We start from the raw sequence: 121,896 nt of genomic DNA on the forward strand, positions 1-121,896 counted from the left end.
ATGCAGGAACCGTTACCTAGGCAAAAGGGATTGAAACATTTTTTAAATCTAAAACATGACGGGTCTTTTTATCATACCTAGTGGACTTGCAAAAAAAGGCAGAAATGTTTGGGTTCAAATACATACAGTGATACAAAGACTTTTAAAGATTAATATTTAATTGAAATCAAAACTCTTCTTGTTAGGACTAATGGATAGACAATTAAAAAAGAGTTATGGAATATTTTATATATACATATAACTCCTGTGAGATTATTATGTACACAGAAATGGAAAGACTGAAATACCCACAAGAGTAATGGCTGGTGAAGAAACAGAATTAGCAGAGATGGCAAAATTGACTTGTTTGATTAGAGAAAGGACAAAACTACATTTATTAGTGACTGGAAGCCCCTTATGGACTTTTTGCTGAAAAAAGAAAAAAAATGAACTTTGTGATTTATGGGCTTGATGATTAGCAAAGGTAGATTATGGAAAGGAAATTATGTTGTAACCTTAGAGAGATTGGTTATATAAATGTACTTGTAACTGCTGTTAAGAAGACAGGAAGCCTCCCCTTCCCCTTTCCCTTTTTATTTCTTTGCACTTTTATCACTTACTTATTACTTTTCTTTACTTTCCTTACTTTTCTCTTTCAAAATTTGTATTGTTTTTATTCTTTTAGAATTTTAAGAAAATTATGTATAAAAAAAAAGAAACATTTTTTAAATCCAGAACGAGATAACATTCAGAAGTAGCTCAGGCAATGTTAGTCCTTTGAGGTAGCCTAGACAAGAAGCACACCCAGCAGTACTAGCTCTATCTTTATTGTAAAGTTACATTAACAGAACCTTTCAAGTCTGAAAGTACCCCTTCTGTCCCTCACTTTTACTCTCCCAAAAACTAGGGAGGGTCCCTTTTGAGACACTTTCTTCACCTCCCACCCTCCTCCTTCGGGCTCAGATTTCATTTTTCAGACCTTTGTCTAGGCTGCAGCTCTTCCTCCTGTCTCCCAAGGTCATTCCCACACATCCAAACACCTCCTTGATTCACTGCAGTGTAAGAAGGGGGACTGTCCTAACAGCCAGGAACCACGCTGAGACAAGGAGTAGGTCTCTAGTGTTTTATTACTGCTACATAACAGAGAATCCTAACAAACTGAAGAAGCGTGGGAAAAACCCAGACATATAAACCCCAAAGACTAAGGCGGGCCCGATCTGTGTCTCTTTGAATGGCCACCTAATTCCTCAGTACTACACATGCGCTTTACAGCCTGGATGGGAGCCCCCTGCTCGCCATCCTCACTCATGACAGGGACGAGGTACACCACAATCAGATTTGCAAGGGTCTGTTATTATAGCCAATCTCGATAAAAGCAGTTTTAGCCTTCCTGTGGTCTACCTAGTGGAGTGACAGCTGGACTAAGTCCAGTATGTCTATTGTAGATAAAGATTTAGGTTTTGCTTACTGTTCAGAATGGGAATTACAATTCCTAGGAAAATATCCTGTTTAGTTGATATAAATGATTTTTAAACTATATTAACCAAATTAAAGGGGACTATTAAGAGATGGATAAACAGTCCCCTAATTCTGTGGATTCTTCCAGCTCCTTAGTGCATACCTCTAAGCTTCCAGCTCAGAATTGAATTTTCTATCTTCTAAAGCTTTTGTTCTTCCCTGCAGTTCAAGTATCCACCTCATCCAGTGCACTATAAATCAAGGCACTTGTTCTAAAATCTCTTCTGTAAGACTTGATTCAAACCAAGATGCCCCTCTATGATTTAATTATAGCTGGCTCTGATCTTGAGCTTCATCCTATGCCACTCTATGAACCCTTCAGCTGAATGATTCATGGATTCCTCTGAAGCCTTATGACTGTTGGCCTGCATTCTTCATGTAATGAATTCATTTTTATTACCTCACTAGAACAGCATGACATCATTGTTTTACAGGAAACGTAGAAACAAGAGCCAGTGGCCCTGGAAAACTTCACCTTTCCATTGTCTGCAGCTTCAGCCCAAAGTACGGTCACACACTTAGGGTCATAACTACTTTGACTTCAAAAACATCTTTTTCCACCCTAGTATATTGTACTTAATTAGCTGTTGCTTTAAAGCTGAAAATCAATGGCCTTTTACTGATTAATGTAAAGCCTCCCCATAGGATTTTATACTGAATTTGATTTCCAAATTCAGCTCAAATTTTAGTTGGAGATTTCAATACCAGGCAGGGTTCTGATGTCTTCTAATTCTGATTGATTTAGCAAATTTATATAGCCACCCCTCTCACAGTGACTCTGGGTGGCTTACAAGCAGAGTAACAATTAAAACTGTATCACAGTATAAGAAGCATCAGACGTAAATAACAAAAATAAAAACAAAGGAATAAAGACATAGAAGAACCCCAAGATAGCAGAACCACCATCATTTAGGTTCATTCAACTACTTTGTAGGGTTGCCATGGGATCTCCAGGGTTGATGGAAGAACCATGTTTTCATGAAGGCTGAGAGAGAGGGCTAACCTCACCTCAGGGGGAATGATGTTCCAGAGGGTGGTGGCTACAGCAGAAAATGTGCGACTCCTGGGTCCTGCCAGATGTAGCTCCTTAGGAGACTGGACCCGGAGCATCTCTCTTCTGCTGGACCTGTTGGGATGGGTAGATGTAACCAGGAAGAGATGGTCCCTCAAATAACCTGGTCCCATGCCACGTAGGGCTTTAAAGGTCAAAACCAGCACCTTGAATTACACCTGAAAGCAAACCGGCAACCAGTGCAGCTCATGGACAGAGGTGTAACGTGTGCCATCCTAGAGGTACACATAACTGTCTACATAGCTGCATTCTTCACCAGCTGAAGTTTCCAGATGCTCTTCACGTAGGGCACATTATAGTAATCCATTCTGGAGGTGACCAAGGCATGAGTGACACTGAGTAGCGCCTCATGGTCCAGGAAAGGGCGCAGCTGGTACACAACACAAACCTGTACAAAGGAAGTGTACCAACGCAAATCTGTGTCACCCACTTCCAGCCCACAGAGCCGATCCAAAAGGATACCATGGTCAGTGGTACTGAAGGCTGCCAAGAGATCAAGAGCAAGGACAGATGCACTACCAGTGTCCTGCTCCAGCCAGAGATCCAAAAGTGCAACCAATGCTATCTCCATCCCATGCCTAGGTCTGAATCCTGATTGAAAGGCATCCATTACATCTTAAGACTCAAAATTTTTATTCTGATAAGTTATTTCAAATTGAACCGTGCCATTTCATGAAGAAAGGTATAACTACAGGTGGAGATTAATTCTTCTGTCAAATATGATTTGAGAACATAAATAGTTCAGTCTCTGGAGATTTGGAAGAATTCACCTTCTGGAGCACTAGGGGTGCAGGTACTATTAATTACATCCTAGTACAGGCAGACTTCACCATTTGTTCAGCAACCATAGTTGTGACAGTGCTGAAAAAAATAACTTTGCGGTCCATTTATGACCTTTGCAGTGTCCCTCAGTCACACGATCACCATTACAGTCAGTACACATTATCCTGCGCCTAACCTGTGATTTTTTTTTTCCCTTGCAGAGGAGAGATTGGAGAGAAAGGGTTTGCTGTGTACACAAGCTGTAAGCTGTGTAGATAGTACCATCCACACATCAAAAGCAATGCAATCACACTGGCAACCTGGGGCTAGGAGTCATGGGTTAACTACACTGCTTAAAGTACTCTCTTGAAATTTCTTCCTTTCCAATCTCTCTGCTCTGCAGGGGCAGGGGGAAGCAAGTGATTTCAGTAGGCAATCTCTCCTCAATTTCCATACCTAAATTATAGCACTAACATTTATAAAAATGATGGATAAAAGCAAGCTGTAGTGTGGAAGAATGAGTGCCATTCAGTTCTCATACTCCAAAGTTTGGAAGTTTCAGGTCGTCTTAAAAAAAAACAACAACCAATTAAATCCCACAGTCTAGAAATGTCATCATCCCTGCTTCATACCACCTTACTTCTAAAATTATCAATTAAGCAGAATAAAGTTTGGGGAGAGAAAGGTAAGACAGTCTGCAATTTAATCAGTATTTGTTATGCAGTTCTCTAATCAGGGCAATTTCAGAAATGCTGTATGAACATTTCAGATTTCCCAATAATACATATGTTCTTAAACTTGTAATTAATGGGTGAAATCATGCTTTATTTGGAAGTATCCAATGCAAGTAAATCTTAATACCAAAAACTGGTTTACGCATTTCAAACTTTTATTAAATTCACTGTGTATAAAAAAATGATTAAATTTGAATATATACAAACGTACTCTCTTGTATGCAAAAGAGTTACCTGGCAGACTAGACATTATCAGACACCTCAAAAACCTTTAACACATCCAAAAGGACATTACTAAGTTACATCAGAAATAGTGACAGCGGAATGCCACTTCTCTGCTTAAACTAATAATGAGTTTTAATAGAATCTTTATAGCCTCAAAATGCAATACATGCCAGTTTACTAGAAAGATTGCTTAAAATTTTTAAACTTAACTACAGAAGATGGTATTTTTTAAAAAAGTAGCAGTCCATGATATTTCTCTTCTGTCAGTTTTCATTCATTTACCATATTCTTCCTTCCATTTCATGTTACAGTTGTTACGAGTTTAGTTCTCTGTGCATTTCATTCATTTCTTTTACCTGAAGACAAAAAGTGTTATTTCTTAATGGTTGCTTTTTTAATAGTTTCTGCCAATACAAAGAACACTAATCTTTATCCCACAGGTGGGCTATCTTTTCTATGCCATAATCTTGTAAACAAATATGAATAAAATATACACTGTCCTCAATTTTGCATTATTAAGCACATGTAATTTAACTCATGTTTGCAAACCCAGTCTGAATATAAAACACCCAGTTTTTAAGGCTACTACAGCAACTATTGCACTACAGGACTCTCACCCATACAGTTATAATTTATGTTTGCTTTTCACTACAAAAAAGCCTCTTTTGCAAGTTAAACTACATATTAAGCGCTAAATTCCAGAAAAAATGTATACAGTCAAATGGGAAAGCACAATAAACATTCTCCCAATGTTAATAAATTGACTATAATTGTTACATGTATACCCATGAGCTTATACAGCAATGAAGCACTGGGTGTTTAAACACTATGAGAGGTTGGCTCATTCGAATTAAAATAGTTAACTTTTAAAGCTAGTTTTTCTCTTTAGTTAAATAATATAGAACTTGTATCAGAGTTAATATAGAAAGCTCTTCAATTTTTTTAAACACTTACCTCAGCTTTTTCATACTTGCCTCTCTTTCTTCGGGTAAAAATCTGCATAGAGAAAATAAAGCAGCTCATGTATTTTTCTATTCCAACACATTCAAGAATCCAAAGCTAACAGAACATGGATGCAATATCCAGAAACTATTCTGATGCCAATTATCAGTATGACCTATGCCATATTCTCCCACATAAAAACTCCATACTGCTCATGAAACGTGCAGTCTTTGGCTTCCCTGTTTGTGCCATTACAGGCCAATCCTAAGTGAAACAGGTTTTCACTTAAAGCCTCTGCTAACTTTGAACGGGGGTGGGGAGGCAGATTTTAATCTTTGGAGAGTTACTGCACTACCAGTCAGTGTAGGCTAAGAGATAAATCATCTGGTGATTTCCAGATGTTCTGAATTACTATTGAGGTGGTTTAAATGTTTTATAGATGAATCGTTATCTCAAATAGTTAGGAATAATTTTACAAAATATTGAGGACATCAGACTCCCTGGCCCTTTTGTGGGCAGTACTGAACCAGACAGATCAACAGTAATATAAAATATGTCAAAATAATACTTAGAATGAAAGAAGAAAGGTCCCCGAGTCATTTTCTGACTACTTGGGGGACGCAGCTTTCGTGACATTTTCTTGGCAGACTATAGAGCAGGGTGGTTTGCCATTGCCTTCCCCAGTAATACTAAGAATATATGAAGCTAAAGTATAAAAGGTAAAGGTAAAGGTTTCCCTTGACGTAAAGTCCAGTCGTGTCCGACTCTAGGGGGCGGTGCTCATGTCCGTTTCTAAGCCTTTAGAGCCGGCGTTGTCCGTAGACACTTCCGTGGTCGTGTGGCTGGCATGACGACACGGAACGCCGTTACCTTCCCGCCGAAGCGGTACCTATTGATCTACTCACATTTGCATGTTTTCGAACTGCTAGGTGAGCAGGAGCTGGGACTAGCAACGGGAGCTCACCCCGCCGCGCGGTTTCGAACCGCCGACCTTCCGATCGACACCTCAGCGGTTTAACCCGCAGCGCCACCGCGTCCCTCAAAGCTAAAGTATAACAAGGCTAAAATAAAGTTACATGTTACATAACACATAACCCACCCTAATGTTATAGAATATCATGTCACGTGAAACAAGAATTTTTTGCTGCTTGGCACTTAAAGTTGGTGTTGAAGTTCACTGGCTACCTCCCATATGTTTAGTTTCCATGACAATAAATGCTTTATCACTAACATAAAGAATGGCACCAGAAGACTGAGACTAGCTAGTTAATACTCTATAAAACTTACCATAAATGTCTTACGTATTTATCTGTTCAGACTGGCTATTACCTTTCAAACGTTACTATCCCATAAGAATGCTGTATCTGTTTTAGACATAATACATGGTGTCTAAGAGCCAAGATACTTGCGAAGTCTCTTCCACCAACGTCCATAAAGGTGGAGTCAGTGATTCATCTGGGGGTTCTGATATTGTTTGTCTTAAATAGCTATAGATAGTCCTCAACTTACAATCACAGTTGGGATCAGAACTTCTGTTGCCAAGCAAGGCTGTCATTAAGTGAGTTGTGCCAGATTTTATGACCTTTTTGTCGCAACCATTAAGCGAATCACATGGTCGTTAAGCAAATCCGGCTTCCCCCACTGACTTTGCTTGTCAGAAGCTGGCTGGGAAGGTTGCAAATGGTGATCATGTAACCTTGGGACTCTACAACCGTCATAAATACATGCCGGTTGCCAAGTGCCTGACGTTTGATCACGTGACTGCACAGACACAATGGTTTTAAGTGCAAGGACCGGTCACAAATCCCATTTTTCAGTGCCATCACACCTTCAAATGGTTTCTAAATGAATGGTCATTAAGTCGAGGACTACCTGTATTCTGTTTCTTCTGTTGCTAATCTTCTGTTGTAATGATACAGCATTTATTGTCATCATGGGCTGACTGAATTGCCATGGCCCAGTGGAGAAATGGAAAGTTCAAGAGTTGTCTAAAACAGTAGGCTTTGTGTATATCTACTCTAGGATATTTTTATTTGACTATCAGGATTAAGATCTTCTACATAAGAAAAACATACCAGTACAAGAATACCAACAACTATTGCCAGTACTACAACCACAATCACAGCAATAACTCCAGCTGTCAAATGCTTCATTGAAAACTCTGGTGGCTTGTCATCAACGTAGTAAATGACTGTGTTCTCAAATTGAAGAGGTTCTGCAAACTTGACACCAGATTTATCACTAAAAATTGTATCCCCTTTGACCTGAAAAAGCAGGAACATGAGTTGTTCAATTATTGTTTTGAAGCAATACAAATTGAGTTGATAAAAATAATAAAGGGATAGAAAATATATACAGCACAAATTTACACAAATAATTCCACTACTTTGCTTTAAAAGCCCCATACTTACATCCTTCTCAAAATAGTATGCTACATCAGCTATATCCACATCGTTAATTGTTTTCTCTGAAGCATTTTGTTTGAGATTAACAGTAATGAAAGGCTTTTCATACTGAAAAAAAAAAATACTAACGTCACATAAAGAAATCACAATTATCAAGGACAATCCAAACAATCTTTTCCCTTTTACTGTCAGTAGTTAACCAGACTTTTTAAACCCATCTTTAATCATTCAAAATTTGCCACTAAATTAACAAAATATTTTTAGATGAGACCTTGATATAATTACATACTTAAAACTGACATTGCAACTTCCAGTGGGGACATGGCAGACTGAGCAGCTGTGCTCACGGGCTCCATGGGCAGAACTGACAACACAGCAGTTTTGGGGGGGGGGGGGTCAGAAAGGCTTTTCCTGATGCCCTGGAATGTTTTCCCAGACAAGAAAATACTCGGAATCATCTCATTTGTCCTCCAGAACAGCGCCCTGCAGCCAAAGGATCGTAAACAGCATTCGCACTAATCTGGTAAGAGATGCTGGGAGGCTGGGTTGTCATCATTTCCAAGCCATGCCGTAGCCTTAAAAGGACATTAAAACCAGCCAACCCAATTCTAAATCACCCAATTTATATCTTTTTAAGTTTATGTACCCTAAGAGAGGCTTTCTACAGCAAGGAGAAGCTGTCTGTCTTGGCACTTATTGTTATTTTTTGGGGATTAATTTTTTTTAAAAATATTTTAAAGTTTTGGCTTGTTTCCCATCCTAATACTAAGGAGGACTGAGAGTAAATAATTGCCTCCCTGCTATTATTTCTGTACTGAATTTGAAGATTTTAATATTTCCCTAGACACTGAATCTGCTGTTTTGAATCTTCAGCTTTCTGCTGCCACTTTCCCTGGGGAGCTGCCCCTTATCATACTTTCACTTGTGTGAACAGCTTCCCAAAATTTTCCATTAACACCTACTTTTGTTAGTTAACTACCTGGGTGTCATGATCACCGTTGCAATGCTTGTGACATCGCAACGGCTCACATAACAATACAGGGAAATGGGTACCAGGCGGATTAAGGGAAAAGGCAACTAGCTAACAAAAGAGAGCAACAGGTGCTGGCGACAAAGTATCGACTCTAGCCGGAGGTGGGGAAGAGAGAGATACAATGTTGCAAAGAAGGTAATTGACAAGACCAGACCACGAGGCGCGCCCGAACTGTCAAAAAGATTACAAACCTGATCTTCCGGCAATGAACCATCACCGGCCGGGAAAACAGTCAAGGAAACGCCCGAGGCACAGGAGGGGCTCCACGACCCCTCACCTACTGGCAATGGAACCAATGGGGCTCGGGGCGCACCCAGAGTAAGAAGGGGTGGAGCGCTGACCGGCGCGGGCTATTTAAATCCCGTTCCGGCGCGCTCCACTCACTCTCAGCTTTTCTAAGGGCATGCATTCTATACTCAAATAAAACCAGAACCTAAGCCTACACTAGCGTCTGTGTTTTTACTGGGTAGCAGGCAGAGCCTGACACTGGGGGTGCCATAATCTACTGCCTGAAACATGGAGGACTTCAAGCAGACTTTTTCAGATTTCCGTTCTGAGCTTAAACAGATTCTTTTTGATTCCTGTCAAGTTGTTATGCAAGATATTCAGGACACTGTAGAAAACATCAGCTTTAAAATGTGTCATCTGGCTGGGGAAGTCATGGGAGAAATTGAAGAGCTTAACAACGATAGAAATGTTTCTACTGACAGTAAGATTAAAGCTTCTGTTGAAATGCCAGATGACTGGATTGTCGAGTTGAAGAAATTAAAGGGACAGATCAAATTGCAAATTATAAATGACATTGTTTTTCTGATGGAATATAATGAGAAGGAAAAGGTTGTTATCAATGGGAGGTTTTCTGCTGAGAACTTGGGAGCTTTTAAGGGGGGCAGTTGGGCCGTCTGAATCTTTTATAAAAAAATGCTTCGGTGTACTTTGAAGTGGGGTAAGGATTTAAGAATGTTTATCTGGATTGCTTTTAAGCCTTGTTTGACTTCATTTCTTTTTAAGGATTTGAATTAAGATTAATAAGGTATAATAATAAATGCTTGGTTTTAGGTTAAATATGATTAAGATTGCTCTTATAATTAATACTACAATTATAGCAGACGGTTTATATGTTTTTTAGTTTGATCTTTATTATAGTGGACAGAAATGTATAGAATAGTGGTAGGAAGCAAATAATTAAATAAATGTCTTGGGGGGAAGTTGATTAGGAGGTTTATATATTTTTTTTCTTTTAATATAAGGGGACGGAGTAGTTGTATTTAGTGATTTTTATATGTGCTAATGAAATTATTTATAGAAACAATGTGAGTTTGGTTTGATATAGAGTAAGGAATTGATTATGGAAGTTGCTGTATATTCTTGCTGTTAAAAGTTGGAAGTCACCTGTGTAATCGTTAAAAAAAATTTCTTGTCTTTTCACACCTTTTCGGGTTTTTTTCTTTTTGTAGGTTTTTGCTTTTTTGCAGTTTTTATCTTTGCTTTAAATCTAATAAAATTCTTTAAAAAAAAAAAAAACTGACACTGCACCTTGGGTCCGGATAGGTTCCATGCCTAGAAAAGTTAAATGCTGCCATTCTGAATAACCTAAGCAAGTAAAATTTAGATGCTAGCATGAAAGATAGCCCACAGCAATCCATCCATGAAAACATCATAATGATTTTTCGTACCATAACGCTTATGTACTTTTGATCCAATTGGTAACGCTCAGAAAATGCATTTCCAATCGTCCTGGAAATTAAGGAAAGAAGTTAGAAACTCTGAAAGATCTTTAAGATATAATTTGGTACTGAAACCCATATCAATCCCTCCAACACTTCATTTAAAGAAGTTTAAACAAAATTCCCCAGCATCAATTTCCCCCTATGAAAAATAGCTGGGTAGCAGTTTTGAGTAACTGTGCTGGCTGATTAGTTCACATGAGTTATGGCTTAGAAACCAGAATGTTAATAAAGTTAGTGTAAGGAGTCCATTTGCTCATGTTTTGCCTATTTCTTTGCAAGGTTAGGTAAGCAAGCCAGGAAAAAAAGTGATATAGTATCTGAACCCAGGCTTATTCTATGGTTTATTATACACAAAACAAAAGTTTAAATAATGAAAGACAGACACCAACTAATTTTGTTTTCTTATGATCTCTTAATTTGTTTTGGTGTTAAGACATTACAATCTCATATTTAGAAATCATGCATGGCACATTATAGTTTAAAAGGAAATGTTCTGCACATTCTGAGAAGCATTTCATCTCCTGAATTGCTACAATTAAGTAGACAGTGATAATAGAACCAGTTTGGTCTAGCGGTTGAGGTTCTAGGCTAGAAACCAGGAGTCTGAGTTCTAGTCCCACCTTAGGCATGAAAGCTGGCTGGGTGACCTTGGGCCAGTCACTCTCTCTCAGCCCAACTCACCTCACAGGATTGTTGTTGTGGGGAAAATAGGAGGAGGAAGGAGTATTAGATATGTTCGCCGCCTTGAGTTATTTATAAAAATAATAAAGGCGGGATAAAAAAATTTAAATAAGTAAAATTATCAAGACATACCCTTCAATGGAGCCTTCACCTGTGGCTGTATTCCTCTCAAGATGTTTTGCTTCAATAATAATCCAGCTAAAAATAAAATACGAAAACCTTGCTCAATTACTCTGAACATTAATCACAAACTTAGTTCAGTTCAGGAGCTGCTAGTTGGTCACCATCTAGCCTCCTCCCCCAATCACAAACTTAAGAAATAGGACACTCAACATGTATATTTCTAATTTTTTGGTCTTCATGTTTAAATGGCAAACTTGTCAATATAAACTATTAAAATGTTACTTACCCATGTTTTAACCTTGAAGTAGAATGATACAAAATACAGATCTCAAAGTAAATGCAATTTTACATCAGGAGGTTTACCTTGTCCTTACTACTTCTTGGCATGTAATGTTTCGATCACCCTTTTCAGTTCTTCGCGCTCCAGCGCTGTTCACACACCAGCAAGTTTCTGTCCCATTGCACTGTTTAGGTTTGAAGTTACCCTCCGCATCACATTCTGGATCATATATGCCATCATTGTCGACATATGCAGTATCTGGTTTTTTCCTTCTACCTGTTTTTAAGCCAATCACTTCTGCTTTCATCAGTACGCACTTTGAAGTCACTAAAAGATAGCAAAAAGAGTAAAGAGTAACTGGACTTTGTTAGCTTAAATATAATACTTTTGTCAGAAAACAATGGAAATACAGTAGTAAAATTTGTTAAGTTCTTATACTTACATGTCCTACAGTCCACTGTGATATTAAGTCCAATTGATTTACACAGGCATACACCATTAACAAGAGAGCAATCTGTTGTCCGTTTGTTGTTCTTACAAAGGCATGTTTCTGTAATATTCAAATCCAATGATTACAAAATAGCCCTTTGCATTCCACACCAAATAGTTAACTGTCTCCACTTTAGTGTTATTTTGCAGTAGGTAACTGGGAAATCATCCTACATCATGGAAAGATTCCTTTGCTAACAGAGATAATTAAATTTAACTATAATTTAGAATTATGACCATGTTAATAGCCAATACCACATCATACCATATCTGAAATGTTCTCTTTATGTTGTATTCCATAAAGATTGTCTTCACCATGTTCTTCAGCTGGCTTTAAAAGCAAAACATGTATCCAGCTTACAGATATTGTACTTAATATTTTCATAATTATGGATCTCTTTCAATAATAAACTTACAGGGGAAAAAATCCCAAAAGTATTTTAGTGATAGTGACACCATAATAGAACTGATTTTGATATACTGTTTCAATTAGAAGTACAGTTCCAGCACAAATCTCGGGTCTTAGGGATTGCTAAACCTGCTACTTTTAAGATGACATTTATTCTGTAGACCTCTTCTGAAGAGTAACTTATCTCTAACACACTTCAGACTGTTAGTTCAGAGTCCACAATATCTGGTTCTGCAAAGGTAAACTGGAAATATAGATGAGCCTCCTTCTTAAATTTGTGATAACCTTTTCCATTAAAGTAGTACTAAAAGGAAACCGTTGAGACTCCCAAGTATCTCCACCCACTTCAGTGAAAAAAATTATCTGGGAAGCAACTACAGAATCTAGTTTAGTACATAACAGGCAATGGCAGCCCTGCTTCATTTTAAAATCAGAATTTAATTCTCTGCAACAACCAACTATACAAAAGTACTTTCATTCTGGACATATCTGAAACCAAAACTATCCTGTTTTAATGTGATAAGTTGTGTGTGCTTCTTCTCAACCAATCCCAATAGAAGAAGAGAAACAATGCATGGTGGTCTCTGCAGGTTAGCTTCCAGTTATACAGAAGGTAAAGACTCCATGTTGTACTTTACTTGTTAACTATACGGTCACAACCATGCTTTCTTGGAAACTATGCAAAAGTGCATGCTTCTGGGAGAGTTTTTGACTTCACAATTTAGCCTATAACTGTAGTATTCTCTGGCACTCTCCCATCCAACTACTAAACAGATTCAACCCCACTTAGCTTCCAAGTTCTGATAAAGTTAGTCAGGAACCACCTACTTTTAAGTCATTTTTATGCTAAAAGCCTTTTTCCACTTGCACTCAAGCATGGCACAAGCATGCTCTGGCAACACCCTTTTTCTGCCTTGTCCTATGAAGCTGCCTTTACATTGTCCCATGAGTGGGTTAGCATTGTCAACTGTACTGGTGTTAAACAGTATTTCACTCCTTATTCTGACACCAAGGGCAGACTTGAGTTATATAAAAGCTGCTAGAATTGTCATCCATTACCTTGGAAAGAAGTCAGGTGACTCCAGCAGTTTAAAACAGACACAAAAACGATCAGAAATGGGGACAGCAAGCTTTACACCAGTATAGTTTTGTACCAATTGAAGATGGATAGCATTTCAACACAACAGAGGGAAAATGCCCTAAGAAAACTTTAAAAGAGCTCAGATAATACAAAGCTACTATCTCCAAGGCTTTATGGACTGGAAAATGATGCCCAACCCTTCAGTATAATTGGGAGTCAATATGGGGTTGGTACTGATCTACAACTACTACTATTGGTACATGTGCACTTTGTCTATTAATGTAGATTCAAAAAAATAATTAACACTGTTACCTGGGCCTAGTTTGACAAAAAGTAATTACGTTTTTAAACTATAATTTGCTGGATTCACGTGTCAGGTCACGGCACAATGATAAATTCAAACAATACACCAAGCCAACGGCAACAAAACACATTATAATTGGGCAATTTGAGCCGAGGAAGTCATGTCAGAATAGCTGTATATAGCCTTTCGGCTACTGGTGCTAAGTACGCTCCACTACGCCTGGCCCTTCCACAGACACACATATGCACTAAAGATCAAACCAGGGTCCTTCGTCAGTACCTGAGGAAGGATCACAACCAACACATCTGCCCGTTTTTTATGTGACTAAATCTTAAAATAAGTCTTAAGAAGCTCATTTCTTAAGGAAATGATGATTGTACGATGAATCTAATTCTGAGATTATTTACAATAGAAAGTTTCTGTCCTCGCGGAAAAGCGTTGCGTAAAGTTTCACGCCGAAGAAAAGTCTGGGAACTCCAAAAGCCCTGGGAACGCTGGAGTGCCCGAGAGCCCTTGGCTCCGCAGGGCGTTGGCTCCACGCGTCCTCCTCCAACTCTCCAAAGGTCGCAATCTCCGGGGCAGTCTGCTTCTAGCTGGCTCCAACCTGCCCCATAAGTCTCGCGCAAGAAAGCCCAGCAACCGCTGATCGTGTCCACTAACATGAAATCAACCTGCCCCTTTTCCTCTACGTGGAGACTGAGACTCTCGACAACGCGCCATTTTGCGATGAGCTCTCCTTCCCTCAAGCCTCTGCCCTTGCACGCACACAGAGACCGGGAGCTGAAAGAGAAAAAGCGGGAAAGTCTCCCGGGGGGATACAAACCTTGGCTCCACACAACAGCGGCGAGCGCCAGCAGCGCTCCCAGAAGGAAGACAGCTCTACGAGGCAATTCCATCGCCCGAGATTTAAAAAAGCAGGTAGGCGACAACGCAGGGAGGTGCGGGCCAAACGCCGATTCGACCCTCAAATCTCCGTGACTTCCCTACACCCTTTCTCTCACTTCGCTCTCGAGCTGCTCAGCAAGTTCCGCAGGAAAACTCGCAGCCGCGCCCACCACCTTAGGTTCCCCCTCTTTCGCCTCAGCACCTGCGTCGCTCCTATTCCCTCTATTTCCGCATCCCCAAAGGTGAACAAATGAGTTTCCTTGGCTCCGAGCTCTTATAGCTCGCAACGCCACCTGCCTGAAACTGGGAGCGGCCGGCGGGCGGGGCTCGGGCAGTAGGGCAACGAGGACTCACCTGAGCCCCCGCCTAGCCATATATAGACTCTTCCGGGTGAAATACGTTGCGGTGGGGGAGGCGCTACAATGAAGCAACGTTTCGAGGGTAGTATGAGGTAACAATAGGCGAGGCGGTTTGAATATTCTAAAAGGCCTTTATCAGTGATTGGAGAGCTTTGTTCCATCTATACAGCTATATACATTATGGTTTTCTTGGCCTTCAAAAAAAATCCTTTCTTGAGGGAGCCTGTCTACCAACTTTTTTACAATCTAAGTTTACAATGGAACTCATAGGAAACAAAAACTAAAAAATAGAGGTTTAAAACAGATGAATCCATTTAGTGCAGAATTGTTGTTTATTCGTTCAGTCCCTTCCTACTCTTCGTGACTTCATGGACCAGCCCACGCCAGAGCTTCCTGTCGGTCGTCAACACCCCCAGCTCCCCCAGGGACGAGTCCATCACCTCTAGAATATCATCCATCCACCTTGCCCTTGGTCGGCCCCTCTTCCTTTTCTCCTCCACTCTCCCTAGCATCAGCATCTTCTCCAGGCTGTCCTGTCTTCTCGTTATGTGGCCAAAGTATTTCAGTTTTGCCTTTAATATCATTCCCTCAAGTGAGCAGTCTGGCGTTATTTCCTGGAGGATGGACTGGTTTGATCTTCTTGCAGTCCAAGGCACTCTCAGAATTTTCCTCCAACACCACAGTTCCAAAGCATCTATCTTCCTTCTCTCAGCCTTCCTTATGGTCCAGCTCTCGCAGCCATATGTTACTACTGGGAATACCATTGCTTTAACTATGCGGACCTTTGCTGTCAGTGTGATGTCTCTGCTCTTAACTATTTTACTGTGATTTGTCATTGCTCTTCTCCCAAGGATTAAACGTCTTCTGATTTCCTGACCGCAGTCAGCATCTGCAGTAATCTTTACACCTAGAAATACGAAGTCTTTCACTGCCTCTACGTTTTCTCCCTCTATTTGCCAGTTATCAATCAAGCTGGTTGCCATAAACTTGGTTTTTTTTGAGGTTTAGCTGCAAGCCAGCTTTTGCACTTTCTTCTTTGACCTTCATCGTAAGGCTCCTCAGTTCCTCTTTGCTTTCAGCCATCAAAGTGGTATCATCTGCATATCTGAGATTGTTAATGTTTCTTCCAGCGATTTTAACTCCAGGCTTGGATTCCTCAAGCCCAGCACGTCGCATGATGTGTTCTGTGTACAAGTTGAATAGGTAGGGTGAGAGTATACAACCCTGCCGTACTCCTTTCCCAATCTTAAACCAGTCTGTTGTTCCGTGGTCTGTTCTTACTGTTGCTACTTGGTCGTTATACAGATTCCTCAGGAGGCAGACAAGATGACTTGGTATCCCCATACCGCGAAGAACGTGCCACAATTTGTTATGGTCCACACAGTCAAAGGATTTAGAATAGTCAATAAAACAGAAATAGATGTCTTTCTGAAACTCCCTGGCTTTTTCCATTATCCAGCGCATACTGGCAATTTGGTCCCTAGTTCCTCTGCCTTTTCTAAACCCAGCTTGTACATCTGGCAATTCTCGCTCCATGAATTGCTGAAGTCTACCTTGCAGGATCTTGAGCATTACCTTACTGGCATGTGAAATGAGTGCCACTGTTCGATAGTTTGAAGATTCTTTAGAGTTTCCCTTTTTTGGTATGGGGATATAAGTTGATTTTTTCCAATCTGATGGCCATTCTTGTGTTTTCCAAATTTGCTGGCATATAGCACGCATTACCTTGACAGCATCATCTCGCAAGATTTTGAACAATTCAGCTGGGATACCATCGTCTCCTGCTGCCTTCTTATTAGCGATGCTTCTTAAGGCCCATTCAACCTCACTGTTTAGGATGTCTGGCTCTAGCTCACTGGCCGCACCGTCAAAGCTATCCCCGATATTGTTATCCTTCCTATACAGGTCTTCCGTATATTCTTGCCACCTTTTCTTAATCTCTTCTTCTTCTGTTAGGTCCATGCCATCTTTGTTTTTGATCATACCCATGTTTGCCTGGAATTTACCTCCAATGTTTCTAATTTTCTGGAAGAGGTCTCTTGTCCTTCCTATTCTATTGTCTTCTTCCACTTCTGTGCATTGCTTGTTTAAAAATAATTCCTTATCTCTTCTGGCTAGCCTCTGGAATTTTGCATCTGATATCTCCCCCTATTGCCTTTTGCTTTCCTTCTTTCTTGGGCTACTTCTAGTGTCTCAGCAGACAGCCATTTTGCCTTCTTGGTTTTCTCTTTCTTTGGGATGTATTTTGTTGCCGCCTCCTGAACAATGTTGTGAACTTCTGTCCATAGTTCTTCCGGGACCCTATCTACTAAGTCCAGCCCCTTAAATCTATTCTTCACCTCCACTGCATATTCCTTAGAAATATTAGTGAGCTCATATCTAGCTGATCTGTGGGTCTTCCCTAATCTCTTTAGTTTGATCCTAAATTGTGGAATAAGAAGTTCATGGTCTGAACTACAGTCAGCTCCAGGTCTTGTTTTTACCAACTATATAGATGTCCGCCACCTTTGGCTGCAAAGGATGTAGTCAATCTGATTTCGGTGTTGTCCATCTGGTGAAGTCCATCTATAAAGCCGTCTCTTAGGTTTTTGGAAGAGAGTGTTTGTTATGCAGAGTGGGTTGTCTTGGCAAAATTCTATTAGCCTATGTCCTGCTTCATTTTGTTCTCCCAGGCCATGCTTACCTGTAATTCCAGGTGTCATTTGACTGCCCACCTTAGCATTCCAGTCTCCTGTGATGAAAACAATGTCTCTTTTAGGCGTGTTGTCCAGTAGGTGCTGCAGATCCTCATAGAACTGCGCTACTTCAGCATCTGTGGTTGGGGCGTATATTTGGATCACTGTGATGTTAGATGGCTTGCCCTGAATTCAAATTGAGATCATTCTATCATTTTTTGCATTGTATCCAAGCACTGCTTTAGCCACTTTACTATTAATTATGAAGGCTACTCCATTTCCTCTGTGGTCCTCTTGTCCACAGTAGTAGATCTGGTGGTGATTTGATGTGAAGTGGCCCATTCCAGTCCATTTCAGTTCACTGACGCCCAGAATGTCTATCTTTAATCTTGACATCTCCCCAATAACCACATCCAATTTGCCCTGGCTCATAGATCTTACATTCCAGGTTCCAATGGTGTGTTGATCCTTAGAACATCGGATTCGCCGTTCACCACCAGCACCGTTGGCCTCTAGCCGTCCTTTCGGCTTTGAGCTAGCTGCGTCATCACGTCTGGGGCTAGTTGAACTGATCCTCTGTTCCTCCCCAGTAGCATTTTGACCATCTTCCGACCTGGGGGTCTCATCTTCCGATGGTATACCGACATATCTCTGGTTATACTGATCCATTTAGTTTTCACGGCAAGAATACTGGGGTGGGTTGCCATTACCTTCCCCAGGGATCGCATTTAGTCTGGCCCTTCACGGTTTAGCTCATGGTGTCATTCAGGTGCTCAAGCTCCAGCACCACAACAAGGTAATGATCCTTTGCTGAAGTTAGTGCAGAATACTCTCGTTTTAAATGTGACAAAGGCTCAGTTATATACATTTTAACTTCTCAACTGTGTTGAGTTGAACGAAACAGTGTGTCATGTCCCCGTTGCAAGGCCTATGGGCATCACAACAGGGAACATGGACATTAGGTAAAAGGAAGGGATAACCATAATCCCTAAATCACCCAGGCATCCACTAAAAACCCAAGTATAGAAGGAAATCCACTATACAATAGGTAAGCACCTCAGACACCCATCGAGAGACAGGAAAACCAACTCACCATCCCCCCAGGGATACATTCACACATCCCCCACAAAAGGAGCGCCCATCAGACAGAATTTAACACCTAACGAAAGATCGAGGAAACATCTTCCCATTTCCCCAGGGGACGCATCTGGTCCGGACGAAGGCAGAGAGACAAAGAAGATCGGCGCAATCACCCATCAACTAACCCATCACAGCCTCAAGCACCCATCTGGTCCTGGCTCGAGGGTGGAGAAGCACAACGTCCGCCAACAAGGTATAAACAGGGCAACCTGTCACCCCATAAGGATTCCCGTCTTTCGCTCTGCATGCATTCCGTTTCAATAAAGCCAGAAATCCTTAGACCCTCTAAGTGAGTCTGTGTTTTATTTGAGGCGTGGCTGCCCTGACACAGTGCTCAAATAGTTCACAATGTAAATTTATAATAAAATCAGGACAAAGCCACCAGTGATGCTGTGAAGAAGGATTTTGTGATGAGTATCATGACCTAATCTAAAGAATGAGCTGCTCCCCCCTCCATAGCAAGGGTGGCTCATAATATGTTAAAATAAATAAAGCAACAGATAGTTTTATCTAAAGTGGAGACCCTGTTAAATCAACTGTTCCTAGAATTCAAAAGTATAAAAATAACACCTAGTCAAATTAATAATAGAGCAAAGATACTTGAAAAATACAAGTATAAAGTGCCCTTTAAATGTAGATTTTTTTTCTTAATCTTTAGACCATCCCAGTTTCATTCACAATTAAAGGTTTTTCCTCCCTTTCAATACTTTCTCCTGTAAAAACTAAGGCTCTTGTTTGATCTACTTTATGTTTGTATTTACATGCTGATTTTGAGTATCTTGTACTTGATTTATGAAGACAAATTGGGAAATGCACTCATATTCACAAATTGCTTGGGCTCCATTAATATTTAAGGGTGTGACATAGAAGAAGTAACTTCATACAACATAATCTCTTTTGTATTCAGAGGTGGATATAAATCAGATTTTTAGTTGTCCTTTTGATAAGATGAGGAAATTAAAAAACAAAGAACAAAGCTGAGAATTAACGTTTCCAGAAAGGGAGGACTGGTATGGATGAAAACTATGCTACAGTTTATGTGTTGATGTTTAAGATAGACACATAGAATGTAAAGGTTGGCAGCTATCTTGTAAACCATCTAGTCCAACTGCTTATGGCAAAATGCCATTGAACTGATTTTTCATACTTTTGCTGCTTATTTGCAGTGCAGAAGTGCAAATACAATTAAATAATAATTTAATAAGAATGCACCAAATTGGATAAGGAAAATTAAAAACGCAACAAAGGACTTGTGGCTCCGTAAAACAAGGAAACTTCTTGTGGCCGGACTTTTGCACCAATAAAGATTATACTATAGTGAGAACACCATTGAGATGTTATCAGATTTATAGATTTATAAGAAAAATGGGCAAAAATCTCAGATTTAACGTTTTTTGCACCTCAAAATCCTTTGGAACTTCTAATTTTATTCACTGGAATATAATCCATGTAAACTAATCTAGGCTGATATAGCCTACCTATGTAAGGAACACAATGGAAGAGCATGTTAAAATGTTCTCCAGTTGGTAGGAGCGTCACTGGTAAAATATCTGCATAACTTGCTTGTCACTTACCCAATTTAGAATAGAGACTAGTAATGATTAATGGTCTGATTAGCTAAAAGTACATTACTCTAATATGCCTGTTGAAAAAAAGGTCCATTACATCATTACCAAAATTGAAGCCAAAAAGAAACACATTTCTTAATAAACATATAGTGCGAAGATTCAGGAGAAATCAGGTCTTTCTTTGTGTGCCTGCTCTGCATTACACAGGTTTTGTGAGCTGGAAAGTCAGAAAGAATAAACTCTAAACTGTTCTATTAGAATTTTCCCATTGCTTTGCAAAATCCCATAGCATCCCAATAATTTATATGCTATCTTTCTATTTCACTTTCCTAACAAAATAAATTTTCTAAGATAACTTGCATCAGCAAAAAAGTGAAAATACAGTAGATAGTTTCAGCAGTTTCAGTTACAACAGGTAGCATATATAGACAAAAATAAAGCAGGCTCTATCCAATTTACAAACTAAAAAGACAATTTTTTAAAAGTGAGTGGAAATTTTACAGGAAAAAATCAATCTGATGTAAGAATCAAATACAATATACACTTCTTTATAATGTACTGAGCTGATCTCTGTTACTGTTCTAATTCTAGCCTGAATACCAACGATGCAAATTTTCAGTGGCCCTTACAGTATTCTTCTAACCATGGGCCAATTCTATAAAATCCCATCCTTTCATTTGTACAATCATTACAGTTTTTCCTTCTTGAATTCAGTTCTATTCACTCTAATGATAAAAATAAAATGCTTACATCTGAAATTTTTACAAATAAGTGGTCTTGGAATCAACAAAACAATGCTGGGATGAGAAATACTAATAACTTCCCCTGGAACAATTTTTTCAATTCTGTGCATCCACATGAAAATCATACACATTATCAAAAATCACAGCATCCCAGTTCCATGAACGTATCTAAGAATACACTTGTTTATTCAGACTAATCAGTCCAAATAGCTACCTCCCACAGCTTTAGAATCACAAATGGTTATGACAATTGCTTCTCCACACACAAGTATGTAATATGTGAGTGGCAGAAAATTCACTTTTACCTTACTGCAGCAGTATACATTCTCCATTGACAAAAGTGTGTGGAAGAATTGGAACTGGAAACATAAAGAGAAATTGGCAAGTAATTTCTGCTTTTCATACTTGTTTTCATTTTTTTTTTTTTGCTTCATTACTTTCTATTTGATTTGTATTGTTTTCTAAATACAGGCAGATATAAAGATTTAAGCTCGGATGTCTTTATAAAAGTTGTGGCAGTATGCAAAAAATTATGATCGTTGCTAAGAAAAGCTTTTCAAAATTAATATACATATACTTTAAGAATGCATTTTAAAAATTCCTATTAGAATTTTTTTATTACGTTAATTATGACAACACGAGTACGTTTATGTGGTAATGAAACTGCATTAAGTAAGTTTATTTATAGGTTTCATATCTGCAGAGTTTGTTTTTTAAAAGATACAAGCTATTTCATACAGAATAAAGTAAGTCTTTGTACAGTACAATTGGGACAGTCCAAACAGAGCTGACAGAGGTCCCAGGTTCCAGTATTTTTTAGTTCAGCAGAATATTATAATGCCTTAGGACATCTGAACAGGAACAAGAGGGAAGGAGTAACAGGCAAAGAAAGATCAGGATGATAAGGAAACAGGAGGTAATAGAAAAGAAAGCAAAGGGCAAGGGGTGGATACTGGGAATGAAGACAGGTAATTCATCATCACTAAAATCCTTTTTTGCTAAATGGAGGAAGCTGTTAGCTTTTTTTCTATTTGGTGTTTGTAGAAATATCCAGTTTTCTATTACACATTTTCTCAGAAAGCTTGGAAATCCCTTGCTTACTCATCACACACTGTTTTTTTTATGATCAAATAGAATTTCAGAAGATTAGTATCATCGCCCAAACTATATGTAAGTTGTTTTGTGCAATCTGAGGCACAAAAAAAAATGCATGAAATTTAAAAACACACTTGAAGTGTTTTAATTATAAATCAGGAATCTATTCTAACTTCAGTTAATTCTATTTATTCATTCATTCATTTGACTTGTATGGCTGCCCCACTCACAAAACAGTAGCTCACAAACAAAATTTTAAAAAGATCATAAAAGCAATACTTAAAACCAAACAGAAATGATTGGCAACTGAGGATACCTATTAATATACTGTATCACCCCTTAGAGATGGACCCACTCTGCATTCTGGCCCAGTGCCTGTGGGAACAGCCAGGTCTTCAGTGCCTTACAAAAGGCCAATAGGATCAGGCCTATTCAGGGTAGGTGCTGCAACAGAGAGAGCACATTTCCTGGGTCCCATCACATAGCAATGCTTGATAAAGGGGACCTGCCAACTCTGATCTGATGGGACAAGCAGAACTAATGGTAGGCAAATGGTCCACAACTAACCCAGATATATACAGACACTTTCCCCACTTCAAATGACATCACGCTGATCTATGATTAACTACCTGAATGCTGTGCATTTAGAGATATGCTGCCCTCTAATAAGAATTACATATGATTTAAAGGATATCGTCGTCAAGCCCAACCCTGTGTTAAAGGTGAGAACTAACTGGCTGTATTGTATGCTGGGGCCTGAAGACGTTGAAATTTCAAGTTGGCAGGTATCAAGAGCTTCTGTTCTTAGGGTCAAAAGTAACTCACCATACAGCCTATTGCCTCCCCTAGAATGAGTATTATCTTTGGGCAAAGCAGTGTCAGTGTAGCCTGACATCTCAGTTGGTGTCTTTATCTAACTTTCAGGTGTGGCACATAGTCATTTCCTTCTCTGTTTGTCTTTAGTAAAACTAGTAACAGAGGAGGAGAGAGGAATCCTGTCAGTTTCACCTGAGAAGTATTTATCAAGGGAAATTTTCACTTTTAAATCCTAAGATTCTACTTAGGGAAACTTTAATTAAAACAGACCTGCTTCTTTACCACAGTGTTTAGGGTGCAGTCCTATACTGAGGATCTAGCTACTAAGGGAACTATAGTATTCAGCAAAACTCTGACTACATTAGTGGAACTTGAAAGGTGTGGCAGAACACAATAGCGGAACTGTTCTGCTGGCAGAGTTGCCAGTGCAACAGCCAGAACAGAAGAAGAAAGGAGCCATATACCTCATTTAGTCCATAATCAAGCCTACTATAAACTGAAAGCAACATTTGATAGAACTGGCTTAAATGAAGAGACCAACATGGGGAAAAAATCAATCTGCTATCAATAGCTTCTCCAGCTGTGTGTCAAAAACATAATCTATAGCATGGTGTAAATCTACACCCAAATTTTATGGCATGGGATTATATCACTCTGGCGATGCGTTGCATGTATCTAGAGCTCAGCAGGGGAAACACTGGTAAACTGAATGTACCAGAATGGCACTATATAAAAAAAGGAGCACTTTGTACTAATATGACATAAACACACAAGAACATGAATGCATTGCTAATATCTATATGGATAGAAACTTCTTGATAATTATTCTTCTTGGGTGCCCCCATCCATACTCTCTACAAGCTTTTTTTGCAAAGGTATTAGGATCTATCCATAATCCTGCTCTGTCCTAATTGTGAGGGCATCTTATCCCAAGACTAGATAGACCATATTCTCTGCTTCTGTATGTTGGGCTCAGTTGTTACTTCTGAACTCTCTGTCCTATGTGCAGGTTGGTTGCCTGTTGAAAAAGCCCTTTTCCTTCTTTTGTCAGATCTTAAATCCTCATCGTAAATAGGATTGTGTGTATTCTCTGCAGGTCCCTGCCTAGGAATCTGTAATATGTATTTTCCTTCCTTTCTTTTTATGTGTTGTGTTCTAAAATAGGTAATGAAGAGATAAGGAGATGTGAATCTTTGCCTATAGGAATACTTAAGAATCTTGCAATATAGGAGTCATTAATAACTGTGACGAGGTCATTGACACGAAAGTGTTCTAATGATAGTTTTGTGGTGAAGAAGAGATGTGCCTTAATTGTTGAGAGAGCACTGTCTACGGACATGTTTGTACAGTATGCAATTGTTGTAATTGGCAGTCTCTGATTGATTTGGCAGAGAAGACAGTTTGAAGGAAAAGGTCTGTCTTTTTTCTTTCTTTCACATATTTATATACTATATTTTTCACAGACAGGTGAGCTGGCATAAGCTACTGTAGCAATAATATATATTGCTTAGCATTAAATAAGTAAAGGGTATTCAACCCAGGGGTGTTATCCAGCCACGTCAATCAATCATAAATGTAAAGGCTAGGCTTACAACATAAAATGTTAAAACAACATAAAATGTTTTAAAATTGAATTGTCCTCATCAAACAATTGTTGATTAAAACTGCTTGGTTGAAATGCTGTTTGTAGCCCTCATTACCACACCACCCTAAAATTCCAAATACATGAAGCATGTTAAGACTTGACTTGGTAAATGATTTCTAGGCTTGAAGGGGAAAGTTGTTGGGGAGGAAGCAAAGAAAAGCTGAAAGACACCATAACTTTCTGTATCAGAAAATAAACTACTTCCTGAAACCTGAATTAGAGTCAAAGCCTAATTTACAACAGGCTCCTCGCCTAGCACAAGAAAAGTGTACTGACTCACAGAAGCCTGTAGAGCAGTTTCGTGTGCTTCATGTCTTTAGCTTATCTACTGCTGCCAAGAAAACCAGTCCCAGCTAAAGCAGAGTAGTGTACGAGTGGGCTGCTGTACAAAGAAAATTATAAACAAACATGTTCTTCTGTGTTCATCAATCAATCCATCTCTGTGGTTGCAGTGATTAGTATCTTCCCAACAATTTTTTCAGCTCTTAAAGCAAATATCTGTGAATCTTTAAAATACGGATACATGTATGCATAAATTTGTGAGCGCGACTGTGTTGTGTTTCGACCAGAGAGATCTAGATTCAAACTGCAGTTCAGTCATAAGGTAAGTCTGAGTCAGACGGTATCTCTACTGCTGTTGTAAGAAAAATATGAGACGACGATCTAAATGGTTGTGCTGGCACCAGTGGTATTTAAGATCTCTTGGCTGTATTTATATTTAATTTTCTGTATTGTTTTAATTGTTTGATTGTTTTTATTATTGTTAGCCGCCCAGAGTCACTGGTTTGAGATGGCTGGCTATATAAATTGAATGAATTAATGAATAAATAAATAAATAAATGTCAACCTGAGCCCCCATGGAAAAACAGAAGAAATAAATGAAAATGAAAATAAGTGGAGCTATTCACTGTGGATTGTATTTGTAAGTTTCTTCATATCACTCATAAATGGTTGGAGTGAATAAACTAGAACATTGTTCCACTTGTAAATGTGGGGAAGAGCTCTATGTTTATGTAGATTCTTAAGAATCTACACCTTATATGCCCAAAGTCCCACGTTCCTTTTCTGACTTAGGGCTGGGGAAAGCCATCTGAAACCGTGGAGATCCATTATGCTATAGTGTAGAAGCCTTCCCAATCTGACGTTTTCTAGATATGTTGAATGTTGTCTGGGATGTTGGGAATTATAACCCCACTTTGTCGGAGGACATGTCGGAGGACATGTTGGGGAAGGATCATATAGATAATGCTTAGCTAACATGTAAAGCAGTTTCTGATGCTTCTTGTGATTACAAGGATTTACTTTCTGCTACCTGGGTAAAAATCAAGGCTCAAGAGGTACAGGCTTTCACAGACCATATAAACACCATAGATGCAAACATCAGGTTCACCAGGGAAGACTCCAAGGACAATAGATTGGCATTCCTAGACTGTGAGGTTCTTATTGGGACCTGTGGCAAGCTAGAAATAGAGATTTACAGGAAACCCACACACAGAGACCAGTACCTGATGTTTGACTCCCACCATCCACTGCAGCACAAACTAGGAGTCATCAGGACATTACTTCATAGGGCAGAAACCATCCCCACCTCCATGGATGCCAAAAAGAAAGAAAACCAGCACCTGAGGACAGCTCTAAAGGCCTGTGGGTATCCAAATTGGGCCTTCATTAAATTTAAGTCTACTCCCAGACCCAAAACAACAGCAGACAGAGCTGAGACTCAGAATCAACAGAAGAACCTGGTCATTCCTTATATGGCTGGCGTGTCAGAAAAGATAACATTGATATTTGGAAAACACCATGTACCTGTATTTTTCAAACCCACCAACACTCTGAGACAGAGGCTTGTGCACTCTAAAGATCGAACACCAAAACATAAGAGGAGCAATGTAGTATATGAAATTCAGTGCTGTGAGGAGTGTTCTGAGCTCTACATTGGAGAAACCAAACAGCATTTACACAAGAGGATGGCCCAACACAGGAGGAGCAACACCACAGGACCAGAATCAGCAGTTTACCTTCATCTAAAAGAAAAAGGACACTCATTTGAGGACAACAATGTTCATATTTTGGACAGAGAAGATAGGTAGTTTGAGAGAGGGGTTAAGGAATCCATTCATGCCAAAGTGAAAAATCCTTCCCTCAATAGAGGCGGAGGCCTCAGAAACAACTTGTCCCCCATTTTTCATGCTGCTCTTTCATTAGTCCCCAGGAAGATTAAGGCCACTTCACAAGTTCACCAGGAAGGCCACACATAACAATCCACTTGGGGATGAGTGAGGGATTTTAGGAGTAAGACATCCCAAAGACAATCACCACCTCCATTGCCCAATTAACAAGCCATTCAGGTGTAGGGACAGTGCAGCCACCCTGGAAGACATATATGGGTCCCCTTACCAACCTTTGCCCAGACTGAAGAAGCTGCTTGGACAAGCAGTGAAACGTTTCAACCAAAAAGAAAGAAATCCAGTTGCCGTGGCTCAACCTACAGATAATTCCACCTGAATGACAGAATCTTCAATGACATACTTTCTGCTACGTTATCTATCATGTCTTTCAGTAAAACAGAAGTTCAAACTTCTACATTGTATTGTTAAAGTATTATGTAATGCCACTTACTCCCATTTATACTACTGTTCATCTAGCCGTTCTTCCAACTGTGGGATGTCTTCTGCTCTTCAAGAAATTTATATAGAATTATTTTCCAACAGTACAATAGATGCATCCTTGGAAATTCTGACACAACCAGCTATCATAAAACTTGCCTGTTGAAATTGTTCTGTTAAGCAGTGTATAAAACAAACTCTGCAGATCATTATATATGTTTACCAAGAACTGAATCAGCCATTCTGTGGCTTAAATAGGCGATAGCTAGTGAGATAAGTGTGTTTCTTTTCTAAATAGTAGTCTATGGCAAATAAAAGTACTGCTCTGTTTATACTGGATGACTGATGTATTTTACATTAAAAAATTAGGTAAATTAGATAACAGCGTTTAAAAGCTTAAAAAGGAGGAGGACATGGCCAGAAAAACAATTAACAAGAGCAGGTGTTACCAAAAGACACTTCCCATCTCCCTTATGGATAAGCTAACAACCACAGCAACAGGAATTCCCTCAAGAAGATAAAGACAGCAAAAGAAAAATTTGTGGGAATTCAGTTCATAGCTCAGGTTAGGAAACAGTGGTACTGAATTATATATTGTCTATAGACTCATAGCAGATTAAAAATAGTACTCGACCAAATAAATTCTCACTGATTTCCAGAACAATCTTAAGTATTCTAAAGAAAGACCAGTTGGGCTTAGTGAAATGCACACAATATAGAACTGTTACCTGAATTTGTATACAGTTGGAAAGGAATTAAACAATAATTCTAAAGAAAAAGCAAATGTGTTTCTTTCCTTTTGATAATGTATTGTCCAAGAAAAAAGATGATGGTAATTATTTCATTCTGTGTAAAAGGAGTGCCATCTCTGAAATGGTTCAAGTCTGTTTTGTTGTTTTAGATGCTTGTATTTAAAATAATTTAGACCTTTGATTGTGATTTGATTATACACCATTATGTCAATGTCAACTCTTAGCAACCACATAGTTAGATTTTCTCCATGAAGATCTGTCCCTAATGTGGTCCTTCAAGTCTTCCAATGGTGCACCCATCACCACTATAACTGATTCCATCTACCTTGCTGCTGGTCATCCTCTTTTTCACTTTTCTTCTAATGCTCTTTCCCAGCATTGAGTTTCTCCAGAGAACTAGGTCTTTACATAGTGTGTGCATAGTAGGATAATTTGAGCCTGGTCATTTGTGCCTCGAACGAGAACTCTGGGTTGATTTGTTTGATGATCCATTAGTTTGTTTGCTTGGCTATCCATGGTATTCTCATGAGTCTTCTCCAAAACCAAAGTTCAAAAGCATCAATACTCTTTCTGTCCTAAAAGGTCTGTTTTCCATTTACTGAACTGATTTTTTTAAACAACAGGATTTTATTTCACTAACTAAATATTGGACCTCTAATTATTTTGAGACCAAACCAGTTGTATTCCTCCATATGAAATAGCAGGGAGGTACTTCTACAGACATGCAGAAAGCAAACTCAGCTAAGAAACTGAGTGAAAATGTGCTGCTGCTTGAAATGAGACCATTGAGGTCTTCTCCTTTTAGAACACTGAAATCATATAGAACTGAGAGCCAGTTTGGTGTAGTGGTTAAGGCACTGGGCTAGAAACTGGGAGACTGAGTTCTAGTCCTGCCCTTAGCCAGCAGGGTGACCTTGGGCCAGTCACACACACTCAGCCCTAGGAAACAGGCAAAGGTAAACCACTTCTGAAGTTTTGCCAAGGAACTGCAGGGACTAGTCAACACTGACTCAAAGGTACACCCACAGTCATATAGAAACTATTTGTAGCCTGGGCCATTCTTGCACATCCATTATTTCCCTCCTATATCCTTCACTGACAGTGCAATCTTAGTTATATTTTGTCAGACTGATATCCCACCTTTTATAAAGGAGCTTAAGGCAGCATACATAGTACTCCCTCCAGTTTTTTTTCTCTAGTCAGAAGTATGTCCAATTGAGCTAATGGGATGGTTTAGTTTCCTATAGATGTCTGCACACTAAGTATATTTTTGTAAATGACTGGGTAGATTGCGTGATTGTTTTGGTAGTACAGAACTGCCTTTTTCAACCTGATGACCTTCCAATGTGTGTATCGACAATTTGTGTCATCCTCAGCCAGCATTTAGAGGTGCTGAAATAGACATGAGAAATGTATCTGTAGGGTGCAGTCTTTAACAGATTATTCAGAGGAGTCACCATTTACTGCTGCAATAAATGTCTGATGTATATATATAAATATTTGTTTTGCCTTGGAGCTTTTTGTTGAAGTGATATGAAAGCGAGTTGCGACCAGCAGGACTGTCCAGCGTGTGATGGTTGCCTTATTCCCAAAGAGACGCAGACTCACTTAGTCAGGGCTAAAGATTTCTGGTTTATTGGGAATAGAATGCATACACGGAAAAAGATGGGAATGAGCACATGGCGTGCGAGGTATCTGGTAAATACCCGCGGTGCAGACCTGATCCTTCCCCACCCCCTATTGTCCCAAAGTCCTGATCCGGAGTCTTGATGGGCGATCAGGGTGCGATTCTGGAGTCTCGATGGGCGATCAGGGTGCAATTCCGGAGTCTCGATGGGCGATCAGGGGGATTAGCGCTGATTGCCTCTGTCTTCTTCCTGTGTCCGGAGCAGGTGTGTCCCCCGTGGTAATGCAGAGACGTCAGGGAGATTGGGCGATGGCTTTTCAGGCCAGGACAAACGTATGGCTCCTTGGTCCTTTATTTGTATTTGTCTTTAAGTGTTTGTGAGATTATCACTGATTCCTTCCTCTCCTTCCCTGGGAAGGCATGTTCCCCATTGTGATGTATGTATACATCGCAACGAGGGACATGACACAGCGACAGTCTGGTCAATTGAGTTGATTGATGTGCTATGAAAGTGGCTGTGCTAAACAGCACAAAAGAGAAAAGGTACAGTGAAATGTTACCCAAGATTCTTGCTACTCAGCAGCTCCAAGATGGACATTTCTTGCATCCATTGCATTTTCTTTTAAACACCTAGCACTGCACAGTTAAATGTGTTAGTTTTGGTGAGATATGTTTTTTATGGATGTTGTGTGCATATACATAATAGCCATCTCACCCCTTGCCCGGCAATAAAATGTTCTGTTCTCAGAAAGAATTAGCACTGAATGTTAAACAAACATGATCTCACTTCTTTTTTGCTTTTGCTTCAACTGGATGCACATGCGACACATGTAAAGAAAAATACCCAGTCTGGTGAAATGACAAAGGTGATGGCCTAGAAACCAAGAGAAATACCAGAGATCCAGTCTGGTGTAGTGGTTAAGGTGCTGGCCTAGAAACCAGGAGACTTTGAGGGCTAGGCCTCCCTTAGGCATGAAAGCCTGCTGGGGGACTTTGGGCCAGTTACTCTCTCTCAGTCCAACCCACTTCACAGGGTGGTGGTTGTGGGGAAAATAGGAAGGGGGAACATGAAGTATGTTTGCCGCCTTGAATTGACCAAAATAAATATATAAAGAGGGTGGGATAAAAATCTAATAACCCCTAAACAGCTTTCATGGAATCTCAAATTCTGGTCAAAGAAAAATAATAAAAACCAAGATCTAAGTGCTTACAAGTCTATATTATATAGTGAGCTCAGCAGATGAATCATTAGAATTAAAAATTTAAGGACTGAATAATTTGGGATAGATGTAGGGCACAGAGAAGCGTAATCTAGCTTTTTAAATTTTACTACAAGAGAAACAGGAATTCAATAGCAAAGCTTCTCTTAGTATGATGGAAGTTTCTACTTGGTACACAAATGCTGAAATCATACACTTGGTAGAAAAGGTTGATACTAAAAATTGAGCATGTTTCCTTTCTTTCATTATGGCAACCCTTGCTTTTGTGCTTTGTTTTTCAAAACTACTGTAATGGGAATTTGCCTTATCGGTGTTTTAAGCATTAGTTAAATCCATGTAACTGAAGTTTTGTTTTTAAATTCTCCATTGGAGAACACTGCTATTACTTCTTAAAACTGCAAAATAGATTGATTGAGCTATAGGAAAACGCATATTATGTTTTGTGGAGCTTGTTTATATGTTGGTGCCTGGTTGTTTAAGACTGCCGTGTGCAAAGGTAATGTTTGGTTTCTGGGTGGAGACCTACCCTAAGTCACTAAAGTCCAGCTGGATTTTCCTGGGGCATCAAACAGATGGCTAACTCCCTAGTGCCACACACTGAGTAACTACTTTTATAACCAGGTAAGTGAACTGATAAACCAACTGTGAATTTCAAAAGATACAAATACTCAGAATACTATTTAGGTTGTGATCCCAACTAAACAATGTAAGGTATTTTCAAACATTTGCTTTCTCAGCCTCTCAGTTGTGAATGGGTGAGTCTTTGAATTTTGTTCAAATTCTTCTACCTTGCCCACCAGATTGAAATAGCAGTTTTAGGATTTCCTTGGTAATTTTCCAGTTAAGCTTTTGAAACCAAATTCTACATTTAAAAAATTGTAACACATAAGAGAGTCTAAAGAAGAGTACATGTGTGGGGCGGGGAGCGGGGGAGAGAACGCGTGCTTTTTTTACTGAATGAGCAACGGTTGGTTGGATTCAAGCAACATACTAAGCCAAAACCAAATAAACTACATTATGGCTTAGCGTATCATGTAAACTAATCCTAATTCTGCCAGGTCAGGGGAGTAAACAATTTACAACTATTTAGAGGTTGATGACCTGAAACTTAATAACCGTGCTGGCTGGGACTGCTGGGTGTTATATTCAACATTTAGCAGGCGACACCTTTGCCCACCTTTGTAACATGGTAGATTTCAGGAACGTTTTGCTCGCCCATCGCTAGTATAAACAGTGATTTGCAAAAGGCAGGACTTAAAAATGGACCAATGGGTGGCAGCAAATGGCTGATCTTGAAATAGTAAAGCAAGGACTACTTGATTAGTATTGGATGGAAGACCACGGAGAACATTATTTTGCCAGGTGCCATTTTCCCTGGTGCTCAGATTTTCTCTTTCAAATTCCATGTTTGTTGAGTTATTCAACATTGCTTCTGTTCTAGAAACTATGTATCTCTCTATTAGCTTTCTACCAAGGGAATGAAATGGATGTTTTGATACAATCTTTCCTTCCTCTCCCTTGTGTGTTAAACTGAAATGCAGTACTTGTGAGCCATCTGTAACCTAGAAGAACCTGTTTGCCTCTCTGGGTTTGTTTTGGTTTTTTTTTGTTCACTTGTGAAGCAAGTGGTATGTCTAGATGCAGGCCTTTTCTGCAGATGATACTCCATCTCTGGAAGGTGCATATTTTCAGAACTAGAAAAATATGCTTTCTGCCTGTGCAATTTAATTCAACATGCAGTTTACTTTTGCTATTTTGGACTTTGAGTTCCACCTGGGCTGTTTGGGGGGTGGGAAGGATGTGTGAGATGGAGCTGGTCTTCCAGTCAGCTGTATTCTTTTTTTTAATAAATGTTGTTTGCTTTTAATTGTAAACTACCCAGACTCATTGAGGAGCCCTGCAGCCTCGAAACTGAATGAAATAACACAATATGTGTGTGACTTCACTATACTGATTTTTAAATTCTTTGTTAACATTTTTTTTAAAAAACTGTCCACACATAATGAAAGCACTTAATTTTATATGCCAAATCTATTTAATAAAACGTATTTTGAGTAGCCAAGGTTAGTTCCTCAGATACCTGAAAAAGAAATTTCAGTCATAATTAACAGACTTTTGATTCAACCTTATATTTAATATTAATGAAGTTTTGATCAGCTGATAGAGACATAAATTCATAAATGCTCCTGTGGAAATTAGTAACACCATATACCAGTGAAATAGTATGAGAATTTAATGCAAGATGGAGAAATTACAGTCTTGTACATGTCATTGGACTGCAATTTTAAACAACCTCACTACCATATCTGCTGGCTGAGATTTATACTTCAGCAGCACTAGAGGCCACCCCTCATTTAAAAGCTAAGGATAGGCAGGTAAAAAAAAAAAGTCACATCCATGTGACCAAAGCCCCAGCAATTTTTAATTCGCATTGCAACATACATGAAAATGTCATAGAGCTTAGGTTGTATGGTCATGGCCGCCATCCTGACTTTTTTGACCCCTCACCCCCGATATTAAAGCATTCCTATACCTAAAGGACTTGTGTCAATGATTAAATAGAGGCACAATAGGATAGTGGAACCAGCTTTTCCTAAGTTAGTTACGTTAGCCTCAGATTTAGAGAATCGCATAAAAGTAATTCCATGTCTTTAAAATTATCCATGCAGAAAATATCATTGACTGGAAATGGAATTATAGCTGTAGTCATGTTCAGTTTATTAATACAACTATAAATGCATTGCTATTATAATGTGCATGCATTAAAACATGCTTATAAAGAGAGATCCAAATTGGAAATAAATTCACTGCACTATATCTAAGATTAGCAACTGCAGAGCAATGATGTATTTACAGGACAAAATTTTGAACTTTGAAAAGCCGACCACATACATATAACAGATTTGAATAGCATTTCTAAAAATATTAAATGCAACAAATATTGTTTCATGAGGTAATTTTGTATTTTATTTATCTTATGGAAAGGTAATAAAGGTGCTATAGACAGTGCACCAAAAACTTTTACACAGCCCACCATTTTTAAAGGGAACTTAAACAAGATAATTCACAGGTTTTATGGTATGGCATGCCTAAGTAAGAAGAGGACTAATTCTGCATCCTGCTAGTTAAATAGAGTTACAGTGCTCATGACTGACTGTGCTTCCATTCTTCCTCCTTGTCCAAAATGTGTGACTCATCCTTCTTTGTCATTCTAGAGTGATTCAAGGCAACAGCATTATTGCTTTCAACTCAGAATTAGACATCCTTAAGGTCCAATCTACAAATAAAAGGGGATTGGAAAGACCCCAAATAGAGATGTCCATTATATTCATGTGCTTCACTTATGTATGTTGCCACCATTCCATTTGGATCATGGAAGCTTCTTCTGTAGGATCCAGTATCACTTAATTCTACAAGAAGGCTGTACTTGGGCACAAACTTTATCACAGTTTCTGAACTGAGCAGCTGCAACACAAACAATCATGTTATAGACAGTTCTCTTTTAATCATCAACATTTCAAACACTTGAGATTATTAAATCAATTAATAGCAACTGTTTCACTCATACATGTTTTAAATACCTGAATATGCATGATGTCAGACAAAATTAACCACTCTGGAATCTAATTGATAATAATGATTGTTACTGTTAAATGGTGCCATACCAAAATGGACTTGGTCAGAAAAAAGTTCAATACAAATAGTTGGGATTTTTTGCATATATTATGCCTTTATCAAATGCATCATTGGGGAATACCATAAGGTATTACACAATATTGACTACAACTTACATAATTATCATCTGGAATTGTCTAACTTTTCTGAATAGCTATAGTAGAAATATGAAAAATAGTAATTTACAACAAAAGTATCTTGCACATCAAATCATTGACCTTAAGTATAATACACAAAAAGAAAAAAGTTTTGTATATCATAATATTAAGTAGGATATTCTTTTTGTACCATTCCAACCTACATGACTTTTGCAGAGAGCTTTCATATCTGACCAGAAGTCCTCTAAATGCATGTATATAACAAATGAGCAAGATATATAAGATGTACATGAATCAGTATCACACAACAGCCACAGGACTACTGGCAGGAAGAACAGCTACTGGACTAGAGAGGACTCAAAAACAGATTGACTGCCTGGACCACAAAAAGACTGAAGAGAGGACTTAAATTATGCATAATATCTGTGTGCCAGCCTGTCAGGATGGAATATCCTGCCAAAGTGTTTATGGGTGTTGTAGTAATTAGTATACCTGCAGGGCTATTAGGAATGCTTTGAAGTAGTAGTTTGGCATGCCTGCAGGGCTGTGAGGAATGTTGATTAGAGTTGTTTAGTCAAACAGCCTGACACCAAGTTCAGTCTGAACAGTGCTATCAGCTTGTGAGTGAAGGATTTTTAACTGGGAAATATAGAAGCGGTGAGAATATAGGGAGAGGCTGTCACGGAGTGAATTCCCCATGGTGGGGGGCTGGTGTGAAGGTGAAGGATGTAACTGCCATTTTGCGCGGGCGTTTCTCAGTCAAGTCTTTGCATTGGAAATGATCACTTGTATTAATAAAGACTCTTTTATATCCTTTGATGGCTTGTAGCAAGAGTCTCTGAATTAATAGCTAAAGGATCAGGACCATCCCATAGCCCCTCTGCCATCTTTAAGGATGGCCAAACAAGGAGCCATGTAAGCTGATCACTGCCACTACTGACACAAATGGAGTATTTTCATTTGTGATTCATCTTGAAATTCAGTTAAAAATACAAACTCATATAAGCCTTTTTTGTGCATACACCAGTTTCAAATAAGGAATCCAGTTAAGGAATAATTTTTCATTCTGTTTGCATTGACTGCTAGAGTAACAGCTATTACAATGGTCATTGCATTCTTTTTATTTCCCCTCTTCTTTGTTATTGCTTTATTCTTTGTTCTGTGTTATTAAACAAATAAAGCGCTGTTTTAAAAGTTGCAATGGCTAGACCTGGAAGGGGACAGGGAGAAGAAGTAAATTCCCTACAAAGGGAACCTATTCAAAAGAATCTCCTTTAGAGGATGTTGAGCTCAGTCTAGTACATGAATACAGGAGATATGTTACTGTTGTCTCTTACCTTAAATATGATTCTTTTAATCCATGGTTTTTCAGATAAGAAATCCAACATAGAAAATCCACGATTGGCTCTAATAGCTGACATAGCTACCCAATAACCTCCAGAGCTGCTTAAACGGATGTTGTCTGGAAAACCAGGCATATTTTCAACAAACATATCCTCTCCACCTTTCATTAGGCCAGATACATAATACCTAAAAAACACATAACATTTTACAGACTAGCTGTATGAAACAACGAATGCATTAATATTTTATGCTACATTTCTAACCTAATCTAATGATCAGAACATGGTTGGAATTATAAAACAGTATGAACAGCAACAGAATACATTAAAACAATAGCAATCTGGAGCAAATACAAAGGGCAAGGTAAAGTTTACTACGTACTAAAAAAGAAAGGCACCACAAAACCTACAGAGCATCCCAGTTACCAATAAAATTGTTTAGAAATTACAGAACACAGTGACTTAGTAAAAAAATCCTCCTTACTTAGCAAGGATAATAAAGAAATAAACATCAAATAGGAGGCAATGTTTCTACTCATTTTCCCAGACAAATAAAATAAACTAGCATTTAGTCAATTTTTAAATAGCTGGACCTATACAGCATTCTCACAAGCGTCTCACCTACCTTTGTATTCTTGCCATAGTTGTTTCAGCCACCAATACAAAGTCTTCAGCAGGAGAGAGCTGGACGCCATTTGGAAATCGGAGTCCTTCCATTAAGACTCTGACTTCTTTTGTCACTGTGTCATATTCAAGTAAGCTGAAGACAGAACAATTACACAGGTATTACCCATTGTATTACTAATCCCCTTTCAATCCCTTCTAATGCATATGAGTTAGCCATATGCAGAAGAACAGCCTATAGTTGAAACTGTTAAAATAACATTGATGGAACAACTGGCTTCTCAAGTTAGGGAGCTTCAGAGGTTAGCTACACTACTGAGAAGGCTTTTTAACTTGCCTGAACCAAATATGCCTCAGCCAACGCATCAGATTTTAGACACACACTGGTTAATATGGAATATGGTAGTCCCTGAGGTATCTTGAACATTTCATTTATCCCCAACACTTTGACTTGTATCAGGAAACAAAGTGTTATTTAGAGGTATAACAAGGCCAGTGGCATTTTTCTCTCACTATGCTACTACTGAGCCTTTGTACATACCCATCATACTATTCTCTTTTGGGGTAAGCAACTTTATGCAGAGAATAGAAAAGAATACAAACTTTCCATGTCAAGGAAGAAAAGATACGGAAAGGTATCTCAAGTATGTCAACAGATTACTAAACCAGTGCAATCTTAAGTATAAATGTTACTTGACTATTTTAAGTAAATAATTTAAGAATAATCACACCAGATAAGAACAAACACTTGTTTCTAGAAATACCACACCCATCAGCCCCAGAAAATTATTTTCCACGTAACAATATCAAACTGTTTCATCACCATTTTGCTTTGGCAATTCTAATTTACAACTCAGGCTAGCACATTTACCGTCCGTCATCTGAAGCCTCCATGATTAATAAGGAATAATCTTTTCTTTGCCATTTACTACTAGAGTCTGTAAAATAGATTTTCCTTCCATCCCGAGTTATTGTAAGATCATTCACAAAAGATAAGTTCTTCCCTTCAATAGGAATCTTAGAAGACACAAGTGGCTTGACTTCACCTGGTCAAAGAAAAACAAATGTTACATTTAACTCTTTGCTCTCTTGTACTTATATTTGTATGGGTTGTAACTCTGCAGTTATGAGTGTGTCATTTCTACTTATGTCTACCATGAATTTCTTTAATATTAAGGATTCAAAACAACAGATTCCTAAGCAGAATTCAAAATAGGTGTCACTTGCATATAATGGTTTACAGCTTACCATTGAAACCATAATTAAAACCAATTAGGGTTTAGTGCAGTGTGTGTGTGAGCGAGCGAGCAAAAGTGGGGGAGGAAAAGAGGGGAAGGGGGGAAAAGAGGTACACTTGCCTGAGACAGGATTTATTTCAAACAGCCCGTAATAGGCATCTACAACAAAAAGAGTATTGTTTGGTCCAGCACGGATTCCAAGTGGTCTCCCACATGTAGGCTCATCTTCTCTTGTACCTTTAGGAAACACGCTACATTTAAAGTATGCAGCTTCTAAACAAAGTTTTCTATTGTGCTTCCAAAAAAGAATATTAATAATCTTGAATGACTGATAAAACATAAAATTTTTGAACATTCAAAAACACCTCTGCTTAATTAGATTTATATTCTTTTTCTTCATATTACATATTTACAAAATTCATATCATTCTGATGTAATTAAAAACAACACTGCATCTTGTGAGATTTGAAGGGCTGGGCAATACAAGGCCTTCCAGATACTGGAGCGCAACTCTTTTCAGCACTCTTTCCTGGCCAGGTTGGTTAAGTCTGAAGGGAACTGGAGTTCAGAAACACCTGGAGAACCATTCACTGCCCATCCCTATATAAATACTAATAGATTTTCTCTAATATAAAGTTAGATAGACTTTTATAATCAATACATCTGATTTCATCATGTGCTAGATTCTGATTCTGCATTTATAATCTGGTGCTTTTAAAATTGTTTTTCACAAGCTAAATGAAGCTAAACAGATGATAATGGATAATGGTATAGCACAGTACTTAATGAACGCTAACCATAAATATTATCAAGATCTTATTCCACAGGAACACTCCTACCTCGCTTTTATTCACTTTAAAAGGAGATTGTTGACCAAATGTCCGTAAGTCTTCTACAACCACATACCCAAAAGTACCATTCCAAAATGCACAAGCTGCATATCACAAAATAAATTTTCATATATTTAAGAGTGTTCAATGGAAAATATGCAGCAAGACTGAAATCGTCTACTACATAAGTCAAACCACAGTATAAAAGCAACAGCAAAATAACCAGTGTTTGCTTACCACAAGGACCATGGCCAAGTCGAGCTAAAGTGCTAATTTCTCCATTTTCAATCTTCAGAATTTTTCCATCAGCAGTACCAGTAAACAGCACATCTATGAGAGACAAGTGCTGGCATGAGCTACATAACATGTTTTGACACACAAGGCTTATGAAAGGGTTTAGAAAACCAAAAATGCTTTCTACACACTGGTATGTCACAAAACCCTCAAAGAGCAAAACTAAAGTTTGCCTTCCATGATGTCTGTATTAGCAGATTTTTTAAATCAGAGTAACATGGACCATCACTGAAATGCATCTGCCTCTATCAGCAAATACACTTTATTATTTATAGGCCACCCTATTCATAGACTCTGGGTGGGAAGCAACAATTCCAAATACATTAAAATTAGAACAATAGCATAAGTAACAATAAATAATCTATGAGGGTTGCCTGAACACCAATGGCCAAAAGCTCACTGGAACAGTTCCAATACAAGTTACTTCCAGAAAGCAAGGAGGGTTCAGGCTTCCCATACTTCCAGGGGAACATATTCACAGAGTGTGGGCTGCTACTAAGAAGGCCTATCACCTGGTTCACACCCCATATACCTCCCAGGAAGGGTGGATCTTCAACAGAACCGCCCTAGATGTCTATAAGGAATGGGCACATTCAATTTTGACAAAGTGCTGCCCAGTATAACTCGGCGCTGCACTATTAAGGGCTTTATGACCTTTAACAGCACTATGAATTGGTCTGGTAACCGATTGCAATAACTTCAAAATCAGTATCGGTCTACACTGACAGGATTTATTGATATACTTCTTCCATTTATATACTACCTAATCAACTACACACTCATGGTGGTTTACAATAACATCAACAGTAAAACATCCACAATATATATTGTATCAGCAGTCTTGCCACTACATTTTGTACCAGCTGCAACTTCTGGCTGTTACCATAGAGGTGATAATCAGGGAATGAGTTCATAAAATCTTTACAGTAATGTGTGCAAAATGTTTCATACATGGAACAGCAAGCCTCAAACGGCCTGTTTGGACCAAAATGTGAGCTGCTTTAATTTTATCAGATGATTGTACCTTGTCACTATGATGGCTATTAGCTGTAACAGATTTCTAAACATAGTCGTCTTAGCTCTACTGAAATTGCTGAGAAGACTTGAGAATTTGCCAGCTTCCCACAAAACAGCATAAAAAGTGTTGTTATAAAAGACAACTACAATTACTCTTTCTTAATTTCCTCTTCTCTAAGCTAACCATATCTTCTACTTTTAACCTTTTTTCAAATAACCAAATCATCCTGCAATGGCAAGGTTGAGTTTCAAACCTCCTCTTCTGAGAACCCATGGTTTCTCCTAGCACCATCTGTTATCTGGTAGTACTAGCTTGGTAGTTCCCACTGCCACTGCTTATCTTCCAAGGAGTGCCTTACCTGGCATTCCCCCCACCCCAACCATAGTGCATGAGACAGATAGGGCTTTCACCACCTGTGTTGCCTTTCTGGCAAGGTAAAACTACAGGGAAAATGACTTAATGTCTATCTTGGAGCCTCCTCACCTTGTAGTGGGAAGGCATGGGATTAGGACGTTCAGCCCTTTATTCAAGAAAAGAGAAAAATAAGGTTTATTGCTTTAAAAAGAAATTATGTAAGAGAACATGCAATGTTCCAGACAGATTACAAGATGAAAAAGGACAAATACCTAATACATCTTTACCTGTTACTTAGAAATAAACAGATGCCTGAAGCAAAAGTCTTTTGCTTGCTTTCCTGGATTTTTCCAGGAAAATAGGTGAAATGAGTTTATTCATATCTATGCGAGCCTTACATTTTGTGAAAGAACAAAAACCCCACACCTTAATTTGCTGTTGAGAATTAGAACTAACCCAATTTAAGATAAATTTTAAAACTGTTGATAGTAGATCTAAAATATGTATATACTTTCTTATATCATAATAAAATTTACACTATGTGAGGCTTGATTAATTTAAATCTAAAAGCCAAAAGATTACTAAATTTCCCACCCCTTGTTGCTGTTTATTCGTTCAGTCGCTTCTGACTCTTCGTGACTTCATGGACCAGTCCACGCCAGAGCTTCCTGTCAGTCGTCGCCTCCCCCAGGGACAGGTCCGTCACCTCTAGAATATCATCTATCCATCTTGCCCTTGGTCGGCCCCTCTTCCTTTTGCCTTCCACTCTCCCTAGCATCAGCATCTTCTCCAGGCTGTCCTGTCTTCTCATTATGTGGCCAAAGTATTTCAGTTTTGCCTTTAATATCATTCCCTCAAGTGAGCAGTCTGGCTTTATTTCCTGGAGGATGGACTGGTTTGATCTTCTTGCAGTCCAAGGCACTCTCAGAATTTTCCTCCAACACCACAGTTCAAAAGCATCGATCTTCCTTCTCTCAGCCTTCCTTATGGTCCAGCTCTTGCAGCCATATGTTACTACTGGGAATACCATTGCTCTGACTATGCGGACCTTTGTTGTCCACATGATGTCTCTGCTCTTAACTATTTTACTGTGATTTGTCATTGCTCTTCTCCCAAGGATTAAACGTCTTCTGATTTCCTGACCGCAGTCAGCATCTGCAGTAATCTTTACACCTAGAAATACGAAGTCTTTCACTGCCTCTACATTTTTTCCCTCTATTTGCCAGTTAGCAATCAAGCTGGTTGCCATAATCTTGGTTTTTTTTAGGTTTAGCTGCAAGCCAGCTTTTGCACTTTCTTCTTTCACCTTCATCATAAGGCTCCTCTTCAGCCATCAAAGTAGAATCACCTGCGTATCTGAGATTGTTAATGTTTCTTCCAGCGATTTTAACTCCAGGCTTGGATTCCTCAAGCCCAGCACGTCACATGATGTGTTCTGCATACAAGTTGAATAAGTAGGGTGAGAGTATACAGCCCTGCCGTCCTCCTTTCCCAATCTTAAACCAGTCTGTTGTTCCGTGGTCTGTTCTTACTGTTGCTACTTGGTCGTTATACAGATTCCTCAGGAGGCAGACAAGATGACTTGGTATCCCCATACCGCGAAGAATGTGCCACAATTTGTTATGGTCCACACAGTCAAAGGCTTTAGAATAGTCAATAAAACAGAAATAGAAGTCTTTCTGAAACTCCCTGGCTTTTTCTATTATCCAGCAGATATTGGCAATTTGGTCCCTAGTTCCTCTGCCTTTTCTAAACCCAGCTTGTACATCTGGCAATTCTCGCTCCATGAACTGCTGAAGTCTACCTTGCAGGATCTTGAGCATTACCTTACTGGCATGTGAAATAAGTGCCACTGTTCGATAGTTTGAGCATTCTTTAGTGTTTCCCTTTTTTGGTATGGGGATATAAGTTGATTTTTTCCAATCTGATGGCCATTCTTATTTTTTCCAAATTTGCTGGCATATAGCATGCATTACCTTGACAGCATCATCTTGCAAGATTTTGAACAGTTCAGCTGGGATGCCGTCGTCTCCTGCTGCCTTGTTATTAGCAATGCTTCTTAAGGCCCATTCAACCTCACTCTTCAGGATGTCTGGTTCTAGCTCCCTGACCACACCGTCAAAGCTATCCCCAATATTGTTATCCTTCCTATACAGGTCTTCCGTATATTCTTGCCACCTTTTCTTGATCTTTTCTTCTTCTGTTAGGTCCTTGCCATCTTTGTTTTTGATCATACCCATTTTTGCCTGGAATTTACTTCCGATGTTTCTAATTTTCTGGAAGAGGTCTCTTGTCCTTCCTATGTCTTCTTCCACTTCCGCGCATTGCTTGTTTAAAAATATTTCCTTGTCTCTTCTGGCTAACCTCTGGAATTTTGCATTTAATTGGGCATATCTCCCCTACTGCTGTTGCCTTTTACTTTCCTTCTTTCTTGGGCTACTTCTAGTGTCTCAGCAGACAGCCATTTTGCCTTCTTGGTTTTCCCTTTCTTTGGGATGTATTTTGTTGCCGCTTCCTGAACAATGTTGCGAACTTCTGTCCATAGTTCTTCCAGGACCCTATCTACTAAGTCCAGTCCCTTAAATCTATTCTTCACCTCCACTGCATATTCCTTAGGAATATTAGTGAGCTCATATCTAGCTGATCTGTGGGTCTTCCCTAATCTCTTTAGTCTGATCCTAAATTGTGCAAGAAGTTTGTGATCGGAACTACAGTCAGCTCCAGGTCTTGTTTTTACCAACTGTATAGATGTCCGCCACCTTTGGCTGCAAAGGATGTAGTCAATCTGATTTCGGTGTTGTCCATCTGGGAAAGTCCATCTATAAAGCCATCTCTTAGGTTGTTGGAAGACAGTGTTTGTTATGCAGAGCGAGTTGTCTTGGCAAAATTCTATTAGCCTATGTCCTGCTTCATTTTGTTCTCCCAGGCCATGCTTACCTGTAATTCCAGGTGTCATCTGACTGCCCACCTTAGCATTCCAGTCTCCTGTGATGAAAACAATGTCTCTTTTAGGCGTATTGTCCAGTAGGTGCTGCAGATCCTCATAGAACTAATCTACTTCAGCTTCTTCAGCATCTGTGGTTGGGGCGTATATGTGGATCACTGTGATGTTAGATGGCTTGCCCTGAATTCGAATTGAGATCATTCTATCATTTTTTGGATTGTATCCAAGTACTGCTTTAGCCACTTTTACTATTAATTATGAAGGCTACTCCATTTCTTCTGTGGTCCTCTTGTCCACAGTAGTAGATCTGGTGGTCATCTGATGTGAAGTGGCTCATTCCAGTCCATTTCAGTTCACTGACGCCCAAAATGTCTATCTTTAATCTTGACATCTCACCAATAACCACATCCAATTTGCCCTGGCTCATAGATCTTACATTCCAGGTTCCAATGGTGTGTTGATCCTTAGAACATCGGATTCGCCGTTTAGCACCAGCACCGTCGGCCACTAGCCGTCCTTTTGGCTTTGAGCTAGCTGCGTCATCACGTCTGGAGCTAGTTGAACTCATCCTCTGTTCCTCCCCAGTAGCATTTTGACCATCTTCCGACCTGGGGGTCTCATCTTCCGATGGTATACCGACATATCTCTGGTTGTACTGATCCATTTAGTTTTCACGGCAAGAATACTGGGGTGGGTTGCCATTACCTTCCCCAGGGATCGCATTTAGTCTGACCTCTCTGTCATGACCTTCCCATCATGGGTGGCCCTTCACGGTTTAGCTCATGGCGTCATTGAGGTGCTCAAGCTCCAGCACCACGACAAGGTAACAATCCTTGCTGGGTTCCCACCTCTTATAGTATCTTTTTCTAGCATAGTAAAGGTAAAGGTTTCCCTTGACGTAAAGTCCAGTCGTGTCCGACTCTAGGGGGCGGTGCTCATCTCCGTTTCTAAGCCTTTAGAGCCGGCGTTGTCCGCAGACACTTCTGGGTCATGTGGCCAGCATGACGACACGGAACACCGTTAACTTCCCGCCGAAGCGGTACCTATTGATCTACTCACATTTGCATGTTTTCAAACTGCTAGGTGAGCAGGAGCTGGGACTAGCAACGGGAGCTCACCCCGCCGCGCGGTTTCGAACTGCCGACCTTCCGATCGACAGCTCAGCAGTTTAACCCGCAGCACCACCGCGTCCCCCTTTTCTAGCATAGTGTAGTCAAAATTCAGTTTTAGAAGCATAAAGCTTATTGGATTCATAATTAGTAGAAATGAGAAACCTCTACTGCTGAGGAGATTATACGATGCAGAACAGGTTAACAGTTATTTTAACTCCCACAAGATTTATGCTTAACTGCTTTTTAAAAAAAAAATAACATGCAGTAATGCAACCTTGAATAAGTATTTATGCAATATCTAAACTTAGAGCAATTCTGCCCAGCAGTCTAAGCTGCTTAGCTGCTATGCTGCTTCTGGCTGTTCCCAAGGCTGACAGATTCCTGTCCAGACTGCAGTGGTTTGGCAATGGAGCCAGGTTAGTGCTCAGTCTGGGCTATGGCCACCGGGACCCTCATTGCCCTTCTTCTTGCCCTTCCCATTCGTTCACGGAAGTCAGGCCTCACAGAAGGGGCAGGTCTATAAGTGCCTGCCTTTTTTAAAAGAACAGTTCCCTCTTCACTAGTTCTTCTTTTTCTTGGCTTTCCCAAGTTTGCAGACATGGATGTCTTCACACTTCCTTCCCACATTCTCTCCTTTGACACCAGTACAGATCCTTCCCCCTACCTTTATTGCACAGTCATTACTTTGATGCTAGGATGATCACAGCAAAGAGAACACGTTGTTCTTTGGTTCCTTTGTTCTACTGTGGGTCTACCGAAACTTTGTAGCAATGAGGAACTAATGCTTCAGCTTCACAGAAGCAAAGCAGAATTGCTGGAAATACTGTGGCATTCCAGTAAAGTATGCAGTATGCCTCATCCAGCCTGGGGAAAAACCAGAAGGGCCCCTATTGGGAGATGAAAGGGTGCAATGGAAGTGTGCTGGCAAAAAAAGTGGAGTAAACATGGTGGCTGGAACACTTTACTAGATTTCATGGACTTTATGGACACTGATAGATCAAACGGAAAGAAAAAAAGGACTCTGCTGGCCAGTTGAGAACACAGCAGCCCAGGATGAAGTGGGCTTATAGGGCAGTGACCAACCATTGGAGGGAAAGGGGTATGTCAGGTACTATAACCAACTGGATCTGGTGTTGTCCCTGGATTGGAATGAAGCAAGATAGACTAACTGCTCACAAGCACTTAAGATAATTTAGGGTAGAAAGCATTATTACTTTTGAAGCAAAACTTCAAAATGTGAGCAAGGAGTGCAGTTGCAGTGGGTTGGGATTAGATGGAGGATGGCATTGGCCGATCCTGCACTCAAGGAACAGTGGGTAGGCTGTATTGGCAATGATGCAAGCAGAAAATGAGGATCTGGCCCTAGGCAGAGTTGGCATCTGGTTTCTGTTAGAATAAATATGATAGCATTTTTAACACTATTTGTTTAATAAAATCTTTATCATTCAATAGTAATCCATTCAGGAATTAATTACAAGAAATATTTATATTAATCTTTTGTAAGGTTATAATTTACAATGCATAAAGAAGAAAAGAAGGCATATTCATGATGAGAAAACTTTAAAAATTCCGAATAATCACTAGATTAAATCTGTACATATAATCCTGCAAAATATTGCATATTTGAGAGCATAATTTATATAGGAGGGTGTTACAATTTGGAAAGGAACCCAAGAGTTTGTTAACTTCTCCAATTATTATACTATTCACTGACCTGGTACACAAATGCTCAAAATAATTATCTATTTCTTCTGGGGGTCTATGTTAAATCATACAGATTCAATACTGCTAAATGTTGTTTTCCAATCTAACAATTTGAAGCTACCTACATATACCTCTCCCACCCAAGCTTTCTGGAAGAACTCTTTAAATTATGGGCAAATATTAGTCTCTTGTAAAAGCAATTTCGGTTCCTGTTTTTTTAAAGCTTAGGTAAGATTTGTCTGTGTAAGCACCTTAACATTCCATGCTATAAGAAAAACTGATGCAAAAAATAATTAACACTCATTGTATAAGCTGATGAATTAATATTAATTATTTTTACAACCTGTTGGAATGAAGAGCTTGAATGTTCTGTTATGGTAAATCAGTGGAAGATTGCTTTAAAAAATGAAAATAGTCTCTTTTGATTAATAGTTTAATACAACAGAAACATGTTCCATATATATTGGATCCCTCAGTTGTATCCTTTATTAAGAAAGCCTTTATAAGAGTTTTGGGCTGGTTAGTATATAACTGTAATAAATACAGAAATGTTTAATTGCATTTCCCATTGATAGTTAGGAATGCAATTCAAATATTAATTCACATGGTTTGGACTTATCCTACTACTGCCAGATTCTGGGCTGAAATTAAAATTTAAGAAATTAACATGATTTTAAATAAAAATGCATACATTCCTCTTGGCTATACCCTCAGTATTTGGAATCTATGAAGACTGGTGAGCGCTTTGCATATGAACAATGAAAGGCCTTGTTTTTTTTTTCCATAACGTTATACCACGTTTAATCACAAATATATGTATACAATTTTTGCTAATTTGTGTGATATAGTAAAATTATATCAGCATAAAACTTTATTGTGCACAAATTATCTTGTATGTTACTTAAGATCCAAGCATGACATGGCAAATTCAGAATTTTTTATAGTTTAGCATCCAGAAGTTATTTTTGGAAAAAAAGTAATGTAAACTATTAAGCAGATATTAGAAATCCCCATCAAATATCTGTGCTTACCACCAATATTTGCAATAGATTCTGGTCCAACAAGCTGGTTTTCAAATAGTCTTTCTGCTTGTCGGAGTTTAACATTTGGCTCTAAAGCACCAGTAAAAAGAGGAGGTTCTTTGAAGCTGTCAAGAAGGGAGATTTTCATCAGTGTACAGCATGCATACAGAAAAGATTAATACAAAATAATGTTTCAATTTACCAAGAAATTTGAATGTATCACACATTTTTCAAAGCAGCATAGTTCAATTTACCTAAAGCAACTTATGCAACTATTAATTTCATATTTGGCAATAGTTTCCATCAGCATAAGGATCAGGCCAATTAAGTGGGCTAACAATACATAGCAAATCTGTACAGGAGGCTCCTTAGCTGTTAGTAGCTGAACTATTGGTTGATTACATTATCAACCCTGGAGAACGGGGCCTGTTCCAGTTAACAGAAGCATAAATAATTTTACATATTTCAAGTGAACTGTGGCATATTTTCTAGTCTTTATATATATTAAGACACATGTGTATGGTCTTAATTAAGACACATGAGCTCTACACACAGATCTATGTGTGTGGAACTCATCTTCATAATTAGCATGCATCATTACCTAAAACCTTTATCAAACTCTGCCACAGCTCCCAATTAGGAACAAACATAAACCATCCAAAGTAAATGCTGTTTGATAACCACTTTATTACTTTCCAAATAATCCAAAAATTCCAGATTTCACTTAGCATTTTATATCTACAACCAAACAAGACTTAAAGGAAACCAGTTTTAAATCTAGCAAATCACACCCATCAGAAAATTAGATCTTTAATAAAGGTATTTCTTTAACTTTTTTTTTGTTCGCAGTCAATTTATTGAGAGATTTGCAATATGCTCAAGTAGGTTTATCTATTCTTGAAAGGGAAGGTTTGGAGCCATTAGCATGCTTGATTTGCATATTAATGAGGTTGTGGGAAGCCAGCAAGAAGCCTCGCCTAACAACCGTGGGATTTGGTTAACGATGGCAACCAGGACTGCAGGGATTTCCGTTGCTAAGCAACGCTGTTGCACTTTCTGACCACATTGCTTAGCGATAGAAATTCTGGTCCCAACTGCCATCATAAGTCGAGGACTACCTGTGTGGGCTTAAAGTGTGGCTACTGAATGCAAGCAGTGAGGGATGGAAGTACGTGGAATGCTTAGCAAATGGTTCAAAACTGAGCAGAAAATAAGACAAGAATGAGAGGTGGCTCCCGGATGGTTTAATGTATTTATGGATAAATGTATAGCAAATGCTTCTGGTGTCATCAAAGATGTGTGATTGGGAACATGAATGACTATTTATTTTAATATGGCAATATGAGGGTTATTATTATTATTATTTATTAAATTTATATCACCGCCCATCTCCCCCAATGGGGGACTCTTAGCGGTTTACAATAAAATAACACTAAAAAACATAACCACCTAAAATTAGCATTAAAATATACATAAAAACAAATGTAAAATCCAAGTGGAGATGGAACACAATCACTAAAAGGTGCTATGGCGCTAGCCATCCCTAGATGGAGCTATCCCTCTTCCCCTCCCAAGCAAGGTGGCAGAACCAGGACTTCAGTTTCTTCCGCAAGTCCGAGAGCAAGGAAACCCGTCTCAACTCCGGGGGCAAGATGTTCCAAAGGGCAGGCGCCACTGCAGAGAAGGCTCACCTCCTGGACCCTGCTAGATGAAATTCCTTTACTGATGGGGTCCGTAGTATGCCCTCCCTGCCTGACCGGGTGGGACGGGTCGATGTTATGGGGACGAGACAGTCCCTCAGGTACCCTGGTCCCATGCCATGTAGGGCTTTAAAGGTGATAACCAACACCGTGAATTGGACCTGGAAGCAAACTGGTACCCAATGCAGCTCGTGTAACAGTGGTGTCACATGGGCTGATTTTACAGCCCCGATAACTGTCCACGCAGCCTCATTCTGGACCAGCTGAAGCTTCCAAATGCTTTTCAAGGGTAGCCCCATGTAGAGCGCATTGAAGTAGTCTATATGGGAGATGACAAGGGCATGAGTGACTGTTCGGAGGGCATCTTGGTCCAGGAATGGGCGCAGCTGACGCACCACCCGGAGATGTGCAAAGGCCCTCCTGGCCGCGACTGCCACCTGCTCTTTGAGGTTCTGCACTATCTCCAAATGGGGAAGTGCCACCCCATCCAGAACCAAAGAAGACAACTTTCTGGAACCCGAGGGGCCATCAATCCACAGCCACTCTGTCTTACCAGGGTTCAGTTGAAGCCTGTTGTTTCCCATCCAGGCCCCCACAGCCCCCAGGCACCTGGAAAGGGTGGAGACTGCATCACTTACTTCACCCGGGATGGAAATATATAACTGGGTATCATTGGCATATTGATGATACCTCATCCCATGGTGACGGATGATCTCACCCAGCGGTTTCATGTAGATGTTAAATAGGAGAGGAGAGAGTACTGAACCCTGCGGCACCCCCCAATGGAGGTGTCGAGGGCCAGATCTCTCCTCTCCTATCACCACCAATTGGGAACGGCCCTGGAGGAAGGAGGTGAACCAGTGCAAAACTACACTGCCCACCCCCAACTCCCTGAGCCGCCCCAAAAGGATACCATGGTCGATGGTATCGAAAGCCGCTGAGAGGTCCAAGAGAGCCAGGATGCATGCACTCCCTCCATCCCGCTCCCGCCAGAGATCATCCATAAGTGCGACCAATGCAGTCTCCGTCCCATATCCTGGCCTGAAACCTGATTGAAAGAGGTCCAGATAATCCGTTTCCTCCAGAATTCTCTGGAGCTGCAACACAACCACTTTCTCAACCACCTTTCCCAAGAAGGGAAGGTGGGAGACAGGGCGAAAATTGCCCAGTATAGTAGGGTCCAAGGATGGCTTCTTGAGGAGGGGGTATACCATTGCCTCCTTAAAGGCAGCCGGAAATACCCCTTCCCTCAAGGATGGATTAACCATTGCCTGGACCCAACCACAAGTCACTTCCCGGGCTGATTTTATCAGCCAGGAAGGGCATGGGTCAAGCTGACGTGGTTGCATTCGTAGTCCAGAGAATCCTGTCCGCTTCCTCAGGTCCAACAGGATCAAACCGTTCCCAGATAACAGGGTAAGTACATTCCCCTGGCATCTCCCCAGACTCCGCTTCACACTTAGAGTCCAACTTAGAATGGACCTGAGCGATTTTATCCTTCAGATGCTGTGAAAACTCTTCTGAACAGCCCTGTAGGTGGGTCCCTGGATCTACCTGACCCAGAAGAGATTGAACGATCTTGAACAGTGCCGTTGGATGGCATTCTGTGGATGCAATAAGAGCGGAGAAATACTCACATTTCGCCGCTCTTACTGCCACAAGGTAGGCCTTAATAGCGGCTCTAGCTTGCATTCGGTCAGATTCAGACTTCGTCTTCCTCCAGCGACGCTCCAGACGTCTCTTAACCCTCTTCAAAACCTTCAACTCCTCCATAAACCACGGGGAGTGATGGGTCAAACAAGGCAAGAGAAGTTGGCACAATCCTGTCCAAGGCCCCGGCCGCGGCCCTATTCCAGGCCGTGACTAGGACCTTCGCTGGACCGTGCAGCAGGCCCTTGGGAATAACCCCCAGCTCCCTCTGAAACCCTACTGGGTCCATCAGTCGCCAGGGATGGACCAATCGAATACGTCCAGCCTCCCTGCAGTGCGGGGTGGCACAATAGTATCTCAGGGTCACCAGGGCGTGGTCTGACCATGACAATGGGGACAGATCTAACTCTCCCCTCAGATCACATTGCCACTGCTCCAACAAGAAAACTAAGTCTGGGGTGTGACCACTGTCTCGAGTCAGGTCCCAAATAATCTGGGACAGGCCCGTAGCTGCCATGGTAGCCATGAACTCCTGGGCCGTCTCCGAGGCACGTCCCAGGGACGGCAGATTGAAGTCCCCCAGAACCTGGGGAACTCCACTGCCAACCCCGAGATGGCCTCCAGCAGCTCGGGCAGGGAGGTTGCTACGCAGCAGGGAGGCTGGTACAGCAGCAAGACCCCCAACTGTTCTCAGGATCCCAGCTTGAAAAACAGGGTCTCACAACTGGCCACTTGCGGAGCAGGTCCCCTGAAGGCCACTAAAGATTCTCTGATGACAAATGCCACCCCTCCTCCCCTGCCCTGGTGTCTCAGCTGGTGCCATACTTGAAACCCGGCCAGGCACATCTCAGCGAGGGCTATTCCCCCTTCCGAGCCCAGCCAGGTCTCGATGATACATGCCAGGTCTGCCCCCTCCTCTGTGATTAAATCACATATGAGGGGGGCCTTGTTGTTCACTGACCTGGCATTAAGGAGCAGCAGCCAAAGACCAGGGCTCACAAGGATCTGCTGTCCAGGGCCTGGGTATGACCATGGAGGGCTGGAACATGCCACTGGTAATAAACACCAGGGGCGTCTTCCCCAAAGATGGCCTGCCCTCCGGGTCCCGTCATAACATCCCTGGCCTGTCACCATCTCGATAGAATAGCCCGCCCCAAAGCCCCCAGAGTTTCCTAGTCCGGTAGCCTCCACTACCAGACCTCTGGAACTCCTGGGCTTAACCAGGGGTCCCTTTTCCCACACATCCATCTTCTCCCACACCATCCACCTTAGGCAGTGGCAATCCCCCCCAGTGCACCAGCTTCTGCTCTTGGCACTGTTGGTTCACCACTGCCATCCACACCCTTACAGTGCCTCACCTCAACCTCTCTCACTAGTAGAGGTGGGACAGACCAGCCACTCCTAACCACCCCTGACTCTCACTCGAGGGCGGGTAGACTTCCACACCAGAGCCAATCCTAACCTCCTCCCGAGCCTCTCATCCACGGGAGGAGTGGCACACTCACACTCACACCAAGGGACCCCAGCCCTCTGCCACCTAATATAAGGGGAATGGCCAATCTCCCTTTCCCTTCCCCCCCCCGGAATCCCCTAAGATCTTAAAGGCCAGGGGATTTCTCCCAGAGCCACTTTACCCCCCAATCCTTCCCACTTCCCCCCCAAGTCCGTCGCCCCAACAGGTTTCAGTCTATTACAAGGGCTGCCGTTGCGGGGCACTGTCCAGCCCATCCAGAGATATCTAGGGGCCACCAGGGGAGCACAGAAGGCTATCGGGATCCACCGGGGTCCTCCAGGGCCTACGGGAGGTCTACTCGAGCCCACCCAGGTATGCCGCTGGAGACCTCTGCCGCCGCCCGCCACTTTATTCGGGGGGGGGGATTCCGCCAGGGTCCTCCAGGGTCCACAGGAGGTCTACTCAGGCCCAACTTAAACCGGGTATGCTGCCGCCGCCACCACCAGAAACCTCTGCTGCCCGCCGCCCGCCGCTTCATTTGGGTGGGATTCACAAATTAAATGCACGAAGGAAGAATGAATTGGTCTAGAGAAATAGGAAGACTGAGAAAGTTGTAATTGGATAGAGCTGGAAAAAGAGGTGAGAAATTTAAAGAACAAAAGGCAATGTATGAAGCACTATACCGATGTGCTAGGAGCAAAGATAGTTTGCAAAGATAAAAATGTATGGACATGTACAGTGAATGGAAATTTAAACTAGATTTATTTTCTTCTCATGCTTTTGATCTGGTTTATTATTTCTTACTCCTTTTCTGCATTTTGTTACTTACCCCAAAAAGGAATAGCATCATGATGTTATTACAAATGTATATTCTGATGTGATCAATTACGTTTCATATCCCCTTTTGAGACTATGGGACTTTAGGGAGCAGTTACAATGAAGAATAAGTCTTTCCAAATGGGGAATAAACCTGCCAATCTTTCTGCAGGTGCAGTTATCACACACTAATTTTAATACAACAGTAGTAAAATATCACAACAGAGAAAATTCATCTGCACATAGCACACATTAGGATTATGAGTTGAAACAACATGGTTAAGAAAAATGACAACTTTTAAAATTAAATATATTGTATCTATTAAATGAAATGTTTAGGGACACAGAAGCAGGAAGCAAAGGCAGAATAAGGTACCATAAATTCATCTGTTAATTTGAAAGATAGAAAATGGCTGTCTTTTCATTTCTGCACAACTGCAAGTAATGGCACAACAGTTTTCTTAAACAGCTCACTACAGCACTGTACCACTCAAAAAACTAAAAAGCCCACATAACAAGGTCCTTAGTGAAAGTTTAGGCCACATGCAAAATTCTGATATTAAACATGCTTATGTACTCACCTAATGGGCTGAGGGTCTATTGGACAATCCAGAAAAATGATTGCTCCAAATAATGGGATAATGAATGACAGAGCTAAAGTCATGAAAGTTACACGAAATACCCTGTTGCTGTAAGTACTGCAAAAACAAGCAAAACCATAAATTAGAACATGAATATACAACAGCAGATAAGAACGTAAGAAGAGTCCAGCTGGATCAGGCCAGTAGCTATTCTAGCTGTTTGCGTCATTCAGTAGCAAACAAGATGCACTCAGGATGCTCAAAAAGATGGATAATAGGAAGATAGCCCTCTTCCAGTATTGCTCACTAATAAAAGTATTTGAACTATGCTACCTGTAACTGCAAAATCAGTGAACAGCCATCAGGACTAGGTTTCACTTGACATTAAGTCCAGTCGTGTCTGACTCTAGGGGTCGGTGCTCATCTCCGTTTCAAAGCCGAAGAGACGGTGTTTGTCCATAGACACTTCCGTGGTCATGTGGCCAGCATGACTAAACGGAACGCCGTTACCTGCCCGCCGAAGCGGTACCTATTAATCTACTCACATTTGCATGTTTTCAAACTGCTAGGTTGGCAGGAGCTGGGACTAGCAATGGGAGCTCACCCCGTCACGCAGATTTGAACCGCCGATCTTCTGATCGGCAAGCTCAGGAGCTCAGCGGTTTATAATAGTTTAATCTCCCAATTCTTTAAACCATATTTCTAGCACTCTCAAATATAGTTCAGTAAATCACTCTCCCAATTTCAGGCCAAGATTAAAGTACTTTGTCAACAAGTAAACTTCTATTATGCAACCATGAATTAGAATTTGCAGCTGTGCATGTTTATTTTTCCAGATGAGCGCAAGAATTATCTCAAAATATGCTTAGGAATTCTGGGAGATGAAATGTAATCCATTTGGAGAGCATCAGGTTGGCAAAGGTTGCTTTATAATTTATATATTTTGTTGTTTCAATGCAAACCTCATTACGGATGCAGAAAAGAATGTAAGGATAAATAAGTGGAAAAAACAGAAGTTCTGTGGATAAAAATCATCTTAAATCTCACCCTTCCAAGGTAAAGGCCAAGCTTTTTAAACATCATAATTAGTAAAAGAAAACATAAGTAAATGAAATATCCAAATCCTACTTGAAATTTTATTTATTACATTTTGCCACCACCCATCTCCCCCCAGAGGGGGGACCTTGGGCAGTTTACAACGAAAATAAAAACATTAAAATACCATAAATATAAATGCAAATATAATATTGGAGATAAATACAGTACAAAATCCAGACAATACTAGTTGGAATATCACTCATGTGTATCTAAGAGGCTATTTTAGGGCACTAACCATCTCCAGGGGTGATTACTCCCCCTCCCGCCCCAAACAGGAGTTATGACTGGCTGATGAATTCTGGGAGTTGAAGTCCCCACATCTGAAAGTTGCCAAGGCTGAGAAACACTGCTGTAGACACTGTATGGTCACAAAGCTTTCCTCCTTAGTAGTAGTATGCATTCTTTACTCAAGTAAAATAAATCTCCAATATATAACGTCAGTGCTAAGGCACGGAGGTACTACAGTGATATTTTGGGAGCTAGTTTGGTATAGGGGTATAGTTGGTTTTTGTAGCTCACAGAGAAAAATGCAGGCCTACTCTGGTTAAGGGATAATAGAATTGCAAGGATTTGAAGTACAATTAAACAGTATTGTTGAAATACAGTATGTGTAAGATGCAAGGTGGACAACCTGAGACCTCAGAACCACACCTGTCTTAAATTCTCTTTTTGTAGCTGTTGGAGGCCGCTCTCTCACAGTTGTTGAAAACTGGCAGCTGCCATTTTCAGGTATGAAATGTGTGAAAACTTCCTGCAATCTTTGAACAGGCATCCCTGCCCAACATAAAAGTAATTTACAAAACCTCTGTTACAACATTTATAAATCAGTAGAGTATCTTATTTCAACACCCGCAAGACGGATTTAGAAAGTTCAGTTTAGACAGAGGTATATACATGGAACAGGCACCAAATTTCTAATGTTTTATCAGTGTAGAAGATGGATACAAGCTTTATGATACAACAGCTTCAGTATTAGCTAATATTACAGAAAAATTACAAAGATTTCAGCAGTTCTCTCAAGAAACATGTCTATATATGGTCCTTGGCTGTCTCTGGTATACTATGAAAGATAACTTAGGGCAAGCTACTATCCCAGTTTAGCTTTCCTCAGTTTTGTGGCCAGGTTAAAATGGATACAATATACTGAATTCTATGCCCTGGTGACTTTGAGATTCTCTTATGCTGCCCTCCCCCAGCAGGGAGGGAGGACCTATGCAATTGGTCTGCTCCTGGCGATTGATGGACCTGGCAGGGTTCCAAAGGGAACTGGGGGTTATCCGTGAGGTTCTGCTGCACAGTCCTGCCAAGGCACTGGCCACTGTCTAGAATAGGAAGGCAGCCAAGGCCTTAGACCAGATCACACTTGTGCAACTTCTCTGGGCCCATCGCTCCTGCCACTCCCCATGGTTTACGGAAGGGTTGAGGGAGATGAAAAGGATTAAGAGATGTCTAGAGCGCCACTGGAGGAAGACAGCGGATGAATCCAATCGAACACAAGCCAGAGCTGCTATTAAGGCCTACCTTGTGGCGGTAAGAGCAGTGAAACCAGTATTTTTCCGCTCTCATTGTGTCCACAGAGTGCCTCCCAGTGGCCCTGTTTAGGGTTACCCAGACTCTTCTGGGTAAGGGAGTTCAGAGGTTTACCTCCAGGGCTGTGCAGAGGAATTTGCTGTGCATCTGGAGGATAAAATCACTCAGATTAGTTCTCAGTTGGAGGCCAAGTGTGGTGCAGGTCCTTTGGAGATGCCTAGGGAGCAGACTTACCCTGTTATCTAGGAACAGTTTAATCCTGTTGCACCTGAGGAAATGGACAGGGTCCTTGGGATTGTGAGCTCAGCCATTTGTATACTAGATCCACGCTGCTCCTGGCTGGTCAAGGCCACCTGAGACATGACATGTGGTGGGTTCTAGCATTGGTTAATTCATCCTTGGAGGAGAGGGTGTTCCCAGCACCTTTTAAAGAGGCGCTGGTTCACTGTCTACTCAAGAAGCCATTGCTGGACCCCACCATCCTAGATAATTTTCATCCTGTCTAAGGAAGGTGATAGAGAAGGTGGTTGCGCTGCAACTCCAGAGAATCCTGGATGAAACAGATTATCTGGACCCTTTCCAGTCAGGTTTCAAGCCCAGATATGGAACAGAAACGGCATTGGTTGCACTTCTAGATGATCTCTGGTGAGAGCAGGATGGGGGCAATGCATCCATCCTGGCTGTTCTTCACCTCTCTGCAGCCTTCGATACCATTGGCCATGGTATCCTTTTGGATCGGCTCCAGGAGTTGGGGTAGATGGCACAGTTTTGTGCTTGTTCACTTCCTCCAAGACTGGTCCCAATCGGTGTTGATAGGGAGCAAGAGGTCCAACCGACGGTCCCTGCTGTGTGGGGTGCCTCAGGGTTCAGTGCTCTCTCCCCTCCTTTTTAACATCTACATGAAGCTGCTGGGTGAGATGATCCATCACCATGGGATGAGGTTCCATCAGTATGCTGATGATACCCAACTATACATCTCTGTACCACGTGAACAGAGTGATGCTGTGGATGTTCTTTTGTGGTACCTGGAGGCTGGGGGGGTCTGGATGGGGAACAACAGGCATAAGCTGAACCCTAGTAAGACAGAGTGGCTGTGGGTGCAGGGCTCCTCTGTATCTGGGAATATACCATTGTTAGTCCCTGGTAGGGTTGCACTGCCCCAAACGGACCCAGTGTGCAATTTGGGGGTCCTCCTGGGCTCACGACTTCTGCTCAAGGATCAGGTGGCAGTTGTGGCTAGGAGAGCCTTTCCTCAATATCGTGTTGTGCCAGTTGCGCCCTTTCCTGGATCGGGAAGCCCTTCTCTCAATCACTCACACCCTGGTCATCTCCTGTATGGACTACTGCAATGCACTCTACATGGGGCTACCCTTGAAAAGTATCTGGAAGCTGCAGCTGGTGGCACGGGCAGTTATGGGTGTCTCTAGGGCTGAGCATGTAACAACTCTGCTGTGTGAGCTGCATTGGGTGCCAGTGTGCTTCCGGGTCCAATTCAAGATGTTGGTTATGACCTTTAAAGCCCTTCATGGTTATGACCTTAAAACCTCCCAGGTTACCTGAGAAACCGTATTGTCCCAATCACATCGACCTGTCCCACCTGGTCCGGCAGGAAGGGCATGTTATAGACCCTGCCAGCTAAAGAATTTTGACTGGCGGGGTCAAGGTGGAGAGCCTTTTTTCTGCCATTGTCCCCGCCCTATGGAACATCTTGCCCCCTGAAGTGAGGTTGGCTCCCACTCTTCTGGCCTTCCTGAAGAGTGTATAGACCTGGCTCTGCCAACTAGTTTGGGATCCAAGAGTGGCAGGGAGCCGTAGGGGTGGTTGGTGGATTGAAGATGCTCTCTCTGCCTTTTAGTTTCCCTCTTTTACCTTCTATCATTTGTATTTTTTGTATTTTTATAATGGTTTATGACTTTTTCATTTTTAAGCTGCCCAGGGTCACCTTTATAGTGAGACAGGCAGTGTGCAAATTTAATAAATGTATAAATAAATTAGATCTGACATTTAAAAACACTGCTTTCACAATATGGAGTCCCCAAACAGGATAAAGATGTCAGACGAGGATGAATAAAATTTCAGTCACAAAGGACATGGCTGAAATTCTATGCACACTTACTTGGAAATAACCCCCATCTTATTTCCACATAAAGCAAGCAATATTGGCATATCAAATTATCACTTAATGCCTGCATTAGTTCCCAAGAATAACAGTGATGGGGGGCGGGTTAATGCAACACTCAGAATGATTATGCGGTCTAAGAATTATGGGAAACTCATACAGAGCACCAACCTGGGAAATGCTTCCCTAATTCACTTCTCCTCTCCCAAGTTTACAACATAAAAAACATACCAATTAGTAAGCTATTTCTTGCAGATCACTGAAAGGCAATGACAATGCAAGGCACAAAATCAACAATTTTGCAAGACCACGTTTACTTAAGATATGCCATAGAAGAATGTTATAGGAACTTTTTTAGACTTGTATTCTATCGGTCTTATATTCTGCATTATGAGCTTTAATTATACCTTGAACGATTAATTTAAAAAGGTTAATAAAATTTTTTAAAAAGAATGTTATAGTGTTCTTCCCTCATTCCTCCTCCTCATTTATTTGATTTATATTTTGTACAACTCAAGGTGGTATACATAATGTTCCCTCCTCCAAATTCCCACAGTAACTCTTGAGTTGGGTTGGCCTGAGAGAGAGTGGAAAGTTACCCAGCCAGCTTCTGTGCCTAAAGGAGGACTAGGGCTCACAGTCTCCCACTTTCTAGTCCAGCACTTTTACCACTACAACAAGCTGGTTCCTGAAGTATCAATACAAGTACTTCCATGTATTAAATTGTTCTAAGTAGGAAAGCAACAAATTTCCTCAAGTATGTATGTATCTACTCAATTGCAATGCAAATTATACCAGCTGCAATTACCTATTGAGAAGTCCTGTCTGGTCTTTTCTATTCTGACACAATAGCTATTATTTTATAACATGACCTTCAGACTGAGGAAGGAACAAGGTAGTAAGTATATTAAGTAAAGGTAATTCTAAAGAATGGATCAGGAAAATACTTCTGTATGTACTAAAGTACACAGGATATGACATTCTTCTTTTGAAAACATAGAAACAAATATCTAATATTGCAATTTTAAGCAACATTGTAAATACCTAGAGGTTTTAACTACAGCTTAATTGTGTCGTCCATCTTGGTGACAGTTTGGCACCTTTTACAAACAAAATGTACTAAATACAGCTTTTTTTCTAATACTGCATAATAGCATAAAATGTTAACATTCAAATTTTATACTTCTCAAAGGAAAGCATTTAATATCTTCAGATTTTTAAAAGAAAATATTCACTAAAGTTCTGCAGGAGGAAGTTATTTACATTTAGTCATATTTCAGATATAAATCACCAAATGAATTTTTTCTAAAATCAACTTATGATCAGTGCTCTTATCAAATAGTTCCAGATATCTATACATTAAGCTTCCTGAACTTTCTACTCTTTCTACCTAGTTAAGCCATTCTCTCTTTCTATAATATTTCCTTTTCAGAAGAGCTTATTATCCAGAGCCCTTACCAAGATATATCAAGTTTTAGTAAAGGTGAGTTTTTAAGTACATATGCATCCACAGCCAATTACTATACATCTTACATAGAAAAAATATTGCTTTTGCCACTCAGTTTTTTAATTACTGTAGTTTTATTGCCTTCATCATAGAGTTGTTTTTTGTTTGCACAGCATCACCGCTTTTACATTTTATAGAGGAAGGTGAAGGGAATGGAAAAGACTAACAAGACAAATTATGAACATTTTAAGCAATTTTAACTTAAAACCAAAGAAAAACATTCTACCACCTATCAGAAGGACAACCTTTTTCATCAGTTGTGTGTATATGTGTATGTGAATATGTAAAAACCGTTGGGAGAAAAAAACAGTGACATGTGACATATTACCCTAAGTGTATTTTTTATTTTGTAGAGGTCATTCTAAAACAACTGCCAAGAATATTGATAACAACACTGCGAATTTACTGTATTCCACAAAGTCAAAGAGAAATAGAAGATATATCCATCCTGTGACCCATTCCACTCATAAAAATCCAGTCCTACCCTTCTGGACCTCTTAATTTTAATTCCCACCGATTTAAATCGAGCCCAGTCACTCAAAAGCCATTCCCAGGACCCACTGCTGTATTTCTCCTGGATCTTTAGAGAGCCCTTATTATTTTTAAAGGCATTCCTGTCCTTGGCTTCAGCGTGGGCCTTTTTTCCTAGGGCGCTCTTAGCAGCAAAAACCGTGGAATATTTATTATTCCTGAACACCAACAGACCTATCTGTAAGGCCTCCCAATAGGCGTAAACCCGTGAGGATCTGGCACGAAATGGTCAGCGCTCATCTCGCTCGCTCCTGTCCCCCCCACCCCATTACCAGCTCAGTCCGGCGACACCCCGCTTTCCACGCGAGGAGGAGAGGAAGCTGGAACGCTCGCGACGCTCCAGTCCGGCTTTGCCACCGGCTCAGGAGGCCTGCGCCCACCTCCCCGTATTATTGCTGGCCAGCGGGGCAGGGGAGAAACGAGGACGCCCTCCAAGCCTTCGCCCCTTTCGAAAGCCCAGGTGCATCCCACCCCCACCGAAAGCGGACACGCCGAGAGGAGAGGAGAGCAAAGCCTCACGCACCTGCTATCCTTGGTTGCCTGCGCCGTGTTCTCTTCGGTAATCACTTGCGGCCGGGCGGGCCGACGCTGCCGAAGGCCTTCAGCCTCATTCATGTTGCGATGGCTGGCCCTCCGCGTTACAGAAATCAACCACGGTTGCCCAACCCCGCAGCCTAAGCTCACTCGAGAAAGCCGAGGAGGACGGCTTCCCGGCCCGCACCACGAAGCCCCGCCCCCTGCCCCAGCCTGCTTCAACGGCTGCCACATTACAGCCACGCCCCCTCCCCGACATGAGCCCGGCGGCCGCCACACTGCCCCACCCCTCTGGCCAAGCTCGCTCAACGATTGCCGCGCTAGAGGCCCGCCCCCGCCCTGAGAAACGCCCGGCCACCACCCGGTCCCCAAGCAGAAGCTCTGCTCGGTTCGCCGAGACGGTTCGAGGGGCACTGGGCAGGTCCGAGCGCGCTTCAGCGGCGGCTCCAACCTCTCCCAAGAAGTCCATCCCTTGTGATAACCCACCAACAGCCTCCATAGAGCCATGTCCCCATCGCTCTTTCGGCGATGAGTGCCAAAAGGTGACTCACGGCTGCCTATAGGTAAACCCCCCCATTTCCTCTTTAATTTCCTAATTTAGTACAATTTTCTCTTGCCCCCTCCAGGTAGATCCGTTTCTCTCCTTCACCGCTTAAGTTCAACGAATCAGCTAACGCCACGCCCCATTGTGTGCACCGCCCCTTTCTCAGCCCTTCATTGCCCAATGGGAGCTAGAGTTGCTTCCTCGAGGGCGGGGTCAATAGAACATCCACTTATTTTCCTCGTGGGAAGAACGCGGGAAAGGTTCTTGCTTCCAAAACTGATTGTATTTGGAGAGAATCTTGTGTAAAAAAAAAACACGGGAGGGGGATCTAGGAGTAAGGGATATTAGCATGAATTGGAAAGAGAAAGTATCTCTAGGAATGATGACAGGTATTTTGTTGATGGGTTTGAGGTGAGTTGGAATGGGAAATAACTGTAATCTTGCTGTGATTTGTATGATTTTGAAAGGTATAGAAGGGGATAGGATCCTTTAGGTTAGGACATTGTACTGAAGAGACAATTAGAGAGTCAACCCGAAGAGGTGTGGCGTTATTGCACGTCTAAGCACTAAAGATGAAGAGCCCAAGTTACTAATGCTAGGTAAGATAAAAATGCCAATTGCCATCACTTACAGTATAAAGAAAAGTTTCTTTTTAAGTTACTGAGGCTGTCATTTGCCATAAAATCCAGCAAGAGAAGTATGCCCAAGTAATTTTATCAGTGTGTGTGTGTGTGAGCCTTTGAGTCAGTGTTGACTCCTGGCAAATGCCTGGACTAGTCCCTGCAATTTTCTTGACAAGCTTTTTTGGAAGTGGTTTGCCATTACCTCCTTTCTACAGCTGAGTGTGTGTGACCAGCCCAAGGTCACCCAGCTGGCTTTGTGTCTAAGCTGGGAGTAGAACTCATGGTCTCCTGGTTTCTAGCCTGGCGCCTTTAACCATTACACCAAACTGGCTTGCAATGTTCTCATTGGGGAAGTGCAATAATGGCCTCAGGGTAGGGGATAGGGCCTTTCTGAAGTTCCCCAGAAATTCCTTCTGAGCCTCCTTTCTTGGAGGGCAGGGCTGTGCATGTCATAGCCTGTCTTGTGCTTGCTAAACAAGCCTGTTCTCAATTGGATGGGAAGGTTTAAAAAGCCCTGCTGGCTGGCTTAGTTCTCGTCTTAATGACAGGAAAGTGGAATCCAGCATGTGTTAAATTGTTGTTGTTTTCAGATGTTATTTTTGTTAACGTTTTGTTGCTAATTCGCTATTCATCACTTCTGTGAGATGGGTGGCTATATAAAGGGCATGCATGCATAAATAAATAAGTCAGTAAGTAAATAAATCAAAGCTTATTCCTAGTGTTGGAGTGAACTGAACTGCTAATCCAAATGCCTTTTGTACATGGGATGGGAACATATCCACTTGCCCTTCCCAACAGTTAGAGCGTTCACTGATGATGAGCTTCCAGGCTAATAGGCTGTGATTGAATTATCTGGTATCCTGACATTTCTCCAGCAACTGTGGCTGGTATCTTCATAGATGAAAGTGGTCTGCTCTGCACAAGCCTGCATGAAAGCCTGCATCAAATTCAAAAGTTGTTCCCAATTCATTGGTTTGCAAATCAGACAGAACAAACGTATTATTGCACTCTCACTCATCAGTATCAAAATAAGCCATGCAATCCCAACACTCCAGAAACCAATCCAACAGTAACTTGAGTAACTCTCATATAGTAGGTCTTTCTTCTCTCTTCAGTTCCATCACATAATAAGAATTAATTAATCTTAGGAAAATAGGTGATGGAGTTGGTTTGGTTTCTGAATTTCGAGCCCCAAACCAGATGGTTTGCACTGAATTCAGAAAATTGTTTCTCCATAATTGCATGTGATCAGTCTCACGCAATATCGTATCAGGCTTATGCATAGCAGCAATATGTAGATACACAAAAAGATACATACATGTTTAATAAAGAATACTACATGCCAGTTCATAATTTGATGCTAATGCAACATTATAGCAATTCTGTTTGTCCCACCCCAGTCGAAAATACAACTTTCAACATGTTATGCAGAAGTGTATGGTACTGATAAAAAGTCAGGTTTTAGATTAATTTGGCTTTCAATTACCGTACTTTCAAAATAGTATAGTACCATACGAAAAAGATCATCGTGTGATTTTTCTTATAGAAATTCACGTAACTTAAAGTAGAGAGCTTCAACTCACCTGAAAGATAAGACAAAATTAGGAAAACAGTAAGACTGACTTTAAAGGAGTGTTTTATATATCTGAGGCAAAAATATTAAGGCTAAATTCAAACTTATTCCTTAAGGTTCTATATTCTGTTTAACAAAGACAGTCTTAAATAGCAGTTTGAAAATTATTTTTTCCATGCTTTCAAAGAAAGATAAAATATAAACTCAATGAAGTATGTGCACTAGGTAAACTGCTACAATACACATTCTTTTCAGGAAACATAATGCTTTGGATTTTACATGAATAGCTTTTTGACATAGCAAGAATAAATTTGACCGTTCCTTTTGTTCCTTCACCTTCTTAACAGAAGTCATCTTCACAATAGTCCATTATAGAATAGGATGCTTAAGTTTGTATTTCTTATATGTTTCAAGTATTTCTTCTATGACACTGGGATCATCTAGTGTGGTGATATCTCCCATATCACTAACATCGTCTGTCACTATTCTCCGTAGCAACCTTCTCATTATCTTCCCTGAACGAGTTTTGGGAAGACGTTTCACTACCTGTTTGAGAAGAAAAAATGTGCTTTATCACTTTAGAAAATCATCATAAGAAGTAATATTTTAAATAAAGACAGCTAAATAAAAGTTCATCTTCTATGCATTCACATATATGAGTCAATGTGCCTACGCAGAATCTTTTGGGAACCTTCCAAAGCTTACAAGGAAAGCACCCCCACCCCAACTGCTCATGCCTGTCCAGCTATCCTAAGATCTTCACATTAGCCTTGAAAAAAAGGAATACTCATTTAACAGATGAAGGCAGGAGGGTTGTGTGAATTTGCAGATGACCACTTGAAGAATCACAATTACAGGTAAGTAACTTGTTCTTCCATGTGGTCTCAGTGCATCACACATATGGCTAATGAGACCAGAAGAAGGCAATCAAAGCCTCAAATAGGGTCTCCTTATTTGCAGGAGACAAGTCAGATTATTACTGTCACAAATCGGTCAAGCCAATCCTGTAGTCCTAACAAAAGCAAGTTTATTGAGAAAAGAGCACCTAAAAGAGTATACAAATTGTCCAGTCAGGAGGCAAACCAAATGGAAGGGTGTTCTTGTAGCAGGGATTCTATTGAACAGGGAGTCAAGGATGGTCTTCATGGAGCAACATTATTCTAGAAGCTTTTCCAAGGGCAGATTGCTCCCTAAATACCATAAGTCTATGGCCTGCTTAAACACTGCTGGCCTTGATCAAGTCTGGCATTCTACATCAAACTCCTATGGCTCTCTGTTTTCTCATTTTTATTCTCAGACAACAGCATTCTCAAGGACTAAGTAGAGAAGGCTTCTGGTCTAGGTCAGAGCCTCCTGGGTCCAGGTTAGGGGTAGGGACATCTTCTTGTCTTAGCATAGTTATTACAGACTGGAAATACTGTGTTTAGCTCTTTGGTTGCCGCCTTCTGGTCTTTCTTTTTATCTGAAAGACCATGATAATCCACCAAGTTAGTGAAGTACAATGCTCTAAGGCAAAATGGGTTCCAATGAGCTTACTGTGCAAGAATCTAAAACGCATCCTTCACCTACACAAATGAGTCAGAGGGTGAGCCATTGGTGGAAAGCAATATGTTAGCACACTTCATGTAATTAAGGAAAGAAAATAAAGAAAAAATTAAAACAAGAATTCCAGAACTAAAGACTAAGAAAGTCAAGCTGTTTTCCAGCTAAGGAAAGGTCATCACTGCTGCAGCAGTTGCAAAGCAACTGAAGCGGTAAGCACGGACATCCTGGGGGAAGGGGGGTGTCAAAAACATCAAGATGGCAGCTGCAACCTCATGATTAAAGCCACCTTCTTGACAGCCCCTCCCCCCCATGCCCTGGTAGTAAGGAATCTGTGAAGTAAGGGGCCATAATTTCTGCTGAAAAACAAAGCTCTGCTCTAGCACATCATCCATATATGTAATGCACAGAGATCACAGATAAGGCAATTTATTTACAGCGTTAAGACACTAGCATGGTTCAGATGCACCAGAAAATCATAGTTTTCCATTTAGAGTGTGTTCAAAGGAAGAACATTTAAATGCTTCACTCCGCAGTTTGGAATAAAGATCACATATGAACTAAAGTCCATAGTGGAGTAGGGACTCTGCAGTTACTCTCTCAGCTCAGCCCTCCCCAGAGCAATAAAATTAACTACCACTACAAAATTCTATGCTGTTCCCTCAAGTAATCTGCGGTATGAGAAAAAAAGCATTAGATAACAAGGGAGGCTGTTGGAAACTTCTCTGAACTCCAGCCCCAACCCTCAATCTGAACAGGCGTCTCAAATCTCTAGGCAATATTGCAGGACTGTTATTTGCAGTATTTAGTATTACGTACACCACAGATATGTCATACGTTTCTCTTCTTTAGCAACAGCTTCTTTCAACTAGAGATTGTATACGTTCACATACAATTATAAAGAGCAGTAACTCTTGCCATCTTTTGGAGTTTCGGGGAAACTGACTGATATTTTTGCAAAGCATAAAGTTACTGCAAATTTTCCGAAGCCTCTCAATTATGTATAGTTGCTACCATTTTGATAATATACCTGAAGGCACTTTATCCAGTACTTCCCTCTCCCATATTTACATATTTTATTTATTTGTTTGTTTGTTTGTTTGTTTATTTATCAAATTTGTCACCGTCCATCTCCGACCAGAGAAGGAGAGGGGGGGCTACCCATACCCAATATTGATAATAGCAGATTTTCATTACAAGAAATCATGGCTTCCTAAAATTAAAAAAAAAAAAGACTTTCCTTTATGTCTGAACTGGCAATTGTTTTATATTTTTACAATACATAGCCATATCCCATAAGGAATGAATGTATGTATACATGAAAATATTATTCTCAGATATTCTTATAAAAAATGTACAATATTGAAATACTTACCAGAACATGTTCAGGAACAGCATATTTGGCTATCTTGGCGGCAACTATTGTCTTTATCTCTTTGATAATTATGTCTGTATCTGCCATGTCATCTTTTAGCACTATAAAAGCTAATGCAACTGGAAAAAAGGAATACATTTAGTGTATATTGATGCCTATTAATGCATATAGCCATAGGTAACTTTCTCATTATGCTAGAGAACAAATATTATTCTTATTGCACCAGGAATAGTCATCTGTTCTGAAAGGGTTTAGGTTCAACAACCTTTTCACAGTGGTTGAAAAGTAATGCTACTATACTTATACAATCATTTTGATCACTGTAACTGTTTCAAATCTTTTAAAACTTAAATCACATTTGTTTGCAATACAGTTTCTATGCATGTCTTCTCTTATTAATTAATTGATTAATTACATTTATATCCCATCTTTAATTCAGGAGCTCAAGGTAGTATACATTGTGCTCCCTCCTCCTAAATCTTGCATTCACTGAAATTTACCACTATTTTTTACAGGATTATAGCTCAGATCAAAAGCTATAAAGCCAAATCACATCACTTTTTTACTGTTCATATGACTCCTTATGGTGTGAAAGAAAATGAAGAATCCGAACTTTAAAAGGCAATTTCTTCCAAGCAAGAATTCTTGGATCAAGTTGTAGACTAACAGATATTTGACATCTATACCTTATTTCTAAATTATAGGAAATTAACAAACTAAGACTAAACTCAGTAAGAACAAAATGCCCATGATTTAAGAGAGAGCCTCAATAGCTGGAATTCAACTTGTTCTGGAAGAGGTTCCACTGATCCTTGGTCAAGGCCACAACTGGGGGGGCAAGCGGGGCATATGCCTCATAGCCACGCTGTGGGGGGGGGGGCACCAAAATGACAAAATAGTATTTGTATACTGAATGTTTACCCCAGGGGTGGGGGCAGAATCCATGTTTGCCCCGGGTAACACAGACCCTAGTTCCCGTGCTGTCCTTGGTCCTTCACTGTCCCTAAATGTTAAAATCTAAATGGCTTATAATACAATGGAGATAGATAGATAGATTGATTAATTGACTTGATTTGTATAGCCATTCATCTCACCTGTGAGTGGCTCACAACAGTTAAAAAACAACCAAACAAAAACAGGTTAAAACAGATATACAGACATATAAAAACCATCAAAAAAACCACATTAAAACAAAAAATAACCATAGTCAGTGACAGAGTCCATTGCTGCATCATATTCAACACAGAGATTGCAGAAGCTCTCCACAATTACCGGACCCCCAAGCACAATGGCAAAGCCATGTCTTCAGGGCCTTCCTAAAGGGCAGCAGGGGTGGGGCCAAGCTAAGGTCCTGGGGAATGATGTTCCAAAGGGTGGGCACCACAGCAGAAAAGGCTATGCTGTTCTCATTATTTATGTATTCATAAAATTTATATAACTGCCCATCTCAACCTTGCAACTCTAGATAGCTGACAGTACAGTTCTCTCTCCTGAAGGCAGGAGAAAAATAGTAACAATAAATAATATATAAATAATTAACGTAAGTATTATAATACTCTTACGTTTATTCTTTGAAAGAAAGCTATTAATCAAGTATCAGTTTCTGCAGAACACCCCTGTTCATTTTTTTCCTCTTGAATTATATCTGCACTAGTCCCGACATGAACAAATCAATTATTAAATATACAGTTAAATATTTTCCTAATTATTTTAAAATATTTCAGTCACTTACCTTCCCCTTTGATATCATGGGGATAGCTAATCACAGCTGTTTCTGGAACTGCAGGGTGTTCATCCTTTAAAAAAAAAAAGTGATTTGGAAAGAAATAGTAAACAAAACTAGGCATTGACCCTGGCTTAACTTCAAAGCTTTTGAAAAATGCCTATGAACTGAACCAGATGTCAGATTTGTATATTCATGTATGAATGTCATACAAGTCCAGTCCTCACAAATAAGGTGATAAACCTGTAATCATAGTGTTGGAGGTATCAGCAAATCAGCATGCCTCATTAGCATGTGGATGAGTTCGTTTTAGGATGCAAATTTTCCATGTGCTTCTGGAGGAAGCTGTTTGTTGCCCCTCCCACATTCCTTACTTCCTCTTCCTCCTTCTGCACCATCTGGGAAGGAAGTATGCTTTGCTGTTCCTTCCATGTTGGGCCACATACAATGGGCCCTGAATAAGGAGGTTCCCCCTTTCTGCATGCAGCTTTTAGCAGCAATGAGGGCTGAGGGTCAATTCAGTTTAGGGAAAAGAAAAAAGAAACAAGGATCATTTTTCTGAATGGATGTTAACTGGACCAAATAAATCAGTAAGACTCTTTTTCACTTACTCTTAAACCTACTTTGTCTAACTGTGTAATTCTTTATGCTTGGGTGGGCTAAGTAGGTAAGATCAATAACCTATATTTCTCTAACGTGCTCATTAATGCTATTTAAGATAATATTCTTTTTCTGTGCACATCTTTCTCTGTGTTAAGCTCTGCTCCATTCAGTGGTCCTAGCTGTCCACTAATGGCTGCACATAGACCTATGACCTCACTACAAGTGAGAATTCACATAACAGAAACTCCTCTAGGACTATGTTCTGCCATGTAGTCTGTCACAGTATTGTTAAGCAGAGGCTAACCATACAATTTGTTTTGAAAACTAGGCTTTAATCTCACATAAACTAATGACACTTGACTAAATCAATGAACTGTCTTCACTGTATATACCGCATTTGAGTTAATATCAGAGGAAAGAACTTCCACCTGAGTTGACTAATCCATAATGGCTTAAATATGCAAGTGATCTTTTAATGCCACAGTTAAGTCTCAATTAACTATGGGAGCCAGCTGTTCAAATTTTCCCACAGTTCTAAATAACTATGTCTCAATTAGCTTACATGAGTAAATTATTGGGGCCTACGCTTTTCCTTGACCCAGTAATTACCATGGCATCTTCAATTTCTGCGGTTCCAAGTCTGTGTCCGCTGATGTTTAGGACATCATCCATTCGCCCTGTTAGCTGGTAATAGCCTTCTTTCGTTCTATAAGCAGCATCTCCTGTGAAATAATAACCTGCGGCAATAACAGGTTTAGTGTCAGTAAATGCGGATGTTCACTTTTTGTGAAGGGAACAATACAGTCAGCAGTCACAGTTCGTTATCCCTGTGGGGAAAATAATATATGCATATTGCATATCACCACTTGTTGGCAATTATAACAGGAGGACAAAACATACTGCATTTGTAATGCACATTTATTAATTTGTCAGAATATGGAAGTAAGATATACGTTATATGGAAACATATGTAATGAATAAGGGAATTCTGGGACTCTGGTGCTTTGCAGAAGTTGATGCTGCTGGAATGTGGTCTTTGCTCAGTGTCTCATCACCTCAGATGGTCACAGGGTACTTTTGCAGCTGTATGTTCATCAGGTGTTAGTAGGGATTCTATACTTCTTTATAGAACAAGATGAAACTGTGATTCTTTCCTAGTAAGCAAGCTTAAAAAATCTCAAAGAGGTGAAATTCCTGTACTTGTAGGGAGGAGAAAAGACATAGCAAGAAAGTACTGCAGAACCATAAATAGAAAAATGGACATCTCTATTTGGACATCTAGCCCATCTCTTCAACACTAATCTTCTACATTGAACAATCATCTATCTATGTTAGGGAACTTGACCTTTTCAGCCCGGTGGGATACTTGGAATTTTGAGAAAATGTTTTGGCCACTCTAGCAAACAGCTAGTGCAGATCATTGCATATTGGCAAAAAAGACTCAGTAGGAGATACAGCAAGCTATAAAACAAGTTTACTAGAAAACTACTTGCTTATCTTTGTCCTTTTTCATGGCACTGGACTGCAGCCACTTTTTAACCTTATAGGGTCAAGCTGGGCCCTAAAGGCATTCTTAAAAATAAAAGACAATGTTGGATGCTAGACTTTATTCTGCAGCATGCTGGCTTTCTGTTTTTCTTAAATTGAAGTATTTTTAAATGTGAAATAGAGGTGAGGCAGGAAATCTGTGGGCACTGATGGCACAGTACATTGGGAACAATGTTGAGAACTCAGGATCTGTGTCAACATCCATGCGGACTCATCATGGTTATGCAGGTAGTCCTCACTTAACGACAGTAATTGAGACTGGAATTTCCATCACTAAGCGATGTGGTCATAAAGGTGACATCGAGTGACAATGCCACTCAGCGATGGCAGTCCCAGGTTACCACCGTTAAGCAAGGGTTGTTAAGTGAGGACCTCACATAATTGCGACTTACAATTTCCTGCCAGCTTCCCCACAGACTTTGCTTGGGTGAAGCTGGCAGGGAATGTCACAAATTGCAATCACGTGACTGCTGGACACTGCAACGGTCAGAAATCTGGGCCAGTTGCCAAGTGCCCAGATCGCGATCATGTGACTGTGAGGATGCTGCAATGGCCAGAACTTCAAGGAGCAGCCATAAGTACCTCTCATTCAGCACCGTCGCAAGTTTGAATGGTTGCTGAACGAGTAGTCATTAACTGAGGACCATCTGTGTTATTAATCTACTGCAACTGTTTTGGAATTCAATTCATTTTTATACTTTAGGATTCAGGCCCATATGAATGATAAAATACAAAAATCAGCAAAGACGTTTCAGAATGGTCATGTTAATCAACACCTGTTATGTATGTAGATGTGCGCATGAATGCTTCACTGGTGTACAGATTGCTGCTACACTATTTTTAAAAGATGCAAAGGAAGCACAGCATAACAATATTGCTATTGTCAAAATAATAAGAACAGCAGTTAATGTAAAACATCAACTTCAGTGCACTATTTCAGCTGACACTACTTCTCATCATTCTCACCTGGGTAAGTTTTGAAATAAGCATCTACAAAACGCTGATGGTCTTCATAGATAGTCCGTGCTATACCAGGCCAGGGCTGTGCAATGCAGAGAGCACCAGAGGTATCATTGCCTTCTAAAACTTTTCCCTAGGGAATGAAGTAAAAAAAGCTCTCTCTCAACACATCAATAAAACCAAATTTTCCCAGAAATTGAACTTAATTGCATATTTATACTTTCCATTAACACTTTGATCAAACACTTGATAAAAGACAAGATATAATGAACTCAATATGCCTGCAAGTACAGGTAGTCCTTGTTTAGTGGCTGCCTTGTTTAATTACCATTTGCAGTTATAACAGTGATGAAAAAGTAACTTTATGACCAATCCTTGCATTTACGACCTTTGCAGGTCTGTAAAGCAAAGGAAAGCTGAAGTAAGATCATAAGCACAGTCATGGTTTCACTTAGCGACAGCTTTGCTTAACAACCAAGTTGCCAATCCCAATTGTGATTCCTAAACAAGGACTATCTGTATGAATAAAGAACATTTTGGGGGTGGGTAGAAGGAAAAGGATGAACATTTACAACTGACAAGCACAGAGCTTACTCTCTATCTCCTTCCTTACCACCTACCTCTTCAAAATTTATTTTATATCATGCTATGGGATAAAGTTAAGATTTCCACCAGCTTCCCAGCTGTGCTGACATAAGGCTAGCTCATATTTAGGATTAATTATGCTAGCATTAAGTAAAATATGATGTTATATCCATAAATCAATAAAAAGCCAGTATAATGAATAAGTGGGAGCAGTATATAATATTAGTAGAATGCCTGTTTATAATTATCCCTAACAGTTACATAACTCACAAATGAACATTAAATTTTTAAAATCCAGAGAAAGTTTGAAGACAAATATACATTCTGACTGCACAGAAAGGGCAGATCAGTGATTTTTCTACTGTGGTTTGATTTTAGAAAACTGGTCTAGGCTAGGTAGACAGCAGAACAGTTAACTCATATTGGCTCTCTGGAAAGGAGTACCCATTTATTTCCTGATGTTTTTATCTATACGACAAATTTTCCAGCTCTTTCCTTGTCTGACCCTTTCCTACCACAGGCCGTATTCAGAATAATACAGGTTCTTCAAGCTATTCCCTAAAAGGAATCTTAATTTTTATAAGAACCTCCTTACCTAAAGAAGGTATGGCCAGGTGGTCTAACTTTCTCCATAATTCTTTCAAAACTGTTCTAGGCTTTAGCCTCTACAACTATCAGCAGTCTAATAATTATATTTTTAGAATGTTATTAAATGTTTTTAAATATTCCTTTAAAATCTTTTTGCAGTATAGAAACAATTCAGATCATTCTCCTCTCCTGCTATTTTCAATTAAATCTATTTTCATAATCCAGAATTTTTCAGTATTTCGGCTTACATTCTCATCCAGTAGCACTGGGGTGATCCCATAGAAAGGCCGCATTGCTATAGCTGGAATGATTTCAGCTCCTTCTTCTGAAGGCCGAGGAGCAATGCAAACGCCACCAGTTTCTGGAATGAGAATGAGGAAGAAAGACCAAAAACAGTGAATGCAGTCTCTGTTTTCCTAGAATTAAATAAAGGTAAGCAACCTTTTTGGACTGAGGGCTGCTTTCAATTTTGTGTGCTTATACTAGGTTTATTTAGGAACAAGATTTTAACATACTACAGAAATTGACAAAAACATTCTCCATCAGTTTCCATATAAAAATACCAGGAGCTCTTTATTTACCCCCTCAATGCCCAAAGGTGCTTATGTTCAACACAATTTCATGCACTTAGCAAGTAATTTCAGCAGCAAATCATTGAAATGCAGGGAAATTATAGAATATATTTCCCTCTGTTGTTTTGATAGCACTTCAAACTGTTTGCTTAGAAGCGGTTTACGAGGCTAAAATACTATTATTATATAGGATTAGAACCTCTCACCCATTATGGGCATTCTGTGATTATTTCAATTCAGGTCTGAGCCTCTTAATCATTCTTTCTTCATTTCTATCAGGATAAATGTTAAATCAGATCAGAGATTTCAACCTTAATCAGATCAATATATAGCCTACCACTAACACACAAAAGGAAGCAACAGTAATACATAAATAAAAAAAACCTAAGTCCAATTGTGACAAAAACTGTCACAATTGAAAATGCATTACTTACATTTAAATATTATAGCAGTTTTTTGTCTTGTGTACACTAAGAGAGATGGGACAGTTGCCCTAATTGGCACAAAACAATTTTTAATCTTCCTTTCATTTGGGTTAGACATGACTCTGTGCTTGCATAGGGGACCTTTCACCTTTCACCTTTTTTTTTCATTGATGGAAATGGGAGATCAAGTCTGGCTGAATGGAAAGGTATCTGAGAAGTCTCAGAAGTGACATACTGTATGCTTGTCCTAATTATGAATCATTACAGAAAAAAGGGCTAAATATATTATCACATATGTACTACTTTAGAGCCATTTATTCACCCAGCTATCTGGAAGGAAGACTTTAAATAAAGGAAGGCAACAAATCTATCCTGAGAAGTATTTATGGCTATTAAAAAGAGATGCTGCAACTTTATAATGACATCTTCGTTAAGGTCTTTCTTTCGTGCATCTTAACATGTGCACAATTAACAGTTTTTAAAAAGAAAGAAAACCACATCAGAAGTTACTCTTGGCTACCAATCATTTCTGAACTGGCAACTATGCAAAAATGGTGTTATAGCAGAAATGGATGTCAAGTGTGTAGAAACTGGTACTTTTAGAGAGACTGATGAATTCTAAAAAGTGGAGGCATTTACTTTAAAGTCACATTTATTGATTTTTTTCTCATCTCATTTTATACTCATTGTTCACTGGGGGATCCTTGCATCCCAACAACTGTTTTTGAATTTTTTTTATTTATTTAGATCTGTTTGCTTACTATGAAGCTACAGCTGGTCCAAAATACAGCTGTGCAGGCGATTTTGGGTGCTTCAAGATCAGCACATATTACCCTGTTGCTGCGCAAGCTGCACCGGGTGCCAGTCTGCTTCCAGGTCCAGTTCAAGGTGTTGGTTATCACCTTTAAAGCCCTACATGGCATGGGGCCAGGTTACCTAAGGGACCGTCTCATCCCCATTACATCAACCCGTCCCACCCGCTCATGCAGAGAGGGCATGCTGAGGACCCCATCTGCACGAGAACTCCATCTGGCGGGGCCCAGGAGGCGGGCCTTCTCTGCAGCAGCTCCCGCCCTTTGGAACACCCTTCCCCCGGAAGTGAGGCTGGCCTCCTCTCTTTTGGACTTCAGGAAACAATTGAAGACCTGGCTTTGTCACCATGCCTGGAGTGGGGAGAGGAAGAGTCACTCTTGGGATTGGTTGGCTCCCTAGTCCTGCCAAGGCTGGTCTTGTTCCCCTTTGGGTGGTATTAGATCTGCCATTACTTGGATCTCATTACATTTTATATTTATTTATTGATATTGATTTTTATGGATTAATGATATTATTTAAGATTTTATTGAATTTTGAACTGTTTTATTGTGAACTGCCCAGAGTCCCCCATATGAGGGAGATGGGCAGTGATAAAAATATGATAAATAAATAAATGTTTTCTGTTTTATTCTTAAATAAATGCACTTAAGTTTATAGAGAATGAATGCATTTGAAATACAAATGGACTGAGTTTGTCTACAAGAGCTGAAGACCTGGGGAAATAAGAAAGACTCAGAGAAATAGGAAATAGCAAGATAAGAAAATACAGTGCTAAGGATATAGAGAGAGGAACATAGACATAAAGATATGTATAGATTAAATAAGATATAAGTAGTTGTAAATTTATAGTTAGATCCTAGATTAATATAGGTAGTAAGAGAATAAGTAGGAAATAAACATAAAGTTAGCATTACAAGTAAAAGTATAGAGTAGGACTTTAATTTTGTTTAATAAAGCAATCCCTAGCAGGGTAAAACCAAATCTAAGTTTTTGTGTCTGTGGTCTCTTACCAGTTTAAGAAAAATCCTAACAGACCACAATTCAGAGCTCTAGCATGAAGCTTTTAATACAGAAGGTCACCAATCTTGATTTCTAAAATGTGGTCAAGCTTCACAGGGATACTGGATTTGAGAATGATCCTACTGCACTGAGCCTGATCACTTGTTAAATATATAAATACTTAAGAATCTGCATAGTGAATTTCCCCCACCTCTCCCATAATCTCCCTTTCTCTTATCCACTCAAATGCTTTCAAATAGATTTGCATAGCCTGATTTGCTAATCTTTATGCATGTTTGAGTTGATTATTTGTGGCATATCACTGCTTCAGACAGCAATGTTTGAGAAATGATAAGCTGCAATAATTATGCTATTTTTAAACTGAATGTAAGATTGCAACTGACCTAACACTCTGACAAAGCAATATCCTTGCAAATTCTTTGCAAGAATTATTGTTATTGTTATTTATAACCACAGAAAATAATAAACCTCACAAGTGGGTACCTTTGTTTTTTGCATTTTTTAAGTGATCAGCTTTTGAGAAAATACAGTATTTAACTGTGAAAACATCACTAATTTAGCTAGAATTACCAACGTTATTTTCGGTGTTCATGCTGCTGCTTCTTGCTGGGAAACAATGCTGTATTCTGCTATGCCATATGAAATAAATAAATAAACCAACATTTTGATGTTATATGGGGAACCTGAATTGAAGTGTTCTCAGAAACTAACAGTATTGTTTCTGGAAAAGGAGCCTTGTAATACTACAGGTAGTCCTAGTTGAACATCCACTCATTCAGTGACCAAAGTTACAATGGCCCTGAACGACAAGGACTTATGACTGGTCCTCATAGTTGCAACCGCTGCAGCATCCCCACGGTCACATGATTCAGTCCCACTACCAGCTTCCAACAAGCAAAGTCAATGGTGAAATCATCAGGAGGTTGCAAATGGTGATCACTTGACCACAGGACACTGTGACCACGCAGGATTCGCCTGATGACAGCAACTTGGACTGCTGTAACTGCTGTGGTAAATTGGCGCAGTCATGTGACATTGTGCCCTACAACCATGTCCCTTAGTGACAGAGTTCCCGGGCCAACTGCCATCAGTGAGTGAGGACTACCTGCAATTAGACTTTGCAGGAAGGGTTAGAACAAGGCTGCTTCAGGAAAAAGGAAAAAATAATACTTCCTTTCTTTCCCCTATCTCTATGCGTAATGTAATGGCGGGTTTGAGTCAATGTTTGATTTTATCAATGTGTGTTTCTCTGTACATATGAATGCATATATGTTAAAATTTTTCTTGAAAAATCACTCTTAGAGCAACTTCCAAAAATCTGTAACTTGCCAGAGTATTTTATGCAGCCCTTCACCTAATCACAAAAGTCCTATTCAAGCAATCAGTTCAAATCTCTGATAAGTATTATCTGTCACCTTCTTCATAATCTGTGGCTTGGAAGAAGAGATGTCACAAAGAGAAGGAAAAGGACAAAGTGGAAGAGAGCAAAAGGGAAAAAAAGGTATATTAGAGAAAAACGGTGGTCCTGCTCATTTCTGGCACTGGCCCAAAGAGTTTCTCCAAACCAGACTTTCTTCTCTTTGGCAGCCACCATGTACCTGCCGAGTCAAAAAGTCCTCCCACCCCCTTACAAGAGACTGATGTTCCTTACACTTGCCAGATTCAGCAAGAAACATTTCTCTCATAGCTTTCTCTCCACAGCTTGTTTACTACAACTAAGTGGCACCTGCCATGCCGCTGAAATTCAATGGTTATGATAGAGGGCTCAAAAGCCACATTAAAGCATGCAGCTTATAGGTTGATTATTGTGCATATTTACCCTAAATAGTTTCCTGTAATATAAGCTGAAAGATCACATGTGTGTGTGAGCCTGCCAAAGAATCAGTACTGGAGGTTCTACTTGTTCCACCATATTGTCACATTCTACAGGAAGGATTTCTTCCATGGTGACCTCATATTTTTGGAATTCCCTCCTCATGGAGATGTGTATGACCTCAACACTGATAGCGTACAGAAATCAAACATTTATTTCAATCTCCATAAGTAAAGAACGTTTAGCTATTACTGTGGTTTAGGGTTTGTTTTTAACTATATTTTCATATGTTTTGAATTCTTCTAAGCTGCACTGCCTTCAAATTATTAGCTACTCTTGTTGGGCTAAGTCACCCTACATGAACAGGGGATGGTTAATTGTAGCAGCTAGTACCTTGTTAATATGTACAAGTTTGGTGGTGGTTGTGAGGTTCTGGAAAATTCTATTAACCTCGCTCTGTTTGTTGCCCCTGTTGCTGTTCCTTCCTTTTCTCTCATGGTATGATCACACAGAATAATGTTTTTTCTCCTATTGTTGAACTGTAACTAAAGTATATGTTTGTTTATATGAAGATGGTGTAATTCTTTAAGTGGGGCAATTGGCCCAAAGGGGGAAAGAAGAGAGAAATGAAAACAAAAAGCGGAGCTGAAACCAGTTAAAAGTAGTATAGTAATCACAAGGCTGCCCAATAATTTCTGTTCTTTACCACACTTCTGGCTGCATAGAGTAACTCATACCACACAAAAGGCCCTTGCCAAAAGCAGAAAAGAGATAGACTGTGGCTCAATAAGCAAGGAATGCAGGGGAAAAGTCAAGAATAACTTACAATAGAAAAAGGGGAAGTTTAGAAGAAAGAAAAAGAACCTCCTTCTGAATAGCAAGGCTTAATGAAATATCAGCTTTTGAGTAGGGATTTTAAGGAGCAAAAACAAATTATATATAAACATACTCAGAAAGAATGTTCAAAATATAGAAGGCATTACAGGAAAATGAACACAGGATTTTCAGAAAGTAAATCATATTACAGAGAGTACAGTTACAGATAGGGTAATGTTTATTAGTCTATTTCTACGTTAAATTTAGCATCATAGCTATTTTGAGTTATACACTGCATTTCTTTTCTTTTCTCAATGTCATAAACTTATCTAGAATCCAAGGCCCAGAAATTCCTATTTGTGATTTTCTGCATTTTTAAAAATATATTTCATAGAATCCTTTCATTGGGGATCTAAGACATGAATGAAATAAAAGTACAGTATAGTACATCTACATAGCATAAATGTAACTGAATGCAATTCAGATCTTGTTAAGAAAATACAAATGTGATTATTTTATTTTGGAAAAAAATGCCACAATTATCAATGTGCAAAATCTTTAGCAACCTTAATGACTGAAAACAGGCTATACTGTTACTTTTCTGGCAATATTTTTCCACTCACTACATTGATTTTACCTGTTTGCCACCAAGTGTCCACAAGGGTACACCTTTTGTCTCCTACCACACTGTAGTACCAGTGCCAAGCTTCATGATTTATCGGTTCTCCCACTAAAATTCAAAACAGCAAAAGAAATAATTATAATATTTACAGTGTTAAGAATATTATATAGTTGGTAACAAAGCAACTTCACCTGAAGACTGGTTAAAGAAACTGGGCATGATCAATCTTGTAAGAAAAAGACTGGGAGGGGGATGAGATGCTGACAATATTCTTTATTAATCCTTTTCATAAAAAAAAGAACATACAATAACATAAAAAATGTAAAAACTATGGACAGACTTTTTTTAAGATGCTTTAAGGAACTAGAGGCTAATGTCTCAAGTAAGGATATAGCATGTACTCTGATAGGGAAGCTTTCCAGTCTGGCATTTCTAAAGATTAAAAAAAAAGGCTGGATGAGACTAAATAGGAGTTTACAGCCTTGTTTCACCTTTAAAGGCTCTTTGCAGAGAAATCTCTTTCTTTTCCTGTGTTTCCTCACAGTGACTTCCATGGTCTTTGCAAGAATCACTGAAAGGAAGAAGTTTCCTGCAAAAAGCTTAGTCCTCCTTCCACAGAAAACCAGCAAACCCTTTAATTTTAAATAGAAATAAAATTTACCTTGCCCATTCTCACCTGAACCAAGAGTAGTAAGAGAAGATCTGTCATATTTCTTCACATATTCATCACCATGCTTCAGCAACAAACGTAATGCAGTTGGAGCACAGTAAAATTGGTTAATTTTTAATCTTTCCACAGTTTCCCAATAGCGACCTTAAAACAACCATATAGTTTAAGAAGTAAGCTCCAGAAGTATTGTAAGCTCACAATATTTCATACTAAATGAGAATGCATATCCAGAGCACAAACGTATACATTTTGAAATACACAACCACCTTATTTTAAACCCCACAGAGTCAGAATAGTAAAGAAAAATAAAAGTGACACAATTAATACAGCTGAAAAAATACTGTGTGCATGTTTCACATTATTCTGAAGTATCAGGAGGTAGCAGCACCTGGCTGACATTGTCTGGGCTCAGAAGCTAAAGAGGTTTAAACTTAAAGTACTTGGGTGGCAGACCCCTAGGGAATATTAGTGTGGGAAGTTGAAGAGACAGCTTTGAAGAAAACAGAGGCAAGAGATTTGAGAACTTAATTTTTATTCAGCAAAATAACTTTAAAAAGTAAAGTTTTCTTGTAAACCGCCCAGAGTCCCCCTTTCTTGGGGGAGATGGGCAGTAATAAAAGTTTGAAGAATGAATGAATGAAAGTTTCCTTCAAACTGAGCTCAGGTCTCAAAGTGAATTTTAATTTAATTGTTAATTCCCCCCCCCAAAATCTGATTAAAATCAAAACTAAACTTTGGGTATAAATAATTTTTTAGTTTATCTATTTTGGTGGCTTAATGTGTATTTTTTTGAGTTGCTGAAGCAAACTCATTATTTTATTAGATATTATTAGATATAAGATTATTATATCTTAAACATTTGTATAGTTCAAAATTCAGACCTGAATATCTACTAATTTATATAAAGATGACACAGCTCTTTAATCATATCCAAATAAGGACATTTGGCACATCGTTTAGATTTTTTTTAAATGTAGCAATAAGGTGAACAATAATTGTAGCAATTATTGTGAATAATCCAACTCGTAAAACTAAAATTCTCTATCTGGGCCTTGCATATTATCCTTCCACTACAGCTTCAACTGAAAATATTTTGGACTGTTTTGTAACTGCTGCATTATCCATAACATTTAGCAGTATCCTGGCTCTGTCTCTGACCATCCACACTTTCCATTCTTAGCCATGAGGAATAACTGCACAACTGCACAGAGAAAGGAAGGCTTTGGAAAGCCAAATACGGTTTTGGAAGCCATATATTGTATACAACCCTCCCCAAACTGAGTCTCACTTAGAACTCAATTAGCTATTCTGAAAGGGACTACAGAACCTGGACTGAGGAAGGCATTCTGTTTTTAGAACAGTGTTCCCCAACCTGGTGCCCTTCAGATATGAATTCTAGTCTTTTTGTTATTTGATATCCATACATTTTGTGACACAGGCCTTTAAACAAATATCCCCAATGTAAAGTCTTTTCTAAAAAATATCACTACAGCTATTTCCATACAATTTCCAATCTGGATACATTCTCAAGAGTTTTGATTAGGGAAAGATCAGCTGGTATCAGTAGACTTTATTTGATGCTAGATTCCATTCCGCTTCAAGGTCCCATGGGACCAGAATGCCCAAATTTTCTTCAGTGGAATCCAGAGTGAAAAATCATTTATATGCCTAAACATGACACAGCAGCTACAGAGAGGAAGGAAAAATGGGGGGGGGGAAAGCTAATGTAATCCTCTACTGAATCAAATAACCTCCTATCAGCAGAAAGGCAAACTGGATAACACAACAAGCCTAATACCATACTTGTAACATACAGCAATCATAATGACCAAATATTTAGGAAAAATTCCTTTTCAATATCTGGCCTTATGTTGTTGATTTCATGTTGTTTAGCTTTAATTTATTTTCATTTTTTTATTTCATATGGGATGAGAATTCAAGAAAGAAGAAAGGGCTCAATAAGAAGCAATACATTTGTGGACTTGCTCCCCACTAACTAATAGCAATAAGCCAGTTTGGTGTAGTGGTTAAGGCACCAGGCTAGAAATTGGGAGACTGTGAGTTCTAGTCCCATCTTAGGCACAAAGCCAGCTGGGTGATCTTGGGCCAGTCCCTCTCTCTTAGCCCTAGGAAGGAAGCAATGGCAAACCACTTCTGAAATCTTGCCAAGAAAACTGCAGGGACTAGTCCAGGCAATCACCAAGAATTGGACACAACTGAATGGCAGGAAAAAAAAAAGACTGCAGACAGGATTTTTTCCAACCCTATCTGGAGAAGTGAGTGAGTAACCTTTGAAGTTTCACAAGAAAAGAATGATTCTTTCATGACTAACTGCCCTTCCTTATGTCCACTGCTGTTTCTATATATTACATTTACAATTTCTACCTGGATCTGGATAAACAGGAGTACTTTCAAACAAAACTGTGGTGCTTCCATTGCAAAGTGGTCCATAGACAACATAGCTGTGTCCTGTGATCCAACCAATATCTGCTACACAACCAAAAATGTCATCTTGTTTGATGTCAAAGACATGCTATAAAGACAATATAGCTGGTTAGAATCAATTTATACATTTACTTATGAAAATTATTATGATCAGGAAATACTTTTTAGTAGCCAGTATATGATTATCCTTGTGTGGAGAAGTAACCCAATCATAGATTCAGGCAAATCACTTTTCAAGGCTTCCAATTCATGGTTTTAGGGCTTTAAACCACATATGAGGAAATTTACTCCACCATTAATTACATAATAAACAGAGATTTTGTTCGCTGCTATTTCATAAGACCAGAGTAATTTCAGGTACCATTCTTCCCACAATTTAACTTAACTACCATTCTTTGTTTCTTTGAATAGTAGAAAATATATATACCTGTTATAGGATATACTGAGGGTATAAATAACCAACCTTGTAACAGGGGCATTTTTTTAAAATGTAGCATTTGAAAATTAAATAAATATTTCTGCTTGAAAAATACATTATTTCTCTCTTAGTAAACTTATTTGAAATTTGAAATTTAGAATTAGGGTTCTTTATCATTCATAATGGAACCCATAGAATGCTTTCAAGTTTGATTAACTTCTGACAGACTGCAGAATGCAGCCGCGCAGATTATTCTTGGTGCCCCAATACTGGCACACGTAACATCTTTACTGCGCAAGCTGCACTGGATGCCAGTTTGCTTCCGGGTGCAATTCAAGTGTTGGTTATCACCTTTAAAGCCCTACATGGCATGGGGCCAGGTTACCTGAGGGGCCACCTCATCCCCTCAACATCGACCCATCCCACCCGGTCAGGCAGAGAGGGCATGCTGCGAATTCCGCCGGTTAGAGAATTCCATCTGGCGGGGTCCAGGAGGTGTGCCTTCTCTGCAGTGGCACCCACCCTGTGGAATATTCTGCCCCAGAGGAAAGGCAGGCTCCCGCACTCCCAGCTTTCCGGAAGAACTTGAAAACCTGGTTCTACCGCCTCGCTTGGGGTGGGAGAGGTAATAGCTCATCTTGGGGGTGGCTAGCACCATAGATCTTTCCCACTGAATAAGAACGTTGCCCCTTGGGTTTGGTATTTATCTTATTCTTATTTATTGGTGTATTTATTGTAATTTATATTTTATGATTTTAATTCTGGTTTTATTGTAAACTGCTCAGAGTCCCCTTTTCTTGGGGGAGATGGGCGGTAATAGAAGTTTGAAAAACAAAGAAAGAAAGAAAGAAAAAGAAAAAGAAAAAGAAAAAGAAAAAGAAAAAGAAAGAAAGAAAGAAAGAAAGAAAGAAAGAAAGAAAGAAAGAAAGAAAGAAAGAAAGAAAGAAAGAAAGAACACCTCAAAAACACTTTGGGAGTTTGGGCATAACTATAACCCTTTATTTATTTTGGTTCATTCTATCAGAGGAAGATTTGGGTCCATGCTTTCCCCTTTCTTCTTATCACTTCCAGCAGAACCTCAAGAGGTCTGTTTTTGATCAGATCTGCTCTGCATATAATTTTTAGAGTTCTGCAGCAATCCACATTCAAAGGAGGAAAAGTGATTTAGAGTATGTGATTAAAGAAAATGTATCTTTTCCAGATATGCAGCTTCTTTAAGGAGTTGCCCAAGGTGCTTTGTGAATACCCTTGTGTATTCTGGATCACCTTTTTCTCTTCAAATCTAGAGTGTTGCACCGTCCTAACAAATTTAATACCAGTTGGTAAATAATTTTTTTTAGCCACACATCATTTTCCAAATGTCCAACTCAGCCAAAATTCACTGTTAGCATGATTTGCACTTTGCTGACAGTTAGTACTAAAGTAAAACAACAAAACTGTAGGGATTCTGCCAATACCTTGTGTGTTACGGCAGCATAAAGCAGATAGCCAGCCTGGGTGTGAACAATTCCTTTAGGTTTTCCTGTGCTTCCTGAAGTATAAAGCATAAAAAGCATATCTTCACTGTCCATGATTTCAGAGGGACAAACCAATGCTTCCTTAGCCATCTCCTAAAACAAAAAAAGCATGTTTTTTCTATTGGCAATTAAATGAAAACTAGAGCAATATTCTCAGTTGAGAGAGGTGTGTTTTTCCTTCTTCAATTTATTTCACATTTCACAGAGAAATAACAAGTGTGCAATGCAATTTGGGCATTTAAAGCACCCAAGGCAATTATTATTATTTGGAAGTTTAGTTGATAATTCAGGTTCCATGCCTTGAATGGTATGGATTAGCTATTTGGGAATACTGGATTCAATGCTTCTCCTGGAGTCATGGCCATAAATGGCTTTTACATACTGCCTGGTAAAACAGCTATGCCCTCATCCAAAGACATTTTATTTTGTTTCAGTGATTCATGCCTGACTCACATTCCTTTTCGATTCCTATAATGCATTCTACATGTAAGTATCCATAAAATAGTAGGTTTGCTATGCAATTGCTAATAGTTTGAGCTAGAACAGAAAAATAAAACCATCTCACAACATATTTTACCAGCTTCATTCATTTCTAATCTGATTTTGGAATCAAGATTCAATTCAATGTTTTGGTTTTGAACTTTGAAGTCTAAAAGTCACCTTGTGTGAGATGAGAGGCCATATAAATGTGAGCAATAAATAAATAAAATAAACAAACAAACAAACTGACCTAAGATCATCCTCTCCTAAATGAACTTGACCAATAACACTATTCTATTCTGAAAGCCCTCCTCTATGTCCTCTTTCATTTCTGATGGAAGTCCACACAAAAGGGCATATTTTCAATTTTGCTGGCTCTAATTATATAACTTTCAGGCAATGAATAATGTTTTACCGCAGAGTGCTTTCAATGATGTTCTCTGCTTTTTATAGTATTTTAAATTTCTGGTTATTACTTCTTCAAGGAAGATTTTGGGGAAATAAGCTTGCAAGTGCTGGTGGTGGAAATTTCCTGTGTGTGCACAGGAGCATCCCTGAGAAAGGGAATCTAATCTGTGCAAGGATTCCTAAAGCATTTTAACTATAATAAAAAGGAGATTTATTTAATGAAAATGCACAACAGAGATAAGCAAAGCCTAGCACCTGGCTATCTATATTCTACCAGGAGAAAGTCAAAAGAGCTTGACCTCTTGTGTGTGGGGAAGCTGTCTGGGGAAAAAAGCAGAAGGAAGTGACTTCAGGTTAGCAATCTTTTAAATAAGGCCAAACAAGGAGGGGACCTTCACTCTCTCTCTGTAGAGAGCCATAGACATTACCTTGGGAAAAATATGCAGAACAGTTACAAAAACTAAAGCATGCCTTAAGTCATTAAAAAGAAGCTCAGACTGGCTCCACTTAAATTTACTGGGGTAAAAGAGGGAGGGAAGGAAAAACACAGGCAGGCTTGCAAGATTGAGATCAGCCCTTTGAGGGAGGCAATTCAGGAAACAGACTCCAAAAGTTTTACTGAAACAATACCGTATTGATGTAGACTAAAGTAACAGAAGCGTGAAAGCCTCACTGGCAAGTGAGAACATTAAGTATGAAATTCCTTGGTGTAAAATGGGACTTCGCTTTTATATATGATTACAGCAGCAAGACTTTTACAGCCCAACTCACCTCACAGGATTGCTGTTGTGGGGAAAATAGGAGGAGGAAGGAGTATTAGGTATGTTCCCCACCTTGAGTTATTTATAAAAATAATAAAGGTGGGATAAAAATAAATAAATAAATAAATACGCACAACGATGGAAATATTCACAAATACCTACAGTGGAAGACTGGATGATTAAACCGATGGAGCTGGCCCAAATGGCTAAGTTAACAGCGTTAATGAGAGAAAATACTGCTTCTGGATTTACTTTTACTTGGCAATCACTTTTAGATTACTTGCTTGTGTTAGATAAAAATGAAGCTTTGATTTTGGGTTTTAGTGATTAAATGGTCTGTTTTGATAGAAATAATGTTGTTAAGGTTTAACTAATGGTAAGAGATTATATTTGTAAACTTATTCATATCTGTATTGGAGAAAATCAGAAGTCACTCTTTGTTTCTGTTTTCCATCTGTCCTGCACCATTATAGTTTTTTTATTTTTTCTTTAGTCCTGTTGTCAGATCCCCCCAATCAACGGTTTTACAAAAGCCCTTATCGGAGCATCTGCCATCATTTCCTTCTCCAAGGAATGGAATCCGTGTCACCAGATGGGAGGGGGTGTGAAGTCTGAAGTGGTATATTATGGCTATGGAAGACATCAAGGACACAGCATTGAGATATGCCAGGAATGCCATCTGGATGGGAGGGGGGTGACATGGCTTCATGGGAAAGGGGACTAACTAAGAGAATGTAGTTTTAAGTTAGGTTTGAGTGGGAAATCTTTATTCGCAGCTTGCCTTCTGTACCGTTCATTACGCTTCATTAAAACAGTTAAAGAAATCCCAGCCTCCTGACTGTGATTGTGTGAATGCTCAAATGATCAGGTGCTGACACCTATACTCTATGATCTAGCTTTCCTATATTCTATATTTTGTATTTTAACTATACTTGGAAAATTAATAAAGTTCTTATAAAAAAAGTATGAAATTCCTTAGTATAAAGATAGCACACACACCCCTCCCTCAAAGGCTGATCCTCTACCATCCTATGTAAATCACAATGACTACTGTAGGGTTAAAACTGGCTGGGCAACATGCACTGTTGGCTTCCTACAGGAACAAATGTCATCCAGGAGAAAATTGACAATTGCTGCATGAAGCAGTTTCTGCCTTCTGGTTCTATTTCAAAAATAAAGGAGTGGGGAGGAATCTGTTCTCTGGGCATGTTCTTATTGATAATCTCATGCCAGATGTTAGTTTAGCCTTTCATTTTTCATAATCTAGGCTTCAATATAATACTTGATATCATGCCATGTAGAAATATCTGATTAAAAGGAGTATTGTGAACACCATGAACATACTTCTTCAAGGAGAATATCATGACTGCATGTATTGATTTTGTTGTCAGTTCTCTGATCCACAAAGACATACTTGACACTTGGACAGTTCTTTACAGCTTCATCCACAGTGTTCTTCAGTTCTATGATCCGTCCACCTCTGATTCCCTGGTTACAGGTGATTACTGCTTTACATTTAGCTAGCAAGAAAAATAATTTATAGAGTCAGCAGTTTTTAACCTACTCCTCTGTTTTGCATTATAATCTAATAAATAAAAATAAATAGCACATAATATATCATAAAGCAACCCTTCCTATATAGTAGTGAAAAGCTCAGGATTGTTTTCCTGTTACAGCAAAAACAAAATGTGTTGTATGAAAATAAAATTGCATGTAAAAGCTTACGGAGACTCCTGGCATATAACAAATCTAACTGCACTTTTGCTGATGTGCTAATTTTCTAATGGGAAAGTTGTGCTTTCCCTGCAGTAACAAAACAAGCCATAGATTATTATCTGGAAAGTTTTATCTGAAAATTACTCACCATCATTTATCCTCCCTGCTAAAGATTCTGCACTGAATCCAGCAAATACAACTGTATGAACTGCACCAATTCTGGCACAAGCCAACATGGCAGCCACTGCCATTGGAGATACAGACATATAGATAGCAACTCGGTCCCCCCTTTTTATACCATTTCTCTTTAAGGTATTAGCAAGCCGACAAGTCATGTTCAAAAGTTCCCTGCAATGCAGAAAAGAAATGCCTTATTTTTGTCTGTTTCACTTTATAAATATCAGATTTCAATCTACAAACTGATATTTATCCAGCAAACTTAAATTTAAATCTAATCCACTTAAGCTCAGCTTTTGTAGATTTAATTTCCGCTATTTACCATGATAATCATAAATTATACAGGTACTGTTACAATAGCAACAATTTTAGATGCAATTTAAAATGCAGAGATATTACAGAACAATTCTTAGATATAATAATCTTTTGGATAATTAAATTTGCTGAGCTAAAAAACTAGCTGAATTTCTTGAATTACTGATATCAGGAGAAATATCTAGTATTCATCAACATTTTTTTCCTTCCTAGCGTTTTTCCTGCAACATTCCTAGCATTAAAACTACATTAAAGAATACTGTGTAAGAAGCACATTTCCTTCTTTGTTATTTATTTGTCTGTTTAAATCCATTTGTAACAGTAATAATAGCCTAATGCCAAATCAAAAATATCATTTTAAGAAAAATACTTCCTCTTCTTCCTCTTGTTCTCCTTGTGGTTGTTTTTAACAGTTACTTTTACAGTTCAAATGGATTACCAAAGGAATGAAGGAAAAGCAAATTATTTGCCCAGCGCTATGTAGTACCTTCACAGCTAAGCTAGATTATTACCTGGAAATCCCATCAGATCAGAGCTGGGTTAGTGGACTATCATTCCATTTTTACCATAACTGTCATTATATCAACATTATTCAGACATATGTTTAAAATCTGCAGGATTCTGCAGAGTAAAGGTCATTTTCATAAATAATTATGTGAGGTCAGAACTATTCTTCAGGATTCTGACCTGTGCTTGTCTTACAATGCTAATGTAGACTATCAGAAGGCACTTCCACGGGGAAGAGGTAGAGAGAAGAAAGTGTTTAACCCGTTTAACGTCCATCTGCAACTGTGCTGTGGCCATGCCCTGGTCCTCCCACTGTGCTTTGAGATCAGAAGAGACTCAGCTGCAGGGGAAAGAAAAACAGCCTAGAAAGGATTCCAGGGAAGATCTGGCAAATGCAGGAGTCATTATATACTTCTAAATTCCAGTTCTCCCTTACAAATATCCTGTAAGCAGATTTATATTAATCAAGAAATACCAGCAATTCCTGTTTCCATGAAGATTTCCATAGATATAAAATAGGTCTTAGTCATCTATCTCAAAATAAGATGTGAGACAGATTGAACTATCTGGCTTCCATTAGGTAATACTTTTTACTTTATATTGCTTGATAGTGACATTGGTCTTGCAAGAGTAAGGGGCCACTGACCTGGAAGAAAAGTAAGTTGTGCGAAAAGAAGGAAGACGAGGTTCTAGGAACACTAGTTTTTCAAACATCCACTCTGTATTAGGCAATGCTGAAAACAATGGAGAGGCTTATATATTGAGCTAAAATAATTTGATTTTGATTTACCATATGTGAAACATTACTGTTGTTTGTATACTGTTGTTTGTAATCCATGGTTTATGCAGTAAAATATGTGCTTGTTTTACATATTATAGTTAAAACAAACCATGACAAAGTGTGTATGAATCCACCTAATATCTATCTACCAGCTTCTTAACTAGCTGAGATTCTGCTTCTTGCCTTGATTCTGAAACAAACCGTTGAACCCTGACAATTTGAAGCCACAATTCTCAGCTAACTTCTGTGCCTGGCCTTTGCTTTGGACCCTGCTTTCAATTTCCTCTGGCCTTTTTCATATGATATGGTAAGCCACAATACTTTCTTATCACAAATGTGCCTACTAGTTCCTACTTTCATCTCTACTTCTGGCTGGAATCTCCATAAAAAGCCATCATGAAGTTAAGGCTATGTTCTATTCTGGCTGACAGTTGCATGCATCCTGTGTTTGTTTAGCTGTAAACTAGTCACAGGTGCATAGTCACATCACTATGATGCCACCTTCATGTTAATAAGGCTCATATAATTTACCATGTAGCATGAGTTGTTGACCGGTTCCCCCATATCTCTGATCTTGCAGTTAGTCAGTTCTTTTGTCTTGCTATCTCTGAAGAAGACAACAGAACTGCAGAATTGTGCAACTTTCTCTATGTCATTGCATAGAGAGAGAAAAAAAGGGCTGCAATATAGACATAGAGAAAGTTGCACAATTCTGCAGTTCTGGAGAGCCGGTCAACAACTCATGCTACAGGGTAAACTATATGAGCCTTATTAACATGAAGGTGGCAGCAGGTTCCTCCTCCTGAGTGATGTGACTATGCGCCTGTGACTAGTTTACAGCTAAACAAACACAGGATGCATGCAACTGCAGAACAGGAAGCAGTCCTTGAGAGGTCAGTTCAGAGAGCAAGAGTGAGTCAGCAACATTCTAAGAGCTGTATGGCATTCATGCAGGAGGTATCTCCACCCACAGCCAAGCTGTTCCCAGTTCTCATTTTAAAAAGAGCTAGTTTCTTGCAGCCCATCCAGAAATAGATACACAAAGCAAAACATGGGGTCCTTGGCCACTTTATAAGTAAACCTTGTTTCTGCATTCTACTGTTTTAGCCAGTGAAAAGAGTCCTAATATTTGTCATACTGTATGCTACCTGGAGATTTTTATTTGTAATCTTCCTAGTAGGAACTTGTTGCTGATCCTAAAACAACAAAAAATCAGAAATCCAGGCTTTGTGTTTGTGATCGGCAGTTAAACAGAAGGCAAGATTTTTTAATATTTCTATTGAATATACTTTTTAACGCTCTTCCACCTCTTCCTCTACCTCTTCTTCTTCCTGCCATCTAAACATTTGAAAAAATTATTCTGTCAATGGAAGTAGTCCATCATAGTTATATACATATTGCTAAAACCAGGACAGTGCTTGCGAGACTGTAAGCTATGTTGGCATTGCAAGATAACTCAAATTTGTTATGCCCATTCGCAAAGGGAATAATTTTTGTCAAATCTGCATAGTAACCTGTTGTCTTATTAGCATGTCTCCTGATGTGTTGGACTTTTTGAAAATAATATGAGGGAGAATGGAGCTGAAATTAATCATAGCAGCAATGTAATTTATTAAGGCCTGGAAGAGCTTCTGATGTTTTCTCATAGTATTAAGCAAGGCTACCAGTTTTCTTTTATCTCCTAGATGGGACCTCTCATTCTCTCTTATAGAAGACTTTAGGGTTAGGGTACTTTGACATTTTGTAGTTCAAAAATTAGTGTCCTTCTCTACTTAGAAGATCTTCAGTCTCTTGTATTACCTCGACAGCAAAACACAAGTTTGGTGGACTACAAACTAGGTCAAGTGATGCAACACAGCTGAAGGAAGCCAAGCCAAGGAATGTATTTATAATTAATTAGATTTCTATCCTGTTTTTCCTCCAAAATGGTACACAAATTGGTAGCAATCCCTTGTTTGACCAGGAAAATCTGTCTAGTCTGTATTATCAATTTGTTTTTCTTCATCAGATCCATGACCAATATCAAAAGAGGCTTGAAGTCTTGAAAAGCTTCCTTGGTTTTCAATACTTGATGATTTTGGTCATAGCTAAAAATATATGTTCTAGATCCCAAGTTTGCCCATTGAAAAAGAAACTAACTGTACCAATTTCTCAAGGTCAGCCTTCCATCTTTCTTGCTGCCTAGGCTTCTCAGTCATTAGAACTAGCAGAAATAGTAAATCCTTTCACGCTAATATAACTTCTTGAATTAAAATTATTAACCAGACTCAGTATCATATATTTTAGGAACAAGCTTGCAGTTCTAGGAGCATCTGTGCAATATAAGATTCAAGTAGTGCAAAAATAGCAATATGTTAGATGATTTTTAAAAATAGCTGAACAACATGAAAGTAAACTACAAACCCTGGCCACGCATACAAATTCTTCACCTTTATTGTAAAAGATACTTGTCTCAACCTCCATTGCTATTCGTGACAGCATGTTCATATTGCTGTTTCCAATATGAAGCTGTAGCTCATTTATGCAGTCTCTGCTTTATATACATAAGTTTCATGTTTATTTGTTTATTATTTTATTTATTTTACACAATTCCTATACTCTTGTGCCCTCTCAAAGGGCATGGACAGATCTAAAAGCATCAACATAAAAACTCATCATCACAATAACTAAACCTATTAACACTGTAAAGTCCCAGGCGGCTGGGCAAAATGAAGGTAGCAAGAACTACACAGATGTCAGTAGAGTATCTTTAATGTGAGTCTGGGGTAAATATCAAATCTTGGAAGAATATCTGTATACTGGCCCATGTCCCTGCCATTCCTCACAAAGATAATATCATGGCCCAGGACTGAGACCACTCTGAGTCTGAAGAAGCTCCTCCACTAAACCAGGGGAATGTCAGCTTCAGGAGATACCAAGCCAGGAATCACCTGAGGCTGATCAAACACAGGCAGTGTCATGATCACCGTTGCGATGATTGTGACAGCGCAACGACTCACATAACAAGGAAAGGGGTGCCAAGGGATTAAGGGATAAGCAACTGATTAACAAAGGAGAGCGACAGACACTGGCAACAAAGTAACAACTCTAGCCAGAAAAGCAGATAGGAAAGATACAATGTTGCAAAGAAGGAAATTGACAACGCCCGATCACGAGGCGCGCCCAAACTGTCAAAAGAATCATGGACATTATCGCCCGACTTAAACTCATCACCGGCCGGGGGAAAAGATTAAGGAAACGCCCGGGGCACCAGAGGGGGCTCCGCGACCCCTCACCCACCGGCAACAGGACACTCGGGGCTCGGGGCACACCCAGGGTAAGGAGGGGTGGAGCGCTGACCGGCGCGGGCTATTTAAATCCCGTTCCGGTGCGCTCCACTCACGCTCAGCTTTTTACGCAAGGCATGCATTCTATGCCCAAATAAAATCAGAACCTAAACCTCCGAATTAGCGTCTGCGTTTTATTGGGTAGCAGGCAGGGCCTGACATAAAGCTGAGCATCACAAACCAACCTCGCCAAGCCCCACCGAACGAAAATTTTCCGCAGGAGGAACCAAACGGCGAGAATCGGAACCGGGAACAGCGATGGAGCCAGCAACCTGCACCCGAGGCGTGAGGGACGGCCCGCAAGCAGCAGAGGCGACCCGATGATGGCCGGAGACAACGCGCTCCACAGGAGCCGCGGACACCCTCCCTGCCCACACCGCACCCCAGTTCCAGACCTGGAGCCCCAGCCCAGACGAGGGAATCCCGGCGGAGAACGAGGTTGCGGATCAACGACTCCTAGACTGGGCTGACGGAGCAGGATACCAGACGGAACCGCCCTACCCCAGCTGGGAACTCCCCTACCCCGAAACACCGACCAGCCAATACCTGGCAGCACCACTGCCAGCCAACCAGGACACGCTCGACAGGGTCACGGCTCTAGAAGCTCGGGTACGCGACCTGGAATCCATGCTCCAGTCTCTGATTGTCAACGGGCGCTACAAGACTGAGGCAGCACAGGTACCCACCCCAGCCACAACCCCGAGCGGGAGGGGCCAAGCTTGAGCCTACACCACAGGGGCCCGTGCCCCCACACCAGTGGGAACCATTCTTCAACACCCACGGGGGGGGGGGACCCGCAGCACGCGAGGTTCGCAAAAGACTTCACCGTGAACTTCGACGGGAACCCCACGAAACTGTCATTTTTTTAACCAACGCAAGGGACTACATAGCCCAATATGGACATTACTTTAGTTCAGAAGCCGCCAAAATCTCGGCGGTGGCCACCAGACTTCAGGATAGGGCTGCAGACTGGTACGTCCAGCTGTACGAATCCGGAGCCCCAGCCTTAACTAACTTTCAAGTCTTCCTCGCCGAACTAAAACAATACTTTGAGGACCCACTGGCGAAGGAAAGGGCAAAGTGCATACTATTAGCGCTACAGCAGGGCAAAAGAACGGTGGCCGACTACGCCCTAGAATTCAAAGTCCTCACGGGGAAAATCACCGAATGGTCAGAGGCCACTCTGATTGATATGTTCAAAAGGGGCCTCAACCGAGAGGTGCTCCAATGGGCACTCTACAGGGATGACCCACCCTCCCTTCACGGGTGGATTTGTCTAGCCGGCAAAGCAGAACACGCACAGCGCACGTTCCTGCTCACGACCACGGACAACAAAACCCCGCTCAGCACAAGAGGACCAGCTCCACAACCAGGACCAACCTGGCATGCAGACCAACAACGGAGGCTGGCCTGCGGACCGTGCACGAAGTGCGGGAAAACGGGACACCGAGCGGCAGACTGCTTCACAAACAGAGCACCGGACCGCGCGCCCAGACCCGCACCGAAGACACTGCACAAACCAGCCAACCCCCCCCCAGACGACCGACAGGAGCATTGGCTACCCCAGATGAGGACGAGGACGCCTACCTCGCAGGGGACGCCAGCGACGCCCCGGAACAGCCGGCGGGAAACGCCCCCCACCTGCTCTAAGCAGCGCCGCTGGGCAGGTGGTGAAGAAGGGGCGCAACAACCCCAGGGTGAGTGACGACTGCTCCATCCTGGCAGGGACAATCAACCTCGCTTACGGCCCCAGAGCCATTGTGGCCGAAGTACTAGTGGACTCTGGGTGCTCCAGAAACCTGATTCACCCCAACATTGTCGCGGCACTCAAACTGCCCTGTTTCCCCCTCCCCAAACCGTTGGCGTTCCACCAACTAGATGGCTCCACAGCGGGGGGGAGACCGGCCACCCAACGGACTGAGATGATCACCCTGACAATGGGCACCCACAAGGAATGAATAAGCTTTGTGGTGACCCAAATAGGAAGACCCATTATAGTATTGGGGATCCCGTGGCTAACACGCAATAACCCCCGCATCGACTGGAGAACACGTGCCATCCGGTTCAACGACGGCATCTACCAGGCACCAGCACCAGACAAACCACCCACTCCGACAGTGGGGAGGGCTGAGGCTGTCGCCCACGACAACGAACCCCCCCCAGAAGGACTGCCGGAACAATATGCTGACTTCGCAGACGTCTTCGGAGAGGAGGAGGCGGACCAACTACCCCCCCATCGTAAGACGGACTGCTCAATTGAACTGCTCCCAGACGTCCCCTTACCCAAACCCAAGATCTACCCCATGACCCAGAGAGAACTAGCAGCCCTCCGAGAATTCCTAAACAAGAACCTTGCCAGGGGCTTCATAGAGCCAGCGAACTCGCCGGTCGGAGCACCCGTCCTATTTCGGGAAAAGAAGGACGGCACCTTAAGACTATGTACCGATTACCACGGATTAAATTCCGCATCCCTATCCAATAAATACCCACTCCCCCTGGTGAAGGACATGCTTGCCCACCTGTCAAAGGGCCGGGTGTTCTCCAAACTCGACCTCCGCGAGGCATACTACAGAATCCGAATCAAGGCAGGGGACGAGTGGAAAACAGCATTCAACTGTCCCCTGGGCTCCTTCCAATATAAGGTACTGCCATTCGGGCTGGCGGGGGCTCTGGGGGTTTTCATGCAACTCATAAACAAGGTGCTGCATGAGCACCTGTTCAAGGGCGTGCTGGTATACCTCGATGATGTCCTCATATACACGAGGACACAGAGGGAACATGAAAAATTGGTGAGGCAAGTCCTCACCAAACTGAGAAAGGCCAAACTCTACGCTAAGTTGTCCAAGTGCGAATTCCACAAATCGTGCTTGGACTACCTAGGGTACAGAATTTCTGATAAAGGCGTAGAAATGGACCCCGCGAAGGTACAGGCAGTTTTGAATTGGGAACGCCCATGCACCAGGCGCCAACTTCAAAGCTTCCTCGGATTCGCTAATTTCTATAGGTCCTTCGCCAGGGGGTTTGCGGAAATAGCCCTCCCCTTAACGGATTTACTCAAAACCAAGGGAGTCGGGGAGACACGCAAAGTAAAAAAACCCAGGGGCCGTACTCAATTGGACTCCCACCTGTCAAGACAGGCTGAAAGCGCTGTTTACAGCAGAGCCAATCCTTGCGCACCCGGATCCCGAACGACCGTTTGTAGTGCAGGATGCCTCTGACTTTTCCATAGGCGCCATCCTGCTGCAAAAAGACCCTGCAGGAGCCCTTAAGCCATGCGCCTACCTCTCAAAGAAATTCTCGGAGACGGAGAGGCGCTGGCACGTATGGGAGGAGGAGGCATTTGCGGTAAAAACGGCACTGGAGGCATGGCGTCACCTGCTGGAAGGGACGACCTGCCCGTTTGAGGTCTGGACAGACCACCGCAACCTCGAGGCGCTCCGGACGCCCCGATGCCTCAGCCCTAAACAAATAAAATGGGCTCAGTTCTTCAGCCGGTTTAACTTCCAACTGAAGTTCATACCAGGCAAGAAGAACTTCCTGGCAGACGTGCTCTCCTGACTGCCCCAGGACACGGAGCCCATCTCCGACATAGTAGGGACGGTACTTTCCGAGTCCCAGCTGGGTATGGCAGCAATCACCCGAGGCCGCGCTCAAAGACAGCCCACCCCCACCGCACACACGACCGCGAGCCAACCCGCCCCCAGACGCAGGCGACCGCAACTACCGGGGGGGATACGGGCAGACCTTACAACAGCATTAAAATCTGACCCCTGGCTCCTCGCCAACCCCAACAAGGTGACTATGGATCAGGACCTAGCATGGGGGGAGGGCAGACTATACGTACCCGACTCGCAAAGGCAGGTGATCCTCAACAGATCGCATGACAGCAAGCAGGCGGGACAGTTCGGATTCTTAAAGACCCTGCACCTGACTCGGAGGCAATTCTGGTGGCCCTCACTGAGGACGGACGTCAAGGCGTACGTGGCATCCTGCCCAGTGTGCGCAATGGCCAAACGACCGACGAGCAAACCCCAGGGACTGCTGCAACCCGTAGCGGAGCCCTCCCGCCCATGGGAGGAGATCTCCATGGACTTCATAGTCGACTTACCACCCAGCCAAAAGAAAACAACCATTTGGGTGGTAAAATACTATTTTTCTAAACAAGCGCATTTCATCCCCTGCGCATCGATCCCGCCAGCCCAACAGCTGGCAAAGCTGTTCCTAGTACACGTGTACAGATTACACGGATGTCCCTCCCGCTTGGTGACCGATAGGGGCACACAATTCACCTCGAAGTTTTGGCGGGCTTTTTTTAAAACTGATCAGTACCCAACAAGCCCTATCAACAGCCTGGCATCCCCAGACAGACGGCGCCACAGAGATCCTCAATGCCACGCTGGAACAATTCCTCTGCTCCTACATCAACTATCACCAAGACGACTGGGTCGACCTACTCCCGTTTGCAGAGGTCGCCTACAACAACGCAATACACACAAGCACGGGGAAAACCCCATTCGAGGTGGTGTCAGGTCGCGAGTTTGTCCCCATCCCGGAACTGCCACAACCCCCGTCCCCAACAACGGCTGCATGTGATTGGGGCAAGAGGATCGCAGACTCATGGCCGGTCATCACAGACGCGCTTAAAGAAGCGCAAACAGCCTACAAAGCACAGGCAGACAAACACCGGCGACAGCAACCGACATTCCAGGTAGGAGACATGGTCTATCTTTCTACCAAATTCATAAAATCACCGCAACCCTCCAAGAAACTGGGCCCCAAGTACATTGGGCCAGTCCGGGTGACTCAAATAGTTAACCCAGTCACGGTACACTTGGACCTGCCACACAATTTAAAGAGACTACACCCAATATTTCATTGCAGCCTACTAAAGCCGGCAAGCAACCCCTCCCGGTGGCACCCACGCACGCCCCCACCCCCCACCCCGGTGATGATGGACAGCAACACTTTGAGGTGAAAGAGGTGCTTGACTCTCGCAAGCAGCGGGGCTCCCTTCACTACCTCGTGAAGTGGAAACACTTCCCACACCCTGAATGGGTCACTGCCCGCCACGTCAAGGCGCCTGACTTGGTCCACGCATTCCATGCTGCTTACCCCACTAAACCCGTGGCTTAACCTTCCGAAAGGGGGGCAGTATGTCATGATCACTGTTGCGATGATTGTGACAGCGCAACGACTCACATAACAATAACAAGGAAAGGGGTGCCAAGGGATTAAGGGATAAGCAACTGATTAACAAAGGAGAGCGACAGACACTGGCAACAAAGTAATGACTCTAGCCGGAAAAGCAGATAGGAAAGATACAATGTTGCAAAGAAGGAAATTGACAACGCCCGACCACGAGGCGCGCCCGAACTGTCAAAAGAATCACGGACATTATCGCCCGACTTAAACTCATCACCGGCCGGGGGAAAAGATTAAGGAAACGCCCGGGACACCAGAGGGGGCTCCACGACCCCTCACCCACCGGCAACAGGACACTCGGGGCTCGGGGCACACCCAGGGTAAGGAGGGGTGGAGCGCTGACCGGCGCGGGCTATTTAAATCCCATTCCGGCGCGCTCCACTCACGCTCAGCTTTTTACGCAAGGCATGCATTCTATGCCCAAATAAAATCAGAACCTAAACCTCCGAATTAGCGTCTGCATTTTATTGGGTAGCAGGCAGGGCCTGACAGGCAGTATCAGAACAGCTGGAGCAGTCAGATGATGAAATATGGCCTCTTAGCCCTCAGGCATGGTGAGTAGAGCAGACAGCAGAGTGAAGACACTCAATGAGGCTCCTTGCCAAGCAAAATATGCCTGTCTCAACTAAAAACAGCTGGGTGCAGTCTTATTTAAGAGGCAGCTCTGACCCATATCTCCTTGTTGGAAACAATTATTTCCTGTGCCTGGAATGTCATTGCCTTCTGCTCATGTAAGGAACTGAAACTCTGACTCACAGACTGGCTGATGAACATTGCTTGGCTCTGAACTTCAGGCTGACTTGACTATTCTTCTGGGTGTTCCTGTGGAAAGTGAAACTACTCAGGCAAGCTTGATCTCCAGAGACTCTGATTTATGCTTCTTTGCTAGTCTGCCATTTGTCTACTCAGCCTTTGGTAAATTGGTTATCATTACCTAGCAACTGTGTGTGTGTTTGAAACCTGCAATAGGACAGGTAGGACTTAAGCAGGCCCTCTTTATATGTTACCACTGGGTAGTCAGCATCATTCTGGATAAGGCAATCCCTAATGTAGGGCTTCAGAGAAAATGATGAGCACTTGGGGAGACACAAGGAGGGTGGAGAAGTACACATGCTTCACTACTCATACTGCCTCTGGGTGTATACTCATGTACACACTTTTATGCCACTATTGGTTAGGTGTCTTTTCACTCCATTTTTTGTACTTCCTCAGAGACTGGGAAGAGGCCTAACATGGGCAATCTCATCCAGTTGCCTCCTTATCTTAGAGATCAACTAGGCCTGAGACAGAGCTACCACCAAATCATTGGGAAATTTCCTAAGAACTCTCAGAAAACACTCAGGATCCATCAGAAGCCTGAGACAGACCATCTTAATAGGTCCACGCTACTGTGCTCATGATCTGCAGCTGGACCAGAAAGTGATTTAAACATGGCAAAGGACAGATGGCAATATCCTCCATAGTCAGGTCACATCTTATCTGCTCTGAGATAAAAACCTAATCCAATATTTAATCCTAAGAAAGGTTTGAGTCTGGAACAACAGTCAGTGCAGGCAACCAGATTGACAAACTGTATAAAGTGGGTCCAGATCCAATTCAAGGTGTTGGTTATTCCCTTTAAAGCCCTACATGGCATGGGGCCAGGTTACCTGAGGGACCACCTCATCCCCATAACATCAACCCGCCCCACCCAGTCATGCAGACAGGGCATGCTACAAACCCCGCCGATAAGGAATTCCACCTGGGGGAGTCCAGAAGGCAGGCCTTCTCTGCAGTGGCACCTGCCCTTTGGAACATTCTGCCCCTGGAGCTGAGACAGGCCCATTCGCTCCCAGACTTCCAGAAGAACCTAAAAACCTGGTTCTGCCGCCTTGCTTGGGGTAGGAGGGGCACCAGTTCATCTTGGGGGTGGCTATTATAGATCTCTCCCCAACAAACAAGATCTTTGCTGCTGGATTTTATATTTTCTACTGTATATTTATTTGATTTTATAGAGTATTTATATTGTAATGTATGTGTTTTAACTTTGATTGTAAACCACCCAGAGTCCCCTTTTTGGGGGAGATGGGTGGTGATGGAAATTTGAAATATAAATAAATAAATAAAGCAGTTTCCTATGTTCCTATTGTTGCCCCCCAAAATCCAATAGCACACAGATAAGGAAAAGTGTGTTGTAACAGTGTCCATTATGTGCACACAAGTTAAAATTACATCCTATGCTGCAGCTATGCACTACTTCAGTTGCAAAAACTCCTGTGGCTTTCAGCTTAAGGCACATTCAGTTAGGCTAGAAACTGCATGCAACCCACTAGTTTACCATTATCTGGAAATTCTTACGCCTGAATAGAGGAGCCAACTCTTGAGCAGCCAGAAGGCCTACTACTAATATTTAAAAAAAATATTTTATCCCTAATGTCTACATTGCATAACTTTTTCCATTTATCCTTCCAAGAGCAGACAGGAACACTATGAAGTCCAAATAGCTGCAATTTGATACTCTAAAAATGTTAACAGCCCCTTGTACTAATAGTTCCTATACAGAGAGTGTTATCAGCATAAATGCCTTCATACAGTATTTATTCACTTGCCAATTTTATAAAACGGTATGAATGTCATACTTCAACAAGAGTACATTTTATTTTGCAAATCAAATAGACTGGCTCTTTTCACATAATGTACTATATTCACATGCAATGTACTTACACTCAGCATAACAGAGGAATGTTGTTAGAATGCTAGTCTTTTTGGGTTAAAAGTGCACATAGAGTATATGGGCCTAAATGCTAAACAGTATTAACCAGTTGCTTGGGTTCACGCACACAGAACCCTAAACTAGACAGTATTATACTCTATCCTGTTGTATAAACTCAGGCAGTAAACTGAGAACTTTATTTAAGATAAAGAGAGAAAGCTGATTCTTATTTTTAAGGAAATAACTTTTCAGCTGTTTGACTTCAGAAAAAAAGGACAGAAACTGGTTTGATCAACAGTATTGAATTCTTTGTGAACCCCTGTTGATCAAACCAGTTTCTGTACTTTTTTTGGAGGCCACCTCAGAAACATACACTCCAATTACAGTTATCACTGATCCATCAACACTGTTTTAAGGGAAAAAAAGACATACTCTATTAACCTTCAGCATCCAAAGTGTGCCTTCCAGCAGCAACTATGTTATTCCAAGCATGGATGAATGGACAAGACCATTCATGAAAGGTTCACAAATTATATTGGCCTTACACAGAAGATACTTCTATATATGAGCAAAACAATTGTACATTCACATCAGTTTGTTACTGTAAGTCTGTCCAAATGAGGTACAGTGCTGTAATAAAAACAAAAGACAATCTTCATGCTGTTGATGAACTGTGTATACCAGCTAAACAACCTAAATCAGTTTTCCCCAATCTTGTGTTCTCCAGAGGAGTTGGATTTGTAAGTCCCAGAATTACCAGCCAACGTAAGAGTTGGGAATTTGAATTGTATTCCAACACATCCAAAGTAAACCAGGGTGAGGAGGCTCAGCTGGCCTACATAGTTTTTAGTTCTGCTCAGTCAAATCAGAATGATCTGATAGCAATCAAATGAGACATCAAAACCACAAGAGCACTCTGTATACAATAGATGGATTCACTCAGCATGCTAAGCTATAATGTGGTTTACTCAGTGTTGGTTTACTTCATTGTGTGAACTTAGCCATTCTGGTTTATATACAGCAACTTATGACTTAGCATGTTTATTTATTTATTTGTTTGTTTATCAAATTTGTCACTGCCCATCTCCTCCGACCAGAGGGACTCTGGGCGGTTTACAATACAGAACAATAAATATACAATAAAATTCTAATAAAATCCCTCTAAAACAATTTCTCAGCTACCCCAGCTCATAAAATCCAGATGGCGTGAACCCATCCCATGAGTTTATTTAAAAAGCATTAGTTAAGCAAACCATAGCTTGGTGGAATGTATTAACCAGAAGAATGTTATTCTCAACGAAAAATGTCATTTAAAAAATTACATTAAGAGACACAGAGCACACAGCAGTGCATGCAGTTCTGTAGTGTCCCCCCTTTTCGTTGTTTATTCGTTCAGTCGCTTCCAACTCTTCGTGACTTCATGGACCAGCCCACGCCAGAGCTTCCTGTTGGTCCTCAACACCCCCAGCTCCCCCAGGGACGAGTCCGTCACCTCTAGAATATCTATCCATCTTGCCCTTGGTCGGCCCCTCTTCCTTTTGCCTTCCACTCTCCCTAGCATCAGCATCTTCTCCAGGCTGTCCTGTCTTCTCATTATGTGGCCAAAGTATTTCAGTTTTGCCTTTCATATCATTCCCTCAAGTGAGCAGTCTGGCTTTATTTCCTGGAGTATAGACTGGTTTGATCTTCTTGCAGTCCAAGGCACTCTCAGAATTTTCCTCCAACACCACAGTTCAAAAGCATCGATCTTCCTTCTCTCAGCCTTCCTTATGGTCCAGCTCTCGCAGCCATAAGTTACTACTGGGAATACCATTGCTTCGACTATGCGGACCTTTGTTGTCAGTGTGATGTCTCTGCTCTTAACTATTTTATCAAGATTTGTCATTGCTCTTCTCCCAAGGATTAAACGTCTTCTGATTTCCTGACTGCAGTCAGCATCTGCGGTAATCTTTGCACCTAGAAATACAAAGCCTTTCACTGCTTCTACATTTTCTCCCTCTATTTGCCAGTTATCAATCAAGCTGGTTGCCATAATCTTGGTTTTTTTGAGGTTTAGCTGCAAGCCAGCTTTTGCACTTTCTTCTTTCACCTTCATCATAAGGCTCCGCAGTTCCTCTTCGCTTTCAGCCATCAAAGTGGCATCATCTGCATATCTGAGATTGTTAATGTTTCTTCCAGCGATTTTAACTCCAGCCTTGGATTCCTCAAGCCCAGCACGTCGCATGATGTGTTCTGCGTACAAGTTGAATAGGTAGGGTGAGAGGATACAGCCCTGCCGTACTCCTTTCCCAATCTTAAACCAGTCCGTTGTTCCGTGGTCTGTTCTTACTGTTGCTACTTGGTCATTATACAGATTCTTCAGGAGGCAGACAAGATGACTTGGTATCCCCATACCACTAAGAACTTGCCACAATTTGTTATGGTCCACACAGTCAGAGGCTTTAGAATAGTCAATAAAACAGAAATAGAAGTCTTTCTGAAACTCCCTGGCTTTTTCCATTATCCAGCGATATTGGCAATTTGGTCCCTAGTTCCTCTGCCTTTTCTAAACCCAGCTTGTACATCTGGCAATTCTCGCTCCATGAATTGCTGAAGTCTACCTTGCAGGATCGTGAGCATTACCTTACTGGCATGTGAATTGAGTGCCACTGTTCGATGGTTTGAAGATTCTTTAGTGTTTCCCTTTTTTGGTATGGGGATATAAGTTGATTTTTTTCCAATCTGATGGCCATTCTTGTTTTTTCCAAATTTGCTGGCATATAGCATGCATTACCTTGACAGCATCATCTTGCAAGATTTTGAACAGTTCAGCTGGGATGCCGTCGTCTCCTGCTGCCTTGTTATTAGCAATGCTTCTTAAGGCCCATTCAACCTCACTCTTCAGGATGTCTGGCTCTAGCTCACTGACCACACCATCAAAGCTATCCCCGATATTGTTATCCTTCCTATACAGGTCTTCTGTATATTCTTGCCACCTTTTCTTGATCTCTTCTTCTTCTGTTAGGTCCTTGCCATCTTTGTTTTTGATCATACCCATTTTTCCCTGGAATTTACCTCCGATGTTTCTAATTTTCTGGAAGAGGTCTCTTGTCCTTCCTATTCTATTGTCTTCTTCCACTTCCGCGCATTGCTTGTTTAAAAATAATTCCTTATCTCTTCTGGCCAACCTCTGGAATTTTGCATTTAATTGGGCATATCTCCCCCTATCACTGTTGCTGTCATGAGTACTGATGGCGAGCAGGAGGGGGCCTCTATCCAGGAGGGAAAACGCATGCGTAGTACTGAGGAATTAAACAGCCATTCAAAGAGACACAGATCAGACCCGCCTTAACTTTCAGGGTTTATCTGTCTGGGTTTTTCCCACACTTCTTCAGTTTGTTAGGATTCTGTTTAATGTAGCAGTAATAAACACTAGAGACCTACTCCTCATCTCAGCGTGATTTCTGACTGTTAGGACAGTTGCCTTTTGCTTTCCTTCTTTCTTGGGCTACTTCTAGTGTCTCAGCAGACAGCCATTTTGCCTTCTTGGTTTTCTCTTTCTTTGGGATGTATTTTGTTGCCACCTCCTGAACAATGTTGCAAACTTCTGTCCATAGTTCTTCCGGGACCCTATCTACTAAGTCCAGTCCCTTAAATCTATTCTTCACCTCCACTGCATAGATGTCTGCCACCTTTGGCTGCAAAGGATGTAGTTGATCTGATTTTGGTGTTGTCCATCTGGTGAAGTCCATGTATAAAGCCATCTCTTAGGTTATTGGAAGAGAGTGTTTGTTATGCAGTGAGTTGTCTTGGCAAAATTCTATCAGCCTATGTCCTGCTTTGTTTTGTTCTTCCAGGCCATGCTTACCTGTAATTCCAGGTGTCATTTGACTGCCCACCTTAGCATTCTAGTCTCCCGTGATGAAAATAACATCTCTTTTAGGCATGTTGTCCAGTAGGTGCTGCAGATCCTCATAGAACTGCTCTACTTCAGCTTCTTCAGCATCTGTGGTTGGGGCGTATATTTGGATCACTGTGATGTTAGATGGCTTGCCCTGAATTCGAATTGAGATCATTCTATTGTTTTTTGGATTGTATCCAAGCACTGCTTTAGCCACTTTACTATTAATTATGAAGGCTACTCCATTTCTTCTGTGGTCCTCTTGTCCACAGTAGTAGATCTGGTGGTCATTTGATGTGAAGTGGCCCATTCGAGTCCATTTCAGTTCACTGATTGACATCTCACCAATAACCACATCCAATTTGCCCTGGCTCATAGATCTTACATTCCAGGTTCCAATGGTGTGTTGATCCTTAGAACATCGGATTCGCCGGTCTCCCCTTTAGCCTCCAGTAAATTCATTAACATTTGGGTTCTTAAAACAAAGTAAACTTAAATTTGGTTAGCTTATACTTTAGGCAGCTAGATGGCAGTGTGCATCTGATTAATACCTGAATGAGACACTACCAGGTACATCCCAGGTCTGGAAAATAAAAATAAAATCCCAGAAGAAAGCAATGGCAAACCACTTCTGCACTGTTGCCAAGAAAACTGCATGAATGCCTAAGGGGTCAACTCAAGGAAGACCTGACTTTAATTGTGGGTTAGTGTCTTATGTGAGTACAAGTTAAGGTGGTAACCTTATGACTTAGACTCATGTGTAAACCCACACAGTTAGGTTATTTTAGTAAACTATAGTTCAATTAATGATGCATCAATATGTAGTATAAACATACCCAGCGATATACTGTATATATATGTATATTCACACAAACAACCAGGCTATACAAAATATACACACACACACACACTGTTTGTGTATGTGTACTGTATATATATATATTCTATCACTCCTTTATTATTTTTTATAAATAACTCAAGGCGGAGAACATACCTAACACTCCTTCCTCCTCCTATTTGCCCCACAGCAACAACCCTGTGAGGTGAGCTGGGCTGAGAGAGAGGGACTGGCCCAAGGTCTCCCAGCCGGCTTTCATGCCTAAGCCAGGACTAGTACCCTCAGTTGCCTGGCTTCTAGCCTGGTGCCTTAACCACTAGACCAAATTGGCTTATGTTTATTTGCATTCTTAATTTTGAGTTACAAAATTTAGTTTTTTGATACAAATATTTAAAGCTTGACCATTTTGACATTGATTTTTATTCTGTTTAGTTAACATATTGTCCAAGTAATCTTTAATCCTAAGAATGGCCTTACAATCAGCAGATAAATCTACATCTGAGCAAAAAAAGGGGGGGCTCATAATTTTACACTCCGAAATTACACTTCTTAAACAATGTTTACAGAACAACTTACAGGTCTGCCAGGAACATATGTAAAAAATATCTAAAGTAAAAAAATTGTACAAATTATCCAAAGGTTTACCATAAAGAATCATTTTGCAATGACAATAGTCATGGAAAATACAGAAATGTAATTTTATTTCTACATATTGCAAGAGCAATTTGGCAACACTGCATGTATGATTTGTCATTTCCAATATAGGATAAATTTAAAGAAGCCATACATGGGTGAAGATATTACAACAGAGGAATCTGTACTATCAACTACTGATGTTTATTAAAATGTACAAAATGGGAAGATAGAGTAATATTGAAACGTATTATTTTAATACTATTCCTTTTATTTAGTTATTTTAAAAGAAATAGTCATAGGTTGTTCTGCATTTTAAAAATGGTTTAGTGTTCCACAGTCTTGTAAAATTTAAAAAGTGCTGAAACTCAGAAATGAGATGCTGGGTGGAAGATTTATAATCTTCACGTTTCTTTAAAACACCTGTTAGCTGTTTACGTTGGACTGCATGCATTGGCTTTCCCCACTTGTAAACATACTTGAGGGACCACCTCACCCCCGTTACATTGACCCGTCCCATCCGGTCAGGCAGAGAGGGCATGTTATGGACCCTGTCCATGAGAGATTGTCAATTGGCAGGGTCCAGGAAGAGGGCCTTCTCTGCTGTTGCCCCCACCCTGTGGAACACATTACCCCCAGAGGTGAGGCAGGCCTCCACTCTCCCAGCCTTCCAAAAGGGAGTAAAAACCTGGCTTTGCCATCTTGCTTGGGGTGGGAGGGGGGATATTCAATCATGGGGGTGGTTGACGCCGTGATGCGGCCCCAAGGAATTTTATCGTGCTTGTTCATCCAGGATTTTATATTTATATTTTAATGATGCACTTGTTTTTATGATTTTAATCTCTTGTTATTTTGTAAACCACCCAAAGTCACTTGGCGAAACGGGTGGTGAAGAAAGAGAGAAAGAGAGAGAGAGAGAGAGAGAGAGAGAGGAAGGAAGGAAGGAAGGAAGGAAGGAAGGAAGGAAGGAAGGAAGGAAGGAAGGAAGGAAGGAAGGAAGGAAGGAAGATAGTGACTACTAGAGGTAACAGTGACAGATAGCAGATGGATTCTGCACTTTCCTTACCCTGGAATTCATTCTATTATTACAGTATCTCTATGTTATCCTTTCAAATTCAACTCTTTCTCTCTCTGGTAATGGAGAAAACACACACTGGAGAAAACTCCATGCTGACTCCGAGCTACAGTGAGGCTAAGCATCTTATGCTTTCCCATCACGATGTAACTTCCTGACTAAAATGTTTTTTCTTTCACTGGTGCACCAGTCCCTGTATTTCTTTCTACAAATGCAGTTCTCCTAACTTTATTTTTCTCTCTAGAAGCAATTTTTCTGCTTTGCAAAAGCCACCTCTGAACAGTCTACAGGGTAGAATGTCTTTTTATAGAAAAGCACTGGATCAGGTGACTGCTTGTGAACAATCTGAAGTAGCGGAAGCAGACGCAAACTTACCATTTCATCTGATGCTTGTGAAAGAAGCAAAAGATTAGCAAGAGATAAAAAAGGAACACAAGCCACTTTGCTGATTTATTCTTGTTGCTTATTCTTATTTTTCATTCTCATTTTGTATTATTATATTGACATTTTTAACTGTGTTTGCCAACCAAAGTTGCTTAGGCAAGATGGGTATAATTTCATCTTGAACACCATACAGTAAAAACAATTTAATTACAGTCAGAATCACAACACTGTTAAAAAGAGGAAATTTTGCAATTACCCACAGTGATCTGTCAGAGCAACTGTGACTCTCTAAAAAGGGAAGTGGTTAACAAAATACTGCAAGATAAACAAACTAAAACTGACTACCAAATCTACTCACTAAAACATTTATTTCAACGGCAACTGGGACTGCTGGAATTGCTGTCGCTATGCAATGCAGTCACATGATGTTGCAGTTTACAACCGCATTGCTTAGGGACAGCAATTCTGGTCCCAATTGCCTTCATAAGCCAAGGACTACTTGTATCAGTGGATACAGGTTGTTATAACAGCAGTCTTCCTAACAACTGCTAAGCATGGAAAAAACAATCCAGACTAGTCAATCTATTTTTATTCCAACTTGGTTAATTAGGCAGCAGAGCCTATTAACTACTTGTTATACTAGTAATACAAGTTCTAGAACAGTTTGCAGCAAATGGTATTTCACTTCTCTTAAGTGTCTTACATATCTTTTCTTCTAAAAAGGCATTAGATTTTTTTATAAAGTATAAGCATTTGTCTTCACTTTCCTTCAACATAATCCAATATTACTGATGGAATTTTTACCTGGAATTCTAAATCAAAAGTGTGATATATAGTACAGGTGAGATGACTCAGAGAAAAATCAGTCAAGGTATCTTTCAAAAATACAAAGATGAGGATGCCCTAATGGAGTTAATAGTCCATGCAAATGTTTTAGATTCATTCCCCAGAATTTCCAAGAAGTGCCAAGAAAACTTCCTGCCTGAAATCCTGGCCATGTACTAACAATCACTGTAGACCAACTTCTTCAGCCTAAAGGTAATGCTGACTGGAGATAATGCAAGGTAATAAATTTATATTTAATTAATTAATTTGATGAATTTATGATCTGGCTCTATATGCTCATAAAGTTTCCTCAGAAGTGCCAAAACAGCCAGGAGCCCACGTGGGCTAGTGTCCCTAAACATCACTCATTGGAAAGCAGAACCTTTAATATCCAAGAGCCACTGGAAATAACATCAGAGACATAGCACATTGCCACTCCTGAATTAATGAATATGGTCCAAGAAAAATAATTGATTTAAATAAATCTCAAGGTAACTCCGTTTTATAATTGCATGGCATTGCAATTATGACTTTTTTGTAGTATGCAGAATTTAACACTGATTCTGCAGAATTCAGTTGAAACCACATACAGTACTTCAATATATTAAAGAGGCAATGGTCAGTATAGTGTCATGTAAGTCGAGTGTGGGTACTGCGGTCTTGAAGTTCTCTATGCAGAGTTAGCCAACAACTATAGCACAATCAATGCTCAAATTCTCCAAATGCTCCTGTTAACTTTCCCCTAAAGCAACTGGGAATCATGCAGGGTTTCCAAATAAATACAAGACCTTAAAGACTATTAAATATTCAAAGGACTTTAATATTTAATAGTGATTATTTTAGTCTATATTTTTTCTGTCCATATGGCAGTGAAGGCAACTAATAATTTAAAATAAAATACAAACAATTAAAAACCAAATAAAAATAGTTAAAGTTATTACTACAGTTATCAATATAATCCAAATGCACTGAGATGCACTTTTTTGTGATTGAATAGAGAAGACTGAATAGTGAAAAGCACCTTACTGCCTAAACTCTCCAACAGCATAGCATCTGCCTACATGATCCAAGAGACAGCCGCATAATGTATGCATAGTAAAAAACCAAAATGATAAAATGTGTGTTGTGACACCATGATGCAAGCTCCACCCTTTCATACTTGTGTTGTGATGTTATACAGAAGCATGTAAAGGGCAGTCTTGCTTCCCTCCACCCACCCGCAGGTGCCTATAGCTCAGTGTAGTGATAACAGAAATAAATTACTCTCAGCACTTGTACATACAGCTAGTAAGATCCAAACTGGGTGTTAATTTCCCTTTACACAGTTCCTGGTTTAGGAAAATTAAACTGCAATTATAGTGATTCAGTAATTATGCTGACTTCGTGAAGCTGGTAGAGTTTGCACTGTTCTCACCACCAAATATATCACTATTTCATAATATTACCTTACAGGAAGAATAAACATTGGTATTTCCAAGTTGCTTTCTACCTTCTGAAACTCACTACTAAGCCCTCAGAATTTATGTACTAAAGATTAGTACATAGATTAGTACATACATTCATTTAGATTTCATCTAAATGAAATCATTTTCTGTTGTAAACCGCCCAGAGTCCCCCCTTTGGGGGGAGATGGACGGTGGCAGAATTTAATTAATGTATGTATGTATGTATGTTTATTGCCAGTCTTATAATACATTTTACAACGGAATCATAACAACAGAACTGGGTTTTGCTGAACAGCTGTATGTTAATCATAACTGGCCCCTTTAAGATATACTGTTTCTTGGTCGCCTGGCAAATTATCTTCAGACCTCCTAGTTTATGTCAGTCCTAGCTGTTATCAAGCACTCCTAGACATGGCTACTAAAGCTGTGCATGCTTTGAAAATGATTTGGAAGAAGTGCTTTGGACATCATGTAAGCACATTACTCTGCTACTAATTTAAGTACACAAACCTTTTTCAGGCTTCTGTGTGACTCTGAACAAAAGATGTCACTGCTTGAAAAACTGTATAAAAGCGGAGCTGCTTTAACAAATGGAAAAGACGCGCTATGCTTGCAAGAGGTCCAAAAGACTTCTTCCAGATCATTTTCAAAGCATTTTAAGTCTGGCTGTCAATTCTAGTTGCTGAGGATCATAAGCAAAAATCCTACCTGGGGGCTTTCCAGAACCATTGATTTGCCACTATGAGACCAGAGAGGCCTTTGGTACATCCAGTGGGCTCTTCTTTTATTTTTAATCATTCAGAACTATTCTGATTTTCTTTTCTGGAACAACATGTCTTTTCTAAACTTGCTGTCATCAAAGATTTTATACAAAAGCAAGCAATATGACTTTTCCAAATCCTGCACAGGTAATTTTGAAAACAGTAGGAGGAACATGCCATACCTGTAAGTTACTTTTTCTTCAGTACCAGGTTCATCTTTTTCCCAAATCAAAGCTACTTTGTCTGGTGTATGTTGCACATGCCGATCCAAACAGTTAACTGCACAGAAACAAATTGTGAAGAAAGCAAAACATGTAGCTTGTTACTGATTAAAAGCGCTTACCATCTTGAGCTATTTACAAAAAAATCCTCAGATGCAAAAAAGCCAAGAACACCTAGAGCAAGCCAATTGAGAGAGTGGCAATAGTAGGTACCAGCCCAGAACTATTAAGAGGCACAGGAAAAATCTGTATTTTGATCACCACTACAAAATACTGTAGAGGAGAATGTGTGCTTTAATCTATATTGCATGAACTGGAGATGTTTTACATCTGACTATGCATCGAACTTGCATGGATTAAACATTTCCAATCTAATAAAGGGATCACTGAACAGAAGGCTACTTCTAGATGCAGATCTCCAACTGTGTCAGAATGATGGTTACTTTTTGGGCAAATTTCTACAACATGCTAAACTCTAAACCTAGACCAACAAAACACAATTGCTGGGTTCTCATAGCATGCTATACCCATCTATATAAACTATATTATAGCTTAATGTAATGACCTAATTTACACAGCATGCTAAAACCATGGCTGGGTTCGCACAACAAACTACCCAGCCCCATTTTACTTTAATCTAGCATACTGTAGGAACCCAGCCATAACAATATTTTATAAATTCCTCACGCCTGATGAGTTTAATACAATTACATTATTGATCAAAGTATGGGCAGATGTGCAACCATGGGCCTCAGTACGTTTTAAGGTAAGCCATAATGCCACAGTCTTCCTAAATGTCTTTTTAATAAGCCACTTCCCAGTCATACAGACTTTTTGACCAGATGAGCTGCAGCAGCTCCCCAAATATACAGTGGCTATGCGCAAGCAGCAACTCAACCCACAGCAAAGTTAAAAGGCAGGAAAGAAGAAATGAATGGCCAGAGCTGTCAGCTGAAAGCAAAAAAAAAAAAGAGAGAGAAACAATGGTAAAAAGGGGGGTTAAAAGTTAATTATAATTTCATATTTCAAACAGTCTTGTTTTCCCTTAAGAAGTAGTATAGAAAGATTGTCATTAAATAAAATTATGAGGACTGGGGAAGAGACAAAGGGGTAGAACTACCGCTTCACTTTCTAGCCATACTGACTGCCGTATCTCCTATCACAAAAAAAGATGCTGGCAATGTCCAATGGCACTGGAAAAAGATGATGTAGCAGACCAAATATTTATTTATTTGTTTGTCTGTTTATCAAATTTGTCACTGCCCATCTCCTCCCACCAGAGGGACTCTGGGTGGTTTACAACAAAGTAATCAATAAAACAATAAACATACAATATAATTACAATATATAAAAATGCAATTACAAATAGACAATAAATAAAAATAAAAATAAAATCCAAATGGCAGATGATCTAACTCAGTCCTTATGTGCAATGAGCACTCTAGGGCACTAGCCATCCCCAAACGTGACTATTCCCCTCTCTGCCCCAAGCCAGGTGGCCGAGCCAGGTCTTCAGATTCCTCTGGAAGGCCAGGAGCGATGGGGCTAACCTCACCTCCAGGGGTAGGATGTTCCAGAGGGCGGTAGCTACTGCAGAGAAGGCCCGCCAGAAAATGGAAAAGGCAATGAAGATCTCCCTCCTTTAAATGTAAAAAGGAAGTGGTGACAATGAAGAGGCTTAGAGAGATAAAGAAGCAGGTCTTTAACAGATCAAGCAGCAAGTGGAGGCCAACTGGCAACCTACCATCCCTGGGGCGTGCCTCGGAGGCGGCTCGGGAGTTCACAGCCACCATGGCACTCATGGGCCTGCCCCAGATTATTCAGGACCCGACTCAAGACGGTGGCCTCACACCGGACTTGGTTTTCTTGTCAGAGCAATGGCAATGTGATCTGAGGGAAGAGTTAAATCTATCCCCCTTGTCATGGTCAGATCATGCCCTGGTGACCTTGAGATTTTCCTACGCCGCCCCCCTCCACAGGGAGACAGAACCCATTCAATTGGTCCACCCCCATTGACTGATGGACCCGATGGGGTTTCAGAGGGAGCTGGGGATTATACCCAAGGATCTGCTGCACAGTCCAGGGGAGACCCTAGCTGCTGCCCAGAATAGGGAGGCAGCCGGGGCCTTGGACAGGATCACGCCTGTGCGACCTCTCTTGTCCAATCGAACCCAACACACGCCGTGGTTTACGGAGGAGTTGAGGGTTCTGAAGACGATTAAGAGACATTTAGAGCGCTACTGGAGAAGACAAGGACCAAACCTGACCGAACACAAGCTAGAGCCGCTATTAAGGCCTACCCTGCGGCAATAAGAGCGGCGAAACGTCAATATTCCCCTGCTGTTATTGCATCCACAGAATGCCACCCAACAGCCCTGTTTAAGATCACTCAATCCCTTCTGGGGAAGGTGGGTCCAGTGACCCACCTACAAGGCCATGCAGAGGAGTTTTCTGGGCATCTGGAGGATAAATCTTCTTGATCTGTTCCAAGTTGAATGCCAAGCATGAGGCATGGTCTGTGGAGGTGCCCAAGGAATGTACTTACCCAGTTATCTGGGTGTTCATTCCAGGAAGAGATGCTGTAGGTTCCTACCTTATGTGAGGTAAAGGGAACGGTGACCCAGAGGCAATTCGTTTCAGTAATGGCCACACTATGGAACAGCTTATCCCCTGACACACACATTAAAACTAGCTTGTTCTATCAAGCATCTGGACACTAATGGTGGTTTGGGCAGTCTTCTTGGCAAGATCTTTTATCAGGTCTTGTTTTATTATTGTATTGTTTCTGAGTTTTTAAAATTTTTGGCCCTTGGGGATTGTCGCATTATATTATAGAATTTTAAAGTGATTATAAAGAAAATTATCAGAAAATAAAGATTTCTGATCACTGATAAAGTGATCAGGAATATCTGTATATACATTTTTGTATAAACAAATGAATATATAAAGTGAAAGTTTAAGAAAGGGAGGCAGTTATAGATTTAAAAATGTAAAGACATGACTTGAGTCTGTTTACTGGTAGTTACATAGACATGTTCGTGTAGTCTTCTTGACACCAATTTATTTATTTACTTTATTTAAGTGAGTTATATGGCCACCCAACTGACAGCTATGAATATGGAAGTTGCTCACCACTGCCTTTCCCCAGAATATTTTTTTCAACTTCCCAGTCTAATGTATGGCTCTGGAATTTCCTTGTGGTCTCCCATCTAAGTGTAAACTTAGTGTGGCTAAGCTTTTTTTTTTTTTTTTAGTTCAGCTCAGGTCAGCTACATCCTGCCATCTGAATGTAAAAGTAGCAATACAGAGCAATGAATTAAACTGGCAACTAAGTGAGGAAAAAAGAGTGTAAGTAATCTGTGACAGAAGGTGGGGGGGGGAGTTATTTTCTCTCAAGAGATTCACTGAGGTGAAAACATGAGAGCCTCTGGTTATACTATGATGAATTCTTTAAGATTTAAAGCAAGAATAAGCAGGTATTTTGGGTTGCAAACCTCCATAAACCCTTTCCAAGGCCTATGCTGCCTGAGTTAAGCTTCCTGAAGTTGAAGTTCAAAACAACTGCAGGATAGCAAGTTGCCACCCCCACACATACACTTTAAAATATGACAAGATCAATAATGTTACATAAAGAATTTACCACTGCCTTAGCCTAATCTTTCCAGGACACCTCGTTACCAACATTTGCTGTACTCCATGAGTCAACGTAAGCCTATATAAATAGCTGTTCCATTCACACTATCTTATTAGTATTTCTTTCTTTCTTTCTTTCTTTATTATTCCAATTTCTATCACCACCCATCTCCCCCTAACAAGGAGGACTCTGGGTGGTCACAAGGGGGGCTCTGGGCAGTTTTCAATATTTCAGAAATAATTACTGTAAAATAAAGAGTCTTGCATTGTACTGCAGTTAATTCACAAATATGCAATCTATACAAATACTCAGCTAATAAATAGCAGGATAGTTCTACCTGATTCAGTTACTATATGTTTTAGCTGGTAAAATATTTCTTTCTGTAACACTAATTACATTTATGTTGCTTTACAAATAACAGGTCTGACAGGGCTTTAACTACAGACTAAGTTGAGCTAATGAGTGCATGGGCTTGTCCATGTAGTTTTTCTTGGCAATGCTGCTGAAGGCGTTTGCTACTGCCTTCTTCAAGGATATTTTCCTGCTTCCTCAATCTAGCCTACAGCCGTACAATTTCACTATGGTATTCCATCTAAGTATTAGACATGACCCTACCACCATCTATAAAATGGAAACAGGAATACAAGGGAGAAAACCAGGAACGAATAGAGGAAAAGTGTACATAAACTTTGGTTCAGTTTATTATAACATGCTGGGGTCAACAGTCCTCATAAGGAATAAGAATCGACCATCTTGACAAGATAGATCAGGAATGCACTGCTTCAGCCTGTTGTACCTGCCTACTGCTTGATTATTCCAGAACAGAATTTCTTAAGTTATGTTTTATGGAATACCAATGTTTTCTGAACAACTTGAAGATGTCCCAAGATCCAAGAGAAGATTTGTATGTGTGTATTGGACCTATTTAATTACACTAGTCAAACAAATGTCCTATTCATTAATAAAGAAAAGGTGTCAGGAGAATTCTTCTTAGACCTCACAGTGATGCAGCTGAAAAAAAGAATGCATCACTAGACTTTGGATGAAAGCTCACTGTGAATATTACCTTTTGGATATAAAGGCACTAAAGGTCTTACTACATTTTATTTCCATATACTTTTGTGAAAGTGAATTTTCAGCACTCATGACAATCAAGATCAAATATTAAAATAAGGTGAATTTTAGGCTGATTCTAAAACTTTATTTTTTTAAAAAAAGTAAATTCTGCTGGTCTTGGTAAGTTTAAGAAACATTGCTAGAGAGAGATTTACTGCAACTTTGACAGTTCTTTGGACCCAGAAAGATTCAAGTCTGACTCAGCATTTTCCAGGAGGAACTTCATGCCAGATTGTAATAGCCTGTAGCAGAGACAGTTCTAGAGCTGTTGCATAAAAGGAACATTGTTTTGGGAGCATACCCATCATTAAGGACTTGCCACTCAGTGGGGATTTTGGCAGAATGATAGGAAAAATCATCCTTTCAGGGAAGAATGAGATAAAAGGCCATAAACAAAGAACTTGTTAGAGAGAAAAGAGGAAGTCAGTGTTGTTTTCTGGTTTAAAAAGCTGTGTGAGATATTATACATCTTTATCAGCTATCAGAGCCCCAAGCCTATTGTCTGCTAATGGAAGGTAAGTGTTTTGAGCAGGAATAGAGAGGTGGAGAGAAGCAACTCTAACCCAGGATTGGGGTAGGGGAGACATCTGAATTGTCATATGGGAGTGCATGGTTGCTTCCAAATCAAAGAACCTGAGATACTTTGCAACATTCCTTTTGATGGAAGGCCTCTGTTGGATCAGTGAAAGGGAAGACAACTACTCGAACCAGGATAAACAGCCTGTCCTGGCCTACACATTAAAGACTTGGCAGAACAAGCCCCATTTCAGTTCCTGCTCAACATAAGGCAATTAACAGGAATGTGGGAAAGTAAAATTGCAGTTATCTATCATAAGGTACTTGATCTCACACAGACTGGGTTCACCCATTATACTATGCTATAATTAGCTAACACATAGATTATCAAGCCACAGTAATGGGGTTTACACACTGCCCTAAGCCCTAATTTACAGATTATAATGGCTGCCACCCTTCAATATGCTGTGCCAAAAAGAAACCATATAATGGTTTATTACAAATCAGGTCACTATCTTCCAATTGTAAACATATCTGTTCCCCCAGGCATAGAGATTGGAAGGCTAGGTGAGCCTCTAAATTGTTATTGTTGATTGCTATTCTTGACTTCTATTTTTATATTTTTTGTGTATTTTACTATTATTATTATTATTATTATATTGTTATTACCTGTTTGTCACCCAGAGTTGCTTGTATAAAGGGTGGCCATATAAACTGAATTAAATAAATGCATTCCATAAATAAATTAGTATTCCTACTCTTTAAGTGTAATAGAATCCATAAAGATTTACTCAGAGTTAGGCAGGCATTGTCCTCACATTTTCAAACTTTTTCTCTAGAAAACTTCTATTCCAATTTTGCCCCTGGTAGCCCTGAGATAGATTATAACTATCATAAATCATAAATGTGAACTGTGGTTCAATAATCTGGAGGGCACAAGTCAGGGCCACATCTAACTTTTAACAATAAAGCAAGCTGGCTATCAGATTCTGCAATCATGTAGTGAATCATGTATCATTCTGTGCCACCATTCCAGACTATACTAATGCATATTTTTCATTAATAATTAAATAATATGTTTAATATGTTCAGAGAACTAAATAATGGGACGCTGTGGCTCTTCAACCAACCACTTCATTAATGATTTCCCTGCCCTAAGGAATTTCTTTACTTACAGGGACTACCAAGGATCCAAAATATAAGACCACTGCTAGAAAATTAGTGAATACCATGAATAAATACTTCATTCCACTGTATGGATATATATGGGGTACAACTAACTTATTCTTGGAAGGAAAGACTAACGCTAGTCAATGATCAAACTGAAATGGCTTTAATACAGTGTTTTTATTGTGAATAAGCTATCCATTTGTAGCAATTTAAGGCACCTGTCTTGTAGAATATTAACTTGCAAAGTGCAGCAGATGAAGACAACTACATGGTAGTTTTGGAAGCATACAGTACACTGTAGTGTCACTCATTTTTTTTAGTGTATGCCAATTGCAGTAACAAAATCTGAACGCAGCCATGTCATAGGTAATTGTAAATATAAACCCATTTCCTTAAAGATTTGGATACACCAGCTCTTGATCGGTTATTTGCTTTATAACGATGTTGTACCTCAATTTACATTAGAAAAATCAAACATGGAATTCTACACATCATTATTAGGGAGTAAGTTGTATTGAGCTCTGTGAGATTTACTTCTGGGTAATTCTAAGTTTTACATTACAGAAGAAACTACACTTTTTGTTGAGATGGGCAGCTATAGAAATGTGATTAAATAAATAATTCATATCACTGATATTATAATAATCCATAATGAATTTAATAATCCATAATGAATTTATTTGATCTTTACAATTGCTGATGAAATTTTGATTAATTGATTAATTATATCCACAAATAATCTGGAGCTAAGGCATGATGAAAGCTATCTACAAAGTGAAGATCTTATTCCCCAAATTCTGGAAGCGCGCAGATTCCTTTTACAGCACCAAAACACACTTCAAAAGCATCTGCTGAGAAGCAGTTTAATCTATTATTGCCGTTTGTGTTACTGTTAACCATCAGAGCTGGCAGATGCCTTTGGGCATAGAAACTTTGAAAAAAGTGCCCTGAAAACAGTGGCATAGATAGGCTGCTTCAAGTTGAACTCCACAGAAACCACAATAGTTACCACATAGTTACCACAATCACTGAGTTTTATCCAAAGTTCAGAATTGCCAACTCTGTACCTTTAAATAAAACTATATGTAAAGATTGGAGAGAGATTCATCAAGCCTTTTTTTCATGTATTTGTTTTATATTTGGGCTATTTACTCCAACCACTTTCAGTCTTCATATGATTGTCTTACAAGCTATGTTAACAACAGAATACATACTTTTTATCATCTGGGCAACTTTTTTTCACTGTACTCTAAATATGGTGATCTGAAATACAGCATTCTTTGTTGTCAATCTTCTGTTTTTTTAAAAATTTTTATTTATTTATTTATCACATTTATATAGCTGCCCATCTCAACAAACAGTGATGCTGGGCAGCGTACAACAATTAATTTAAAACATAAATATATAAAAAGTCGTTATTCAAACATAAAACAGTCATTATATATATTTGCTGGACAAGATAAAGCCACCATTAATTAACAATGGAATGTCTAAGGATATTCTTTATTAATCTCATTTGTAGGCCATTAATTCAAAGCAACTGGGAGGGGTAGTCCTTTAAAAGGACTGTGTTCCTAGGCTTTGCTTCTATCAAGTCTAAATGGGCTGGTTCAACCAATCTATTAACATACCTAATTGTTACAGAATGTGTATTGTGCGTTCAATTTTTTGTTTTCATTTACTTTAAAAAAATCCTATTTCAAGAGTGATTTTTTTATTAATGACTGTATTTTTAGTGTACTGTATTGTGATTGCATGCTATCCAATTTTCATTTATTTAGCCTTGGTTTAAATTGGATAAAAAATGTGCAAAGCTTAATAACATCCAGGTTTTTCATGTGGAACTTATTTCATATCAATTATGGGTGCATATGTTCTCTGCAGTATCATAGGATGTTCCTTTAAATATGTATGGTTGGGTTTCATTTATTTTAATTATAAATGTTGAGTTTTACTGGTTAGTTGTTACTGTATTGAATTTTTGGCAACAGTTTTGTAACTATTCTGCTTTTCTTTTAATTTGTACCATGCCTTGATAAAGGCACAGAATAAATTATTATTATTATTATTATTACTACTACTACTACTGTTATTTGACCATTTCCAGAGCGTAGCTGTGTCATTCTATGAATCCAACACAGTTATGGCAAAAAAGGAGAGTAATATTATAGCTTCACATAAGGGGAAAGTTCTGCATAGTTTAAAATACTAAATGGCCATAGACCAAAGTGAAACAGTTTTGCTGTGATGCAAAGTCCGTATGACCACGCCTTGCGGCCATGACCCACAAAAAGATCATCTTGATTGCTGCTAGTTTCTATATGATAAACAAAGTGGGTAAGAAAACTATCCTGGAAGCACCATGAGTCAAACAGTACAACTGTTATCTCCTGTATAGGAGAAACCTATAAGGTCAGCTTAAATATAGAATATTTACATATGTAACCAATCTTGGGGGCATCTATGAAAGTTCAGTCCAGATAGCTTTGGTTACCTGAGGTTTTCTGAAAAAAATCAGACCCCACTACAATAATTAATATGGCAGATATATCCAGACTAGACTACAATGGAGCTATCCCCAAAATCATTTCAAAAGCTTCAGGCAGCAATGTGTGAAACTGCCAGAGTGCTTAGAGGGGCTAGGCAATTATATAACAGCTACATTCGTGGCAAAGGCTTCCAGAGCCAATGTCAAATTCCATGTTGAGATCATATTATCTGAAAATCTGCCTGCATCATATGAATCTGCCTAGGGTTCACTAATACAATCTGTTAGAATAGCAAGCGAAAAAATATAGGATTTTTTTACCCTATTCTTGTGGAATACCCTTCTACAAGACATGTGTGTGGATGTGTTTGCCTCTCTACTTTTTAAACAGGCCTCAAAATCTGAATGTTTCAGCTTACTTTTAAATTAAAGGTTGCCAACTTTTAATATCAATCAGAGCTTTTGCTATCACATTTAATTATTAATGCTGCTGCTTTAGTTAATAATATTTTGTACCTTATTACTTTGTAATTTCAATTTATAAAGCATGTTGAGGAGACTTCACAAGAGATATCATACAGCTACTTCAAATAAAAAATAAATCTACAAATACTGTACCAAAATTCATTTGTTCTTTGTCCTACTAAGTTAAGCAATAGCAATTGTGATATCAAAAGTGCCCTTCCCTCAGAATAGCAAATGACCATATAAACTCATTCTATTGGTCAAAAGGACCTGCCTTCTTTCACTTTCTGTTTTGTCAATACTGTACAGTATACATGTGCAAACCAAAGATATACAAAATGACTTTTCAAATGTATGTTTAGATATCTTTAACCAAAAATCAATTATAAATTACTTTGTATATACAATATATTTAAATGAGTGCAAGGGGGAACCTTTCTAAGTTCTTTTTTATGACAGGCCGTCATTACAACTGTCATTAAATTGTCCTATCTAAATAAATAAGACATAGGTGAATGTTGTGCTACTCATCGTAAGTAGTGCCACAAGCATTCTCCAGAGAAAGACACTGAAATTAAAATCTTAAGAAATCTGGGAGCCATTGAAAGTTACTGTGCTCATATATACTGTAATAGAAGACTTCATGAGACAACAACTGACTGAAATTGAAATGCCTGGCCAGAACAGAAAAAGTTCCTCAACAGGAGGAACATACTAAACCCACGGAAAAAGTGATCTGTAGTCTTAATAAATTAAAATTGATGAAGTGTCTTATCAGTCAATAGGTTTTAATCTTAAATATTTTAAGCAGTTTCTCATTTTCAAATTTAAAATTTTACCAGCGTATTAAAGTAGTATTTTAGTACTTAAGTACTGTATTAATTAAGGCAAAGTCTATAGGTAAAGTTGTTTACTAAATTATACAAGCTGCTTTTTTTCAGATCTTAACACTATCTAAGAATTTTAGTTTCCATTTACTTCTATGTGTCATTTTCTTACTGTTTCAATAATAGCACTTTATTTTCTGTCATTTTATAGAAGCTCTTTTTGTGTTTCATTTGGGATCTATAATTTTAGTTGTAAGACAGTATAGTATCTTGTAAGGGTAAGTGACACAACAGGCTATGCATTCATTCTCTAACTGCACGGGTTATTAATGACATGGACAATCACATTCCTCAGAGCATCTAAGCAACTGCAGAAATGCTCCCTGGTAGAATGTCATTTTCATGAAGTGTTTTTGAATGTTGGTATTACTTAATTCATAACATTTTACCGATTGATTTATATCCTACCCTTCCTCTAGGAATGTCCTACTGTACTTGCAAACAAAAGTACTTATATGAACCAAAGCATTTAAATGTGTGAGGGCCTGAATCTTATCCCACCCGGCGAATCCTGTTGGCTCCAGCACCCATCAAGCAATGGGAGGGTAGTATTTAATTTAGCCCAATGCAACCTATTGTAACCGACATCAGTTTTTCAGGTCGCAATCTTGCTCTCCACAAGAACGGGGCATTTCGAGCCGTTGCACACAAAGCAGAGCTTCGGCTGCAAAGCCTTGCAGCTCCGAGTAAGGCCTTCTCGGAATTTGTTCGTACCCCCGATCGGTTTTGGGAGGGAGAGCCTGATGAAACCTCGGTGCTTTCTCTGCGTCCCCCCACCCCACGCCTTTCCACCGCACTATCGCTACGCCAATCCTCGGGTCGGAGGGTGCGGAATTCCAGATAACTTAGGTGTGACTTGCCTGCAGACAATTTGGGCGTGTCTTCCAAGCGCGGCGAGCAGGGCTTCCCCCGTGCCGTTCTCTTTTGAAACCTGGAAACTAAATAATCACCAACCGACGCGGAGAAGGAAGGGCCGAGGGGGTCGAGGCAATTTCGCTGCCGTCGCCGTCCCCTCACCCGACAAGGAAAGGCGCCTCTTACCCGCCACATTTAAGCGGCCGCCTAAGAACCAGCGGATCCGGCCCTGCGCGAAATCCCACTCGCAGTCGGTGTGGTGCGGGGTCTCCCATTGCAGCGTCTCCCGTGCCAGCTCCCCCCAGAAAGGACCGGGCTCCCGGGCTGCCCGCTCGCACAGCTGCCAGTAACTTCCTCTCATGGAGGGGGCGCGCGGCTCACCTCGCCCCCCGTGATCGCTGCCACGGCCGCTACTGCAACGGCGGGCAAAAGAGAGAGGTGCCCAGGGGGCGCTTAGGCAGCCCTGCCTCCAGGGCCTCTGCCTACCAACGGCGCTCCGCAGGTGGCTCCAGGCGGAGATTGCCATGGGCACTTGGGCCACTAGTCCACCGCCAAAGACCGCAGAGGGGGGGAGCCGGGAAGCCCGCCGAGTGCCGCCGCCTCCTCACCAGCGAAGAGCCGCAGCAAACTCTTGGGAACTGCTCGCGGCTCAGGGAGGCGCCAAGGCGGCTGTGCCAAGGGGGCCCTTGCGCGCCGCCCCTGCACAGCAACACGCCTTTCCTCCTCGTATCTCCTCCCTCAGTGCCCGCCCGCGTTTGGAGGAGTTCCTCGCCGGAGTCTGCAGTTTTGGCCACGAGGAAGAAACTTCTGAGCAGCTGACAAAGCGACTGCACAACAGCCTTAGAAGCACAGCGTTGGTGCAGCCATGAG

General features: G+C 40.4%; 3 protein-coding genes and 1 long non-coding RNA gene across 4 annotated transcripts; 1 reads left to right on the top strand and 3 right to left on the bottom strand.

Moving 5' to 3' along the window:
• Nucleotides 1-4,211: 4,211 nt before the first annotated feature.
• On the bottom strand, nt 4,212-14,788 carry EPCAM (epithelial cell adhesion molecule). Its single transcript, XM_063301867.1, has 9 exons — nt 14,591-14,788; nt 11,927-12,034; nt 11,568-11,811; nt 11,214-11,279; nt 10,347-10,407; nt 7,644-7,745; nt 7,308-7,496; nt 5,245-5,286; nt 4,212-4,646 (listed from the first exon to the last, which is right to left on the bottom strand). The coding sequence occupies exons 1-9, from the start codon at nt 14,661-14,663 to the stop codon at nt 4,605-4,607; spliced, it is 927 nt and encodes a 308-aa protein (XP_063157937.1). The 5' UTR covers nt 14,664-14,788; the 3' UTR covers nt 4,212-4,604.
• Nucleotides 14,789-33,592: 18,804 nt separating this feature from the next.
• APMAP (adipocyte plasma membrane associated protein) lies at nt 33,593-60,837 on the bottom strand. Its single transcript, XM_063301806.1, has 9 exons — nt 60,663-60,837; nt 53,355-53,471; nt 47,164-47,279; nt 38,944-39,036; nt 37,997-38,113; nt 37,510-37,684; nt 36,640-36,774; nt 36,009-36,201; nt 33,593-34,363 (listed from the first exon to the last, which is right to left on the bottom strand). The coding sequence occupies exons 1-9, from the start codon at nt 60,752-60,754 to the stop codon at nt 34,154-34,156; spliced, it is 1,248 nt and encodes a 415-aa protein (XP_063157876.1). The 5' UTR covers nt 60,755-60,837; the 3' UTR covers nt 33,593-34,153.
• On the top strand, nt 58,741-60,091 carry LOC134496058 (uncharacterized). Its single transcript, XR_010067860.1, has 2 exons — nt 58,741-59,584; nt 59,962-60,091. It is a non-coding gene; the product is annotated as an uncharacterized LOC134496058 (long non-coding RNA).
• A 2,622-nt stretch (nt 60,838-63,459) lies between the features above and the next one.
• On the bottom strand, nt 63,460-121,663 carry ACSS1 (acyl-CoA synthetase short chain family member 1). Its single transcript, XM_063301826.1, has 14 exons — nt 121,213-121,663; nt 109,857-109,953; nt 86,982-87,181; nt 86,462-86,637; nt 83,409-83,561; nt 81,474-81,621; nt 79,095-79,232; nt 78,434-78,526; nt 72,586-72,698; nt 71,171-71,297; nt 69,266-69,393; nt 68,063-68,126; nt 66,331-66,449; nt 63,460-63,959 (listed from the first exon to the last, which is right to left on the bottom strand). Exons 1-14 carry the CDS (start codon nt 121,550-121,552, stop codon nt 63,783-63,785), a joined length of 2,073 nt encoding a protein of 690 aa, XP_063157896.1. The 5' UTR covers nt 121,553-121,663; the 3' UTR covers nt 63,460-63,782.
• Between the last annotated feature and the right edge of the window lie 233 nt (nt 121,664-121,896).

This window comes from Candoia aspera, chromosome 1, assembly GCF_035149785.1.
Source record: "Candoia aspera isolate rCanAsp1 chromosome 1, rCanAsp1.hap2, whole genome shotgun sequence".
NCBI classification, from domain to species: Eukaryota; Metazoa; Chordata; class Lepidosauria; order Squamata; family Boidae; genus Candoia; species Candoia aspera.

Excerpts from the sequence above, each read along its gene's own strand:
- EPCAM (XM_063301867.1), bottom strand. The coding sequence starts at position 14,663 with ATGGAATTGCCTCGTAGAGCTGTCTTCCTTCTGGGAGCGCTGCTGGCG. Across the intron at positions 11,812-11,926 it reads CACAGTGGACTGTAGGACAT|TGACTTCAAAGTGCGTACTG; the intron begins GTAAGTATAAGA and ends GCTATCTTTTAG. Across the intron at positions 5,287-7,307 it reads TTGTTGGTATTCTTGTACTG|ATTTTTACCCGAAGAAAGAG; the intron begins GTATGTTTTTCT and ends TTCTCTATGCAG.
- APMAP (XM_063301806.1), bottom strand. The coding sequence starts at position 60,754 with ATGAATGAGGCTGAAGGCCTTCGGCAGCGTCGGCCCGCCCGGCCGCAA. Across the intron at positions 53,472-60,662 it reads CAGGCAACCAAGGATAGCAG|TACTTACAGCAACAGGGTAT; the intron begins GTGCGTGAGGCT and ends TTGTTTTTGCAG. Across the intron at positions 37,685-37,996 it reads TGAAATAAATCCTGTCTCAG|GTGAAGTCAAGCCACTTGTG; the intron begins GCAAGTGTACCT and ends TTCTTTGACCAG.
- ACSS1 (XM_063301826.1), bottom strand. The coding sequence starts at position 121,552 with ATGGCAATCTCCGCCTGGAGCCACCTGCGGAGCGCCGTTGGTAGGCAG. Across the intron at positions 87,182-109,856 it reads GAAGAAAAAGTAACTTACAG|GGAACTTTTGAACATGACTT; the intron begins GTATGGCATGTT and ends TCTGCATTGCAG. Across the intron at positions 72,699-78,433 it reads GGACACTTGGTGGCAAACAG|AAACTGGTGGCGTTTGCATT; the intron begins GTAAAATCAATG and ends TTCTCATTCCAG.